The sequence below is a fragment of the Nelusetta ayraudi genome, unplaced genomic scaffold (assembly GCF_046127955.1).
Source record: "Nelusetta ayraudi isolate G7.1 ecotype Tasmania unplaced genomic scaffold, CSIRO-AGI_Nayr_v1 ptg000071l, whole genome shotgun sequence".
Lineage (NCBI taxonomy): Eukaryota > Metazoa > Chordata > Actinopteri > Tetraodontiformes > Monacanthidae > Nelusetta > Nelusetta ayraudi.
The window spans coordinates 1,413,807-1,537,185 of NW_027466121.1; the positions used below are offsets into that span (position 1 = coordinate 1,413,807).

The 123,379-nt window shown below is 43.0% G+C and overlaps 6 protein-coding genes across 6 annotated transcripts; 3 read left to right on the top strand and 3 right to left on the bottom strand.

The window, feature by feature from the left end:
* Nucleotides 1-542: 542 nt before the first annotated feature.
* cmip (c-Maf inducing protein) lies at nt 543-36,963 on the top strand. The gene is made up of 21 exons (XM_076042945.1): nt 543-1,728; nt 19,047-19,172; nt 19,533-19,583; nt 20,052-20,213; nt 20,464-20,505; nt 20,819-20,881; nt 21,001-21,081; nt 21,696-21,799; nt 21,977-22,081; nt 23,846-24,304; nt 26,187-26,252; nt 28,748-28,774; nt 28,879-28,927; nt 29,076-29,183; nt 29,295-29,411; nt 30,140-30,280; nt 31,214-31,261; nt 31,383-31,529; nt 32,110-32,215; nt 32,324-32,394; nt 32,488-36,963. Exons 1-21 carry the CDS (start codon nt 1,336-1,338, stop codon nt 32,539-32,541), a joined length of 2,520 nt encoding a protein of 839 aa, XP_075899060.1. The 5' UTR covers nt 543-1,335; the 3' UTR covers nt 32,542-36,963.
* On the bottom strand, nt 35,783-44,666 carry tgm2l (transglutaminase 2, like). The gene is made up of 15 exons (XM_076042946.1): nt 44,511-44,666; nt 44,041-44,211; nt 43,658-43,888; nt 43,240-43,358; nt 42,399-42,527; nt 41,959-42,136; nt 41,180-41,318; nt 40,985-41,088; nt 40,467-40,609; nt 40,287-40,386; nt 39,684-39,829; nt 39,448-39,577; nt 39,186-39,346; nt 38,650-38,786; nt 35,783-38,035 (listed from the first exon to the last, which is right to left on the bottom strand). The coding sequence occupies exons 1-15, from the start codon at nt 44,524-44,526 to the stop codon at nt 37,861-37,863; spliced, it is 2,079 nt and encodes a 692-aa protein (XP_075899061.1). The 5' UTR covers nt 44,527-44,666; the 3' UTR covers nt 35,783-37,860.
* Nucleotides 44,667-46,628: 1,962 nt separating this feature from the next.
* exosc6 (exosome component 6) lies at nt 46,629-48,014 on the bottom strand. Its single transcript, XM_076042790.1, has 2 exons — nt 47,597-48,014; nt 46,629-47,308 (listed from the first exon to the last, which is right to left on the bottom strand). The coding sequence occupies exons 1-2, from the start codon at nt 47,872-47,874 to the stop codon at nt 46,762-46,764; spliced, it is 825 nt and encodes a 274-aa protein (XP_075898905.1). The 5' UTR covers nt 47,875-48,014; the 3' UTR covers nt 46,629-46,761.
* Nucleotides 48,015-51,729: 3,715 nt separating this feature from the next.
* On the top strand, nt 51,730-61,278 carry aars1 (alanyl-tRNA synthetase 1). The gene is made up of 19 exons (XM_076042538.1): nt 51,730-51,899; nt 51,993-52,181; nt 52,593-52,738; nt 53,003-53,194; nt 53,330-53,474; nt 53,616-53,761; nt 54,002-54,110; nt 54,239-54,389; nt 54,969-55,093; nt 55,701-55,845; nt 55,926-56,104; nt 56,730-56,843; nt 56,934-57,140; nt 57,922-58,106; nt 58,368-58,476; nt 59,571-59,684; nt 59,766-59,972; nt 60,541-60,654; nt 60,827-61,278. The coding sequence occupies exons 1-19, from the start codon at nt 51,756-51,758 to the stop codon at nt 61,004-61,006; spliced, it is 2,901 nt and encodes a 966-aa protein (XP_075898653.1). The 5' UTR covers nt 51,730-51,755; the 3' UTR covers nt 61,007-61,278.
* A 4,683-nt stretch (nt 61,279-65,961) lies between these two features.
* st3gal2 (ST3 beta-galactoside alpha-2,3-sialyltransferase 2) lies at nt 65,962-71,166 on the bottom strand. The gene is made up of 8 exons (XM_076042589.1): nt 71,159-71,166; nt 70,324-70,921; nt 69,612-69,671; nt 68,636-68,769; nt 67,735-67,914; nt 67,513-67,558; nt 66,445-66,564; nt 65,962-66,294 (listed from the first exon to the last, which is right to left on the bottom strand). The coding sequence occupies exons 1-8, from the start codon at nt 71,164-71,166 to the stop codon at nt 66,121-66,123; spliced, it is 1,320 nt and encodes a 439-aa protein (XP_075898704.1). The 3' UTR covers nt 65,962-66,120.
* A 10,740-nt stretch (nt 71,167-81,906) lies between these two features.
* sf3b3 (splicing factor 3b, subunit 3) lies at nt 81,907-104,978 on the top strand. Its single transcript, XM_076042630.1, has 27 exons — nt 81,907-82,063; nt 82,639-82,776; nt 82,936-83,091; nt 83,221-83,391; nt 83,551-83,723; nt 83,893-84,034; nt 84,187-84,299; nt 84,425-84,562; nt 84,695-84,798; nt 85,149-85,314; nt 86,225-86,320; nt 87,620-87,692; nt 88,035-88,186; nt 88,308-88,463; nt 88,750-88,905; nt 89,157-89,300; nt 89,444-89,566; nt 90,401-90,555; nt 91,016-91,190; nt 91,544-91,749; nt 92,128-92,284; nt 96,248-96,373; nt 96,753-96,965; nt 97,105-97,203; nt 102,768-102,911; nt 103,750-103,854; nt 103,946-104,978. Exons 2-27 carry the CDS (start codon nt 82,707-82,709, stop codon nt 104,084-104,086), a joined length of 3,654 nt encoding a protein of 1,217 aa, XP_075898745.1. The 5' UTR covers nt 81,907-82,063; nt 82,639-82,706; the 3' UTR covers nt 104,087-104,978.
* Nucleotides 104,979-123,379: the final 18,401 nt, after the last annotated feature.

Sequence of the window (123,379 nt, forward strand, 5' to 3'; positions counted from 1 at the left end):
TAATTTGTCTTCCCAGTAAATGACTTAATTAACTATTATATGCGATGATTATATGTATGCATGTGTTAATAATGTATATATATAAATATATATATATATATATATATATATATATATATATATATATATATATATATATATATATATATACACACATATATATATATATACATATATATATATATATATATATATGATCATTGACATAACTGATGCATTTAGGGATGCCCAAACTGTGGTTAATGTCCACTTTTTTGTCCTTTTTCTTGCTAACTATTATGAGACGGTGTTGAGTTGAGCTCCTTTCCACAGCCAGCCACACCATTAACAGCTGCATCATTTCAGAGAAAACAAAGAGGCGGATTCGCTGGAAGTCATTACGTCCTTACTCCTCCTCCCCCCCACCCCCCCCCCCCCCCCCCACCCCCTCGTCCCTTCCCTTCACTGCGCTCGCTCTGTCGTGAGGGAGCGCGGGGGGAGGGAGGAGGGCCGCGTGCGTGCGTGCGTGCGTGCGTGCGCGTCCTCGGCAGACAGTCGAGAGCGAAAGAAAAAAAAAAAAAAAAAAGACACACGGGCTCATCCGCTCGCCTCCCCATTGACGTCAGTCCCAGTATCACATGAACGAGCAGGGACCAATCAGGCGCGCCGCTGGTGCTGTCGGTCTGTCGGAGCGCTGCTGTGTGTGCTGGGGCTGGCTCCTCTACGCCGAGATAGGAAGGTGGTGCGGCGGCGTTAGGGGGGAGAGACAGGCTGGATAAAAAGGAAACCGAGCCAGGGAGCCCTGGAACGACCACGACAACCCGACGAAAGGAAGCTCGTACCCGCCGCCATTGGATAACCGAGCCCCGTTTTTTTGTTCCCCCCTCTCTCTCTTTTCCCCCTTTTTCGCCAGTGCGCGCCCCCGACAGCTCCCCTCGTTTTGGATTATTGTGTGTTCGGCGTCGGGAGCGGACGGAATGGATAAGGCCATGGCCCTAACATATTGAATAGCTCGTTGCTCGTGGGAGGTGGGGAGGGAGGGTGGGTGGTGGTGGTGGTGGTGGTCGCGAAAATGGTGAATTACTGCCGCCGTGTCGCGGAGCTCCGGTTCCGTATCGAGGTGCTGCCGTGAAGACGCTGTTTCTTGTGGGGGGGGAAGCGACGACGTGCCCCCTGCGCCTCGTCGTTGGGGCTGTTGTTAACGGATAGTCCCTCCACAGCTTTGAGCACAACGAAGACCTTATCCGTCCTATTAAAAAAAAACAACAACAACACAAAAAACAATTGGATGTGGGATTGTCGTGTCGCTCCGACGCGTTAGCTCGCCCTAGCATTACCACTTGAGATTACCGAACTATGGATTTCAGCAGCGGCGGAGGAGGTGGAGGTGGTGGCGGAGGAGGAGGTGAGCTGCACAACAACCAGTTCTATCAGTGCGAGGACAACAAGCCACTGTTGGGGGAGATGTCTGAGGGGAACAACAACAACCATACCAACACCAACACCACCAAGCTCGGCGCGGGCCCGTGCAAGAGGTCCCTGCATCACTGCGGTGGCGGCGGCGGTGGCGGCGTCGTCGTCGGCGGCGGCAGTGGCATGAGGTACAAGCTGCTCCATGAGGGCGACATCCAGGTGTGCGTGGTCAAGCACCCCCGCACCTTCCTCAGCAAGATCCTCACCTCCAAGTTCCTGCGGAGGTGGGAGCCGCACCACCTCGCCCTGACGGACGGCAGCCTGACCTCGGCCACTGTGAGTCTCCCTCCGCCTTGCCTGCCTGCCATGTGTGTGTGTGTGTGTGTGAGAGAGAGAGAGACAGAGAACATACATACATACATACATACATGCATAGAAAAAGTAATAGATCTGACTTGAAATTGAAACCAATAGCATTGATGTTCTAACCTGACACCAACTGTACATTAGAGTTGTGTGTGTGTGTGTGTGTGTGTGTGTGTGAATATATATATTTATAAATGTACATATATACATACATAGATAAATACATGTAGAGCTAAAGTTATAGATCCATGAGTTGAAATGAATGACCGTAGCATTGATCTTCTAACCTGACACCAAGTGTACATTAGAGTAGCGCGTGTGTGCAAATATCTAAAAAAAACAAAAATAGATACATACATAGATATATACATGTATATATAAAGTTATAGATATAAAAGTTGAAATTAACAACCAGAGCATGGATTTTCTAACCTGACACCAACTGCACATTGAAGTTGTGTGTGTGTGTGTGTGTGTGTGTGTGTGTGTGTGTGTGTGTGTGTGTGTGTGTGTGTGTGTTGCATTGCGCTGCTACGTCTCTCACATTCCGCAGACAGCTTTGGCATTTGCCTTTTCTTGTCTGGACGCAACAGCAGCAGCAGACATTGCGCACGGTTTGACCGTTGACGCAGTTTTTCTGAGCAGTCTGTCTCCGCTGCGCGCGTGTGTGCGTGCTCGAGACTGTGACTGTCAGGGCCCCCTCTTCTGTTGACAACGGCAACAGTGTTGCTGCGGCCTAAAACATCGCATCGGATCGTCTTGCCATCAACTTCCGTATGCGACACGTCGTGCGTCTGTTTCTCTTCAGCCAGAGTGTGGAGAGGTGGTGGTGGTGGTGGTGGAGGGGAAGGAGTGATGTTCTAGAGGAGCGTGTCTCACTCTCTGTCTCACTACTGTGTAGTTTGAAATAGGAATGAATTGGATTGGCGTGACGGTGGTGGGAAACCTCTTTTGCGGCGTTTGGAAACCGACTGTGAAGCGTCTCAGCGGTCATTTCAATCGTCCTGAACCACCAAGTGATGTTTACGTTGCGCTTCTCTGGCTCGGAAAAAAAAGAGGAACTCCCAGTGGGATTTCACTGTTTGTAATCTTTGACGCCGTTCATCTCCATTTTTACAGCCACGGCCCGGCTGTAGTTTTAGAAGCCCGAGGTGGGAAGTGACGAAGTACAAATATTTTGTTTCTGTCCCCGAGTGGATTTTTCCAGCTGTCTGCGCTTTACTTGAGTATTTCATTTTCTGCAACTTTTTACTTTTACTCCCTGCAAGTATCTTCACTTCCTACTCATCGCATTGACAAAACATGTTTGTTACGTTTGTGTTTAAAAGATAGAAATTCTATTCAAAATAATTCACTTGTTATTTATAATTATAATATAGTTGTTTTTGCTTGAATTGGAGCTTATTTGAACGATGCCGTTGTGTAGTTCAATATAAAAGTGGATCACATTTTAGAGGGAGATTATTTCCGAGTACCTCAGCTTTGGGGTCACTGTTCATTACGTTTTCAGTACAGAGAAAAGTAAACATGTCGAAAATAACAGTAGTTATTGTTGTTAAAAGTGCCAACATCCACAAGTCGTAGCTATTATTTATTATAGCTTGGTTGTACTGAAGTTGGAAAAAAAGAATGTCGTATTGAGAGTAGGAAAACTTTCAAAAATGACTCGGGTGCCCATGCAGGACCTCTGGTCGGTTCAGTCCAGGCTATTCTGTCACAACCTTTTTAATGTTTGCAAAAATGATCCACAAATGTATCATTTGGTGTCATTAATCGCAAAGAAAAACATTTTTACCGTTTCACTTCAGTACATTTCAGAACCCGTACCTTCTTACTTCTGTTTGAGTAAAGGAGTTGAATCAGTACTTTTACTTTTACCAGAGTATTACACAAGTGTCCACACTTTTACTTCAGTACAGAAGGTGAATACTTTTCCCACATCTGTTAGAAACACAATACAAATACCCCCATCCCCTGCTGTGCAGAGGGACTCCTGGCAAACACTCCACACTTTGGGAGTCAAACGCACCTTTTGACAGATGGGAATCCCTGGCCTGGCCACTATGGAGGTCCTTCAACCTGCAAACCTGTTCGTCTGCAAAAGCCCCTTTTGATCTCTAGTGAGATAATTCGACCAACCATTGTTTGCCTGCTTTAAGGCAAAGTCCATCCGTAATAGGGCGTGCATGCTCATCAGTGTAGCTCATGGCCATTGTGACATTTTTGGCCGGGGGTACACTGGCATGAATCCACGGCTTCCAAAGTTTTGAACGTGGCTGCTTGCAGTCCTGTTCGGCTGTGAAGCTCATGCAATGTTTAGTGGACTTTGTCCGAGCGTCCGGTGGCACAGAGATAAGGGCCAAACAGCGGGGGGGGGGATCAAGTGAGAGAGAGAGAGAGAGAGAGGCGGTCCTTTTAATACTAAATATCCTGTTTGGATCATACCAAGTTCCACAAGCTGTTCTGTTTCTGCACAAAGCACACAGAATTCCCCGACATTCTTTGATAACCTTTGCCGGAATAACAAAAGCCTTTATTTCCACCTTTGTTATTATCAGCACTCCTGACATTTTCCATAAAGCGAGGCCCATTGTTTTATCAACACACCTTGTTAAAGGTTTTGGATGGCTGCCTATCACGCCCATGCTCTGGGAGTGTGCCTACTTACCAGCGCCGTGTAACGTCTCAGAGGCTGAATGGCTCAGGAATGTCGTTCAGCGTGACCCAGTCATGTACAATTTGCAGCCTCTGATTTCAGTTTGGGTTGCGTGTGCCTTCGCGATCCACGATGAGCCTCCGCAGACTGGCAAAATTGTCCGCGTGCTTTCCACATGTGACACCGGCAACAGCATGAAACTCATCTCATTTCAGCAGCAATCCATGTTAGCACGTCATCGCTCCATCTAGTACTTTTTTCATTTTTCCAAAATGTTTACGTGAAAAAAAAAATGGCATTTCACCGATTGCACCCAGACTTAAAATGGAAAATGCAGGTTAAAACTGTATTGTCCTTCGACTGAGATTGTAAATAATGAAGCCTAATAAGCAAATGAAGAGTTGTTGACACGCGGTCCATGTCTTTGCATCTCTTACTCCAACGCTGGTCAATAAGAATGAGATTAAGAATGCCTTTATTTCTCCCGCATTGGGGAAATTTGCACCGTTGAAGCAGCATATAGAGTGTAAAGAGAAGAATTAAAGAGCGCAAAGAGTGAAATAAAAGAAATGAACTATATTTGTACGCAAATTATTTACATATCTAAATAAGTGTAAAAATGCATTTATAAATAAGTGTTTTATTGCACCTGGAATGAAATGTTATGGTTTAGAGTAGCCATAAAGGCTGCACTGAGGAACGCACTGTATTTTTATACCCTTAAAAATTAAGTCTTGGGTTTCGTCACGTCAATGGGAAATCATCCAATAAAGAGAAAAGACAAGGATTTATACACCGCCACATTTTGACCTTAACCGCTTACCGAAAACTGCTGTTTCAGTTGCCTAATGCCATTCAGTTATTTTAAACTCCCTTCTGCTTTTAGGCTTCTTCTTCTTTTTTTAAATATAGCTTTTACTTTCAATTCAGGCAGTTTGGCGAATCCTTTTGATTGCTAGTTTTAGCTGCTAAACGCTCCAGCGCGTTGCCAGGCAAGTCGCGGTCTCGGCCCGCCGCTCGATCCTTCCAGAACCAGCTGAACGCAGCTCTCTGCACAGTCCATTACCATAAAAGCAGCCAAAGTGAGCCGTAACTGTAAGGTCATGTTGTGACAACTCAGGGACAGGCTGAGTCCCACTTTAAAGACGTCAAGTCTGGTGAGTCACAGCGGACGGGGGGGAAAGGCCCCGGCCATTCGCCGTCCCGTGTCGCCTTTTCTTACCTCTGTTTCTCTCGCTGTGGTTCGACTCCAGACGTTCAAGCGATGGCAAGAGTCGCATCAGCGTCTTTGTCAAACACTGCCGCGTCAAGCAGGGCAGTGTTTTGCTGTGGGGCGGGGTCAACGTTGAGTGCGACAGATCCTCTGCACGACGAAAGCTCGCTCGCTGCTCGTGTGAAGGATGGCCGACAGTCCGGGTTGTGTTGACAAACTGCTAATCACCACAAATGGGAATATAATCCACTTAAGTTTAATAAACAGTTATTTCTGAGAAACAAACAAGCAGAAAGTCATTTGCCCCCAGCAAGACGACATCCATAGTTCCGCGGCGACAAGCTGACATCTTGGCAGCTGATCTCTCATCAGTACAAAAGGTTGTGGGTACGATCCCCAACCTGTGTGCCTGTGTTGGTTTTCTCTTGCCACTCCGGCTTCTCTGTGCAGTCCAAAGACGTTGCGGTGACTCTAAAATTGTTTGTAGGTGCCAGTGAGCGCGTTGGCCCAGTGATGAACTGGTGACTTTGTCCAGGGTGCACCCCAACGGCAACGCACCTGGCACAGGCCCCGAGCATCCAGTGCACAACAAGTGGTGATGGGAAAATGGATGGGTGGTTCCATGAGTTGACGCTGCTGTAATTTTTTAGAGTAACCGCAAAATAGTAGCTCTAATATTTCAAGTTCAGGAAAAAACATGAATCTAACAATATCGATAGTGATCAAATGATTTCATTGTGTCTTCACCGTGTTCTACTGCGGTGGTCTCAAGGACATTGCATAATATGTTCCTTCAGTAGATTGTCATTCAGCTGGCTCAAGGACGACAAAAATTTGTGTCTTAACAACCATTAATTTGTTTTTAGTTCTTTGCATCTACAAAACAAAACAAATCTTAACGCTATTGTGCATATTTGTGTTCAGAGGTATTTTATGTCCAGAGTTCTCACCAACATGAACTACATTGCAAACATAACTAGCTAGTATGTAGTGCTCATTGTCATACTAATTCTGTGGTGATTATCTTATGACACAAAAATGTTTATTCTCATTTTTCTTTTTTAAATAGTTCTATCAAGGTTCTATCAACACATAAATAAATAAATTGTTGTGGTCCATTAGCTCGCTTTTACAAATGAGTCCTGTTTTTAACCTTGCAGATCTCTCAACTCTCGGTGCTCGTAGTAGGTGTTTAGTTATCTTTAAATGATAAACACCTATTGCCGCTGAAGGACTGTCTTTAATTATCGTCATCCTTTGAACTGCTCGGAAGCATTTCTAAAATGTAAAAGATCAGGATGCTCAGGAGGCCCGAGTTTGACGCTCGCTGCCCACAAGTATGAGGAAGAGGCCTTCAGTGAGGGCACGGCATGAAGGTGCATTTTCCCAACGGAGTTGCAGAGCTCGGGGCGCTGAATGGAGAGACGCCATGTGGGCAGAGGAACAATGCTGACCCCTCGGCTCGGCTCGGCTCGTAGAACCAGCCAGCGTCCAACAAGGAGGCATAGATTGTTGACTCGGCATACTTTCCTCCTCCCCCCTCCACGCAACCCCACCCCGCCCCCACGCGTGGCACATAACTCAGATGAGTCTGAGCGGTTTAAAAAGACAAGAGCGCGTCTGTGGGCTCGCTCTGTTTTTGTGCGTCAGTAATGAAAATCACCTGCGTCTGCTCGGCTTTAGACAAAGGCGTTTCTTTCCCGGCCTTCTAAACAATTCAGCATGTCTTGATCTCTATGCAGATGATGTTGTCGTCTGAATGCTTCTTATTTCCCTGTGTGTGTGTGTGTGTGTGTGTGTGTGTGTGTGTGTGTGTGTGTGTGTGTGTGTGTGTGTGTGTGTGTCACCAGATTTAGCTTGAGAACGATCTCACGGGGCAAAAAAGAGGGAGAGAAGCCCCAACCTGCAGCGCATTTGCGTAAGAAGGGGCGCTGATGCAAGCAAACGTTTCCTGTGTCAGGCCCGGCGCTCTCACTCACTCACTCACTCACTCACACACACACACACACAGACACACACGCACGTACACACACACAGATGCACTCAGACACACATACAGAGGCTTTAAGATGAAAGGAGTTTGGCCACGTCAGTGAGCATGAGGATCTCATTATATTCCTAGCGAGGTGAGAGAGGTCCCTTTCAGACGACGCTCAGGTGGAGTTGATGGTCGTCTTGTCATGTATGGAATGGAACACTTATGTAAGCATTACCTTTTTATTAGCATAACGTAACTTATTGTAGAGAAAGTCTGCGATTTCAGCAAGATTTTAGTATGTGTATACATGTATAAATATATACATATGTCTAAAGCTCTGTGTACTCGTATATATGTATATGTATGTAATAAATATACACACTTATACATTTGTGTATTTGTTTATTAACCCCCTTAATATAGTTGTAGCTAGTTGTTACATATGTCTTTTTTTTTCTATATTAGTATATCTTGACATGTTCTCCCTAGCGACCAGACTGTCATGAAGAAGTGAAGTTTGCTGTCTCTGTCTCTTTATAGGAATTGGCAGACCATTTGTTCCCATTTCTCATGTACAACAGAAGTACAACTGACCGTGTTCGCTGCCGCATGCCTGTTAAAATCAGTTTAGAAATCAAGTGAATCCCTTCCCTCCCATAAATACTCACTCGTCTTTAAATGTCATGTTGGATTCACTCCTAAAACAAGTCAGCTCATCGCTGAACACGTTTCATTTTGCTAAAATAATATTCTTGGTTGCATCATAGGAAGTTGTCTTGGGTATTATGCGTGACTCATATCCTGAGTGTCTTCAGCGCTAGCTAGTAAAACCAAACATGTCAGCTAACAAAGATTTTAGCTTTAGATCCTGATAAATGACTGACCCTTCAGGCTTCAGGTTTTTGTCCATCAACTGAACATTTCTCCTATTGTTGCAGACAACACACACACACACACACACACACACACACACACACACACACACACACACACAAAGACGTAGAACGGCTTCGTTTTGATTTGGCTGAAATGCTATGCTGTGCCGGTGACAGCCATTGAAATTGGGGAAAAAGCTCTCCAGACCTGGAATGGGTCTTTGGTCGTCCTTTGCTCAACTCGCTAAGTAAAGGCACTCATGTGTGCGAGGACATGTTGGAGGTCTGAAAGCTCCATCCTTGTTATTGCTGTATGTATCGCAGCCGTTCCCTGTTTACTTGGGGCAAAGGTGGTGCGCCCAGCCGCACCGAGAGAAAGAGAGCTGAGGATGAAGAAATATGCCGACGCTAAGGAAGATGCTAAATTCTAAACGTGGTAATAATAAAACCAGTACAAGGGCGCAGGTCACTTTTTCCAGTTGGGTTTTAAAAGCTGTAGGAGTGACATCTTAGTGGAATTCTTCCTATATTGTAACCTGTGGGGCGTGTGACACTGTGAAATACAAAGCTTGTTTGCTTTGTGTCGCTTCGCCAGAGCTGCAGATCTTTACGAGTTCCTGATGTTCTACATACAGAGTCAGCCAAAATAAACCTTTACGTCAGGAAAAGAAAATCTTTAAAAATGTATTCATACATCGTGAGATTAGTACAAGTTATCTATATGTATATAAGTACTTATATAGGTACTTGTAGAGACCAAATGTAACTTGTTTTCGTATATGTCGATGCAAGTTTTTCTTTCCCTGATGTGTGTGTATTCATTTATTTTGGCTTCCTCTGTATATAATCTAATCACTCATGCTTTTCTACAAGCCCAAAACCGCAATAAGAACTGTAATGTAAGTGATAAAACTATATATATACGTTCACAGTTACTCAGATGAGAGTGTATAGAGGAGCTCTCCACAGCTTCACAACAAATCCGCTTCTAAGCAGAGAATGCCCTTTGTGAAGGATCAGCGTCTGGCGAGGTTTCTCCTCCAAGCAAAAATAAAAGAGAAGTGAAACGACGCATGGCGACGTGACGTCTACCTGTGCACATGCAATCATATGTCTCGCACACAGACACACATGGATGCACCCATTCGGAGAGAGGCACACTTGCGCTGGCCCGGCGCTCTGATAAGCTCCGGGGCGAGCCACCGACAGGTTGCAGCGCATGTTTGTATTCAAACAGTGGATCCTCCCTCCGTTTTGTTTAAACATGGCAGCCATTAAATGAGGATTTGAGAGATAGTCGGGAGATAGTCGTCGCCGTATTGATTTATGATATTTAGAGTGGTTTGGACGTGGACTGGGGTCCCCTTTACTCTTCCTTTATGCTTCTAATGCTTCTCGAGTGAGGAATAATGCAAAGGTAAAACTGAGGAAGAAAAGGTGTGTGTGTGTGTGTGTGTGTGTGTGTGTGTGTGTGTGTGTGTGTGTGTGTGTGTGTGTGTGTGTGTGTGTGTGTGTGTGTGTGTGTGTGTGTGTGTGTGTGTGTGTGTGTGTGTGTGTGTGTGTGTGAGAGAACCATCATAGGTCTTCGATTAAAAGGAAGTGTTGACTGTGTGAGCCGTGTGACGCATGAGGAGGTTTTAAGTATCCTCTTTTCTCGGCCAACGCAATCATTTAAAGGTTTATGTATAGCTGCCCAACCACGTTCCTCTAAGGTGGTACCCTAAAATGTAGCGTCATGACACCGCCTTGCATTGGTGCGTTCAGTGAGCCTAGTTTAATTGACTAAGGTAGCGGTCTCATTGCTTCTTTTTTTATTATGTCTAACTTGCTTTTGCTAAAGTTTTAATTGCCAGGTATCAGAAGGGGAACGCAAGCAGTGCGGCAGCCAACATCGAGATTTTTCCTTTATTTTAAGAGTAAGAATAGAAACAATAATAAACATTTTTTTTAATACAAATGCAAAATTTTGAAAGTAGAGAAAGAAGGAACATTATCATTCACTCATTCTCTTGCCCTGCACTGCTGAAACAATGCACCGCAGTTTAGAATACATTTTACCACAGTTAATACTAGTGTGAAAACAAAACTCACTGAATAGCTCAGAATCAATACCTCATGAGTCGTTGGTTTAAAAGGAAAACATCTAACGACCTGAACACAAGTTAATGTATGTGCTTAGTGTTCTGGATTTAATTGTTTTTCTAAATACGATGTAGGATTTAGACGGATCGGCTGCCACATAAACTGATTCTTTTTTACTGAAATATCATCTATTTAATTTGTCTTGGCTTTAGGAATCTAAGTTCAATTTAAAATGTTTGGTGGTATACAGGAATTTGGAAACTTGTTAGAAACTGAAAAAAAAAAAAAATGGGTGACAGGCTGCAGCTTTTCTACCGCCTTGTTTCTTTCGATGCTGATATAAGGTCAGTAGATTGGTGCATGAATGAGATGACTCAAGCAGAACAACAGGAAGCTGACAAGTTATTTCTCAGTATTTGTGTTCTTCCAGATCACACTTTTAAAACCTCTATGACGTCCGTGCTGGCGCAGGAGCATTTGTGTGAAATAAGAAATACTAAAGTAGGCAATTTAAAAATGCTATTTCATTTAATTTAAAAAATGTAGAAACATGTGCGTGTGTGTGTGTGTGTGTGTGTGTGTGTGTGTGTGTGTGTGTGTGTGTGTGTGTGTGTGTGTGTGTGTGTGTGTGTGTGTGTGTGTGTGTGTGACTTTTAAACACACTAAACACTACAAATAGAAAATGTTGAACAAGCCCTGATCACAGCACATTCACTGGAAACCGGGTCTGACTCTGAATTCACCCTCTGGTTCTTCAAAAGCGTACGTTGCTCAGTGCGCAAACGAAGCAGTAAATTCTTTTAAAAAACCCTTTGCCGCTCTCTGTGGTGCCGAGTGACGACGGTGCAGTTTTGATTCTTCGCACCGTGCGTGACTTTGCGACTTTTCGTTGAGGCTGTAAGGTTACCCCTTGGTTTTCGGTGGTCAGGATTATTTTTTCCGCCTGGGGCATGCGTGTTGGCGTGAAACAACCCATCCCTCTTTCACAAGCACAAGTTAACGGTCCTTTTCCCTGCACTGTGCGGAGGTTCTTGCAGACGCGCCCGTCTACAAAGTGATGTTCAGCACTTTCGTCGTCGGTGGCAGCAGCAGCAGCAGCAGCCAGTGGAGAAGTGGAGTCACTCGTTAAAACCCTGCAGTTTCACGTCGTGTCGACACCCTGACTAGAGCATGTGACACGTATTTTTCTTCTTCTTCTTCTTCTTCTTTTTTTTTCTCAATCGGTGATTTCAGTGCGGTCTGTCATGACGACTGTCTGTCCAGACACGGACGGCGCGCGCGCGCGCGTTCAGCACTCGGCCGTCATCGACGCCGAGTGGCTGTGTGTCAACATAAAACTGGTGAAGAATTGCCAGGTGAAATGACGCGTGACCTCCGAATGGGGACAGACAGAAATGTGCGGTGGGAGTGCCTTCGTTGCTCCGCGTGGACGGCGGCGGCTGTTAAACCCACCGTGTGATGCAAACAACCACAGTGGGCTGCAAGCGGAAGAGCAGCACGGACGCTTCGTCGTTGAAGCAGCCTTCATTCAGCGTCCGCGCACTCTCTGTTCAAGCAGTTGCGGTTACGCAACTTCTCGATGTCATTCGCCTGTTCACTGCTTCTTGCTTGCCTTTTGTTTTGTTTTGGGTTGTTTTTTTTGTTTGTTTGTTTTTTTTCCTCGGATGAGGAACTTGGTTTTTGTCTTGAACATGATGTGAGAGAAACGCGAGGAAGACGACGATGAAGTCGGTAAATCATGTGACCCTGGCTTTCCACCGAAAGCGTCTGCTGTACGTTAGTGCTTGGAAACCGCGGCGTACCCTGTTCCACCGGGCCGTGTTTCCGAGCGCGAGGATTTGCGAGATCGCGCGACAAACCCCAGGTAGTTTCACGTGTATTCAAAAACAAAAAAAAGCAAAATTCCTTTGCCCGTCCGAACTGTGTCTCTACTCTCCAGCATCCCTGCGTTTAAAAAAAAATAACAATAATAATAATAGAAAAATAATAATAAACCGAGCTTCTGGTCGTTGAAGCTAGTTTCAGTTTTAAAGTGAAATCTACTTTATTGTTTGACAGTCGAATTGTGTTGACGCCGGTACATCACGTCAACGTTTCACAGTAAAATACAGCGCATATGAAAACAAAATACAGCCACATTGTCTATCGTCACGAAAATCTACCGGATCCGCCTTGTTTTCCGATCATCGACCCTCCTCCTGAACAGTTCCACCTGCTGCAATTGGCACGGTTGCCACATGTGAAGTGTGAAAAATAGAACAGACGCATACTTTTCCAAAATACTCGTTGAAAAACACCCACACTGACTTTAATGGCTGCGGTCGACTGCGAACGCGCAGCTTCTGCGCCACAGATGCTTTCGGTGGATTTTGGGCTTGAGAGGTCGGAAGTTAAAGGAGTTTAAACGAGGGAAGGGGGATGATGTGGACTGAACATGTAAGGTGGGGGGGGGCGGGGGAGAATTGCAGGTGTGGAAAGAGGGAGCTGATGGAGGGAAAAACAAACGATAAGGAGGAATAAACAATGATGATAATGAAAAAAGGGAAACCCGTCGAAGAAAGGGTTCAACATCAAAACTGATCTCACCGCATCCCATGTGGAGTGGCTCCGCCACACCCTTATTATTATTAGTTATATATTTACAGAGAGCAAACGTTTCCTCATCAACAAGCGCCCGCTGGCAGCGGTCAAGGTACACTGGAGTTGTGGAGCTGGTGGAGGACGCAGCCAGGGGGACATTGAGAGAAGGCGCTACCACGGCAACAATTTTAGGAAAAATGTTCCGTTTGGTCGAGATCCCTCGGGAAGCGTTTTAAACTCGGCAGAGCACGGCGCAAATGTCTGACGTCGATGCGGGGAGGGAGGCAGTCAATTGTCTTTTTCTTTCCACCGTCCGTTTGCAGTCTGCAGGTGGTGGGCAACAGCACCGCACGCCACTTCCTCCTTTGGCAAACTGTGGGCTGCAGTGTCGTAGGACCGCAACACGATTACATGTCCACTGAGACGGGACCGACGGCACTGCTCTTTGTTGTGGGTTCAATCCCCGGCCATATCGTCATACCAAAGACTATAAAAAATGGTAACCGTTGCCCCCCCCCCTCCTACTGCTTGGCACTCAGTATTTCAGGGTTGGAAAAATTGCCGGGCGCGGCACCACTGCTGCTCACCGCTCCCCTACGGAACGGGTCAAAAGCAGAGGGCATGTTTTACATCCTTCGGGATGCGACAACCACTGGGACTTTAACATTTGACGTACGAATGCAGTCCAGTGCCTAAATGGCCGCCACACGCAACATAAGCCTGTCCTTCTGGCAGGTTCTTGGTCCATCCATCCGTCCATCCATCCATCCATCCATCCATCCATCCATCCATTTTCAATTCCTGCTTTGTCCTGCACTCAGGGTTGGGGGGGTCTGCCAAGGCCTTTCCCAACTGTTATAGGGTGAAGGCAGGAAGGTACTGGACAAGTCGCCAGTTCAGGGCTGTTGGTCACCTCTTCTATGTCTGTTTCTTCTTCTTGGTTGTTTGTTTTTTGTTTTTTTGTTAACACATTTTCATTGAAAGTTGCCACAAGCAATGTTTTCGAGTTTAAAGGTACAGTGTGTAAAACTCTGCCATCTAATGGTCAGATTTAAGATTGCAACACTCCAACGTCAAGGGAACTACGTCGGCCCGCGCACACAAACCTGGATACCTCATCCACCATCTTCTTCTTCGAGGACCTTCAAATCTGAGATTTATTGAGTTTAGTCCGATAAAAGAGGGCTGGGGGAAAAAAAACTGTGGTGGAATTTTGGACGTTTGAAAAGTTGCACAAGAAACAATTCATTCAGCTCTTGGTTGTTCACACTTGAATGCTGACTCACGTTACTGTCAGAGCCCTGCCCCAACAAGCGAGGGCTTCAATACCCAATTGATGTTTCCGCTAAAATCGTTGCTTCACTGCACTGATACCGGGGATGATTCTTCTGTGTCAACTCTCCTGGGTTTCTGTTTTGATTTACTCAAAGTTCATTCAGGGGGGTTTTATCACGCTGCAGCGCGGAATATGCACACCTTTGTTGTTACTCTATTGTGATTTCGCCCCCAAGTATTGACTGAGGTTGAACCATCATCGTCATTGTCATTTTTAAATCAAGATCGTGATTTGAAACAACGACATTTGTACAGCACAGAGGATGCGAATATGGGCGCTCTAGGTAGTGGGTGGGACTTGCGTTTTTTTCTTGCGTTTTTTTCCAGTTCACGCTCGCTCAGTTTTGCTTTTCTCCGCTCTGACAAAACCAAACTAAAACAAAAAAGAACAAGCAGTAAACAGAGACTATCAGCTGAAACAGAAAATGGAAAGAAACTGTGAAATAAGACAACAATGGGCAAGAAACTGTGTTTTATTTGAAGGTGTGGTAGGAGTCAACGGGGATTTACAATCCAAAACCGAAAAGCAGAAGTGAACCGAACCGTCTGAGGGTGGAGGCACGTTGGTCCAGCCAGTGTGGTGCAATATATTTTTTATATTTTCATCCTTGCATCGGAATATAGTGTAAATGAGTTTGCTTTTGCACTGCATCTCAAGCGGTAGATGTTCAACTTCATCACACCGTGAATATTGACGTATAATTGCAATTACAATCAGATTTTTTTTTTTTTTTTCCCAAAAGGGTCAGCCCCAGTTTTGACAATATACCTTTATCTTTCACACCAGCTCGCTCATCAATGCAAAAAAACAAAAAAAAAATGGCTCACTTATACTGAGTGATCAGACAGTGACTCAACATTTTCAAATGCTGGTCTTTCAGGTACAACCTCATCAGTCGTGTGCTGTGAAAACCAGTGCTCTGGCCCAAGAGGGAAATGCTAATTCTGTATTTATAGTTACATTTTATTGTAAAAAAAAAAAAAAAAAAAAACACTCTAAGTCAGCTGTATTTAAAGGGCTACCAAGCTGCTTAATGAAATGTTTGATTTTCTTTTCATTTTATTTAATTTCTTTACATCTAAACGCCATTATGACAGGCAGCTTTCAGGGACCTGTCACGTTCCAAATAGTTTAAAAGGTAATTATGGCAACAGTCCAATGTATAATTGTCAAAATACCATGATAGCAATCACTATACAAATCGTGCTTACAACTTTGAACGACCGATTTCTCAATGTCTTGTTGCGCAAGACTTGTGATATGGCGATGAAAGATTATTTACAAAGGAGTACATTCCAGTTGCATAAGTTTGCGGTAATTCAGGCATGGACACGGTTTGATGTTTTCTCAAGCCTATATGATGTTCTGTCACATGCATGCAAAGCAAGAAACCCTTTTTGTTCCTGCAAAAGCCAGAGTTGAAATCTCGCGCACCCCGAATAACATCCCCGACCGCGCTAAAAGTACTTTGTGCGATTAACGATCATTCATCTGACATTTCAGCGTTTACATCGCTATTCAATTGTTCCAACTACAAACCCACACACGTCCATACTCACCCCTCAAGCCCTCATGTTTGCTCCCCGTCTCTGACGGGAAGCAACAAATGAAAAAAGAAGAAAATGCAGCATACATCTCTGTCCCCTTGTTTCTATGGCAACACAGCGGTGAGATCAGGGCAGCTGTATTCCGCTCCAACCCTCTCCTCTTCCTCCGCTGAGTTTAGGGAGGCAGAGTAAAGGGTTAGAAAAATGCAGGGGGGGAGAAAAGCAGAAGATGAGTCGAGAGACAAAGGAGGAGAAGGAAGGACGCAGTGGTAGAGATGATGCAGTGAGTGAGACGGGGAGTTACCAGATCATGTGTTGTTGTCTTATCGGGAAACGGAGTATCTATGGTGACCTTGGCTGGTTATCAGAAAATTGAAGCCCCTTCTGTTTTCTCCAAAAAAACGCCTCTACCTAGAGCACACTGTTTCCCATTGCTCTTGGTTGACCCTTTAATTACATTTATTTCCGTCATTTTCGTCGTAGCCACCGCCTTTATTGAAATATATAGAGTTGCTCGTCGTTGTTTGTAAGATAAGGACTGATTGAGATGAACACTGATGGCTGCAGGTGGCCAGTTTATTATATTAAAAACAAGGCAAATGCCCGGTTTGAAAAGATTCGGCCGTTGCTTGAAATGTAAGTGAAAAGAGAATGCAGGGATTTTTGACAATCTCATAAACCAACTCCATTCACTTGAAAAAAAAGAACAGCGTAGGTTTTAATAGAGAAAAATGCAGCATTTTAACAAAATACTAGGAATTGGTTTTAATGTAATGGCAGTGACGCACGCCCTGCTGGTAAATGAGCTGCTTTATGCAGTTTAGTTTTGTCCTGTTGAAATATGCAAGTGATGTTAACTTAAATGGATGTTATCTGGACGGGAGCATCCGTCTGTACGAACCCACGGGCTCATTTTAGCATTGATGCTAATGGTTTTCCAGATGCACCCCAAAGACTGTCAGTGTGCCCGACTGCCACGGCTTCCAGAGAGAATCTTAATCTACAGTTTTTAAAGTTTTTGTGTTTTGTTTTTCCAGAGAACAAACTGGGCAGCATTTCCACATTGTATTCGCGACCTCTTTTTTTTTTTTTTTTTTTTTTGGTGATTCATAGTCCTTCAACCCTACGTTTGTATTTGACACACAAACAATAAAAGAAGTCAATGCATCAGCTCGAGAACACTTCCAGAAATTAACCTTTTGCACTTCAGGTTGGCCTTGTGTAAAAATGGCAACGTTTGACACAGATTTTCAACTTGTCGACAAAGACGGGCCATTCCCTACTGGTCATAATGGATAGACAAGACACTGTAGAAGTCAGTTGAATGAGTTATGGCTTTTAAAACCCTTTTTTCTCAGTGTGGAGTGGACTTGTCATTCCAATCGGTCATATGAGTAATTTACGTTCCTTTTAACTATCAGTGCCTATTGTTCTGCCATCCTGCAGCTGCACTGGTCCCTCTCCCTCAAAACCCATCAAATACACAATCCTGCAACTCCAACACTGTCTTGTGGACAGGTTGTGACCTGCGCCTTCACCATGCTTTGAAATAGCAATGTAGCATTACGAGGCGGAGTTGTTTTTGAGGCAGATGCATAGCTGGAACGGCATTTCAGCTACGCCCATCATCACAACGATGCATTTGTTGTGAAGAATCCGACATCTGATCCGTGCAGACTCTGGGGTGGCACACTGATGATGTTTTCTTTTACTTACCAAGATGCAGAACATTATTTATTTGAGCCCAAAACCAAGTAATCGACCACAAAACGGTCTGCGGTGGCACTGTGTCACTGTGCCACGCAGTGGTTTACTCCAGGAAGTAGTTTTGAGTATTTCCTTTATGTGTCGTAATGTCAGGTAATTATGCATTATTATTTAATAGTGTTGGTGAAGGTGCAGGTCCCACCTTGTCCACTCGAGTTTTTAATTGAAAAGAATCTAGCAACTCGTCCATGACGACATGGATTATGATTGACCTTGGCAAAATGTGGAGTCAACCCTTTGACGAAACATTTAGATTTTATTTCATTGGTGTTGTTCAAAATCGTAAAGTAATTTGAACGTTTATCAGTGTACTTCAGTATAACGCATATGTTTTCCGCTCGGCGAAGCAGGCAGGCAGGCAGACGACGCGGGTCTTGGAATTGTTTTGGGAAAAGTACAATGAGAAGTTTTGATGCAATGAATTCCAGAGGAGTTGCTGTCAAATTCCGGCCAAAAAAGTTGCCAGAGTTGACGTCACGATTCGAGTCGACCCACAAATAACTTGCATCAACAAGTGGCTCCACCTCGCGGAGTGACGACTGCCTCTGGGAAATCAACCGATGATTAATTTAAATACCCATGAGTCATGTGTTGTTGTAGACCACTAAAAAAGAAAAAAAATTGTAACTTTTCTCATCGACCAAGTGCGGTTTTGAAGATTTACAAGGTTCTTTTTTTTTTTTTTTTTTCCTGCGCCCATTCTTCCATGCTTTTTCCTCTCTTCTTCTTCTCTCTCCCTTCTGTGCCCCAATCCGGAAGCTAGTCGCAGTATTTTTGTCATCATTGTGAGAGACTCGCGAGCAAGTTGTGGCCTCTCACTTCGCATGCAGCTGCCACGGTATTATTACTGGGATTACAGCCGTGCATCATACGAGGCGCTGGCTTCAGCTGCAGTTGCGCTTCAACTCATTTGGTTTCTCATTGAAACATTTCCTGTTTTCTTACTGTATCATACTTAACTTTCCCGTTCGGCCACATTCTTTTGCGATGAATGGCTTTTGCCTCATCAATTTCCCACTTGTGTTCATCATTCTGTCATTATTAGTATTTCTTTGGAACTATGTCTCCGCAGTTGGTAAAATAGTCGTTTACCCCCCCGGCTTCCCCGGCCTTGTGTTTACCCAGGGCAGGTTAAGCCCGGGACGTGTTTCGTTTTGCTCTTCCAGCAGCAGCTCTGTTTAAATATACAATCTGCACTGCAAGTGTTGGGATGGTGGCAGAGTGATATCCCCTTGTTTTCTCTGTCTTTTCCAGCCCACTGGTTACATGGAGACGCCATTGTCCTACAGCTCAATAGAGGACTTGCAGCTTCTCTCGTGGGACAACGCTCCAAAGTACTGCGTCCAGCTCAGCTTCCCCGGTGGCACTGTCCTGTTGCAGGTAACGCATTTCCAACACCCGTACGTCATCGGTTTAATCCGTTCAGTCTACGCAAAAAGGTTTTAGGAGACCCTGATCAATTTTGTAATGACTTGGGATTGGGCAAAAAAAAATGGGCAATAAAAACAATGGCAAATTCTGAGGAATGTATTCAATTAGTTAAATGCAATATTCAGCTGAGTTTTGTATTGTGGTATCGGCACCTATTTTACAAATACGAGTAGAGAACTCAAACCATGGTATCAGTGCCGATATCTGATTCTGGTATCGGTGCACCCCTAACCTTTATCATTTTGTGAAATCGTCAAACAAGTGTGGCGTTCTTTTCTCATGCACGTGTGTATGTGTGTGTCTCTTCAGGCTGCAAACAGCTACTTGAGGGACCAGTGGTTTCACTCTCTGCAGTGGAAGGTAAGCTACCAACGCCGCTGGTGTGCTCCCTCATACCCCATTGGTGCACCTGGTGCCAGGCTCCCAGCGATGTTGTCCCTCTTTTAGTCAAGATTTTGAAATGATAATAGTGCGTAAACGTGCACATTTTGTTCGTCATAGTAACACATCACTCTGCCATTCACTCAGCAACAGCTGACACCTGTAAGACTAAAAACCAATGCTGTGCTCTCAGATCACAAGGAAGCATCCAGTTTTCACAGAGTCATACATTTGCTTTCTTTTAAAACTTCCCTCTCTCGGATTCATTTCATTCCCTTTGACTGATTCTCAAGGCAACGTTCCAACATTCCAGGCCATAATCAGAACGTGTAATCTAGAAAGCATAGCCCATGCGAAATTCTCACGTGTCACTGGTTATCAGAGGTTTTCTTGCCAACGCAGCAGTCCCTTAAGAGAAAGTTTATCTGAATATCGTGTTTCTTGCAGAAAAAGATCTACAAGTACCGCAAGGTCCTGAACAACCCGAGTCGCTGGGATGTCGTGCTGAAGGAAATCAGAGCGCTGGTGGACATGGCCTTGACTTCGCCACTGCAGGACGAGTCCATCCATCAGGCCCCTCTGAACATCATCTCCACTCTGCTGGCTGAGGTAGGAAATACGCACAATGCAAACACTGCTGGAATCTTTATGCTTTGTTAGAGATTATTCTCTGTTTTTTAAATACTATGGCAAAGACATGTGGGACTAGAAGCTCCAGAGCAGATCGTCTCAACGTAGCCTCCAAACAAAAAAAATGTTTCAGCTATTTACACAAATAACTAACAACCAACAACGTTGTTTGTTGTTTTTTTTGCTCATCACAATTGCATTTTTTTCCTTCTTGTCTGTTTTCCCACAGAACTCAAACCTCAGCGCTCAGGATCACGAGAACATCATCGTGGTGAGTTTGAAGTTTTTCTGCCGCTGTTGACCAATATTAGACGTGAGCCCGAAGTTAATAATTAACGCTTGGGCCAGCGCTTGTGGAACAGAGGGACAATATCGATTCTCCCCCGGCGCTGGCGAAGGAGAAGAGTTCAGCGCCGCGATCGGTTGTGGTGTTTGTGTAGCCAGTTATTACAAGGCTGCTGCAACTAGCAGGCCAGATCATTTCTGCTGGCTCCCAGCCAGGGTAAATAAGAGATACAATATGGAAATATTCATCTGTGTGTGTGTGTGTGTGTGTTTGTGTCTGCGTCTGTGTGTGTGCGCAGGCAATTGCTCCTCTTCTGGAAAACAACCACCCACCACCAGACCTGTGTGAGTTCTTCTGCAAGGTAAGGGGCGTTTAATGTGGTTAAAGTCTCTCTCTGAAACTAGATCACTTGAAATAAAAGCACGATTCAAAGTCAAGAAGAAGAAAAAACAAAAAAACACTCATTCGTGTCTTCCTCAGCACTGTCGGGAACGGCCACGGTCGATGGTGGTGATCGAAGTGTTCACTCCTGTCGTCCAGAGAATCCTCAAACACAACATGGTAAGGCGTCACTTGGGGGAAAGGTGGCTGACAGGAAGACGTATAGAAAGCTACTGTTAATTGATCCGCTTCCGGCTTTTGCAGGGGTCAGTGTCAGGCCTCCTTAATTATTCATTCTTCATATGCTAGCGATTTCAAATGTCGATACAGAAGCCCAAGACAGTTGGAAAAATGTTAAACTGTGGTTTGTTAGCCTTCATCACATGTCAACTACACTATCAGTCAAAAGTCTGGACGCACCCTATGAATTGAATGTCTTTTCTTTCATTCTCATGACTATTGACAGTGCAGTTTCTCACTGAAGGCATCAAAACTGCGTATGAACGCACATGCAATGATGTAGGAAACGATACAAGTGTAAAATAACTCCAGCACGTTTTATATTTAAATTCCTATATAGAGTCCTATTTAGAGTTGTTCCATGTGTTTTTCTTTGCTACGTAATTCCATATATCTTGCTCATATATTTGATGTCTTCAGTGTCTATCTGCAAAGTAGAAAGTGGTAAAGATTTAAAAAAAAAAATGCATAAGAAGTTGTGTCCAAACTTTTGACTGGTAGCGTATGTCAACTGTATATGCTGGCGAAAACTCACCTGTTTGTCTCCTGGGCAGGACTTTGGAAAGTGCCCTCGGCTGCGCCTCTTCACTCAGGAGTACATCCTGGCACTCAACGAGCTCAACGCCGGGATGGAGGTTGTGAAGAAGTTTGTGCACAGGTGAGAAACTTTCACACGCCGAGCCAAAAAAACTGCATCTTTTTCCTCTCCGGTCGAAACTGTGCGTGGCGTCACTCCTCTGCCGTGATGAAGGGTGTTGAGTTCAGTGTTCAGGAGTCAGACGCTGAACCTTCACCACATTATGATCCAACCTGACCCGCAGTGTTTGCTTTGCAGCATGCACGGCCCAACAGGGCAGTGCCCCCACCCACGGGTGCTGCCCAACCTGGTGGCAGTGTGTCTCGCTGCCATTTACTCCTGTTATGAGGAGTTCATCAACAGGTCAGTTCTACACACACACACACACACACACACTACTTGTTTTTCCCCCCTTATCCATGATTGTCTTGGTCAACCTGATTTTTTTGTTTATTTGCCTGCTCGTCCCACTCAGCCAAAGCAAATATTAGAGCGGTTAAAACTACCCCGAGGCTGTTGCTGCTGCTGCTGCTGCTGCCACCGCCAAACACTTACCTGGGTGCAGTGACTCTGCATTTCTTGTTTGTGTGTTTCTTAAAATGGAATGTTAAGCACAATTTATTGGGAGACGGAGTTGTGTATTGGGTGACTGCCGTGCACGCGCCCCGTCCTCCGTTCGCCGTGCACGTGCTGCGCGACGCTAACACGGCGGACTGGGGCTGCCGGTTATGGTCTGTCACGGAGAACGTGCTGGAGATCGCTGCAAAATGGAGGAGAGATTTACCCTTCCAGAGCCTGTTGACACTGTTTTAATGTCCCGACGCGACCTTTCCAAAAGGCAACGCCGTGTGATGATTATTCCAATTTACTGCTGTTGGATTGATGGTAAATATCAATCACATTATATTTGTGTTGCCCGAGAGGATTTACGTTCTGTACATATGCAACACCCTCTATGTATATATTTATACACTTTTGTAAACATTTGCTTCTGCGATGTGTTCGAATCAGCGTGAAGCAAATGGATAAACAACTTCCTGGCATCTGTTTTTGTCGCCTAGCAACTTGTGCCAAGATGGGCATGATTTGCTCGATGTGCCATCGGTCCGCGTGCTGCTCCACAACTCGGCGAGTGGCCATCGTGGAACACACCGTGTCCGCTCGGGCCCCCTTTTGCTTGAAAGCAAACGAGCGAGGAAAATGAAAGACCTGCATTTATTTGCTTATCGGGAGTCGCGCGATCCCGTGAGATTTGTCGTTACCCCTCACATCCCTTGTGCATTTTTTGCTCGATCTTTTTTTTTTTTTTTTTTTTTTTTTTTTTGCGTTCAAATGATAAAGCAACACAACCAGAAGAACGACAATTGTATTTGGAAGACTCTATCGAACCAGAAACGTTCATGTTTTCTGTTGATTTTATTGCCAGTAGATTCTGTCTTTAATTCTTCACTGCTCTTCCCGTACTTACAGACAGTGTTGTTATTGCCTTTGCCATTCACACTTAGCGCCACTTCTTTCTGTCGCGCTCCTCAGGGAGAGTCTGTTGACTGCAAGCGCATGACATAATCTAACTAATTAGCATCATCACCTCTCTTTCCTTGGACTCACGATTCGATTATTCCCAAAAGTCACGTCATTTTTTTTCCTACTTTTGAGTTTACTTTGTGTATATATATATATATATATATATTTTTTTTTATGTTTCTTGCTCGTACTTTTACGTTGTATGTTTATTTCTTTTTTTCATTTCTTTTTATTGAACAATTTCACATCCATCCCGCACACATGATCTGATACGCAGTGACTGTGTTTTTTTTCCATTCCTTCTTTCATTCCTTTCCCCGTTACAGTATCTTTACAATTGAAATGACACCGTCCCCTCTGTGGATTTACATTCTACCAAATAATTAACTTGGTTTTACCGTGTCTTTTGGTGTCTGTTTAAAACAAAGTTGGGCGAACCTTTTGATCGGTGGCCGCAGGAGGGTCTAAAACTTGATTAAAAAGCTCTACGGGCCACATACACCCCCCCCCCCCCCCGGCGCCGTAGCTTGCCCACGCCCTGTTCAAAAGGTCAAAAGCTCTCGGCGGCTCATCCCTCTCTCCTCTTGTTTTCTCCTTCTGCAGTCGCGACAACTCCCCCAGCCTGAAGGAGATCCGCAACGGCTGCCAGCAGCAGAACGACCGCAAACCCCCGATGCCGCTCCGCCTGCTGCGCCCCGAGCCGCCCACGCCGCCCCCCTCCAGCCTGCTGTCGCTGTCGGCCAACCCCAGCCCCCTTCCCCCTGCCACGCAGCAGCAGCAGCAGCAGCAGCCCACCCCGGTGCCCCCCATCCCTTCCCCGACGCCCTCCCTGCCCCTCTCCCCGCCACCGTCTGTCGTCAACTCCAGCGAGATCCTGGTGGAGCTGGAGCGCAACAACAACTCGGCCAACAGCAGGCGGAAGGGCGGCCCGTCGGGGGGCGACAGCGAGCCCAACCTCATCGATTGTCTCCTGGTCAGCCCGGCCGTCAACACGCTCTCCATCCAGCTGCCGGCGCAGGCCGACCGAGTGCTGGGCTGCTTCGCGCTCATCCTCAAGATGTTGTGAGTCGATCCAGAATTCTTCCCGTCGTCTGCCTGATGAATGTTTGGCGTGAACGCGTTCATTCTGGCGTTTTGCGAGAGCCGCTCTCTCACAGTGTGACCTCGATCAAGGGTGCCCGTTTCCAGGGAAAACCTACCACCAACGGGCATTAACGTGTAGAAGAACAAACACCCAGTCTATCATTAAAAGAAGTATGGAGGCAAAAACAAATGAGGGCAGCAGCACTCGTTCAGATGCCACTACCACTCCAGCGTTAATACTTCTTCATTGCTTAAAACTAATTTTATGGTGGAAGAAGGTTCTGGGTTTGATTCCCTGGCCTGGGACTTCTCTTCGGGTTCTCCAATTTCTCCTACAGCCCAAAAACACGCATGTGAGGTGAATTGGAAACTCTAAATTGTCCGTAGGTGTGTGTGTGAGTGCAAACGGTTGTTTGTCTCCATGTGGCCCTGCGATGAACCGTCGACTTGTCCAGGGCGCCGCCCTGCCTTCGCCCTATGACAGCTGGGTTAGGCTCCAGCAGACCCCCGTGACCCTGAGTGCAGGAGGAAGCGGGAATAGAAAATGGATGGAAGTTATTTGTTTGAGGTTTGGACGACTATTTGGACATTTAGGACTGCTCTCCTGTTCTTGCTTTAGTAATTCGTCATATTTAAAAACAACAACAACAAAAAAAAGACTGTTTAAGAAGCAAATTTTTCCTCATGTTTTTGAGAAAACACCAGGGTTGAAAGCTGCAGCTGGATACTAGTGTTGACTGAATGAGCAGCAGACAAAGAGGAAATACCAGTAATCTCAGGGCTGCCTCCACAATGATTTATTATCATCACACCCTGATCATGATGATATATTGATAAGGATTCAAAATAGGATACGAAGATGAAATCTGACACAGTGTCAGTGTCAAAACTGATTAAAAAAATAAAAAATAGGCTGTGGCTATAATTTTGAAAAATAATAGCTTGCAACAACATATTGTAAAAAATAAAGAAAATAACTATGAACTAGTTCCATTTTTGGAAGCATGAACTTAGTTCATAAATTTGAATGATGAACTGTGAACAGATTTTGTGAACTGAACGAGTTCATGTAGAGAGTGAACTGTCTCAACGCTGACGCTGATGCTAGAACTCTGTTTCAGTCGAGCTTTTTACATGAACCAATTTGTCATTGGCTAGAGTGATCACCAAAAAGCAGGGTTCATAGAACGACTGCTACTCTGTTCTATTCAAAATACATGAATGGACTTCTTTAGAATTAGAAGAAAGTCACTCCCTTCTCTACATATGCAGCCGATGGCCATATATAAATAAGCATGTATTACTGCTCCGTTGTTGCAAGGTTAGTACATATTAACAGAAAATAGGTTATTTACATTAAGCTTTGGGACAAATAATAATTTTGCCATAAGAACATTACATTTTTTTCTATACACTTACATAAACCCAGAGGTCAATTTTTACTGTGTGTATGTAGCTGAAATGAAACGCGGGAGACCTGGTCTAGTTTGCTAATGTGTCATTTTGCCAGGCTAATGAAAGAATGGGTGTAATTGGTCCCCGCTGATTCCAGCGTATGGAAGTGGAGCAGCCCCTTCTTGCGTGTTGTTCCCAGGCAGGCGTAGGTTACGTTACCTAACGGGATCACCTGAAAGTATGAGTTACGCCTTCGAACAAAGCCCGCAGTTACTTAACTCACGGTTACACGATCTTCCTCTGCGCTCTGTGGCCGCGAGGTCTGCGTCATCCCGGTGACAATGGCGCCGTGTTACAATCACCCCTCTGCCTTTTTGTTGGTCTAGGCTCTTTGTTGAGGCGGCGCCAGACGTTATTACTGAGCGTGTATTTGGTTTTCTCTCCCCTCTTTTTAATCAACCGTCAGGTCGGACTATGACGACTGGAAACCCGCCCTTGCCAGCCTGCTGCAGCCGATCCCCTTCCCTAAAGAGTGAGTATTCACACGGTTACGCATCAAGAGCTCTGTTTTACGTTTCTTGGGTGTGTTTTTTTTTTTTATTTGCCATTATATGCTGATTGAAATTGGGTCGGCTTTTCCAGTTACGAACGAGAGGAGACTGAACGCGCTTTCTCCCCTTCCAGGCCAAAGTGCTAATTGTCTGCGATGAGCCACAGTGTCAACAGTCCCTGCTGGGATTATTGTAGCCAAATGTTTAGGTACACGGTGGACTTGAGGCAGAAGAATCAGTTTCCACCATCAATATCCTTCTAACGTTATAATAAATGTAATTAGGAGAGGATTATTATGATTCGTCGCAGCAGTAGTATATACAAGAATGTTGCAGATAACAAGAAAAATAACACACAATAAGACACAACAGAGCAATCAGTCCAAGTCAGCTTTATTGTCACTTCTGCTACATGTACTGTATTTGAAATACTCAGGGTGGAACTTATCTTTCTCTCCCAGTTCACGCTGCAGCAAATTAAAACACACACTGTGTAAAAGATCTACAAGTAAGTACAGAATAGCTAGAATAGGAATAGAAGGTCTTCAGTATGCCATATAGTGCAAATAGAGGAATATAATGCTGTTGGATTATATTCATTCAAGTGGCAGCAGAGCAATAGCTGAAGATTTAGTAATTAGTAACTGTTATAGTTGAAATATTTATTCTCATTGTCATCTTTTAATATCCCCTAATTGTTCAATTCATTTTTATTTCCCTCAGACATCAAACTAAGCAACAGTTTGTTTGTTCCCTTCCCACCACTGCCAGTAAAGAGTGAGCCAAAGCAAAACTACCAGCAACAAATTTACCATTTGTTGAATTTATTTTTTATTATTATTATACTAGGATCCAAATTCCCTATTCATACCTCGATATATTAATTCTAACATTAGCCAGCCTGTTTTCTTTTTGGTGAATGTTTTATTTCACCTGAACTTTAAATGCTTGCAATATATTAGATTCACTGGGTTGCTCTCTGTCCTTGGCTCCTTTGTCTTTAACTGCAGCTGCCTACGAATGCCTTCAAATAGTGCAACACCCATCCGCGAGTATTCAAGTAATCGGCTGGCAGTCAAATATGGGATGAATAAAAGACAGAGTGTAGTCCCGTGACCTTTGCCTGTCCGAAAGAGCCTAAGTTGCAACATACGGAAATTGACGTGTTTAAAACTCTAATAGCTTCCTATCAGTCTCGGCCTTTCCTCCTGCTTTTCTCCAAACACCGTCCCCCGGTGGGTACACACACCTTCTGTCCTTCTCCGCCGTGTCATTTGGGGCCCGGCTGCTGACGTCGATGAAGCCGACTGAACGCAGCTCTGGGGAGACGCCGACTGGAGCGGCAGGCTTCCTCTCGCTCTCCCGAGGTCCTCCCTAATTGGCTTACAAGCGGGCCGTTGCGCCTCGTCGGTAATTTGGCCGCCTGATTTGGAGCTTCATTAGCATTAAATAGGCCCCTGACTTGTTGTTTCCAGTCGCGCACCTGTCGCTCGCCGGGGCCTCTGTTTACCTGTCGGCCGGCGCCGACAGGCGTCATAAGGAGAGGGCAACAGTGCTCCCCAGCACCCGGTGAGCCGCCAAGGTTACGGTGAGTCACGCGCGGCAACGCACGCGGTGACGACTTCTTCTGCAATGGTTTCGAAAGGTACCGAGAAGCAGAAACATTAACAAAAAAAAAAAAAAATAGTTTGCGAGTGGATAATAAAAAAAAAAAACAACTCGTGAGCGGAAATACACGTTCCTAAAACGCTCCCGGGTGCGATTCTGCGGGACTTTTGGCAGCGTTCTCACTCCAGAGGGGCCGATTGGGCAGCGACTCCTCGCGTCAGCCTGACGCGAGAGTGAACACGTCGTTCACCACCGCCGTGAATGGATGTGGGCGTGGGAGAATAACGTCTTTCGACGCTAATGCTTTGGAAAACCCAGGCCATTACATCAAATTATATCAATCAAGTGTGCGTTCGCGAGTAGCGTTTCGCCGCGCGGCCTAACGGAGCGTTCTCACGAAAACACTGTCGCGGCCGCGGTGGGTAACTAATGACATACTGATGTTTCTTCAAAGCGCTGGTTGAAGGAGAGGATGGAAAGTGACACAAAAGCAAGGTGTAACATGACTAATGGATGAGCCCTGCTGACTTCCTGACCCCAGTCTGATGGGTGTACGCTGCATGCATGCATGCATGCACAGGTGTGCGGGATCCCCATAGCTTTGTCCTCTGTCAGTGAAGTGCAGGCGCTGGCTCTCGAGAGAGAGTCTCTGTCTCAATGTGGGAGTGATGTAATTTTCTGTACAGTAAAAACTGAAGAGAAACGGTTTCCATTCTGTCCCCTTCGAAGCAATGGTATTTCAAAACTTGCACTTTTGCAAAGGAACCTGATTTTAAATAGCAGCCGGAAAAACATCAGTTCATGAATAGTATAATTTGTGTTTCTCAGTTTCTCACTGACTCTTTTATTGCTTTGACTTCTTCTTCAGGGCCCTTGCACACGCCAAATTCACCAAGTAAGTTATTCAAGATCTTGGAAATTATTTTTTATCAGTTGATCTGTAAGGTTGGATTTTTGTCAAACAATTTTGTAATTGTGTTTTCTTTGTCCCTCTAACAGGGAACTGAAGTATGTCATTCAGAGGTTTGCAGAGGATCCCAGGCAGGAGGTGTGTGCGCGTGTGTGTGTGTTTGTGTTTTCTTTTGTATTTTTCCCCGCTGTCTTGTTGTGTAGAAAATTAAAAAAAAAAAAAGAGAGAGAGAGAGAAATATATTGAAAACAATCTGTATGATTTGTGTATGTTTTTTTTTTTTTAGGTCCATTCATGTCTACTCAGCGTGCGTTCAGGGAAGGACGGCTGGTTTCAGCTCTACAGTCCGGGGGGTGTAGCTTGCGACGATGACGGAGAGCTCTTTGCCAGTATGGTGAGTGTGTTTATCCTGAAATATAATATAATATGATCATAATAACGTAATCTAATCAACGTAGGATAGAAGCAATTAAGCCCTCCCGTTGCTTCCCTTCATTTACTCCAGGTTCATATCTTGATGGGCTCCTGCTACAAGACCAAGAAGTTCCTGCTCTCCCTGGCCGAAAACAAGCTGGGCCCCTGCATGCTGCTGGCCCTGCGTGGAAACCAGACCATGGTGGAGGTACGACCGCACCACTGTGACGAGCCCGACTTAAAGGGAGACTGTGATGGTTTTCAGGTTTGACCGCTCAGTGGCAAGGTTATGCAAACAAATAAGATTGGTTCTACATTTTGCCGCTTGCAGAGTCAAACTGACATCACCTCGGTGACATGTTTTTAATTGAATACGATACCCAAATGTACAGGTGTTTGAAGTTAGCAGTTATATACATATATGTGTGTGTATGTATTTATGTGTATATATATACATATGTATATGTATGTCCATATGTATTTATGTATATGTATGTATACATATACGTATGTGTATATATATATGTGTATATGTGTGTGTGTGTGTGTGCGTGTGTGTGTGTGTGTGTGTGTGTGTGTGTGTATATATATATATATATATATATATATATATATATATATGTGTGTGTGTATATATATTATTTTATTTATTTTATTTACATAAAATTTAAATATAAATAAGTTTTACTGTAATATATATTTATTTTACAGTAAAACTTATTTCAATTTTATTTAAATAAATTGGAAATAATCCAACTGCCCACATAGATGTAAATGTTCGTTTTTCCCTTCTGGCTCTATAAATATTTTGTTTTATTTATTTCTTATGAGTTTGCGTACATTTTTCTCCTCTTTGCACTATATGTTGCTGTGTTTATGCACATTTCCCCAATTCTGGATAAATAAAGGCATTCTATTCTATTCCGTCACGCCCAGATCTTGTGTCTGATGCTGGAGTACAACATCATCGAGAACAACGACACACAGCTGCAGATCATCTCCACACTGGAAAGCACTCAGGTTGGCCTTCGCATGTACGAGCAGCTGTGCGACCGACAGCGGGAGCTGAAGGAGCTGGTAAGTTCCTGCCCCCTCCAGTCTCGTATTTCACCGTGTTCTGCGGTTGTAACAGTGGAAATTTCCCTTGGGAAAATAATTGTAGAAGTGCACACACACACTACTCCATGTCTTATTAACGTATCCCACATTTCTGCTTGTGCTCAGCTTGTGGCCAGAGACAATACGTCACCCAGCTTTCAGGGAGTAGGCTCATCATGATGCGTTGCTCAAAAAAAGGATCATCTGTGATCTTTTGACCTCTGACCTATGCCAGTGTTCTCTCTCCCATCCTCTCATGGTGTCGCCTTTGTGTCTTGTTTACTGTGGAACAGACCAATAAATACAAACTAAATTTACCAGCCATTTCTGTCACAATTAGGACTCCTTCCCCCATCATTGAATTGGGTTTGATACAAACTCAACCACATTATAAAATGGTTTAAATTAAAAAAAAAAAAATCAGTTGCCAACATTAGAAATTTTAACTTGGAATTTTAACAGAATTTTTCTAACAGTATGGCATAATAAAATAGCCAACCATTTATCAGACACGCAGGTATAAAATATAAATGCTGTTCAATGACTTTGTACATTGTTTAACATGCTTGGATTAAACATGAGGAACACCAGCAACCTCAATTTAGTGTCATTTATCTGTTAAATAAACGTATACTTTGTCACTAATGTTTTTCCATATATCTTTTTACCTTATGACCATGAGTGCATTGAATACTTCTCACATGCTTTGTACCTGTCCACTCTGTTTCTGTCCACACATTCTTGCATTGTGCACGTGCAACGTAGAACGTTAACGTCCATCGTTTTCCTGTGAAACCTCCTGTCCTGATGCAGAGTGCTTTTGTTGACCTGCTCACACACCCCACCTACTGTTGGGAAATATTGTTGCTTGACACAGACGCCAACTTTTTTTCTCTCTCTCTCACTCCCTAGCAAAGAAAAGGAGGCCCCACCCGGCTGACTCTGCCCTCCAAGTCTACGGTGAGATTTTACACAGGAGCTTTTTTGAACCCTTTTCCCCTCCCTATAATCCAATTATTTGTTGAAATATATATATTTTTTTCTCTCTCTCTCTCTCTTCCCTCTCCCCCTCTCCCTGAAGGACGCTGACCTGGCCCGTTTGTTGAGTTCTGGTTCTTTTGGGAACCTGGAGAACCTGAGCTTGGCCTTCACTAATGTCACCAGTGCCTGTGCTGAGCAGCTGATCAAGCTGCCGTCACTCAAACAGCTCAACCTCTGGTCTACCCAGGTGAGAACAGTTTTCAAACACGCATGCATGCACATACACACACACACACACACACACACACACACACACACACACACACACACACACACACACGGATTAGGTCAACAATGTCAGTCCTTCGACTTGTTTTAGTACACCGCACATATATTTTAATATTGTTATATACGTTTCCTTTTTCATTTTCAAAATAAAATACTGCGATTGACAAACGTGGTCATGGCTCGAGAATACCTCAAGGTTTGAGGTTTTTGTTTTTGTTTTGTTTTTTTGGAGAGTATCTGGACATTATAAGTATACAGTATACTGGACAGTATAAATACTTACCGGTAATCGTTTTGGAATGTCTGAAAATAAAAATAGAATATTTCCACAAAGGGATTATTATTGTTCTCTACAATGTTCCTCTTGTTAAGTTGCATATAGAGCAGGATAGAAATTGCAATTTTGTGTGTGTGTGTGTGTGTGTGTGTGTGTGTGTGTGTGTGTGTGTGTGTGTGTGTGTGTGTGTGTGTGTGTGTGTGTGTGTGTGTGTGTGAAGGCTACCCGCCAGTGCTAAACTGACCTTGTGCTCTTTCTCTAGTTTGGTGACGCAGGGTTGAGGCTGTTGTCCGAGCATCTGGCCTGTCTTCAGGTTCTGAATCTGTGTGAGACCCCCGTCACTGATGCTGGCCTGCTGGCGCTCAGCTGTAAGAAAAAATAATAATAATTCAAGTCCTGTTTATAATGGTCTGTTGGTGCGCATGCATTGATGTTCATTTTGGCTTTTTTTCCCCCTCCATTATTATCTTCTGCAGCCATGAAAAGTCTGTGCAGTTTGAACATGAACAGCACAAAGCTCACTGCTGACACATACGAGGACCTCAAGGTAAAACAGCTGGCTATCAGATCGCAGAATGGCAGAGGAATCTGTTTGGATGGAATAAATTAACATTCCTACTGACTTTGTTTGTCTCTGCAGGCTAAACTGCCAAACCTGAAGGACGTTGATGTTCGGTACACAGAGGCCTGGTGATCCACCTTGCTCACACAAGACACACACAGTCACACACACACACACACACACACACACACACACACACACACACACACACACACACACACACACAGGGGGACAAACGCACACACACACACACACACATATGCGCGTACATATAATGCATTGGCTTACACACAGACCAGGCCCCACCTCCACCATCAGCAGACCAGGAGCTCGACCATCATGCCAGCATGAGGTTTAACTGATGACAACCAGAAAACATGCAAAAGAAGGAAGGAAGGAAGAGCTCATCCACTTCAGCAGACGTCACCGCCCTCTCTACTGATGCCATCACCAGGAAGGAACTGTGAAGGCAAAGTCGTTTTTTTTGTTTTCTTTTTTCTGTCCCGGAAGGAGAGAAACTCGCCCTTTCCCTTTATTCCGATGTTTAAAGGACCTCGTTTTTAATCGACGTGCGAGGACGCACTGCAACGCGACACCAGGGGCTTGTTTTCCCCCTCCTGTCTTCATGTTCACGCCTTTCACCCGTTCATCCATTCATTTTCTTCGTCCCATCTCATCATTCGTCTGTGTTGGGAGGGGGAAAAAAGGAAAAGAAACAGAGTCAACTTCTCTCTGGTCTGAACACAGCAGCAGCTTCACATTCCAGTCCCATCGGATCCACAGTGTAGCTCCGCCCACCACAGAAGTGTTGAACGCTTCGGACCCCCCCCCCCAACCAACCAACCAACGCCAAAACCTTTCGGCTTCAGTTTCAGGTTACAAATTTAGATCCGTATCAATTTCTTTGTGTTTTTTTTTTTTATTGGGCAAAAAAAAACAAAAAACAACACAAAACAAACACAAAAAAAAAATCGGTAAAAACAGACTGTGCCTCATTCCTCATCCGTCACGTTGCTCATGCACAAAAAGAGAAGAGAAAAAAAGAGAAAAAACTTTTATCAACTTGAATGAACATATTTTTTCAGGCATCTGTGCTTTCATATACTGTGTGTTTCTATATAAAAATGTGTGTTTGGGAAAAAAAAAATTCAAAAAAAAAACAACAGAAAAAAAAAATTCCCCCCCTTCCTCCTCCTGTGATGACATTTCAGAACCACTGTGGAGAGTTTGGAGCGGTGACGGCGCTGCGCCTTCTTTTCTCATTTCTCTCTCTGTACATAACCGACGCCGATCGACCCCCCCCACCCCCGTCGCTATTTAACAGGGCAGTTTGTGTAGCAGTAGCTTGGCGGTCTGGGACCGCCTGATATTTATATAAGTTTGTGTCTTTAAAACAAAAATGTTCAATGCTCCTTGTCTCTTCTGGATCACATTTGAAGTACACGGCCCCCTCCCCTCCCCCCACCTCTCTCTCTCTTTTATATTTTGTTTTTTATTTTTCCGTAAATTGCGACATTGAGCAGAGAAAGCCAAACGCAAAAGGCTCCCGGCTGTCCGGCCGTCCGTCCATCTGACTGTGGATCTTCTCTTTGCCTGGTAGCGGCTAGCGGCCCTTGTAACGGACGACAAGACTCATCACCAGCTTGAAAGTTATACTTTCATCGTCCCCCAGACTGTTTTTTCTTTCTTTTTTCTTTACCCCCCCCTCCACCCACCCACCCAAACAAAGGACACCCTGCCAAACACTTCCTTTTAAAACAGGGGTGTCAAACTCAAATACACAGAGGGGCTAAAATTCCAAACTTGGACAAAGTCACGGGCCAAACATTGATATTTATTGAGGATAAATCTTCCTCCAGATATAAACAGCAAACCTTTTTACATGGACCCCAAACAAGTTTTGCTTCAACACTGACTATGGAACAAGCAAAATATGAATACTATACAATAAATAACTTCATACTGCACACATGCAAAATCAAATTTCAAAAAAAAAAAAAAAAAACTCATCAAAAAAGGTGTCATGTAAGCAAAAAACAAACCTCTTTTTCATTTGCAGCCTTCTGATTCAAATTTCAACAGTAACATTTTCCCACTGGCTAATCATACATTTAAAAATATAATAACAACAATAAACTGCTGAAATCATCATAATATCCAGCAATGAACATCCTGTACGGATTGAGCAGAGCATTCTGGGATTTGTAGTATTAGCAGTTACATGTGCTGTATGATAGCGGCGGGCCAGCAGCACTAGCAGTGACTTTCTATTGGCCTTGCGGGCCAAATGAAATGACACTGGGCCAAATTTGGCCCGCGGGCCAGAGTTTGACACCTATGTTTTAAAACGTTGTTGTGCCTTTCACTTTTGTTTGTCTGTTTATACAGATTGTGATCTAAGATGGGATTTTTTTTTTTTTTTAATCGATCACTTGTACATATTATGTCAACAACAACAAAAACTCTATCGGGGAATTAATATCCAACTTTTAAAAAGCGCCTTTTCAAAATGCCCGTCAAAGCATCGTCAGGTTTGAATTTGGCAGCGTTTCATTGGATGAGTCGAACTGCCTCTGACGCACTGTAAGTATCACAATCTCGCTTTTTGGGTTGATTTGTCTCGTGCCAAAGGGGCCCAGTAAAAAACACAAGACAGGTCAAGTTTTCTCCCGTCATTTCCCCCACTGAAGTCAGCTTTTTTTTTTGCCCTAACTCCACGTCCATCCTCTGTCTATTTATTGGCGTGACCTCCGGAAGGATCCAGAAACTGGCTGAACGGGAGGCGAGGAGCTCGTGGGAAGGACGCCGTCCAAATGATGACATGATTTGTTTCCTATTTATTTGGGTGCCATGACAGGTTTTTTTTCCCTTTTTGTTTCCTGTTAGGTTAGGGTTAGAACTGTGTGTTTTTTGTGCTCGGTCATCTTAATGTCTGACCTTGTGCTCTCTTTTCATATCCTCTATGATGTATATATAAGTGTATATAGGCATCTGACTTTCTTTTTTTCTTTCCTTTTTATCCTTTTTTTTTTTTTTTTTTTTTTTTTTCCTCCGTGATTCTCTCGGCCTCCTTTTTGCCGGCCGGGCTGTCGTTGCCTTCATCTTTAACATATGTGTGGTTTGTTTTCCACAGAAGTGCACTGTAATCAAACATGTTATGGTTTCTCGTCATATCTTTTAGCCTTTTCCAAAGTCCGACGATCTGATAGTGTTAAATGGAAAGTTGTTTTTTTTTGTTTCCTGTGTTCTGATCCATTTTTGTTTGCTTTTTTTTTTTTTTTTTTTTTTTTGCATGTACACATTCATTTGTTATGGTTATTATCTTTTGTTTGTGTTTTTAATTTGTTTTTGTTTTGTTTGTTTTTAAAAAAAAAAAAATGAAATATGTTAGAGGTTTTGATCACTATCTCACTGAGATTAACGAATGAAATGGAGAAATATCGTTCAACCGTGTCGAGATTGGTCGTTGCCAGGATCCTCCCTTGAGACTTGAGAGATGCTGATGGTCACTGTGGTGAAGCCAGTCAATGTTTTTATTTTTTATGTAATGCCAGTTTGAGTCACCTTTGGGTTTAAACTGACCTCAGTTTCGGTGTAATCTTGTCGGTTCAGGTAAAATCTGAAACGCTAATTTCAAGTTTCTTTAATTGTTCAACTGCAGCCAGATAATCACAATGAGGTGGAGCGCAGTGACCAGCCATAATCAAAGGTTTGTTCTCAGAACACTTCCCGAAATCTGTTTCACATTTAAAACTTGAGGAATCCAGTTTGCGTCCGAGATGTGTGGACGAATGTGCGAACTGTCGTTGAGAGTTTGGTCAAACCAGAACAATTGGAACCCGTGTTTTTTTTTTATCTGATTTTTTTTTTTTTTTTCAATATCTCTTGGAAAAACTAGGTCGAGAGAAAATTCTGTCACTGAGCTGATCTCACAGTCCTGTCAGCCATAATGCCACTTTGCATGTCGAGGTTAACGATGTGCAATCTTTGTATCACTGTAGATCATGTAACTGTTGCATTGGAAGAGTCCATTCTCTTCTTTCATGTTTCTGTGGAGCTCAGTGCTTTTGATTAGATTTGATTCTTTTTTCTTTTTTTTATGTTTCCACTCATATTCCCTTTTGTTCTTGAACCAACTTCAAACTGTAGAAATTCTACCATGTCCAGGTTGTGTACAGCTGTGCTTAAATCTTAACCGTTATAGAACGAACAAGGTCAGATGGGGCACATTTCTACGAATCTGACAGATCGGGGGGGGAAAAAATGCAATTTTCCACTATTTGTTGTAAAACTTTTCAGTGGCAGCTGGAAACAGGGTGCCCTTCATGTCTCTCTATTTTTCAGTCTTTCTCAGCATCGATCTGCTTCTCCTGCTGGGTTGTCTTCATTATTATTAATAACATTATGATTATTGTTATGATTATTATTATTATTGCTGCTGCTGCTCTATGGCTGTTGTAATAAAAAAAAATACAAAAAATCATCAACAGGAAAGATAACAAGTATGATGTGACAATTTCAATCAAAAATAAAACTGTCTGTGAATATGTTTCAGCTTTGACGTCAGTGTTATTTTTTTCTTTCCTTTTCCTTGCCGAAGACATTTTTTTATTTTATAAACGGATTTAAAAACACTATGGAAAAGTCAAGACTGATTAAATGTATTTTGATGCCTGTGCAAACCTATCCTTGGGAGTCAGTGCAGGTAGTTTCACAGCGTTCGATTGTAATGTTATATTATATTATTACAGTTCGTGACCCAAAATAGCTATTTTAATCATCTTTTTGAGGACATGTTTACTGTTGTCCACCAAACTTTAATTGTGTAATATTTGGAGATTTTGAAGAAGAAACGGTGACATCAAGTGGTTACATTTCCGATTGCAGCGTCTTTCACTCTCCCTGACCCCTCCTAAGCTTGCCAGTGAACTACGGTGGCCTGCGTACCCAACCCTGGATACCTCGTCCATCTTCTTCTTCTTCCTTGGTCTATTTGAAGACACGAGCAGTCATCCTAATTGCTAAACACGCTGCTTTGTGGGGCCTCTCCAGGCGCTCTAGCTTCCTCCCACTATCTAATCATCGTTACAGAAATAAATCACAAAACTTTATTGAAATCACATGATACAAGTAACGCAAAGACTTTCCCTTATTAGTAAGGTGACATGGCTATTTAATACAAAAAAATGGCTTAGTGCTCGTGGATCTTTGCTTCTGGTTATCTGACGCACTCGGACGAAATCACCAACAACTTCGTCTTTGTTTTAATTTCAACAGGGACTCCACTTTAGAGACTCCAGTCTTGTTGACTGTGATTTGAAAGAAGCCATCCTCAGTGAACCTGCTTAGGAGATCAGCCTCACCATGAGTCTCATAGAGTTTGCTGCTTTGAGGTTTACCTTTGGTAAATCAGGCCCAACATTGTTTAAATATCAAGCTTATTGTTAGGCTTTAGTTAAGTTCAGTTATCAGCGGGGAATATTTCTTGCGGACGACCACCGTGGCGGAGCCTTTCACGTCTTTCAGTCGGTTTGAGTCAAAATCCACCAGCAGCCTCCTCACGCCGGTCCGCACAGGCGAGAAGGAGAGATTGACAGCTACCCTCTGGCCTGGTGCTACGTCCCCACTGAGAAAGAACAGAGAAACACATTCACAATGCTGTTAAATGTTTGCAAAAATAATTCCAAAGTCCAAACAATGCAAGTTGGGTGACAAGAAACAAGACAATCAACTGTAAATATTCAGTAGTGGGCCAAGATTTTTAATTTTAAAAATCAAGGTGTGTCAGAAACTACAAATACAACTTCCCCTCCACTCCACAAGGTGGTTTAAGTACTTCCTGCTAATCACTACCTCCCCTATTAATGGGGACAAGTATAGGCGGGACTTCCTCTCTGCCTCCAAAACAATTTTGCTTACCTGGTGATGTATGCTGTGTGTCTTTGTAGAATGTACATTCAGTTTCACCCCTTTTTTATATATTAAGATGACATTAATGGATTTAAAGATTTTATTGTGAATTTAATTTGAAGTTTGATATATATTATTTAGACCATTTAACATTTTATTTGATGGAAAGTGAAATTTATAGTAGATAGAAGAAGATGATATAGAACCTCAGTTCACAACAAGGTGGCAGTTTTCATGGCCATACACACGGTCTGGGTTTCTGATCTTTACACACCTGCCTCACTATAGAGCGTACACGTTTGTAGAAACGTTGTCAGTGTCATTACTCACTTAACATAGACGTGAGTGGCTGACAGGAGCCCAGCGCCCTCCACAGTGAAAACACCCCCCTTCAGTGCCACTGGTAAGGGATTCACAAAGGAGATGTACGCCATGGCTTTTTCCCACAGCATGGCTTTTCCTGGCACCTGAGGGGGAAAAAACAAGCTGACGGTCTTTACACTGCAGTGTAGAACAACAATGTTCTTATCCTATTTTGTTTAATTTTTTTATTTAATTTACTATATCTATATATTATACATACTTACAGTATATTCAACTACATAACTATAAAAACTCAACGCAAGGATGCATTTACAAATATCCTGCTCTATTACAACACACTGTTTCATGGTAAACCTACCAACTATTATTTCTGATAATTAAAATACCATGACAGCAATTTTACAGCAAAATTAACAAAATGGTTTGTTTGCTCACATTCTTTCTTTTTATTTTGTTACATAAACAACATAACAAACTTCGTAATATGTTTCGAAGGATGAAGGCCAACACGATAAGGGCAAAGACTGTATTTGTGCACCAACCTCAACAAGGACTTCAGGCATCTTCAGTGGGATGTTCGCCACTGTCATGATGGGTTCGTTCTCTCCTGCAGCCTCGAGTAATGCTTTCACTCGAATGAGACGGTGATCAGAGACACATCTGGCGTAGTCTTCATAATGCAGACGGAGAACTTCCTTGCAAACTAAATGTTCAGAAGCACAATGTCAGAAAAAAAACAAACAAAAAAAAAAATGGTTTCGCCAGTTTCGGGGCTTCTCTTCATGTCGTGTGATGACGTCTGACCTGTATGAGCAGGCACGGTTACACTTAGTGTCTGTCTCTGGCACTCCCCCCGATGTAGAGAATTGTACGTTACAGCCAAGATGAGAACAGTCAGCTGAGCGTAGGCGTCACGACCTCCATCATTTCTGACCTGCAAATGGAAAAAGATGTGAACCTCATGCTTGTGATTTACTTTACATTGTCCAAACAGAAAACTAAAGTCAAGTAAAGGTCCATCCCTTATTTGACACTCTTACCTCCACAATCACATCAAAATCTGTTCCAAATATTGGCGTGACATGTCTGACTGACAGCTTTAAATTTGGGGGCGGTGCCTGATCATTGGTTGGAGCCGTGGTCTGGTGTCCCGCCTTCGTATAGACGTCCCTCTCCTTCAGTGAGCCTGAGAGGAATATGCTTATTGAAAAAAAAAAAAACATCTGGAACACAACTTCTGGGCCTTTTCAGATGACGTTGCACCACAGCTAAAGGTAAAGTGTGTAAGATTTTTCAAGAGGAAACAGTGACATCAAGTGGTTACATTGTAGATTGCAGCATCTTACACTCTTCCTCCCCCTCCTGAGCTTGCCAGTGAACTACAGTGTCCTGCCTACCCAAACCTGGATACCTCATCCACCTTTTCGCTCCTTAAAGGAATAGTTCAACAATTTTGGCAAATTCCCTAAATTGACCAATTGCCATGATGACTACAGTCATGTGATCGGTGTATTCCCTTTAGTTACCAGTGCCTGTTGTTTGTTTGTTTTTTTTGTCTCATAATGTTACATTATCATTTCATAGCATGGTGATAATTTGCCAAAAGGTTGGACTGTCCCTTTAATGCCAATTTTTATCCCGACCTTCTGGGTATTTGTAATTGCAGGTGACATCCTCTCGACCATTGCCGTAAACACTCTTGGTGCTGATGTTTCTTCCCACACTCCTTTGGTCCTCTCTGATCTGTCACAGTGAACATAACTTCAATGGATTTGTTCAGTTTATTATTAATTCAAAATTATATTCAAGTCAAGGTCTAATACCTTCTTCTGCTGGCCATCTCGCTGGATAATCCAATGGACAACGTCTGCGTTTACTTCAGCAAATATGAAAGGTGTGTCGTACTTTATTTCAAGGTCTCCCTCCTTAATGGCTCTTACAGGGCACGGGCCACACTGATATTCACCTGTGGAGCAAAATAATGCTTTAAAAAAAAAATAAAACATGCTTTGATACATACACAGGAAGTAAACCAGTCTGAATCTGAATATAACAGTTTTGTGCGATCAACAAGAGCCAGAAGTTAAGGTTTCAACAGTCTTGAGACATCTCTTGATTCAAGCACAGTTTTCTCTGCTCTTTCTCTTAAAAAGGAACTGTTTGGAGTAAAAGTTGGTGAGTTGCCACAAGTATCATCTTTCAACTGACACCTCCCTACCAAAATACACTCTAGTATTTTGGAATTAACACGTTCTTAAACTTTTCAAAGGCGTTTCAGGGGTTTAATGAAGAGAAACATCAGTAAAAAGTTGGAGGTGACAGTAGTATAGCTGAAATGTACCATTGCTTAGCTCCTGAGGGGTGGGGTCCAGAACCTGCCAGCCATCGTTTTCTTTGGGCAAATCATCTCGCCTCATCCAGGACTCAACCCAACAATGGAAGTTCCTGGCAAAAAGACAGGATATGTCTTTCAGAATATCAAAGGAAACTGTAGTGACTGTAAAGAAACCAGACTAAATTGTTTTCTTGTTCCTACCAGATTTCTTCATTCTTTCTTTCATCGTAGATTTCTAATCTTTCATTTAGCAAGATGTCCAGAGACAGGTTTCCATTTGTATCATGGGCTGATGAGAAGTTTGTGATGCAGCGTGTAGGAATTCCAAGGCAGCGCAGCACTGTGAAGGCAACACGGAAATAAAAATGTGTTGGAAAGAAAATTGGAAAGCACTAGAACACGGGTTCCCAAACTTTTCCATGCCATGATCCCTCAAAAAGCATTAGGGGTGTTGGGGATCGCACTAAAGTACCACATGTCCCACGGACCGGTACCGGTCCACGACCCAGGGGTTGGGGACCACTGGGTTAGGGTTGGGGTTAGGTTAGGGTAGGGGTTGAGGTTGGGGTAGGGGTAGGTGCTGGGGTTAGGGTAGGGGTAGTGATTGGGGTTAGGTTTAGGGTTAGGTTTGGGGTTGGGGTTAGATTTAGAGTAGGGTTAGGGTTAGGGTTAGGATTATGGCTAGAGCTAGGACTGGTGTCAAGGTTGGGGTAGGTTGTAGGGTTTACAAGAGGGGAAGGATCCAGTCTACCCCATCTCCATTTGATATATTACTATCAATTATATTTAATAATATTGAATAACAATAATTATAGGTTATATGTGTTCATGATAATGATGAAGATTATTTAATTCTATGATTTATCTACATTTTTTCCTATCTTCAGTCCAATTTTATGCGGCCCCCATTCCACTCCCTGGCAGCCCTTACTTTGAAAACCACTGAACTAGGGGAAATAAAAGGGTCGTGAAGGTCTCACCTGTGCAGGCAACAGCAGCCAACACCCAGCACTGGCCATATTTGACTGCCCTCGCCCCAGTTTTGCTCCACTGTCTGAGGATTGGTACACTGCCAGTCCACCGATAAGGTGCGATGCCGTCATAGTAAGGCTCATGCCACTGACAGGCAAGTACGCCCCTGTCACCGTTTGCGTTCACCTGTATGGTAGATATAACATGTCATGGAGATATCTCTGGAGATCAGACATAATATTGAAAACTATATATATATAAAAAATTTAAAAAAATGTGTGACGTGTTCTGGCACATGAGATGAGGATAGAAAATAAGCCCTTTGAGTTGCGAAGCAGGTATATTTGCAGTTACATAAGAGGAAATATGTGTACGAGTTGCACAAAGAGAACATAAATGAAGCTCATATTCTCAATTTCTGTGTCAGTTGTTTAGAGGAGACTGTCACCATTGTAGTGATCATCCTGCTGACGTAAATGGGATCACATCTGCGCTCAATGTCCTTTGCCAGGTTTTTCAGCGCATTCTTTGAATTGTCCAAGATCTCAAAACAGATGTCCATTACGAAGTCCTCAAACTGGGAGAGGCAGAGAGAGCAAGAGGAGAGGGAGTGAAACACAGTGGAAGACAAAAATGTAGCAAACGTAGCAAAAAGAGGTTTTGCCCACATAACAGCAATAATGTTGTAGACACATAGATTGTGTTTTACAAAGTGATTAAAAAGTCAAGTATTAAGCACCAATTTACAAATTGATTTTGTCATTTAATTATTACACTGTTATATACTATGTATATTATATTGTTACGTTACAACATAAGTGGCGTTCCCCACTTTTGTATCTGCCGTCTGTTTGTCCCCTGGCTGTTTGTCCTCATCGCTGACCTTCCAGTAAGCTGTGAAGGAACAAGCCCTTGTTTGTGTGGTTTGGCTACATTCTGTCACCTCACGTCCACATGTCTCCTCCGTCCAACTACCAGAGGATTTGATGAAGACCTAGACAGTCCGCAATCCCACACTGCTGTGGCAGTTCACACAATCCCCTCACTGACTTGACAGACGTGGACGCTGTACGACTGTGTGCGACAGAGTTTACCCAGGCTCCTCAAGAGGCAGGACAAGGGTAACGTAAAAAAGGCACCAGCTGTTTGGAAAGGGTCCCTGAACTCACCAGATTTAAAAAAAAAAAAAAAAAAAAAAAAGTCAACCTTTCTCCACTTTGAAGAAACTAGATTTTAAGTGTGTCACACTCAACAAAGGGGGGTTTGAGGTGTTTGTGTGTGATAGTTACTTGTCCGTAGTTCCAAGGAATACATTGGATGTTATCCCAGGTGCCCATGTAAATGGCTCCATCCTCATTTATGACATACTCCTGGAGCAGACTTTCATCAGACAGGTACACAGCATCATCTGGTTGGCACACACACACAGACACATCCTGATTGGTTTCTTGAAATAAAATGAAATATTTGTACGGCACTTTGATCATGCATCTGCTCTACGTTTTTGGCTACAATCTAATTAGATTCAATAGGGGGCGTTGGGAAAGGGTGCGTTCTCTAACCACATACTGTATTTGTGACTAAAATGAATTAGGGTGATACATATCAATATATATTAGTTCTGCTGGATGGTTAACAAATCTTAAATAATGAAGTTGACTTATGGGAGAGAGGGAGAGCAGACAGTAGAAAGTGTAGTGACTTTACCTTTGCACCACGGGTTGAAGAGGAGGTGAAACTTAATTTTGTCCTTCCTCTCTACAATGTGTCCATCAGGGGACATGATTAACACGACCAGATGGTACTGGCCAATGGCAGAATCTGCTGGACTGCACAGAGTGAGAATTGTTTCGCTCTGCACTTGCTGCTGGTAAAACCACCAGACGCCAGCAGCCGCCCGAGCCTCCTGAACCTTGATCGTCACCTCGTCTCTCTTGCCTGAACCGAGGGATACAAATTCATTTTTAGTTGTAATAAATGATCTGAATAGTTGTATGGCTCAGAAGAATGGGAAAGTAATGCCACAAAACAGATTTGGAGTGTAGCATTTTCTTGAACGAAGCTCATCCCTCGGGGGGGTCTGTGCCTACCGAGGTGCAGAACCAGCTCCAGGCGATGCTTGGAAGGCAGAGGGTCGCAGTACTGCAAAGTTATGGAGAAAGGCTGTCCCCTGCGGACAATCAGGCGCTCCCGATCGATCTCCCTGGTGCGGTGAGCCAAGTTGTTTTCTTGACTCCGCACATCGACATCAGCAATACAAGCTGGAGGAGAAAACATAAATAAGTCTGAAAGGAATTGTGGCAGACAGAGAAAACTAAAAGAAAATGGCATAAAATCAAGTATTTGGAAATATTTTAATGTTTTTTGTAGGTTTTATTAACTTCAGTTAATCTAGTAATAGTCTTAAATGTGTTTTTGATTGTGGTTGTAGTCTTATTTCCTTCTGAAAAAAGATATTCTCAATGCATCTCAGCTTTGAAATATACAAAGTTAAGCTTGCAGATAGATAGATAGATAGATAGATAGATAGATAGATAGATAGATAGATAGACAGACTCACGTTTGTGGTTGTACATTGTAGAATCTCTATCTTCCAAGTACGGTCCCAAGTGTTCTCCAGTCTTTACCCTCCTTGATACAGAACCAGTGTCTATGCCAGGACTGTATTTATGCAGTTTAATTTGGTCCCACCTCTCTTGCACACACACCCACTCACACATAGTCAGTCACTCACTCACTCCACCTCATCTCACCTCAGTGAACTCTGACATCACCAACAAAAACCTGCAGTCTTCTGTGGGAGGGTGACTGGTGTTTCAAGATTTTCAATTCTATTTTTTTTTTTTTTTTTAAACCTGAGACACCGGCGGTCTATGTTACTTGTGAATATTGACAAGCGTGTATTAAATAATAAATAATGCTACTTAACTTCAAGTTTTACATCAGATGAGGTAGAATATTGCTCCAAACTGGTTACTACTATTCCTGTGAAAGACTTTGCCATTAATGTAAAGCGTTATCTTATGGGCAATGTGTTTGAATGGTGAGAAGAAGCTTGGGGAGAACCAATGTAGACACAGGACGACATGCAAACTTCACACAGAACGAAGCTGGCTCGAACCCAAGACCCACAGCATGGTAGACTGGTAGACTACGGCCAACTATTTTCAGAATGTCTTCAATGTTGGCTTTCGCAAAATAAGTTAGCATTGCTACCTCGCAGCGAGAAGGTTCCAGGGTTCCTGAACATGTTCTCCCTGTGTCTCCAAAGGTTCACTCGAGGTATTCATCTTCACCACTTTTCCTTTTTTAAAATTCCATACATTGGTTCTTGAGAACTCGGAGGCTAACAGGGAGGAGCCGAGCCAATAAAGCAGCACAACAAACAGTTGTCTATTTTTGCTATGTTTACTGACTGGAAAGCATACTATCAGTGTGATACTGCTCTGGGGAATTCCTGGGGTCGTCATGTTTCGGGAAATTGAGGTCTTTGACTGACCTCAGCGGTTCAATCACACCAAAGTGTCAACTGTGACACACGGTTGAGCAAGCTTTGCAGGAAAGTGATTAGTCTCGTCACTCTCCACGCACAAAGCTTGACATACGTACAAAATTGTCAATAAAATTAAATTAAATTAAAAATGTAAACGTGCTTCACTCTACCTGGCTGCGGCACACTGACGTTGGTGTTATTGGCTGAATGACAGAAGAACCTCTGAAAGGCGTGACTGAGATGTTTTCACAGAAGCTCTTAGAAACTGTAACTGTCTGTATTGTATTTAGGATGGATTTTTATGTGTTATTTATTGTGTTGCCCTAAAGCTTTAAAAACAATATACACATCTGTTCCTGTTTTGGCCATCCATTTGTAATGGCACTGTGCTCAAATCACTAATTAAATATAGATGGCCACCTACAATATATTATATGCTGATCAAGTTCATTTGGTCTTCTCATCTATACTAGGGACAGGGTTGATCTACACATATAGACCAAATTAAAGTTTAAAATACCCGACAGTACTCTGGTGCCTCAGTCTTCTTCAGAGTGTCACATGACGTGACTGCTTCCTGTGTTGTATTGAGAGGCACCCCACACACGGTGAACCAGGACGAAGGAGCTCTCACACACCTGGGACACGGTTCTGCTAAGCCGCCCCCTACTGGCCAGAGAACGACCTGCCCCACCACCCGGGACACACCAGAGTCTTATGACTCTGGAGACTTTTATGAAAATGTTTCATTCTTGTTTTATTGAATCCGTTTTGACCTTCTCTTACTTGCTGGTATGGCTTAACTTTCCCTCAAAAATAAAAACACTTTGCAGGGTATAGTGGGAGTGTGCAGCAGAATTGCAGGCATTAACCTCAATGACCTTACTGATGTGTACAAGCTCAGAACTCAAAATCCTCTCTGACCAGAGCCACCCCTTGGTTGATGAGTTTGCGTTGCTCCCGTCATGTTGCAGGTGCACCCTGCCAAGATGCCGGACAGATAGACTGAAATATTATTTGGTCCCTGCTGCCATAGGTCTTTTAAACAAGTGATTAATTGATTAATCTGTTCGTTATTTTTAGTGTTGTCTTCTGTGCTGTATGTTGTTACTTTGTGATTGTGTGGTTGATTGTCTTAAGTGACTGCTGGCAGCAAAACAATTTGCCCCTTGGTGATAATAAAGACTCCTTGAACCTTGAACCTTTAATGAGAAACTATATCAGTTTTTAAACTTGTGAAACACAGAAAACAGAACTCATAGTTGTAGCAATGGATGAAAATATTGTTCCAGTGAATATTCAAACACTTGCGAGTGTCTCAGTTGTGTGACGATGGCTGAGCAGATCGGCACACAGCCTTTGCCAGAGCTTTCTGGATGACCGGGTACAGTTTGTAGCATCCTTCAATGCAGGTACGAACGCCGGCCTTCAGAGTGTCGCCCGTCATGTCACCGTCCGACTGCAGTCCCGAAATCTGGTTTAGGCTGGGAAGAAACGCAACGGTCAGACCGCCTTGGTTCTCGGTGCTCGTGGAGCCGCAGCTGTTCTCCTCGGCGTAGGAGGGGTCGACCACGTAGGAGCCGCCTTCCTGCCGGATGGAGCAGCCCAGCACCAGGTCGTACATCTCGATCCCTGCGTCTGCCAGCGCCAGGGAGGCACACGTGATGGCGTGGGCCAAAACGGAGCCGCTGTTCTCGAGGATCATCACGTTGACTTCGATCTGGGAGCGGGGATATTTGTGGAGGCACAAGGCTGGTTGCAGACTCTCGTGCAGCATCAGCGAGAGATCCTTGTCCTGGCTTCCCTGAATCCACGAGCCCCTCTCGGGACAGGAGAACGGGGCGAAACGCATGTCAGTGGTCAACCTGGAGTGGAGAAGATGCAAGCGATAGAGACAAAGTGTAGTAAGTTCTATTAGTTCATAAAAAAAACAGTATAGAAGGTAAGATGCCAAGAAGGAAAGAGAGAGAAAAAAAATCAACTTTGTTGTTGTATTGTTTAAGTCTGGCCTTTGTCATATTCTACTTTTGAAGAAGCCTGAAGTAGTTTTCACGAGGTAGTTTCGAAAAATAGTTTCAAATTACATGTCACTAGTGACTATAAATGACACTTTTATTTTTATTTTTATTATTTTAAAAATAAACCATACATACCTTCCACACTTCATGTCTGTCTCATCTCTTCGCTCCGTTTCTCTGGGGCCGTAAACGCAGCACATCAGCTTGGTGTTGCCAGCCTCGATGTACGCGGAGCCTTTCGCTTGGCTTACCAGTCCGCATCGGACAAAAACGGGCCGCACGTCCACTTCATCTCGCTGACGTCCATCGGGTCGAGGGCCGTGCGAGGGCAGAGCACCGACGGGCTTGCACACAAACAAAGACGGGCTTTGGGACACATCTGGCCCGCGAACACGTTTTGTGTCAGTCGGCATACTGAGGGGAACGTCAATAGTGGACGAAAAGAGCGGAAGCAGCACGTTGTTTTTTTTTCTGCAACGGAGTTCAGTCAAGACCCGCCCCTTCGAGCTTCTGATTGGTTAGAGGGTAATGGGTTCCTATCCTATTTGTTGTTAGCGTCTGTTAGCGGCAAAGGCAAGAAGAAGTAGCCAATCAGATGCAAGTATTGGCCTTTCAACGGAAAGTAGCAGCGGGTTTTTGCTGATCTCTGTTGCAGGAAAATTTACCACGGAAGCTGTGACGAATTAGTCCGACTCCAAACCCGACCCCCCAAAAAAAAACAAGAAAGCGCAAAAGGTTCCCCTTTGTTTGCGTAGTAGCGTGAACAAATGATTGTTGATAAATTGATAATCTGTGGATAAATATTCCGTATTATATTGAGGTTTCCCTAAATTACACTTCCAGAGAATTAATGGCATAATTTTTTTAATTTGTCATGTTAAACAATTGGTCACTCTTCCACGTCAAAATTAATAGATATCTCAATACATTTTTAAAACGACAAAAACAAGAATATTTATACAAAATTACATATATCATTTAAGTGACCAAATTATTAATACATTATCAAGCATTCCATAAAATGAAGAGAACATGTGTTGGCTTTCCATCATATGGCATCCATTGCATCAGCCGCACTGTCGAATTGTATACGATTGGCGTGGCGGGCTCGGGTGTGAACGACAGGAGCCTTGTCCAATAGCCACGGGTTATTTTTCAGCCTGCCGGTGTTTCGAACCAATGGGTCTCCGTCAAATTGCTTGTTCACTTCCTCCGAGCTGTCTACGCGTCTTTTCAGTCGGGTGGCGTGGGACTACAGCAGTGAGTCTGGGACCTGCGACTGATTCATTGTGCAAAGTATCGACGACTGTGAGTATTACATTTCACGCATAGTTTTGAATAAGCTGTGTGTTCGCGTATCGAGTCCGGTCAGGTGTAATAGCCGCATTGAATCTTCGCCTCAGCTTAACAGTGTGGCGCTAAGTACATTCGGTGTGCTAACGTCACGCCATGCTAGTGGTTCTACAGAATAAGTTCACGGTTGACAATCAGACGGCGGTGTGAAATTTTCGCACGTCAGTTTTTAGACGCTCTTTGAAAAGGTTTGGTTGCTTGTTTTTAACCGCAGTAGACGGACTTGAATCCATTCAGCCGTGAACACATCATACAAGCCCGTCGAGCGCTTTGTTGTGAGCCACAAATATAAACTATTTTGATGCCACGGAAAGGTCCTTTATGGTGCAGCGTCTTCTTCGACCCACTGAAATCATCCACTGTCACTGGGCGTACACATTTTCTGCACCAGCCTCCCAAAACCCTTGGTTGTTTGGCTTTTCTGGCTTAAAAAAAAAAAAAAAAAAAAATCAAATCAAATAAAAATGGACAGTATGGCTTTTACTTGTATTATTTATGCCATTGTTTAATTTAAGTACCTGATCCGTCATCTCACCTCATAACGTGTCCCTCTTTACGCCGGTGTTCCATCAACAAATCAATGTTTCTTTCACAACACAACGTTACATCATGCACCTATCATGGCCTGACACTTCCTTAATGTTTCTCTCTGGTTGTCTGCATTGGGCTTTTTGTCGTCAGGATGGGGACACTGGCTGTTTATCGTCCACGTCCTGACCCCAGAGAGCGCACGGCACCAGCTGTGTGGTTTCCTTTACCGTTGAAGGGAATTCAGCGAGCGCTGCCTTTCAATTAAAAACAATGTCCTGTTGGATGTGATGCTGTGGCATTTGGACAGAAAACTCAAGACATTCTGACTAGATTGTTTAGATTCCGCACTCCTAAAATTGTCTCACGATGCTTGCAAAAAAAAAGTAGCTGTTTACAAAAGAAAATATATCAATAACTAACGATCAATATTCGCGATAGACCACATCTGTATTCATTCTTCCGTCCATCCATTTTCTGTCGTTGCTTCTGCTGCATTCAGGGTTGCGGCAGTGCTGGAGCCAATCGCGTCTCTCTTGGGGCTCCCTGGACAAGTCACTAGTTTTTTGTAGGGACCAATGCATAGAGACAAACAACAGTTCACATGACACCAACCGCCAGTTTCCTGCTCTCTATATATTAGCCTTACGAGGCGTTTCTTAACTGGTGGTTCACGACCCAAAAGTAAATTTGGGTCGCGACTTCATGATAAGGAAACACACGTTTGTCCTGAGACTCCACCAGTTGACAACCACTGGCCTGATGTGTACGTCTGTTGCTTTGAACTGGAGGAGTAGCTGACGAGGACCCGCACAGGGACAACAAGCAAACTCCCCACGGAAAGACTTCGGACCATGGAAATTCAGGAATACCTTATTGATTATTTGAGACAGTAGTGCAGAAACACTGCTTGAAGTTATAATATCCGTATTTTATCTGTCCTGATCAAATTTGCAATACACACGTCATAAGGTCATTGGACGATGCAAGCGGCAACATTAAAAACCACACCTAAACCTAATAATCCACTTAAACGAAAGAAGCGATATTGTTTCTCCTTGGCACTGTGCTACTGCAGAAAACTGCCAACTTCTAAAATAATAATGTCTATGACTGCAACGCCTACGTAATTTTAAGTCACTTTGGAAAAATATTAAAGGCTCAGGCCAAATAATGGATGTTGTGGTAATCGTCTCAATTTTATTTAAATTTTATTCTGCTCTTTAAACTCAGTCTTTAGAAGAAGAAAAAAAAATTTGTGGCATTTTTATGACATAGGAATGATGATTGGAGCAGCAGCCCTGCAGGAAGAGCTTGTTATGGCACGCCTTTAAAAACGGTTGTAAACCAAAGTGTCAAGGAATTTAAAGACAAAGCAGTGTCTCTCTTGACAAATAATGATGGGCCGAGTACAAACTATATCATTTGTGTGGCTTTGTAAAAGTTGAATCGAATCTATTATACAAAGCTATCTATTTTTGGTTGGATCGCAGTAGGAGCGATGTGTTGAAACCGGTCAGACGTCAACTAAGCCAGCGATCCAGTAAATTGCTTTTTAGGTATTGTCTCTTCAACTGGCCGCCACCCTGCAGTCCTCAAAGTGTAGCTTAATAGTAGCATGTTCGATATGGGGACAGATTTCACACACACTAGGCGTTTACTTGCGTACAATGTACTCAGCGTTTATCTTTTAAACTTGAATAAACCTGTATTTTGCCAACTTTTAGAGTGCATGGAGAGTGCACCAGAGCTGGTAGCTGCTGGCGTTGGGCACTGCAATTTGTTTAAGCCCATCATGTAATGGTGAACTACAGTAACCTATTCTCAGTGGTTGCTCATCAATCAATATCCTTTATTTAACCAGGTAAAATGACACGTTGGGATTAAAATCTCTTTTTCAAGAGCGACCTGGCCAAGAGGGCAGCAAAAGCAAAGTTACAGTAATACATACAAACAAACAACAACAACAAAACAGCAGTCACGCACTACAGTTAGGAACACAAATGACTTACAAAATAATTTCAAACGTTCTCGCTGAGGACTGTCGCCAAGGTTTTCTTTTCAACACTTTTCACTCATTTTGCTCTTCCGTTGTAAACTCCAACATCTTTATTCACAGTTTTTAATTACATTTTTTTTAATGACTGACCTGCCACCAAACAAAACATAAAGCCTCACCTGCATCCTCATGGGCAAAGACGGTCATATGCAGGTTTTAAGGTTTTTCTTGGATGTGGCTCATTTATATTTTTTATGTATTTAGTTTGCTGACTGCATCACCAGCTGCACCGAAACAGTTTTGAAAGAATGGAACCTTCAATTAATAGCGACTCGCTCAACGATCTCCCAATGAGAATCACTCACCGGCGCCTCTCTCCTCTTTCCTGCTGCCCTTCAGACAGTTTTGTTGGACATGGACTCCTCTTTGACCGGCGCTCAGATCCGCCAGAAGTTCATTGACTTCTTCCGTCGCTATGAGCACGCGTACGTCCACTCGTCGGCCACCATCCCGCTGGATGATCCCACGCTGCTTTTCGCCAACGCCGGCATGAATCAGGTACGACGCCCCTTTGGATTTGGACACGTTCGCTGAAGCGACGCGCTACAAATTTGCTCGTATTTGATTTCCGTTGTTGCCGTTTTCTCTTAGTTCAAGCCAATCTTCCTGAACACCATCGATCCGTCCCACCCCATGGCCAAGCTTCGCCGCGCTGCCAACACGCAAAAGTGCATCCGCGCTGGAGGAAAACACAACGACCTGGACGATGTTGGCAAGGACGTCTACCACCACACCTTCTTTGAGATGCTGGGGTCCTGGTCCTTTGGGGACTACTTCAAGGTAACGTTGTTGTTGTTGTTGTTGTTTTATGTGACTGTGCAATTAAATTGTAGCCAAAGACAAATGCTTTAGACAGGAATTTGAACAGAAATAATTTGAATGTCTGGGGGGGAGAGTTGGAAAAATTTGACAAGATTTGGAATGACTTAAAGTTTTACAGGGCTTTAGTGTCTCAGATGGCTAATTGCTAGACCAAACTGTTGATTTGGTCAACTAACGTCTAATCTTATTAACTTCATGAACAGTAAAAAGCAATTTTAGTAGTCTTTTGAAACAAACCCACGATTCCCTGCTGCAATCACCTCCACTGCCAACTTTGGCCTTATAATAACAATACAACTGTAAACTTAAATACCGCCAGATATATTTTTTTTCTGAACTGGTTTTGTTCTTTCTGCCCTCCACGTGTAGCACCTGGCCTGTAAGATGGCTCTGGAACTGCTGACCCAAGAATTCGGCATTCCCGTAGAGCGTCTGTACGTCACCTACTTTGGCGGCAATGAGGAGGCCGGTTTGGAGCCCGACCTGGAGTGTAAACAGATTTGGATTGATCTGGGGTGAGTTGATGTTGGGGATGAGATGAACTGCTCAAGAAGCAGAATGAGGGCATCTATAACATGAGAATAGAGAGCAAAGAATGACTCACTTCGTCAGTCGATGAAGGAAACTTGGAACTGGAAAGAATTCCAAAGGCTGCACTGATGTTGATTATTCTGTATTTTCTCACGTAAATCAAAGGGGGGGGAAAAAAAGCAATATTTGGATGAATCCTTCATTACGTTAACATTTTTTGACCTTTCTGCCATCTCGTTGACCTGAAGGGTGGGGGAGGCTCGCATTTTGCCCGGCAGCATGAAGGATAACTTCTGGGAGATGGGAGACACGGGGCCGTGCGGACCCTGCAGCGAGATCCACTACGACCGCATCGGAGGCCGCGACGCAGCACACCTGGTCAACATGGACGATCCCAACGTCCTGGAGATCTGGAACCTGGTCTTCATCCAGTTCAACCGGTACGTCGTAGTGTGTTGACTTGCCTTCATCTCTCCACCTGATATGCAAATCTGTTCAAAAATATTGACAAAGTTGAACGCACGCGCACACACGATCCTTGTCCACTCACACACGATCCTTGTCCACTCTGTCAGAGAGTCTGAGACGGTGCTGAAGCCACTGCCCAAGAAGAGTATTGACACGGGGATGGGTCTGGAGCGCCTGGTGTCCGTGCTGCAGAACAAGATGTCCAACTATGACACTGACCTCTTCGTCCCATTCTTTGAAGCCATTCAGAAGGTAATCTCATCATCAGTGGAACGCATTGTTATTGTTGTTGTTGTTGTTGGTGGTGTTTTTTGTGTTTTTGTTTGTTTTTTTAACAGATTAAATAGCATCAGTTTTTGAACTCTGATATTTTTTATATCTGTTTTATTTCAGGGCACAGGTGCTCGGCCTTACACAGGCAAGGTGGGCGCAGAGGACGCAGATGGCATTGACATGGCATATCGAGTGCTGGCTGACCATGCACGCACGATCACCATTGCCCTTTCAGATGGCGGTCGGCCAGATAATGTTGGACGAGGGTGAGACGTGAGCCATTTACACATATATATGATACAAGCGTGTTATAGCTTAACTTACTTGACTAACTAAACGTTATTCAGCATTGTGGCTTTGTTTGTGACATTATTCTACTTCTTCTTGCATTATTTGTTGTTTTATATACTTGCAACAAGTGCTTGATGGTGTCTGCACGTAAGCAGCGCACTGTAACTCAAAATAAAACTGATTATAAAGTTGTAATTACCTGTTTGTTTCCTCAGTTATGTGCTGCGGAGGATCCTGCGTCGCGCTGTGCGCTACTCTCACGAGAAGCTGGGAGCTCAGCGAGGCTTCTTTGCTTCTTTGGTGGACGTGGTGGTTGAAACTCTGGTAAGACGCAACATGTTGCTTTGCTTGTTTACCCCGATGGTCACTGCAAACGGATCCCTGCCTCCCCTCTCCTTCCTTCTCTGCCTTCTTCAATCCTTTCTCTCATCCCTCCCGCTTTTCCTCAACAGGGCGACGCCTTCCCGGAGTTGAGGAAGGACCCCGAAGCGGTGAAGGACGTCATTAACGAGGAGGAGGTGCAGTTCCTCAAAACTCTCAGCAGGGGGCGCCGTATCCTCGACAGGAAGATCACGAGCCTCGTTGACAGCAAGACCATACCAGGTAAGGCCTTCTTTTTTTTTTTTCTTGTAGGGATGTGTTGCCTTTTATGACCTATTCAAATAGCGAATTAAAGGGATAGTTCAACAATTTGGCAAATTTGCTCACCGCCATGGTAGCTTGAGTAGGTATGTTCCCTTTAATTATTAAGTGTTGGTTGTTTTGAGACCCGGTGGGCAGAGATGCAAGCTGCTCCCCTCAGAAATTCTCCTGTGTACAAGTTTGTGACCTGCACATTCACCATTCACCGTAACATTACGACACAAGAAGCAAACACATTCTTGAGTTAAACGAGTTTTGACTTAAACAAATATGGCTCTGGATCTCAGTCAGTTAGGAAATCATCATCACTAATGGACCACGTCCACCACAATCAGACTTCAGCTTCTCAACAGACATCATTGTTTTGATGAATTGAGTGGCCGCACTGAACGTGCGCTGTAGAGATCACATCGCCCAGCAGCCATGTCTGGAATGTGGTCGCACCTATGCGTCTCACTGGCTCACAATGTCGCGTTATTATTTTGTAATAACACACGCACACTTCTGCACACTGAGAAAGATTGACTTGTGCCGACGCAGGTGACACAGCATGGCTGCTGTACGACACGTACGGCTTCCCGCTGGACCTGACCTCCCTCATCGCAGAGGAAAAAGGCCTGACTGTGGACATTGCTGCCTTTGAGGAGGAGAAGAAAGCTGCACAGGTAAAGTTTGCAGTTCTGAAATAACAATTCAGATAAAACAATTGAAAAGTTTCCAAAATCCTAAATAAAGGAGAGCAGGAAAAAAGATTTTAACAATGTCCCATGACCAGGCCATATACACATGATGCGTATTATCTATTTGTTCATCAGCGATACCACAAGAATCAAGACATGCAGAATGCATCCTCGATATACACCAAAAGAGGGGGGGGGGCGGCCTCACATTGCATTCTTGTTTCCTCATATTCGGCCTTTTGGTTTCCTGACTCCGATTTTTCCATAAACTGATTCCTTTGACAGATGCAACACTTTGTTTCTTAAAATATTTCTCAAATATTTTCTGAATACTGTCAGGTAAAGTTTTTTTTTTCTTTCCTTAGCTTTCTATGTGATTTGTAAAAAACTGTAATTGCACATTTGAGCAATTTCATTCAACAAAATAAGGGATTTGCTGGATCAAATGTTGAGTTTTACCATTGATGGCAAAGAAAAGACATTGGACATTGAATACACACACTGCATCTTAAGTTGTCATTCACACAGTTTTGCAATTGCATATAGTCATTGAAACATTAAATTGATGCATTGTTTGTCCCTCTGTACTCAGTTGAAGTCCCAGGGCAAGGGTGCAGGTGACCAGGACCACATCATGCTGGACATCTACGCCATAGAAGAACTTCGAAACAAGAACGTCCCCGCCACCGACGACTCGCCAAAGTACAAATACAATTCCGACGAAGACGGCAAATACGGTGAGCGACGTCCTTGCCTTTCGCCGTCCTCGGGAGCTCGGCGGCTTCAACTAATCCCGAGTCGTGCGTGTCGCATTCAGACTTCCAGCCGGCCTCGGCCACCGTGCTGGCCCTGCGGCGCGAGCGCGCCTTCTGCGACGAAGTGACCTCGGGGCAGGAGTGCGGCGTGGTGCTGGACCAGACGTCCTTCTACGCAGAGCAGGGCGGCCAGACGTTCGACGAGGGCTTCATGCTCCGAGAGGACGACAGCACGGGGGACGTAAGTCTGACCAGAAACGCCAAGGAATTTAGGCTTCATATTAAAAAAAAAAAAATGTATTTATTTATGATTTATAATTTAAATGATTGATTTAACTCCTTGTTAAAAACTCTAAATGATGTGGATTCTTATTCTTATTGCTAAGACTTGGACAGCCTTTCTTGACAAATAATTTATGCAATTGTCATATTTTATTTTTTCAAATGAATCACATTTTTGTAACAGGGAATATTTTTTTGAAATAACTCTTTCTATTAATATTTTAAAATTCTGGCAAATACAACATCATTGTAACTTTCGCTAACTTTCACTTCTCGTGTTGATCAATCACGATCAATCAAATCTAAGCTTTGGTTGATTGAAAAAAAAAATCTAAATCCCTGTTCAGATGGATGCAGCAATAAAATGATCTCGCGCAGACAAGTTTTTGATCAGAATAAACCAATTCGGCATCCACGCACATTGTTGAACAAAAAAAATCCTGCGTTTAAATTCACCTACACTGGCTCCTGGTTAAGTCGTACATCACCTGCCTACACCTGTTCCTAGGGTGTCCTGCAGAAATTCACGGCATTGTGAGTGTCGCTCCATATCATCCCTGCATCTTGTCTGTTTACCATCGCAGAGAATGGAGTTCACGGTCAAGAACACGCAAGTCAGAGGAGGCTACGTCCTGCACGTGGGGACAGTCTACGGAACGCTACGAGTCGGAGACCAAGTTGCTTTGCACGTTGACGAGGTGGGAGCACGTCGGCGAGCCACCCAATGAGAAGATTTTTAGAAACTGCGTTGAACTGCTCGCGATGAAGGTTGCATTTCCGATTCCCAGGGTCGCCGTCGGCCAATCATGAGCAACCACACGGCAACGCACATCTTGAACTTTGCCCTGCGAGGCGTCCTGGGGGAGGCCGATCAGAGGGGCTCCCTGGTCGCCGCCGACCGCCTGCGCTTTGACTTCACAGCCAAAGGCGCCCTGAGCACGGGGGAGGTCCGACGGACCGAGGAGATCGCTTGCGCCATGATAAGAGACGCTAAGGTTGGTGGAGGATCGCAGGCGACATCGTCGTGCAGCGGAACAGTGCAGTTGCACTGTAGAGTTGATGTTCTATTGTCCTTATTTTTGGTTTGTTTGAGGATGTGCAATGTTCAAGTATAATCGTCTTGTTTAAAAAGTTGAATTTCTTTTTTTTTTATTATTATTATTATTTTTTTTTATTATTATTGGCTGTCATAAGCAGCATCTCAAAGTTGACATTAACTTACTAACAGCATGCGTAGGGGGACAGGAGCTCCAGAACGAGACTCCACTATTTATTGACGATGATGATGATGATGATCATAATGATAATGATGATAATAATTACAGTGCTTAAAATCATGAGAGTAGTGCAACATTCAAAAAGTGCTTAAACTGAGATAACATAGAGAGCATGAATGGCAACATTGTATCTAACAGATAAAATGCAATTAAAGAAAGTAAAGCAACAACAAAGAGGAAAAAAGTATGAAGAGCTGAAAAGGCACAGCTGCAACTAGAATTTAAGGCACATTCTGAACAGTAAGTGGAGACAGGATACAAACACAGAGGACACAGGAGTTAAAACAGTCTAACTCAAAGTTTTCTTGGAAAAGTGGGTTTTCAGTCCTTTCCTGTAGGCTTCCACTGTCTGTGTTGCCCGCAGATGATCAGGAAGGGCATTCCAAAGACAGGAAGAAATTAAAGATTACATTTTTTTTTTTTTTTTAAATCCTCTTTCAACGATAAAACAAACACCTCGACCTTCCCTGTCCCCTGTCCCACACTTGACCATCTCCAGCCAGTGTTTGCCCTGGACGCTCCCCTTGCTCAGGCCAAGGCCATCCAAGGCCTGCGCGCCGTTTTCGATGAGACTTACCCAGACCCGGTCCGAGTGGTGTCCATCGGCATCTCCGTGGAGGAGCTCCTGAAGGATCCCGACAGCACCGCCGGCTCCCTCACCTCCATTGAGTTCTGCGGTGGAACGTGAGTGTGGTGCTTTTCTTTCGGTCTCCTCTACCGCGTCGACATTCCCCCAAAGAAGCAGACTCTCCGAGCAAACCAAACTAGCGGTGGATTGAACAGCGTGAAACCACATAAAGTTCTTCTCTCTTTAGTTGCCGTATCAACTCAACAGGTTTTTAGATTTAAAATCAGACGGTGCCAACGGCTCGTTCGTTTTCTCTGCTCAGCCTCTGTGTGCAAGGCTGCCCGTAAAATGAGCTGTTGCGCCGTGTTCCCCCGCAGCCATCTGCAGAACTCGGTTCACATCGGGCAGTTCGTCATCGTCTCCGAGGAGGCCATTGCTAAGGGGATCCGGCGCATCGTTGCTGTGACGGGAGCGGAGGCCCAGAAGGTCAGTAAACGCACGTGCGCGCACTCGCTGTCGCTCACCTTCACTGGGCACCGTCAGTCTGTTTGAGACCATTCACTTGTGAGTTGTTGATCCTGGCCGTTTCATTCTGTGAATGTCGTATTGTTATTTTTCCCATAAAACCGATTTAAACTTCCAGTGTGATTTTTTTATATTGGTAAAAGCTTAATATACACCCATAAATACCAAAATAAAAGTGTACACTAACGGTATAATAAAAGTAATTTTGTTTTGCTACCCATAGAATGGTTATTCTTATTTTATATATTTATATACATATACTGTATGTATATTTATATTTATATGTAACAATCTACATACAGCAAGGGTCTCACTACAATATTTGTAAGGAAGCCTGGTGTGGACAATCCAGCCCGCCTGACCGCCTTTTGTAATTAGGGTGAACACTCGTGTCTGTAAATAAACCAACGAAGAAGAAGGTGGACGAGGTATCCAGGTTTGTGCTTGTAGGCCACCGTAGTTCACTGGCAGGCTCGGGAGAGGGAGGGTACGGCGTCCCCAAGACACTTGAGTGAAAGAGCGCCGTGTTCTAAAATGTAACCACTTCATGTTGTTGTTTCTTTTTAAAAATCTCCAAATATTACACACTTAACCTTTAAGATCTTGAAGATAATGTCGGTAACTATCGTGAACTTCAAACAAACCACCCACATTTTGTGCGAAGGACAAATGCTGGGTGCAAATTCAGATCACACAAAGTCCTCAAGTAATGCTTTTTAAAGTTTAATCACAGTTTTTCCTGTTGAAAGGTACGAAGGCCAACTCTATTCTGCTCAGGTTGAGGTGCTCTGTCATTTTTCACTCCAAGGCAATGAAACTTTAATGGAGTTTGTTTTCGGCGTGTGAAAAACAGAGGTAGAGAAGTTCACTTTGCATTTCCCCCTCTACCCAGGCCCGAGGGCAAACTCGTCTGCACTATTTTAGACAATGCTGTTTGATCCCTCTTGGAGTTGCTTTCTCTCTTTGTTCTCCTTCTCGTCCCTCTCCCACCCCCTTTTCACTTTGAGTCTTTTTAATTTCCTCTAATTACCGTACTCATTTCTCATACCCACCAGGCCCAGCGGAAAGCAGATTCCCTCCACCAGGCTCTGTCTGCAATTGGAGACAAAGTGAAAGAGCAGACCGCGCCCAACAAGGACATTCAGAAAGAGATCGCCGACATGACGGAGGTAAGAGATCGGTTTTTATTTCTCCGTTGCCACAAGCAGTCTCGTCTTTTGCATCACCGCGTCGGGTTTCCCCCCCTGCAGTCGATAGGCACTGCAGTGATCTGCCAGTGGCAGAAGGACGAGATGAGGGAGACGCTGAAGGGCCTGAAGAAGGTCATGGACGACCTGGACCGCTCCTACAAGGCCGACATCCAGAAGCGAGTCCTGGAAAAGACCAGCGAGGTGATTCAGAGCAACCCCAACCAGCCGCTGCTGATCATGGAGATGGAGACCGGCGCCTCGTCAAAGGTCAGAGTTGCTGCACAATCCACTTTTCCTGTGATACTTAGAGGTCCAGTGTGTAAAATGTGGCTTGATTTATGATTTTTTTTTTTTTTACAGAAGGAGTAGAGTATAAATACATGCATTTCAATACTCCCCAATACAGATACTGACTACTTGTTAAGGCCATTACACATTATAGAATTACTTTGATTTTCTTCTTCCATGTATGTTCTGTTTTTTGAACAACATTCCTCAGCCTGTATCACAGCAGCAAAAACACAAATTTCACTAAATACTGTCATAAGTACATACAACTGGTATCGGCACATATTCTACAAGTATGAATAGAGTACTCCACCCCGGTATCGGTACCGATACCCGATCCTGGTATCGATACCGATACCCGATGCTGGCACGTTTTTCTTAGGCAGCTTATATCTTATTGTGTCGTAGCGACGGGACCCAACCAGCTAGTGGAACATCAGTTCTGACCTTGAGACATCAACAGTGCTGACGAGGATTCTTCCTCACTGTGTTCCCCCGCCTTTCTTTCTCTCCACTCTTCTCTCTTCCCCCTCCCTTCATCTCTCAGGCACTCAACGAGTCTCTGAAGCTGCTAAAGTCTCAGTCGCCTCAGACCGCCGCCATGCTCTTCACTGTCGACCCCGAGGCCGGCAAGATCACCTGCCTCTGTCAAGTCCCCAAGGTACGAAAGCGCCTGGTTATCTACCAATCTATCTATCTATAATTTTCTACCTTTTTTTAAAAAAAAATTTTTTTAAAACCTTTTTTCTTATCTATTTATCATGTTTCCCTTTTTTCTTATCTATCTTTGAACACACGAGTAACCTCCCCGCTCTCGTCCTCCTCCCCTACAGGAAGTGGCCGATCGCGGCCTCAAGGCCAACGAGTGGGTCTCGGAGCTGTCCGAACTGATGGATGGCAAGGGAGGCGGCAAAGACATGTCGGCCCAGGCGACGGGCAAGAACTTCCACTGCCTGAAGGAGGCGCTGCAAATAGCTGACGAGTTTGCTCGACTGAAGCTGGGAGAAAACTAAGCGGAAGGAGGGAGAGAGAGAGAGAGAGAGAGCGAGGGAGGTTTGTGTGCTAAATAAAATCAAAATTAGGTCAGAAACCTCCAGCAGGAAGTGTGAATAGATAGCGAGGCGTTTGTCAATAAGTCCCAGCTGATCGTCTGAGATGAAAACCCTTCCCGCCTCTGCGTTTCCTCTCGTAGCCTGTCAGAAAATGTTCCAAGAAAAACAAAAAAAAACAAAAAGCTGAATTACTCTGTCCCATCACGTTGGCAAGTGACCCACTGTGAATGAGCCACTAATATATTTATCTTATCAGTGACCACTGACTATTCTCTGTAACATAAAATAATAATAATAATAATGATTCCTAAATACGTTGGAAGATTCTCCAGAAAGGGACGAACTGTGCATGTTTCGTGGGCAGAGAAGAAGTCGAGGGATGTTGGTGGTTGTGACAGACCCTCCCACTGGAACTGTTCTTCAGAAAAGCTCCTGCATTCTCACCGTGTTCGTGTTGCATCTCAATGCTTCTCTGCTGAAGTACATAATACCCCCAAAGCACTTTGGTTTTTTGTTTTTGTTTTTTTTTGGGGGGTCTTGTCCTGAGATTTTAACCGTAAATTCTCAGTCCTCAAGTGGGGCAAAAACAGAAAATCCTAATGATTGATGTCAGTGTGAGAGCGTCATCCACTGGTGTGAGGGAGGAGCCTTGGCTTTCCGCATCAACCACTCGTTGTGTCATAGTCTTTCTTAAACCAACAAGCCATTCACTGTTTAACATAAGCAGTTTTTTGGGGGGGTTTAGTTAAAATATTATCATGCGTAATCGTTAACCTTTTAAAATTATACATTTTTGTGACTTCAGTTTGCTGGAATTTCATAGATGAATGGATGTAACATGTTCCAAATGTCTTACTGTAGCTGTTCCATGTTGGGGAAATGTCACTTAAGGAGAATGAATTAAAGAAAGAAAAAAAACTTGTCTTGTTTGTGTTATTCTGGGAGTTGAGAGTTCATAACTCAGCTAATGTCCAGTCACGTCGCTGCAGTTGCTCAATAACAAGACTACCTGCAGGGCAGCACCTCATATCTACTGCAGCGAGTTTTCTCCCATTGTCAGCCCGTTTTCATATTTCTGTTTCTCTTGCAAGCACAACTGCCTTAATTCTTTGTGGCACGAGGTGCTGAAACGTTCCTCACACAATTTGCTTTAGGCCAGCGTTGTGCAGTTGCTGCAAATACGTTGCTCGCTGTAGATGCACCCAGTGAGGAGGCCATTCGAGTTCAGTGAACTCAACCGGCCTTAGGTCAATTGAGCATCGTGACACGGTGCATTAATTCCCACCAGAAGCAGCCGTCAGCAGGTGGAACCCTGGTGGGGTGTGGCGGGGGATCATTTTCTATAAAAACGTGGCAGCCAGCCGCTGTCCTAGCCACTAATGTGGGAGGAACAGCCCCTTATGACACAGCCAGATCAGTCTGTCCTAATTATCTCCATGCTAATTGTATAATTCTCTGCTAGAACTTTAGGTCAGCTTGAAAGCGTCTACATGACTCGGCGCATTGAGTTCCTTAGCCATGTGATTGATTGTTGAGACACTTGCGTTAGCAGGTGAACAAGTGTACCTCATAAAATTGCTGCTAAGGGTAAATCTCGTTTAAAAATCAAAGCTTTGAACTTGTTAAGTTACTGGTTTTATGGAAAACCTTGCTGCTATGTACAGTACAGTATATACTCAAATTGTGACGATGCACCAGATTCAAATGTTACCTGGCACAAACGTGTCCGTAAAAAGTGGATTCTGACCAATACTACAGTAAGTGTGGACACAAAGTAAGAACCTTTTTTTATAAGAGCCAAAAGATTTGTGACACTGCCTCAGGAACAAGTCACCCATTTATTTTGAAGATGGAAAGAGCATGTAGTAAAACAAGCAGTGGATCGTGGCAACGGCGCCACAGGCTGGTGGCCTCATCTGCTCATCGACAGTTATTTATAGTGTAACAATACAGAGAGATACAACCTATCGCTGCGTGGGCCTGAATCCAAAGCGACGGCCCTGTCTGACAGCTGTAGCTATGCGCTATCTAGAAATATATATACACACACACACACACACACACACACACACACACACAACATGGAAATAAAACAGGTGAGTTCACATTCTGTCCCTTTGCCAACGGGCACATCTCAAAAAAAGAGAGAAACATATGCACAAACCAGGCAGAAGTGATGAGTGGGATGAGCCTGGATCTTGAGGAGAAGGCTGTGTGTGTGTGTGTGTGTGTGTGTGTGTTTAAGTGTGCGCGCGACGCTTACAAGGCACAGCTCTAGCCAGAGGATCCGTGTAACATAAAGGGAAAAATAAAATACGCAAAGGTAGCAGATGTCAAGCCAAAGAGTTCCAGCAGCGGGACAAGGCACCAAAGCGTGTGTGTGTGTGTGTGTGTGTGTGTGTGTGTGTGTGTGTGTGTGTGTGTGTGCGTGCGCGCGCGCGCGAGCGCGAGAAAGAGAGGCAGACAAAAACAGAAAATAATATCAATTTGTACACATTTAGCTGCTCTGACAGTTAGCGTCCTTAGAGAACCTGTTATGTGCAACATGAAATGCAGGTTTGAGACACAGACAGCGGCGATACAAGTGATCGAAATATGATCAAATAAACACGGCAACAAACACACACGAGCGCTACCAGTCCGGGAGGCACTGTCCTTTACGGCACACGCGCCCTTGTGAATTAGCCCGCGGAGCTCAAAACGGCACTGCACCGCTAAACCTACGTAGGAAAAAGAAAATTCATACGTTTGAGATTAGCCTCTATCTTGTTTGTCTGCCATTTCAGTTAAAGAACATTTATCGTGTGGAAGAACCTATAGTTCAAGTTTCCTACGTAGCTTCTGTACCATTTCAGAGGTGGAGAGTGATATTTATATTGTTTTTTTTTTTTGTTTTTTTTTTTGTTCCTTTCTTTCACATTGTGAATCACTGGGACAAAAATACTGACGGCTAAACCGAATTCAGTCAATAGTCGAAAGCGTAAAAACCAGGAAACACACAGTTAATCACTTTCAACCTGTGAGTTAGTGCCACAATCGTCAAGCTAATAGAAGGGGAGGCGCGTCGAGATGTCTCAGGAAATGAACCAGGTTTCATGCGCGTACGTCGCTACTTGACTAAATTCTATCTTAAATCCAATGAAACCCAGCAAAGACTCTTCAGTTGGTTCGAATTCGTTGGAGACCATGTGCTTTTAGGACGGGCTAAATGTGTAATTATTAATTATTAAATTTCAACTTGTTAAAAATGCAGATTTAGTTACATTTTGTGTACCTAATCCTATGTTAGAAGATACTGTCTGTATTGGGGCTGGTGAGTGTTATAATGGCAAGTCATGAAACTAAATATGAAAAAATAATCTATTGTAATAGTGTTCATTTCTGAGGAAGCTAACAAACTAAAAAAAAATGTTTTCAACCCAAGAGAGGAAATACTGACTAAAAATAGTGGCAATTTTTTTTGGGAGATTTCTCCTTCAACCTATAAGTGGTTCATTACTTTTCACTTTTGGAGTAAGTGTTTCCCCATTCCTGAAATGAAGTATGACTTTACTTGGACTACTGTATGTCAGAATAGCCTCTGACTGACACTGATGTCACAGTTCATATACTGTGTGGTTCAGAAGGGCTGACACTCGCTACAACTCAAGAGGCTCCAAATGTTCCACAGTTGCACTGGAACCTTGAGGTTTTTTTTTGTAGGACAAACCTGCAGCTTCAGCGCAAAACAAAACACTCTGAATTTCAGTGGCTTGTACGTTCTGTTTTTCCATTAACTTTAGAGTCTAGCAGCACTTTCTGAATTGATGTTTGTGTACAAGTGATGGATGCAAATTGCTGATCAAATGCTCATTAAAGATCAAACCAAAGTGTAACTCAGAGCTTAACTCGAGATAGGAAACATCGTCATAGTGGAGATAAAAACAGGGAATACAGTTAATGTAGGTCCCAAGTCTGTGGTTAGTGTTTAATAATGAAGCCGACGGCTGAAAAATTCCACAGGTTGGACGCTCGGGCCCGAGTGCAGGTCTGTGAAAGAAAAACGAGCACAGCGCGGTTGCTTTTCTCCCAACAAAAGCCGGTGAGTTTGCTGCGCATCAACAGTTCAAATCCAGTTTCAGCCATTCCAGACTCTGAAAAAGCAAGATGAGGCTGAACCAAAGGCCATCGTAAAGTTTTTGGGGTTTTTTTTCTCGACGACTGGCCCTTGATTGCGCAAAATCCAAGTCAAGCTTTTTGTTCCTTCTCGCCTGCTGCCTCGGTTGCTGGTTGCTCCCTCGGGTCAAAGTCAAACAAACACTGCCAACCTAGTGAAGGTAAAACAGGGTCTTCAGCTCAGTCAGGTTTCCTTCACAGATGGAAACAGAATGCTGACGTGCTAAACATGTGTTAGCCATCGCTGTGCTCTTTCTTCTCTGGTCAGTAGAATTTAAGTTGGTTGAGCTAATTGTCGTACGACGCCTCCATCCGTCTCAGTTTCCTCCTACTCAACTTCCCGTGCTCAGCAGTTCCTCGCTGGTCTTCCGGCGGTGCTGCTACATTTGGTCTGTTACACATAATGCTCCCGATAGGGCAGCAAGGGACCTTCGCAGCCAAAACCAGCAGCTTAATCCGAAGGGAGACCTACAAGGAAGTGATATGATGGCGATGATGGGCAAGAGGGAAATCGAAGTTCTGACTTAAAGGTGTAAAGCGAATTCGCCTGTCCAGACTGCAGTATAGTGCGGAGAAAGATCAGCAAAATTCCTCATTTGCACGTTGGAGTGTTCCTTCTGTCATAGCTCTAACTAGCATTGTTGAGTATTCTTCACTGACTGTTTTGAGTCTCTGAAGTAGGCCTAAATGTAGTTTATTCCTCTTTCTCGAGTCCTCTTTGTCAGTGGACTCAAACCTGAGTCCTGAGTGGCAAAGAACCTCATTTGCTGCAATGTCACTGCCATTTTTTGTTTGTTTGTTTTTCGTTTGGAGTGAAACCCAAACTGGGGCTGACATTGTGAGAAAATGAGAGTAATTCACACAGTGCAGACCACCACCACCACTGTTGAAGAACTGAAACAAGCAGGTAAACCCGCTGCTTATTTCCCGGGGAACACGGTGATTTTGCCAGCTTGAGCCAGCCGCTGGATGATCTGGGCCTCGTAGTCGGCGTCGTGGACTCCAGTCTTCCTGAACTCTCCAGAGTAACGGTTCTGCTCCCAGTAGTGGTGCCAGTTTCCCCGGCTGTCGGCCCCAAAACCAAAGACGTTCACCTGGAGAAGGTGTGGTAGAGTTGGAGAGGGTTGTGTTTTGTGATATGTGTATACATGCATATCTATTTGTATATGTATATATATATATCTATCTATAAACATACATTTTATATATTTTATATGTTCACGTGCTTGTGTCAACTGACTGACCTCATCGCACACGTGGAGGGCAAAGAACAGCACCAGCATGCCAGTGGAAGGGTAGCGTCCGTGGTGTCGGGTCCAGTGGTCGTGGATGTATTTGAAGAATGCTGGGTTGAATACCTGGACCTGGTGGAGGACAGAGGATTTTAACCAAGGTAACCCAACACTCAGACCAAACCGTACAAAGTGACGTACGGTTGATTTTCTGAACATCTTTACTATTTATTAGCTCCAGGATCAGTGACAGTCCTTTAGCGGCTGTTAACAGTTCTTCATTTGTGTGTGTGTGTGTGTGTGTGTGTGTGTGTGTGTGTGTGTGTGTGTGTGTGTGTGTGTAACTCCACTTAGAGCAACAATAACGATGATTAATAATAAGTTGATAACTTTGAACAGAATGTCTATCTTTTAAATACAAAGGTAACAAGCACGTTTTTTTTTTTCCCAATGTAAGAAGTAGAAAGTACAGATACGGATATTTGTGCAGGGAGTAAAAGTGAAAAGTTGTCACAAAAAGAAATACTCAATACTCTCTTACGCACCCTTTGTAATGAGCTCAAACTGACACTGCATAGAAAATACTCCGAGAAAGATGATACGTTTGAGCTTCAACGTGTCACGTTGATTTGCACTAAACCTTAAATTCAGGCTATCAAAATGGAAATTTAACAGACAGTGACCCTAATTCCAGGCCTTCTTCCCGAAATACAGCCATGTAAAACTGCTGTCAACCAAATGAATTGAAAATTTAATGTCCGCCTTCACGCGACGCTCATAGCAATCAGGGCTTAAACTGAACTTGTTGAACAATGTATGAGAAGTAAATCTGTATTGACACTGCGAAAAAAAAACTCCACGGCGAAGATATTTATTTTACATCTGTATAAGTTGATAGTATATTTAAGTGGAATGACAGTTTAAATAATTGACGAGGATTAGAGAGCAAGCGGAAGACGATTAAAACCAAAGGTTTTCTAATCTCACTGTAAGCCTTTGCCGTCGATGAGGAGGGGGGTGCGCCTGTTGGCAGGCTGGTACAAAAAAAAGTAATTGCAAAAAGCCATTAAAATCACACACCTTGTCTTTATCCACGCGCAGGAACTGCTTTACTGGAGCGTACGTGCTGAGGGGAGACAGAGAGAGGAAGTGATTATGCACATTCAATCAGCACTTTGTGCAATTGCTGCCGCCTCAACAAAATCCCCTGAATGATTGACACGTAGAGGCTCAGCGATGCTGTCCTCCGTTTGTGGGGATGCGTGAACGTGTGTGTGTGTGTGTGTGTGTGTGTGTCCTCACAATCTGATCTGGCCAGTGGACAGTGCGCTGGTGATCCAGACCAGATCAAGTGTTTTAAAGGGGACCAGGACGAAGCTGACGTTGGGCGCCAGGTTCTTGGCGCTCTCCGGGTACATGAAGTGGTGGGTGGTGTGACTGCCCGCGTCCTCCTCGTAGCCCACCGTGGGCGCCAGGTTTATCCTGGGAAAGAGAAGGAAAAGGCACAGAGCACAGAGCACGGCGAGAGTTACTCAATGGATTGTTTTTTTTGTTTTGTTTTTGGACGTGCAACATTTGTCGATGTTCGGTTCTCCTGAAAGCAGGAATACACAAGAAGTAAAAAATTACTGTAGTTTGGATTGTGGTCACTTTATAATCCACTTTATTTTTGGTATATTTATACATATATAGAAATACAATATATATACATATATATATTCATACTGTATACATATATATATATATATATATATATATATATATATATATATATATATATATATATATGTATATATGTATATATATATACACACGTTCTACCGGATGCACAGAAGTGCTCATAACTGTCGTAGGCAGCGATGCTATGCTGCGCTGCAGAAATCTGCACACCCAGCACGCTGTATATGTTGCTGTGCTTCACGCACAACAATAAATCCCAGCGATTTATCACTGCTGCATAAAGCCGCCAGGTTGAACTGATAGGATTTGCACGCCGTTAAATATAACGCACTATCTTTGCCGGACATACAATAAATCCCTCTGTTGTGACCTCGCAGCGAACAGATGAAAGCATTACAACGGTGAGATTAAATACAGCATAGGAACACACATCTGCTGCCTGCTTCTTATAGCCGTCCCGACTGGCTTTGACGTCCTAAAGCCACGTTTTTTTCTTCTTGTTGTCGACTGTCTTCTGGCTCACCTCATGACGTAGTTGTGCCCGTCTATGGTCTCCCCGTATCCGGCCCCGCGCAGGTTTCCAGAGTTGCCCACCACGGCGCAGCGCAGGCACCGTGCGGGGTCCCAAGAGCCATAAGGCGACCTTCCAGGAATCACCTGCAACACACGGCCACGTTTTCAGATTTAGAGTCAGAATACTTTACAATACTTCACAATAAAGCTCAGTTTGTGCTGCGCAGAATATGAAGTAGGACGCCGGCAAAAGTAGGAGACGTAAAAACGAAAAGAAAATCCTAACCTAAACCTAGACTCAGATTGTTAATATATTGATACTGATAGCAGTATGGCGCATCTGGTATAGCGATACCGAGATCGGGTATACTGATACCAGTATCGGGTATCGGTACCGATACCAATACTGGGGTTGAGTACTCGTAAAATACAAGCCGATACCGCGACACCGATACCAGTTGTATATTTATGTATATGATAATTTTGTTCAATTTGTGTTTGTACTGCAGTGAAACTTGTGACCCTGTTCTAGAAAAAACATGCTGAGGAATGTTGTTGAAATAACTAAACATCTGGGGGGGGAATTAAAGTAATTCTATAATGTGTTAAGGCCTTATGAAGTACTCAGTATTGGTATTGTGAATACTTGTAAGCAAGCAAGTACTCGTACTCTACTTGTTCTGTAAAAAAAAAAGTAGTATCGGGCGCATCCCTCTTGAAAACACACATGTTCACCGATCTCATTGCAAGAAACAGGCCAGTTTTACCCTGAGGGAGCCCGGCAGCGCTATCTAAACACGCAGCCAAGAAGAGTGAAAAATGATATGCAAATAGATTTCAAAAGCAATGAGCTGGGTCACTGACAGACCCATGAAGGCAGTCCTTCCCCTCAGCCTGCTCCCCCAGAGTGTCAAGCACTTGATGAGATTGATCTGAGAAAGGAGCAGCGTACAGTATGTGGAGGATGAATTCATAAGATGAGGTACCTGGAAGAGCTTGAGCAGAACCTGCTGGATGCTGTGCGGCTTGAACTGGGGCTGCAGCATCTGAGAAGCAAAAATAAAACAAAGACAGAGAGCAAGGCGCGCTTAGAGAGTTTCTTCATTCCACCACAGTTTCTCTCTGAGCACCTGCGTGTCTCTCTCTCTCTCTCTCTCTCTCTCTCTCTCTCTCACTCTCTCGGAACAACCTTCGTGCGCAGAGGTGCAGGTGGTGTGTTTGTGTGAGTTAGCAATTGTGTCCGTTGTGTCAGACTGACAGGATGGAGTTGGACGGGAGAAAAGACGTGGCCGAGAGCCAAAAACAGTTTGAATGAAAACAGATGGCAGGAGAGAAAGAGGACAGAAAGTTTCAAAAAGGTGGCTATCAATGAGATAGAATCAAAACTCGTATGTTTTTGTATGCACTATTCAACCAATATTTTCTGCATTTGTCAGACAATTTCTATCCAACATATGTCTCTTAGGTTTTATATGAATATGTGTGTGTGTGTGTGTGTGTGTGTGTGTGTGTGTGTATCTTATATACTGTCTACACGCTTCTCAAGTACATGAGAATACAAATGACATACCTGTTTGAATAAGGTATGTTTGTTTCTAACATTGTTCCATTTCATGATGCACTATATTGAACAGCTAAGACTAGCAAAGACCGTGTAATTGTAATTTCATTAGAATTCTGTATTTTTTTTTTACTTACCACCCACCAATAGTAGACATCGGAAGGCAGCTGAACGTTGTCTCTGGTCCAAACGGGCGAAATGTCCGGATCGTAGTTTTCGTCGAACCAGTCGGAGACGCCGGGGTCTCCGACGCAGCGGTGGCAGGCGCACGTCTTCTTCTGCGGGGCGTCGGGGGGCGACGATTTACGCGCGCCCACGTAGCTCGGAACCAGCTTCACCCTTCTGGACTCGTCCCAGCCCGGCGGCTCCAGGTAGTTCAAGCCCACGCCGCCTCGGAGCGAGGCGGAGAAGAAGAGCGAGGTGAGGAAGACGAGGACCAGGGAAGCGAGGACGACCCAGACTCTGCGGGAGCACCTCAACCTGCTCCCTTTGTCGCCCCCTCCTGGCCCGCCGGCTCCACCTCCGCACCCGCCCCCACCATCCAGGCAGGGCCGCTGCTCGGGGAGTCTGGAAGCTCCCCGGGTCAGACCTCCGCCCCAGGACCCCCAGCGCCTGTCCTGGTGTAGGGTGGAGGACGGGATGCGGCCCCCCCACGGCCATGTCCCCACCCCTAGGCCTGCCACCGTCCCCAGCCCACCACCACCACCACCACCACCTTCTCCCACCTGCAACAACCTAACAAGGACTGGTCAGCGCGGTGGTTGAGATGAGACCCCAGAAAGCACAACGTCATCCACTCGTTCACAAGTGGCGAACAAACACGCGTACACACAAACTCACTTTCTGCTGGATGCACACAAGAGCACGCAGCCACTGAATTAACCACCACTTAAGCTTGACTGCTTCCAAAGTCTCTTCTCAGTAAGACATGATCTCTTCCTGAGCTCCAGTCACACGCTCTGCTGTCTCCACCTTCCCATCACGGGTCTTCATTCTCCTCCGTCTTCAGTTAAAACTTTTTTCTGCTCTTCTCTTCTACCTCTCTTTTCAAATCACTGCCAGTCCTCGGAGCGGATGAAACAGCAGTCGCTCACCCCCCGTTTCCTCCTCCTCCTCCTCCTCCTCCTCTTTGGTCTTGCACGAAAAATGCTGAGCGCACACTGAAGCGATGTACAGCTGAGGACGACTCAGGGGCAAGTGGAGAGGCAACGAAAGGGAGGGAGGAGAAAGAAAATGCAAGGGAGGAGGAGGTGCAGCTGAAGGGCGGAGGTCGGGCTTAGAGAGGGTGCTCAAATCTCATCTCCTGCCACAAAAACTCGGCCAGATAATCTCCCTTCTTTGGGATTTCCCTCACTCCCGTTCCTGTTGTTCTCTCGATCCTGCATCACTTTCCTTTACGTTCTTTATCTTGAGGTCCCACCCTTCTCAGTCCATTGTCGGCATCCAGGTCCGGGCTTGTTATTTTCCGCAGAAAGCCACTCAGCGCGGTGAGCTCAAAAAGTTGGGGGAAAAAGTTCCAGTTTGCTCGCGGCCAATGCACCTCAAAAGAGGTTTGAGCCGAGTCGTGTCGCCGATTGTCTCTGTGTCCATTTTGGAGGAGGGGGATAAGGGGGGAAATAAAATCACTTCCAGTTTTCAAATCCGAAACGTCCCAAGCCGATTGCCCAAGCGCTCATTAGGTGGAGGGTTCAGTTCATCCGCTGACAAAGCCGCGCCAAGGAGCGGCGAGTGGAGCGTCGCGTTGTGGGTGTGACGGGAGAAAAAACACAAAACCAATCAGGTCCAAATCTCATCTTCTCTCCAGCTGGCTTTGCGAGGACAAGGGGAGGAAGGGCGGGGGCAGCATCTGTCCTGCAGCCCAGGGTGTGTGTGTGTGTGTGTGTGTGCACGGATGTGTGTGTGTGTCTGGAGATTGTATGTGTGTGTATGCTGCTGTTAAGCTTGGGTTACGGACCGTCTGCCTTCTGCACTAATTTAATTGTGGTGTCCGACTGCTGTATGTGTGCGTGGGTGTGTGTGTGTTTGTGAGTGTGCGCGAACACTGTGGGCGTATGTTTTGTAAGGCTGCTGGGCTTAAGGTGACTGCCGCTTTGCTCTAATCTTCCACACTGTAATCTGAGGGTACGACCCCGGCAGTGCCCACTTTATGCCGAGCGCTCTGCCTCGTCTGTGCTCATCTCATGCCCCCGCTCAACAAAGACGCTGATGCTTTTTGGCGGCGAGCGCTTCGCTCCGGGGCCACTCGGCCGCTTTACGCACATGCTTCACGCGCGCCCAGCGCGTCTGCCATCATGTTGTTTAGAGGAGTTCATCCGAGCCGAGCCGAGTCGTGGGAACAGGATCCCATTGGAAGAACTGTTGAGACAAAAGAGCAAGACAGGGAGGAGGGGGAGGGGGGGGGGGGCGTCATTCGTTTGACGTTAGACTTTGGCCATATTTACGATGCCGTTCGTTAGTTTGGGGTCAACCTGCTCTTTTCTGCATTGAACACGCGAAAAGTAGGTTTTAAAGAACCTAAGAAACCCTGACGCTTTTCTTTTTACTTTTTTACAAAGCTTAATTTTAGAAATGTTTAAATTAGGGCTGTCAGTCGATCAAAATTCTTAATCGCGATTAATCGCATTAGTGTCCTGAGTTAACTTGCAATTAATCGCAAATTAATTGCAAATTTTTGACCCTGCTCGAGAACTTAACAAGTTATTATTTGGGTTTCTTTAACTGTAGGAAAAATTGGAGAGGACAATAAAATTCCTGTGTGGAAATATTGGATTTTTATCTTTATTGAAACATTCCAAAACGATTACATACATACTTAGCGGCGCTTCCGCATCTTCTGTGAACCAGGTGTTAATCACGTATTTAAAAAAAAAATTGTGCTATTAAAAGGAGTTTGAGGTAACGCGTTATAGCAATAGTTTAAATGTTTTAAGCAATTTTAAGGCATTCAACTTCTGTAACGATGGCCGCATATTGCACACTTGATATTCATTCTCTAAAATCAAATTCCATTAGACATTTTAGGCACCAGCTGTCAAGGCCATACAGATGTGTTCAGCACATCCTTCCTGGTTTTGGTGCACTAGTAATGTTCATCGAGCATTACAGCATTAAATGCCTAATTAAGGGGGGGGGAAAACGTGACAAGGATATATATTTATACTGTTCATAGCGTTTTTCTTTTTCACAAATGGGTTACAAATAGGTTGTGCATGTGGACAAGGCCTTGTATTTAAAGTCCTGTTAATGTATTATGAATCTACTATTTTTTTTTCCATTTTTTTTAGGTTGGGCATTGTAATTATTCCTGACACAGACGACAGCTTTGGGACGGAGGGAGGTGGGGTGTTATTAAAATTCACCTGGGTTTATTAAATTCAAGTTTTTAGAGGTTAACATGAGTCATTGGAAACTTTCCTGATGGCAGATGAAAGGACCAATGACAGTTTCTCAGGAGTTCAAGGAAACCATGCAAAGAGTCACGGAGATAATTGTAGCAGATGTGAATTTGCATACAGGATAAGAGACACGAGTTCAAAAGAGCATCTTGTTCCTGGCACATGAAATATTAAAATAAATCAATGAGAAAAAAAAAAAAAGCAAGGGCATATGGCAGTGACGTAGCCAGGGACATTGTGGTGCGGGGCTCAAGGGAATATCCAAATAATGTTCACTTTAGTTCAAAATTGAACATAAAAGGTTCAAGGGTAACACTTGACCTGTTATGAATGTGCAAAAATGTCAAGAATCACAAGACGACATGCATCACAAGGTCTGTCACTGTGACATCATCATTTACCTTTAATTTATGCAGGCTTGTCTCATTGATATTAAGAATCCTTTTTTCATGAGAGACAGTAAAAAGTATTTGCAAACAAAGACGCAACAGAGGAGAGTATCACAAGCAGCAAAGGATTGCATTACAAGATGATTAAATCAAATCGTGGTCATTTTATTAGAACTTTTCCATACATCAAGCGTTAAATTGGAAAAGAAGTATTCCTTTAATCACTAGAAATAAAACATCTGTTCACATTAAAGCTCTCATCTCTCATGTGATTCTCTTTTTATTTATGCTCTTTTAGCTCTGGTGGTAACATCAATGCCGTGTTTCTTCAGAAGAAACAGAAATATTTTTAATTCATACTGGCATAGTTTGCATACAGCTTGTCAGATGAACGTTCCCTTTTCTCTGGAATCCAAAATATTTCCACAGCAGCACTTTATTACTGGGCAGACAGCGAATGTCTTGTATTGTCTTTTCTGTGGGTGTGTTTTCATTGTTTGAAGGTGGCACGCATGCACAGAAATGATCACACAAAACGTACTGTGTGAATTTCAAAATAAAAGCACGTCCTAAAAAAGGAGTCACTGAAACAAAGCAGGATTAACCCAAGCTTTCGTGGAGTTTAGACCAAATTGTGACCCTAACATCCTAGACTCATTAAAACAGACAAGGTGGTCTGATGGGAGGGAGCCGATGTTCACGTTTCGACAGCCAGTGTGCTATTCTGCTGCTCGTACACTTCTAGGCCTGAAAATGTAAAGTCTTATGTTATTGTTTCCAATCAGTTTTTCCACAATTCTCCTCTGACCTATAGCATAAAATCATTTTTCTACAGACAATTGTCACTCAAAATGTAGATTTTCTTTTCTCGATAATTCTTTCAATTCTATGCTTTTGAAATCCTTCTTGGCCATGAGGGAAAGAAACTCACATCAGAAGTGAATAAAGGCGTTATGTGCATGGCGGTGCAAGAAAAAAAAAAAAAGGCTAACCCAGTTAGCATGGAGTGACTATTAAAACTGTGGTCCCAAGGTATAAGATTAACCCCATTAAAGTACCCTCATTGCTGTCTTAATTACAAAGACTGGAAGCTTCATTTTCATCGTTTGATCGTATTTTAATGATATGTTTAACATGAAAATGAAAAATAAAAACTGGGGAGTCTCGAGACTCGATGAGTGGAGGAATTTCAGCATTAAACGTTAATTCATTTCAGCAAGGAAATGTTTAGAGCCAAGCAAAAAGAAAAAGTTTATTAAAAAAAATCTAAATTAAAAATCTGACTAGAACCGGCTTTGAAGTAAACAGAACATTCTACAATGAAAATCAGGAGAAAAAAAACAAACATATTGGCATCCATATCCAAGATTGGTTTGATTTTAGACTAACTGGTCTTTGGTGTCGATACCAGTCTTCCCAGTAAATAAATACGTTAATGTGTTCGACAAACCAAAGTAGTTTACAATAATAGGATCATGTGTGTGTGAGAATGTTTATGAGAGAGTTAAGTTACTGTAAGTAGTTTAAAATTATAGGATTAAGTGTGTGTTTCTGTGTGCACGTCTCCGTGTCTCTACGTGTGTGTGTGTGTGTGTGTGCGTGGTCTTGTGCAAAGTATTGTAGATGAGAGGCTCCATTATTGTTATTAACTAATAATTTCAGTTAGTATTTTTTCATTTTAATGTAGATTGCAATTGTCGTCATCTTTACCATTGAGAGGTGTCTGTTTTTCAGTATGAGTTGTTTTTTGAGAGTGTCAGAAGGGCAGGGAGAAAGAAAAGACTGCATGCACTAACATGACTGATAAACCAGCCACTTATATTAAAAAAAAAAGAGAAAAACAGGCAGAAGTGACACCTCTAGGACCACTCACTGGGCACTTTTGCCTTCAGAAGTGCCTTAACTCTTTGTGGCATACTGTCAGCAAGTCTTTGGAAACCTTCCTCTAAGATTTTGGTCCATATTGACATGATGGTGTCACGCAGTTGCGTGAGATTTGTCAGCTACACATCTAAGATGCAAAATACACCACGTCCCAAAAGTGCTCTATTTTCCCCCTCCTTTTCTACTCAGGGGAGGGGGTTAGAATGTATGGCCTGATCCGGTGGGGGGAGGGTTTAGTCGGATCAGACGTCCTTCCTGGTTCTGCCTCCCTCTGCTGAATTCCGCTTCCCTATCACGGACTTATACTTTCTATATGCTGCAAGAACAATCCACGAGCATACATTTAAGTCTATTCAACTGTTAGAATAATTTGAGGTATAATCAGAGAGTGCCGTTTATTTATATACCCGGCCCCTTTAAGTCGGTGTTATCAACAATGGATGAACCTCAGGACATGGGATGGAAGCTTTTAACGTTTCTAATCAGTTCTCAGTATTCTCACATTCCACATGCGGGTGTACATGGGATTTAAAGATCCTATTAGCAGCCGTGGTTAAGTGCTAAGTCTGTGATCTAATGTCCTGCGGTGCATGTTTGAATGACAGACTGCCCATGTGAATTTGTGTGACCTGCAGATTTGCTTTTTTCAGTTTGCTTTTTTTTTTTTTAGATTTTCATTTGTTTACACTTAATTTAGTTACTTGATAAAAATAAATATCTTAGCTAATTTGTTCTGAGCCCAGAAAAGTAGAAAAATTCCTACTATATTAGACAAAGTGCTGGTTACCAATTTTGAAGTTTATCAAAATGAATAATGAAAAAAAAAAAGTCCTTGTTTCAAAACCACTTCCACTACAATTGCCTTCTTGACAATAAAGAATAGGTTAAAGGTTCTGGCACGTTAAACTGGTCCTGAAACAATGGTGCAGAGATACTGCATGAAAGCCTTTTTTATTTTTAACAGTTAGAGGTTGAAGGTATAACACTTCTTGGCTTAGATCGTTAAGCTGTTGTAAGCATCTTGGTCTTCTTAAAGGATGGGATAATGTTATTGTTGGCAGGCAAACCAAGGCTTCCAATGTTCTTGGAATAATTACAAATATAGGCACTGATTAATGACAAACAGAGGTAGCTGCTCGCACATGGGAAGACGTTCCAAGCAAATTAGGTTGGGATCTGCATGTTTCTTCTAAGGTCAAATAGTATAGCAATAGTATACATTCAAATGCCTATTAACTACATGTTAAATAACCTCTACATTTTTTTGTATTTCCTTTTCACCCCAACTGCTCAAAGCAGATGAGCGCCCCCTGGAGTCTAGTTTTTTAATAAAACTAAACAAAACACTGTTTTTACAGCAGTTTTGTTTGTGTTGTCCAGCTCTTGGTGGGGCTGCATGGTTGCAGGAAACCTTGAAAAGCTTTTGCGGCCAACTGACCGTTTTTTAGCGGACACCCCCCCCCCCCACCCCCCCGGTGACCCTGAGTGCAGGAGGAAGCGGGTTTGAAGATGGATGGATGGATGTTCACAAGTTACTGCGTGCTGGAACGTAAGCTACACAAACTCCCTGGCCCCTACTGGGATCAACACGCGACAAGCATGTTGAATGTGAAGTGACTGATGATGTAGACACAACAGACTCTTAGAATCATGATTCACATTCCAGCAACACAAGTATATTGAGAGAAAAACACCTAATACAGAAGATGAACCAATTCAGTTGCACAGTAGTTTTGCGACTCCCTTAAAAACATTTTTGTGACAACACCAACTCTGTGCTCACCACTGCGTGTGCTTGACGTTGCTAGATAGTGACTAATTACCTCAGCCACTAGCATCTTCATGGTTAGTGGGGCAGTAAAGCTCCAATTTTCCATATTGTCACACCCAGTGAATATAACTGATTGCAGTTCAAGGTGTCTTAAACAGGCGCAGTTAGTGACTAAATAGTTGCAAAAAAAGAAGATATAAACAATGTACATTTCTATGGATTGCACACTTTTTTTTTTTAATATCGCACATAGAAAGAAGCTCAGTATCACATGTGAGTCGCTGCTCACACCAACCAGACTGGGCACACGGACGCATTGCATCTGATTCAAGCGGTATCTGATCTCTGGGTTGTACACCAAAAGCAACAGGGTGCGAGAAGAGCCGGATCAACCTTCACGAGAATTTTTATTTTTCATAACGTGCAGAGCTGGCCCCCTTGATCTTTCCTTTACAGCACTCGTATGGTATTGTCTCTTAGCAACACCTCCAGGCAAATCATTGAGGGGGAATAGAGGACGACGGAAAGAGATGAAGTGGGGGCTGAGATGACAGAACTGAGGGACGCAGAAAGAGCAAATGCGCCTATAATCTATGGAACGCACGAGAGGATGGCTGAGAGGGAAGTGGAGATATAGGGTGTGGATGTCTGGAGGGGAAAAGATGAGGGTGAGGGTAGAGAACACCATTTTCTTTCTTCAGGCAGTAAATGGTGTTTAAATGTCAGCCTCTCCGGCCAAGTTATCATTTTTATCTGGAACCAAAATGTCACAATGATATTCCTTTAATATACTGGCAACATGTGCTGGGGGATACTTGACAAAGAGTTTATAAAAAAAAATATATACAGGGAATCTTTAAAATAAAGCTTCAGCATATGGCCAAAGAGTTAAGAGCTGAAAAATGAGCTGAAGTTTCCTGGGTTGATGTTTTTTTGCTTGTTTGTTTGTTTTTTAAGAGGCCATGGCCTAACTTTTAACTTAATTGCCCCGGTTTTGAAGCATTTAACTCAACATGAAGTCGATTCTAGCTTTTCTGTGCTTTCAGAAGACATTGATTTTAAAGAGTTTGGGACCGAAAGGAACACGATTTTGGGGCCATTGTCACAGTGGAAAGCCTCACTGGAGCCTCGAGGCAGACTGACAGCAATCGTGGCTTCCAATGGTTTAAAACTGTTGACACAATTTTCTGCTTAATAACCTCATGTAACAACCAGATGTGCCAAAAATAGTTCAACGTTTAGTCTAATCAGACAGAGAAAAACATCAAACCTTCAGAGCTCAGTTTTATGCGCTATCTAATCCTCCTTGTGAATGTTAATCTATGTTGCCATCTTATCTGGACAATAAATCCCTTTTGAAAGCGATCTCCTTCAACAGCAGTTGATGATGGGGAAGGTCACAACAGACCTTCTCGTTGACTGCTTTCATCAAGTACGTACATTTTGCACTAACATTAAACATTTGACTCATTTTACTACAGTATGTTCCTGTGACGTTACATACAATCAGACATGATAAAGGAAAACTGCAGTAGTCTTGGAGCTACTCACCTCAAGATATTCTAAATTCCTTTAATGCAATGCAGGTATCTTTAAGGGAACATAAAATGAGTTATATCGAACTATGTCAGTGGTGCTTTTTTATTCTTTTCTTAACTTAGCCATTAACACGACCCTCTTCGATTAAATGTATTGTGTTTTAAATGTGTTCAAAGCCTCAATTTATTGCTATTCAATAAGTCATTATTTCAATATTATATATAGTGTTTCCCTGGAGGTTTATTATTATCAGACTGAGTCTGCAGCCCCCGCATGTCCACACATCTAGCTCTGTAAAGTAACTAATCATTTCACGGCATTGTACTAAACGTTGCATTCCTCTGCTGAAAATCCAACCTCCAACACATCGAAGCAAAACTCACCCGACGGTCGCCGTCACCAAGCAGCACAGAGGCTGGAGAAAAGAGGAGGAACGATGCGTTCCAACCTCAGCATCACTGAGCCCATAAACACGTCGGAGCAGACAGAAGTAGCAGATAAATAAGGCCGTCTGGGCTCACCTTGTCGCGTCGCTGGTACAGTATCAGAGCCGCGGGGGTGGGGGGGAGTCCTCTTCATACGTCGCCCGGGTCTGATGCTGACGCTCCGGCTGATTCCGTCCACATAACGGTTCCAAGTCGCCGAGCCGTGTGACCTGCCCGTAAAATGGTGTGATGGTTTCCCACCCCCTCCTGCTTCTCCAGAACGGTCTTTGTGCGTCTAGACTTCAGCCTCGCTTTGGTGTAACATATTATTAACTGACCCCAGACCACTGCATGTAAAATACATTAGCGTTGAAGCGATGGCTGTGTGCAGACCCCGTGGCTGCTAGGCTACATGGTGTCGGAGCTAAAAACCTGTTAATCAAGCCCGCTCAACAAGGAAAAAAAACTAAACAAAAACAAACAAAACACACACACACAAAAAAAAACGTTGGTTTTTCAGACGGCGCATCGCACGCCGGAGAGACCGCGCAGAGAGCTCTCAGGACGGTTCCAGGGAGGAGACGAAGGCGGCGTCGGTGGGTGTCGTGGTCACATCTGTCATGCTAAACAGCGGATACAACTTCCTGTAGGCCCTTTCACAATGTAAGCACTGCCAATACAATGGTTTATATTGTGTGTGTGTTTTGTCAGGTTTAGTGCTAAGAAAATACCAAGTGCTGAACGGAGCAAATCCAACTAAAACAAACTAAATTACCGGTGACTGTTGCATGCGCTGTAGAAAAAAAATTTGAATGTGTTGACAGACAAGGATGCAGAAAGAAACAAAAAAAGAAAATCCAGTAAGTATTTTTTGGGTGAAAATGACATGATGACAGGGGTTAGAGAAGAGTATCCACACTTATTTTACATTAGTTTAAAGAATGAATGTAACCAGAAGACCATCCCTGAACAAACATGTTCAACCTGAGGCAAGCCTGTTAGGAATTGGAAAGTCTCTGCAAATTGCAAACAATCATTAAAATTGGACAAAAACAAAGACTGTAAAAAGTGTGGTAATGATTTTCAGGTTCAAAATGTTCATAGTTTGGCTTTAAACAACATGAAAACATGTACTGATCTCAGTCAGTCAGTCAGTTAGTCAGCCACTCCGCTTACCCGGGGGCCAGGTCAGGGGGATAGCAGTCTTAGCAATGAAATGGTGTTAATTGTTTTTTTTCCCCCAACTTTTATCTATTTAACTATTTGAATTAAACAACATTGACAAACAATGAATCATTTTATTTATCCCACATTCGGGGGGGAAATTGTATGGTTATAACAGCATGTACAGAGCAAAGAGAAGGATTAAAAAGAGTCCGAAGAGTGAATTAGAAAGAATTAAAGAAGTAAAATATATTTACAAATTATTTACATATCAGTGTTTAAAAATACGTGTTTTATTGCACCTGTAGTGCAGTGGTTCTCAAACTTTCTCTGTCATGCCCCACCTTGGAGGAAGAAAAATGTTCATGCCTAGAAGCCCCAAATTTGATGTGGCTGTGTCTTGAGGGATCCCGATGAACCTGCAAGTGGTCCCATGTCTCTAGGACAAAGTTTTTTACCCCCATAGACTTGCATGGCATTAGGGTTAGCGATAAGGCTGGAATTAGGGTTAGGGTTAGGGTTACTGCTGGAATTAGGGTTAGGCTTTCGGGGTTCCTCATGGGCTAGAAGCCCCAAATTTTTCGGGGTTCCTCATGGGCTAGAAGCCCCAAATTTGACGTGGCTGTGTATTGAGGGATCCCGATGAACCTGCAAGTGGTCCCATGTCTCTAGGACAAAGTTTACTTTTGACCCCATAGACTTGCATGGCATTAGGGTTAGCGATAAGGCTGGAATTAGGGTTAGGGTTAGGGTTACTGCTGGAATTAGGGTTAGGGTTTCAGGGTTCCTCATGGGCTATAAGCCCCAAATTTGACGTGGATGTGTATTGAGAGATCCCGATGAACCTGCAAGTGATCCCATGTCTCTAGGACAAAGTTTACTTTTGATCCCATAGACTTGCATGGCATTAGGGCAGTGGTTCTCAAACTTTCTCCGTCATACCCCAACCTAGGAGGAAGAAACCCCCCCTGCAGGCAGGAATGACCTAAAAATTCAAATTGGATTATAGATCAAATATTTTTTGTTCATTTAGATGCAGTGTTGTTGAGTTGATTGAAGCATTTTTTTTTTCATGATTTTTTTTGACAGCCCCAAAGCCTTGGTGCTCGACGGCATCTACTGGTCAATTGGTGCCACTACAGTCATTTTTGTTCAGGCGCTGTCTGGCGCTTCTCATGTGACGCAATTCTTAGTCGCCGAAGGACCCCAAAACGGCGGCTTGTCGTCGGCCGACTAAAGCTCCGTAAAAGTAGTCCGGTCGTATGGAAGGTTATCCTTTCAATATCTGAATCATCTTTTTCAACACACTGGTAATTATTTAATTTTATCACTGTATAGCTTGTCCCTATTATGATTTAAATTGTATGCGTGCAAAGTATGTATGGTTCCATAGAAATATATGAAGAAAGAAAGGAGCATCACCCGGCCAAAGTGGCGCTTTCAATGAATGGGCTCTCACCCACTTGAATTCAAAATGACGAACTTCCTGTTCGTCTTGAACGTTTTCGTCAGAATTTTATTTTAAACATGACGTTCTGTGTATTGTATGCAAACCACGTAGCTAAGTTAACAAACGGACGGCGCTTTGGGTTTTGCAGAGTTCGTATAAAGTTCGAAGAAAGCTAAGCTAACTATGCACTGCTAACTGTAAACATGAACGTCATAGCCTGCACCGCTTAAAGCTATACATTCAACCACTGCATTCCTGTAACTACCCATACATGTATAATCTAGACATCCGTGCGTTAATTTTTATTTTAATATTTGCGGAAAACATTCAAATCAATTTCAGTAATGGTTGCCATTCATCTGTCGTTTTCATTGCAGAAATTAAATAAATAAATATCACCCTTCCTTAGTTACTTATATTTCTTGTCTATTTAAGTTTTGTGCAGGGCAAAGTGCATCTGCAGCCCCTAAAAATCCGTGTGGGGAAGTGTCTGAGAGTGAACCATGTTTCTGTACAACATCACCCTTCAGCGGGCCACTGGCATCTCTCATGCCATCCATGGAAACTTCTCAGGTAAGTCGCTTGGTCTTTTATTTGCTTATTATAATCCACGAAAAGCATATTTGAATCCACCTGTTAAAAAGCTGTGTGTCAATTCGTTCACCTTTTAATTTAAACGTTATATAGCAAGATTTGGAATATTTGCTGAAAAGGCATGTTGTGTCTTGGCAGGAACCAAGTTGCAGGAGATTGTGGTTTCCAGGGGGAAGATCTTGGAACTATTGCGACCAGATGCCAATACAGGAAAAGTGCACACTTTGCTGACAATGGAGGTTTTTGGCATCATTAGATCCCTAATGGCCTTCAGACTGACTGGAGGAACCAAAGGTAAGTGGGCAAGAGTGCATGATGGAACCAAATCTGTAAAATTATCCAAAAAATTAAATGTACCTGGAAAAAAAACTTGACTAGTTTCAGTTTGTTTTCATTCACCATTGTTTTTATTCTGTGTTTTAGACTACATCGTTTTAGGAAGCGACAGTGGCCGTATTGTCATCCTGGAATACCACCCATCCAAAAACATGTTTGAAAAGATTCACCAGGAAACATTTGGGAAGAGCGGCTGCAGGCGTATTGTCCCTGGACAGTTCCTGGCTGTTGACCCAAAAGGCAGAGCTGTTATGATAGGTATGAACTATAATGTGTCCGCCCCAATTCAAGATTTATTAATTTGTCAATGATGTTCTTTTACATCGGTCATTATGGGACTAAATGATAATCAAGCCAACTTGTTTAATGTGGAGTGCAACAATTTTTGTGAGTTGTTTTTTTTTTTTCTCTCGCTAGGTGCAATAGAGAAACAGAAATTAGTTTACATCCTCAACAGAGATGCAGCTGCGAGACTGACCATCTCATCGCCTCTTGAAGCCCACAAAGCCAACACACTGGTCTACCATGTCGTAGGAGTTGATGTGGGCTTTGAAAACCCCATGTTTGCGTGCCTTGAAATGGACTATGAGGTGAGGTCCAGCATTAACGCTGGCTTGTGTCATAGACAATGCTTTCGGTCTCTCATGTACGATCCTTGATCCGGCCTGTACCTTGTGCTTTAAAGTTCTTTCACCTTTTTACTGTTAGTTTGTTTTTTTCATTGAATAAATACAAGCTTTCATTTTTCGTTTGCCTTAGGAAGCTGACAATGACCCGACAGGGGAAGCCGCTGCCAACACACAACAGACCCTGACTTTTTATGAACTCGACCTGGGTTTGAATCACGTGGTTCGCAAATATAGCGAAGCTTTAGAAGAGCACGGAAATTTCCTCATCACAGGTGAGCGTGTGATAGGTAGAGGTAGGAGGAAAAAAAAATACTCATTTAAGGATAACTAGCACACCTATTTTTATTTTTATTTCTTGACTGCATGATCAAGTTGCATATTTTGTTCAGAGACAAACTAACAATACTTCTTATTTTTTTTTCAGTTCCTGGGGGGTCAGATGGACCCAGTGGTGTACTGATCTGCTCTGAAAACTACATTACATACAAGAATTTTGGAGATCAGCCTGATATCCGCTGTCCCATCCCCAGGCGCAGGGTGAGTCCCGTGCACTTAATTAATTGAGTCCTATTGAGTCCCATGGCTCTGTTTGCCCCACGTAAACTCTTTGTTATGGATCCTAATTTACCTCTCACCATTTGTTTGTTTGTCACATACTACAGAATGACTTGGATGATCCAGAGCGTGGCATGATATTCGTCTGCTCCGCCACCCACAAGACAAAGTCTATGTTCTTTTTCCTCGCACAAACTGAGCAGGGAGACATCTTTAAGGTGACGCTTGAAACGGATGAAGAAATGGTGAGTGAACACAGTGGATGATAATCAAGTTCTGGAATTGTTTTTTTTTTTGTTGTTTTTTTTTTACTTGATCTGTATTACTGTACTATAAAGCACAGATTGAATTGTATGCTACTTGTGTTTTTTTGTCAGGTAACAGAGATCAGGCTGAAATACTTTGACACCATTCCAGTGGCATCAGCCATGTGTGTCTTGAAGACCGGCTTCTTGTTTATGTCCTCAGAGTTTGGAAACCAGTAAGTCTTTCTTTTTTCAAGTGTTTATCTCATTCAAACCCTAAGCGTGTGTTCCAGACCCCTTATATGTACACAATGGCTGAAAAATGATGAGTCTGATCATGTCTCTTCTCTGATGAAAAACTGAAGAGTCTTTAACACCCTCTGATTTCAGCATGCATATGTTGTGAGGGCATCTATTTATACCATGTTTTGTCAGCATTATTTTGTTGCTACAGTAGCTCACAAATGTTCCAAAAATGTTCAAGTTTCAGGGAGTTCCTCGGGTTTCATGGGACAGTGAGACGGGTTTCCAGTCACAAACTTCACGTCCAGTCCAACAGAAACCTTTTTATCTGTTTATTTTTTAGTTACCTCTACCAGATTGCTCACTTGGGCGATGATGATGAGGAGCCAGAGTTTTCCTCTGCAATGCCGCTCGAAGAGGGAGACACCTTCTTTTTCCAACCCCGACCCCTCAAGAACCTTGTGCTGGTTGACGAACAGGAGAACATGTCACCCATTATGTCCTGCCAGGTCAGTAGCTCGGTTTGCGTGCAGCCACATATTCCAAATGGATTCGATCAAACCTAGAAAAGTGCTCCATATAAACTATAAATGGGGCCGATACAATCCAGTATCGATATCTAATATCGGATCCAGTATCGATATTGGAACGCAATTTGCGGATTGTAAAATTCTGTGTCTGCGCGTGCTTGTCTGCAAAGTTTATTACAGCCTCACATGAAATCAACAATAGCGATAATAATATTGAAGTCAACAGAGCTCTGGTATCGGATAAGTGTTGTTATCGGCTGATTGGCAAAATTCAGGTATCAGGATTGGCGTGGAAGTGAAACAATGTGGATCGGTGCATCCCTGATGTTAAACACCTTGTTCGGAATGAATTGGCCCATTCCGAACGGATTTTCCTTTGGTTTCAGCGGGGTGCAATATTTCTTTACCTAAACAGATCGAAAGTCACATTTTATTATGTTAACTCTGAAACTGGCAGTTGTCGGGCTGCGTTCTCTCTGCACATGCTCTGTCTTGACGTAAATGTGCACGTCTCCTCGCTTGAAAAGATGTCGGCTTCCATGCAGAGCGCACACAGCGGGTCTGCGGCGGAACGTTTGTTTTTAATACAAACTCTCAAAGGACTGGACATTGTTGCAAGCTTAGACAGCAGGAGGAAAACAAGAAATAGTGAATGGTTATAAAAATAAAGTTCATGAAAAACTCAACAAAGCTGTGAGAGACCAAAGCGTCCAACAAATTAGAAACCACTTGGAATCTCTGAAGAACGCCTTTTCTCCTCCACCTCCTCCTCTTCAGAGCTTCTAGTTGGAGCGCCTCAGTATTGAATGAAAGTGGCAGAAGCCTCTCTGCCACTGTTCCGCGTGCGTGATGGTGCATTTTCTTGATGGTCTTTACTTGTTCTTAACAGATTGCTGATTTGGCCAATGAGGATACGCCTCAGTTGTATGTGTCCTGTGGACGAGGACCTCGGTCTACTTTGAGAGTTCTTCGACATGGACTGGAGGTATGTACACAGAACTGTCAGATTTTTAACTATACATGTCAGCGTAGGAGCCAATCAAGTTGGTTTGGACTCAGGGACCAAACGTGTGTGCTACACTCCTAATATGTGGCTGAAAAATGATGAGTTTGATCATGTCTCTTCTCTGAATAAAATCTGAAGAGTCTTTAACACCCTCTGATTTCAGCATACATGTGTTGTAAGGGGATCTATTTGTTTATTCATTGACCATGTCAGCATTACTTGTAGAGATGTGGTCAACTAAAAGTCCCATAATTGCGACTAATAATCATAAATTAGAGGTTGTATATTAATTAACATTGACCTGTTTATTTTGCGTTTCACAGACGGCCTTTTGACTGTGATTAGTGCAACATCAGGATTTCCGAAAAACATTGCTGTGCAGGCCAATGGAGCCCTGTTATCCCAATGTGCCGCACAATTTAGAGAATCGTCTTCATCATACGTACATATGCGATTCGCTCTCTCACACTACATGGCGAGTTACCTCACAGCAAAAGACACACATTCTTCGCCAACCCCTGCGGCGCTCGGACCCCGAAGCATCCACGGGGTTTGCCAAGCTCTCCGTGCGCTTAACGTGAGACATGTGTGAGCATGTCCAAAGGATCACGCGAGCAGCCGCAAGCAATAACATAAATCAGCGCTCCTGCCTTCCCGATTCGAACTCGGCTTTTTTGCGGCTTTTACCAACTTTGCTAAACCTTTACCCTGAAACGCACAAAAAGGCATGATGAAAAAAAATATGGCCGGAGCAGTTCTAGCGTGCTGCAGCTGACGTAGAAGTCCAACAGCGACAGGCACAGCTGTTCCTCCAAGCTGAAGGTCAAATTCTGTGTCAGTCCTCCATATTGGTATTCCACCTGATATTTTAATCTAAAAAAATTAAAAAGAATAACAAAAATAACAAATTTCACTGACAATGAAGCATTGACATTTTTGTCTGTAACTTCTGAAAAACACAACTTGGCCTCTGTTAGACATTTTTCTTTCAAAACTGACGTGAAGCTTAGATCTACCATTTATTTTTTTTACCTGGAAGTAGCGTTGATGTTCCTGGAATTTTTTTTTACTGCAAAAGCACACTGGAACAAGTGGGTGAGTGATAAGTATCTGGTTTTGAGGCTAGGCTACGGAAAACAACCCTTCAATCATCCGCCACAGCCTTTTTCTTTTGACATGATCTTGAAGCCGTTTGAAACAAACCGAACAGGACTGTTCGCTGTTGATCGCTGTTCAGTCAATGTCTCTATAATCTTTTCCTTCCTCATCCACTGACAGGTTTCTGAGATGGCTGTGTCCGAGCTGCCTGGTAACCCCAACGCTGTGTGGACAGTACGTAGACACGTGGAAGGTAATACAGACTGTGCACTTAAGTATTAGTGTTTGTCAGTTCGCATCACATTTCAGTTCAGTGTTTTTTAATGCAAACAGTCCAACAAAACTCACGCCGCCTGCCCAGCTGTGTTGCTTCGTGCAAAATAAAGAAAAAATGATTCAAAATTGAGCTGCGATTGAAGTGGGTGCCAAGCATCCTTCAGTTTTGCCCATTGCTGAGCCGGTATGAGCAACAGCTGGGCGTTTCCCAGCTGTGTGTAATGTTCAGAATCACAATTTGAAGTTGGAAAAGATCCCCATTCTTTCCAAGTGTCACTCAACCACTTTCTGCCTTTTCTGTCTGTTCTCTTGCCCTCAGATGAATTTGATGCCTACATCATCGTGTCTTTCGTGAACGCTACTTTGGTTCTGTCCATTGGAGAGACGGTCGAAGAAGTGACAGATTCCGGATTTCTGGGCACAACGCCGACGCTCTCCTGTTCGCTTCTCGGTGAAGACGCCCTGGTCCAGGTGAGAGCTTGTTAGGAGTTTGGTTGTAAATTGCGTCGCATTTGTTGAATTTTTAGAAATCGCCTTAATTATTCCTTCCGTCGCTCACTTCGCTTTGTTTGTGTCCTTGCTGTTTTGTTAGGTGTACCCAGATGGTATCCGCCACATCAGAGCAGACAAGCGTGTGAACGAGTGGAAGACTCCCGGGAAGAAAACAATTGTCCGCTGTGCTGTAAATCAGCGACAAGTTGTTATTGCACTTACCGGAGGGGAACTTGTCTACTTCGAGATGGACCCGGTAAAAAACTAATTTTGCTGTAGCATGCTTTTTTTTATTCCTTATAAATATAAGTTTTGTCTTATGTGTCTCTTCCAGGTTAAGTCATGTTCACGTTTTCCTGTAGCTTTGTGTGTCTTGCTTGTTTGTGTGCTTGCTTTGACAGCATTTAGCGTAACATTATAGTCATTTATGACACAAGATCATCCAAATTCTATCGAGTTCTATCTGTCACTTGAATTGTATAAATCCTGTTTTAAAAAGTGTGGATCTGAACATGAATAATTTTTTTTTCTTCCCCCTGTAGTCTGGCCAGCTGAATGAGTACACTGAGCGGAAGGAGATGTCGGCAGATGTTGTTTGCATGAGTCTGGCCAACGTGCCTCCCGGGGAGCAGCGTTCACGGTTCCTGGCTGTCGGACTCGTTGACAACACCGTCCGAATCATCTCACTAGACCCCTCGGTAAGAGCAAAGGAGCAGTTTGAGTGACAGACGGGGAGACAGATAGACACAGGCTTCACGGTAGATGTCTGAAGCTCAAAAGAGTCAATATGAGCATCAAGATTCAGAATAAACAAAAATAACAGATTTATATCTATTAATGCTATTTAGTTGAATTAGTGTGGAAGTGTGTGTCTTCCACTTTACTTATTTAAAAAAAAAAAAAAAAAGTAGAATAATATACCGATAAACTGATTGTATTTTGCATACAGGACTGTCTTCAGCCGTTGAGCATGCAGGCCCTTCCAGCTCAGCCAGAAAGCTTGTGCATAGTTGAGATGGGAGGGGTGGAGAAACAGGATGAACTTGGAGAAAAGGGAACCATTGGCTTCCTTTACCTCAACATCGGTCTTCAGGTAAGTCTTTATATATTTTTTTAAATTCTATTCCTAATCACTTGCCTGAATGGATAAATAAAATAAGTTATTAAGTTGAGTCCAAAATACAGTTCTTGAAATGAGAACAATTGGAAAAACGATATTTGCTTGGTATTTTTCAGAACGGTGTGCTGCTGCGGACGGTGCTGGATCCAGTCACAGGCGACCTGTCGGATACGAGAACCCGCTACCTGGGTTCTCGACCAGTCAAGCTCTTCAGAGTCAGGATGCAGGGACAGGAAGCCGTACGTCTCACGCCTACAACACACACAATCAGTACTTGCTCTATATGCCCTGAACAATCAGCGCATATGATGCAATTGATTTTTTTTTTTTTTTTTTTTTAATACACTGTTCTGTGTCTCGAAGTTTTAAGATTAACAGGAAATTACTTCTGTTATGTATGAAAAGTACAATGGATAAACAGATTGGTAACTGACACCCATCTGAATATTAGTTGGTTGCACACAAAGAAAGGGAAAAATAATTTTTGAAAATACCCTTTTAGTATTAGATTTAGAGCTTGAGTTTAATACATCTTTGGTGCTACTTGCACACGTCATCAGTGAAGTACAGACATGAGATATTATCCAATAGAAAAGTGGTCTCAAGGCCTGAAAGTTGTCACCCCATACTGATGGCCCAATTGGCAGCTGTGCCGCCTCCATAACTACCCAGACGTAGTGAGTAAATGTCCGCTCTAACTCTCAGACTCTGCAGTGTTCCGCAACCAGACTGTTGAACTCGACCTAAAATAAATACAGTCCAAAGTAGGAGTTTGTACTTCTTGAGGTTTTTATTAAAACAAAAAGAAAAGTGTTGGAGGAATCAACAAACTCTGAAAATGAATTATTTATTTTCTGCTAAAGTTATGTACGCATGTTTAGGCTGTGTGGGATGTTGGTAAATACTGTTTTTAAATAATGAACAATGATTGGCAACAAATCATCATTACCAAATGATCATGTTTGCAGTGCATTTTTTTCAGTTTGTGGCAGGGTAGCATTCAGTTAACCCCACCACAATTGCCACAATACTGATCGATGAAGTCTTGAATCTTTGTGTTTCCTTTGCTTTAGGTGCTGGCCATGTCCAGTCGCTCCTGGCTCAGCTACTCGTACCAGTCTCGCTTCCATCTGACGCCTCTCTCATACGAGACCCTGGAGTATGCCTCTGGGTTTGCCTCGGAGCAGTGTCCCGAAGGCATCGTGGCCATTTCCACCAACACCTTGAGGTATTCATATGTCAATTCTTTGAACACTTGAATGAAAATATTGTGCTTTTTTAGCCCTTAGTTCTAGAATCGACTACTGGTGCCTTGATTTAACATTAATAATTTATTCAAGAAATGATCAATACACACACACAAAAAAAACAAATATTGCATGTCAGTGCTAGGAAGCATAAAAAATATAAACAATTTATGTAACAAAATTCTGCTTGTGTGTCTCATGTTATTGTTGGCCAACACTTGAATATAACTACAGCCAGGATGTTAGTTTGTTCATGAAACCACAAAAACTTTCCAAGCGTAAATTACAGCTTCCAGGGTTTGTATCCATTTAAGTAGATGGCCATGGACATGATGTGGTTTTGTTCTGGAAAAGACAGAAACCATTTTATAAAAGAAAATTTCATTTTTGAGAGCTCTGCTGTGTAGTTTTTTTAAAATTTATTTTCTCTCTTTTCCCCAGGATCTTGGCTTTGGAGAAATTGGGAGCTGTTTTCAACCAGGTGGCCTTCCCTCTGCAGTACACTCCCAGGAAATTTGTCATTCACCCAGAGACCAACAACCTTGTCGTGATTGAGACGGACCACAATGCCTACACTGAGGCAACCAAAGCACAGAGGAAGCAACAGATGGCTGAGGTACGAAACTCTAAATTCACGGGAATCAACTATTACGTAAAATAAATGATAATTTACATCTCTAATCTCTGCTAACCATATTGTGTTTTTTTTCTATATTTGAAACAGTACATTTGTTTCCAACTTGGATATATGCCACCTGAAACATAGTATTCGTTTTTAATATCAACTTTATTTGTCGATTGGTTGAGACAATTTGGTGGCAAAAAGCAAAACCACCCAGAACAAAGAAAGGCAGCAAAATCAAAAACTGTATATGTTTGTCTTTTTATTTAAGATGTTTCAGATTCTTCAAAACCCTGAATTGTCCGTGCAGCTGACCAGCTTTGTCTTTTATGTTTTTGCACCTTCAGGAGATGGTTGAGGCAGCTGGTGAGGATGAGAGGGAGCTCGCCGCCGAGATGGCTGCTGCCTTCCTCAACGAGAATCTCCCAGAAGCCATCTTCGGCGCTCCCAAGGCTGGGGCGGGACAGTGGGCCTCACTTGTCCGTCTCATAAACCCCATTCAGGGGGCAACACTGGACCAGGTGCAGCTGGAGCAGAATGAAGCTGCGTTTAGGTAAGCTCAGTGGTTCTCAAACTACCAAGGTGGGGCGTGACAGAGAAAATTTTTCATGTCTAGAAGCCCCAAATTTGACGTGGCTGTGTCTTGAGGGATCCCGATGAACCTGCAAGTGGCCCCATGTCTCTAGGACAAAGTTGACCTTTGACCCCATAGACTTGCATGGCATTAGGCCTGGTTCTGACTGAGATTTTATTGTTTCTGGTAATGTATCCCATCCCTGTTTTAAGTGTTATGGTGGTGGTTCTCTAGAAAATAAAGATGTAGTTGCAGTATAAAAAGTTCTTAACTCTGAGGTTTGTCTCGCCCAGTTCTGGGCCTGGGGCCCCTAGTATGAAAACATCATTTGATGCCTCATTTTGATTTATGTTGCAGTGTTGCAGTGTGCCGTTTTCCCAACACTGGAGATGATTGGTATGTCCTAGTGGGTGTTGCCAGAGACATGATTCTCAACCCCCGATCAGTGTCCGGCGGGTTTATCTACACCTATCGGCTAGCCGGCGGAGGAGAAAAGTTGGAGTTTGTGCACAAGGTGGGTTTCACACTCTGCGTGTTGATGGGAACAGGATTAGCCTGTCGAGATTTTTATAGTGCTGCCGCTAAAGACTGTTTTAAACTATTAAGCTTTTCATTTAGTATAGTTTTACTTACTTGCTTACTTACTTACTTTTGAACACGGCTTTAATTGTAACACTGCATTACTTGAACTGCACTATCATGTAACCAAAAAATGTAAAATCCATCTATAATATGAAAAAGTAAAAAAAAAAAACAACAACACACAAGTATGTTTTAATAGATATAAGCATAAGATGATGATTCCAAAAGAAGAATACAAGTAAATGTCAAAGTTACCCATAATAATGATATACTCTATGAATGTACACGCACGCACGCACGCACGCACGCACGCACGCACGCACGCACGCACGCACGCACGCACGCACGCACGCACGCACGCACGCACGCACATGCGTATAATAATATAACACATTTTTGTCACATTTATGTCAAGCACTACAAAGAAATGTTTTAGCCGCTGGTCCTGTATGTGATTACAATAACGTCATTACCTTATATATAAAATATATATAACGTATAAGTCTGCTGGTTACAATTAACATACCATACTAAACTAAAGGTGGGAATTGATCACAGTTTATTGATATTAAGCAGTTTTAGATTCTGCCAATAGATCTGTTTTTTCCTTTCTCAACATTTAACTTGACTGATATTGCTCTGTAGTTGTTTAACCTTTCCAGCAGGGAGTGCTGTGTGTCCAAATCTAACACAGCGAAAGACCCAATTGCAGCTCCTATCTCAACCCCCAATTTAACCCTTTAGGCGCCATGGTCGCAAAATTGCGACAAGCGTCATTGCTGAATTAAACGGGCCATAGCGGCAAATATGGTGCTAAAAATAGTTTCCACTTTACACCAGGAGATGGCAGACACCTGTGGCTTCAATCTGAGCAGCATCTGTGGGGGGTGTTCATATTCAGATTTCGGAATATAAATAGAGAGAAAGCCCGCCTCAGTCGAGGAGACGAGGAAGTGGTTGTAGTGAGAGCAGAGAGAGAAAGACAGCGAATTTTACCGAGTGAGAGTTAGTGATCAACGTGGTAAAAGCTGTGGGAGGAAACGCCCAGCCAGTGCCGGTGGAGGCAGCAGGGATGTTCGCGGTCCCCCTGTAAATTATAGTGATGATGGCTGGGTGTGTTTGAGATATGTGGAAAAGTATCAAAAGTGGATAAAACATTTTGATGAGCCTGTGGGGTATTGTGGACATGTCAGGGATCTGACATACAGACCCATGACATCTGACATAATACAAAAACAAACAAACTAAAAGTTTGGGTTTACTGAAGATTTTTCTCAATTACAGTACGGCTTTATCTCTAACCAATTTCAATTCACAGCCATTTGAAATGTTGATATCAAAATTTAATATTTTCTTGAAAAAATTATGGCGCTTAAAGGGTTAAGACCAAGTGCCTGTTTTCTTGATTAAAAAAAAACATAACAATAACATGACAAATTCAAACAAAACTCAATGAGTAATTGCTTGATGGTACTGTCACGGTCACTGGCATTAAATTGGCATTGAGGTAAGATAGACCCCCCCCAGCCCATCTCAAAATGCACAGGTTGGTCATCTTTTGTACTTGCTAGCTGGCACGTCAGTAACACAAAAAAGAAAAAGACACGGTAAAGAGCTGAAAAGGTCAGTTTTTCATCCAGGGACCCCTTTAAGCAAGTGTTTAAGCAAGTCAGCTGGTGCACAAGTGTCCCCCCCTCCTACTTTTGAATGGGACACAGGCTAATGGAATCTGGAGCAACGATTGAAAAGACTCACAGTTAGAGCCAGAGGCAACGGATAACGCTTCTACGCGTGGCGTTAATTCGCGGGGCGACGCAGGTCCAGCCTTCCTGGTGAAAGCTGAGCAGATTAAAGCGGCCGGTATCCCTCTCCCCTCGCCGATCATAGGCTCGCCTCTTCACGGCTGCCCAATTCCAGGGAAAACAAATGAGAAGGGGATTAATTATTTCTCTATAAAAGAACGGAAAAACATTATTAAAGAAAACAAACATCAGCCTCTTTGAAAGATGACGAGAGAGGTTAACATGCTTCGTAAACGTACACAGAAGTGGAATAAAACGCAGGCCTTTATTTCTGCAGCCAACAGGTGAAAGATTATTTGCAAGGAACACAAGTCTGTCAGCATTTCCAGGCTTAAATGAGACTTTATAGCTTGAAAATGTGCTCTGCGGTGATGTTTGAGGTGGTAGTAAAAAAAAAAAAAAAAAAAAAGCATGTTTCCTGTTAAGTCAACAAACAAACAGAATTTAATCCATGAAGGTAATCCTGGCTTTAGTGGTAATGTCCATCCTGTCATTTGAAATTGTGGAAAGTCTACTATTCGGTTTAAATAAAAAACAGCTGAGGTTTGAAACCACGTGTCTGGATGGATAATAGGGTTGTCTTACATCATTATTGCCAGGGATCATATTCCATATGCACTTTGCAGACTTTGGGAGCAGATTAGAGCTTGATCTGAGGGAGAAAGTCTTAAAACTACTCAATGAAATGTGCCCTCAGTTTGTTTCTTAATGTGGATTTCAAGGAAGTGCGTCATGTGTGTGTTATATTTCACTGTTTTCACAGCCTCATCCTGTTTGAGGAATGTCACCACCTCTTTAACCGTTTTAAATCTTTTAGATGAGTCTTTGTGGTCTATGACAGTATTTTTTGAAAATATCATGTGATGTCCATGTTAAGAACGAATTAAATCAACAATCCACTTGGAGTGAAATACACATTATGTGCATAAGCCTTCGTGAAGTAGAGCCGTGTCTTTGATTGTTTTACATTGGTATGTGGACTTTTGCTGCGATGAATTTGGGCAGAAAATTGAATCGGTGTGCGTGTGCTACACTGTCTGGCGCGTCCGCCGCCCGGACTGCAGCCCCAACATCCTCCTCTGCCGTCAGACACACACAGCTCGCAGGCACAGTTCCCTCCCTTTAAGTTGGTGAGATAAATATGTAATACAATGATTGACTTGTTGAAGAAAAAAAAAACGTGTGACTGCTACTGATAATACCAGTAGCAGGCCATTAAAGGTCAGATCTTATCAGCGTTGGTCTCTTGAAGAATGTTCTCCTTCAGTGCTGGGGTAACTGTGACAAATCACAGCCATTGTATGTGTCGAAGAAACCATGGGATAACTTTCTAAGTCGCAAATGCTCAGGAGAAGGCCAAAGTCCAAAAATTGGGAGGAAAAATATGCCAAAGTTCTGATCTTTTTGCTAACTTTCACACAAATGTCAATAGTGAAGTTATTACGAGGAAGTGTTCGGTCCGTAGACATTTCATTCCAAAGAGGGAGCGGGACAGCAAAACATTTGAATCCCCGCTGCTTTTTATGTCTCGGATGTTCTTTTCCCAGGCTGAATTATGTGTTAAAATAAAGATTTTAAACGTGTTAAAGTGTCCTTTGGCAAGACACTGAACCCTCAATTGCTCCCAATGGCGCTGGCAACGACTTGCATGGCAGAATGAATTAATAACGCCTTTACAAGATCTTTGTTAGCACTTATCTGCACCTTAATGGTAAACAAGTAAACAACCGGTAAACAAGCTTTTTATAATGTCTTGGCCAGATGGAGACCTTTGTTTTTCATACTCGATGTAAATCATTGTCTGTGATGACAACGTGAATGAGGGGAGTCGAGATGACATGCATCCTATATTAGAATGCCCCCTTTATAGCATGATGCAGTGAGTGATTCTTTGAGTGCAGGTGGGGATCGTTTGTTTTCAACAAAGTACCGTTGACCACAGAGCAGGAAAGTGGTGAAAGACATCACGTGATCTCACCTGCTGCATCCTCCTCCAGTCAATTTGGAATTTGTGTAATGAAAGGGCAGAAAAGCCATATGAGATTGTGTTATGTTGACTCAACGGTTTGTTCGCTTGACATGTCGATTGACAGACCCCAGTGGAGGATGTTCCTCTGGCCATAGCACCATTCCAGGGACGAGTCCTGGTGGGAGTCGGAAAACTACTCAGAATTTATGACCTCGGCAAAAAGAAGCTCCTTCGAAAGTGTGAAAATAAGGTAAGGCCCAGTACATACACGTTTGTTTGACAATGCTTTTTTTTACTGCAAGCTTTGGGTTCCAGACAAATTTCTTTGTCGGTTCCTTGTGGTCATTTTTTGGTGATTTTTTTTTTTTTTTTTTGCTGGTCGGGATTGGTGTTGCACCATTCGCTCCGATTACTGGGTGAAAAAAATCCATCAAGCCCTGCTTCTTAATGTTCTTTCATTTAAATCTTGGTGTGTAACTGTCACATTTTTAAATGTTTTATTTTGGTTACTTGAAGTGATCAGAACGGTTTATTTGTTCATTGCATTTTACGTTCTCATAAAGGCAAAAAAGAATTCTAAGAAAGCATTTTCAATGCCACTGTCTTAATTATGCTCTCTCTTTGTTCAGCACGTTCCAAACCTGGTGACCGGCATCCATACCATCGGCCAGAGAGTGATCGTGTCGGACGTTCAGGAAAGCCTGTTTTGGGTCCGTTACAGACGTAACGAAAACCAACTCATCATCTTTGCTGATGACACGTATCCTCGCTGGGTGACCACAGCCTGTCTGCTGGACTATGACACCATGGCCTCTGCAGACAAGTTTGGCAACATCAGCATTGTAAGTATTAAAATGGTAGATCAGGAAAACACGATGAATGACTCAAATTGTGTCAGGCTCGACTAAACTGGCTTTAGCAGCGGGTGGACCTCCAGCAGCAGTCTCTTTATTTTTTTTTGCTTCTATCGTCATCTTCCAGGTACGACTGCCTCCCAATACGAGCGATGATGTGGATGAAGACCCCACAGGGAACAAAGCCTTGTGGGACAGGGGCCTCCTCAATGGAGCGTCACAAAAGGTAAAAGCAATTAGCATTTTTATTTGAAGAAGCACACTGAGGTCTCCTTTGTGGTCTGTCCCGTCTGCCTCACGCCCGTGGCGCGCCGTGGCTTCTTTTCAGAAACCCCTGTCTGAAAAGATTATTTTCGACGACGACTTCTGTATTTTAGTTTTCATTGCTATTTTGAATGTTGCATCTTGTGATATCGCTCAGTGTAATTGACTTGTTATTGTTAGTTATATTTTTTGAGCGCGTGTTTGCGTGTGGGTGTATTCAGCGGTCCGCAAACCCCGGGCCCCGCGGACTGGTACCGGACTGAGTCTGAACAATTTTATTTTGAAAAATTGGCTGATTCTCTCCGTTACGTCCATCCATGGCTCAACTTTTGACGCAGGTCAAAGCGCTCGCCCCGGTCACGTGACACGTTACCGCTAGATTAAACCCACGAGCCGGCAAGCTAGCGGGCACGCTAGCTAACGTCTTTGGAAAGAGGAAAATGTCCAGTGAGGAGACAGAAGAAAAAAGAAAACAACGTTTACCAGACATTACCAAGAGTCGTACCACTAACTTTATCTCGACAAAATATTCCTACGCAACAAGCCCACTCTACTTAACATGCGGCGACCGGCTCTCTAATGAGCCAATGAAGCGCTCAAAACGGCTTCGCCTCTCAGAGACCAAGCAACCCGCATTCAAACACCAGCAGCCTTTGGAGTATTGAGCAAGAAAAAAAAAGCGTACGTTACTCGTGTTATGTTGTCACCGTGCTAAGAGGACGCTGCTAATGAAGTTCACGTGTACACAGTGGATTCACGTTTATTATTATAGTAAGAAAAAAACCCCTGCAGTTTTCACGCCGGTCCGTGAAAATATTGTCTTACATTAAACCGGGCCGTGGTCCGCAAAAGGTTGGAGACCGCTGGGTGTATTTAGATAAAATACTTAATAGCCAGTGAAGCATGAATGAAAATGTGTCGATTATAAATAAATAATACAGTATATGCACGAGGGGTAGAGTGCAACAAATTTAAAGTTATCAGAAATGATCGGAAGTGAAGAGTCTAAATAAGTCTTGCGGCTGCAGCTGCAGTTGCTTTGGCCAGAATGTCAGACCTTAGTCACTAATGTGCCTCATTCCTCTGGCTTGACCTCCAACCGCTGACATGCATGGACACTTAACACACAGACAAACTCCATGACATTGTTGACCGCGAGTCTAATACTCGCACACGGGTCAGAGAAACACTTGGTGTCACTCAAACCATATTTAAATTCTGGTCAGAAATTGTTTAGTTAGTCGGCCTGGAAAGTCCCTCAAATTTATACTTGTGACACAAGTGTTTATCTACTGTTTCTGCATCATCACACATTGATTGAGAATTTCATATTCTGGTTTTGGAAATGTGCTATTTCTGTTTATAGATTTGGGTGTGGTTGCCCTGGATTTCTCCTCATTCCAAAACGTGTGTGTGTGTGTGTGTGTGTGTGTGTGTGTGTGTGTGTGTGTGTGTGTGTGTGTGTGTGTGTGTGTGTGCGTGTGTGCGTGTGTGCGTGCGCATCTGGCTGGATGAATTCAATTATCCATACAAGACTTGGCTAAATCTTGCGTTACATTAAATTAAATGCATTCCACTTTAATTGGATTATTGTATCTTTAAAGATCAAGGTCAGATAGACGACTGACTGTTGGGGGGGGGGGCAGAATGGGGAGAAAAGGTGGAATTTTCTTAACCCCAGATGTCCTGTTGTGTGAGAGCCATGTGTTTTCTTTTTTCTGATTTCGGATTCTGGGCGCCGTCATTCGGGCTTCCTGAAAAAAAATAAAATGTCGGCGCAAGAGATGGCAGCTATCTAGGAGCAAGACCCTTCTTGCTCTATGTATATTATTATGTATAAGAACCGTTCTGAGAGTTGGAAAACCAAATGACTTTTACTATGCTGCGAGTCGACACTTTTATCAATGTATTTATGGGCAGCATGTTAAGATTTTGGCAATATTAAAATCATGAATCAAGCCAGATTTTTTACAAACTGGACCTTAACCCCCCGCTATTAACCCATCAGTAGCCAACAGCTCAGGGGCCCGGGTCCATCAGAATGTCCTGAGGCGTCTATCTACCAGCCCTGCGCGGCTAGCGCCGGCCGTTCACGGTACGGGACAGCTCGTTCGAAAGGTATTTCCGGAAGCCTGACCAGTACCTGAGCGTGGGCGGAGTCACGGTTGCAAGGCGAACCCAAGGTCCTTGGACGTTTTTTGGTGCCTCCCGTGTCCCCGAAACCGTGGGATTCCCTTTTTGTATCAACCGTGGTTTTGTTTTGTTTTGTTTTATTTTGTGCGAGACATTTTCGTCGGGCTTAGAATGATTTTGTTTAATAACTGTTGACTTGTATCCAAACACTGTCCTAGCAGAGAAAATGGATAACCTGAAAGGATCACCTGAGTCTCACAGTCGTTTATTATAAGACAAGAATATCCGCACAACAAGCTAGCAAGCAGCTAGCAGGAGTGAAACCTCAGAAACTTGCGAGCCAGAATCGCCGACACAAGCAGAGCACGGAGTTAGCGGTGGTGGCTAGCGGTCTATCGACACAATTCAGCAGCCGTACTTTGCAAATGGCCTTCAAACTAAAGTTGCTTGAGGTTACAAAACCCATTTACAGTCCTCATGCACGTTTTCAAATAGTGCCGTGGCCGACTATTCGCTCGTCGTCCACCAAGGGGCCGAGTCGAGCCCGTCTCACTCCCGTTGCCGACCGCGCCGGCGTTCCATCGCAACCGCATTAGGCTGAACAAACCTCCGACATTTTCTCTGTTCGTTCCACTCCGACCGTTGTCGTCCTTGGTGCTTCGAAGGCTTTTCATTGCGTGTCGCTCCGTCCGTCCAGCTCTCTCTCTCTCTTTGAGCTTTTTTCTCCGGCCGCGGAGAACAGAAACGTCTGTAGTTCTACGTTCGCCCATGGTACAGTCTCATACGCTTTTCCGTTTTTAATACGCGAAACTGTAAAAATCCACACGCGGGGGCATTTCAAAATGGCGGTGTTGGTCTTTCGTCAAAACTCTTAACCCAATCAGTGCCCTGCACGTTGCTACGTCACCCTTCACGGTCTCAGCTCTGCTCGCTTGGAACCCCAACGAGGCACGTGCCAAAATCGTAACCCGCTGGGGCTCGTGGAAATGCCCGATCGCCGACCTGTACCGTACCGAGATGTTACCTAGCGTGCCTAAGGGAGAAACGCCTACGCCTCGTCCAATCGGTTGGCCTGCTTGCCATTGACGCAAAAAAGCCGAGCCGAGCCGGCGAACACGGAGCGCTTCCAGCTCCGGTGTGGTGAAGGAGTGACTCAGTTCTTCCCTTTGTTGATGCGGAAAAACTCTCTTCTAATTAGAACACGCACACCTTTTAGAAACTGGCACAAAAACACAAAGAAACACACACATACCTCATTGCAAAAAATTTTACCAGCATCTCTGGGGGGCGGTTGATTGCTAAACTGCTCGTGACATACTGCTTAGTTAAGGGCTGTAAAAAGTATTGTCCAGAACAAGCATTTCCCTGTTAAAAAGCCCACTGTGATCATGCTTGGCTGACCATTCTAGTCGTGTGCGTGTGCGCGATGCATCCACGGTTTAGGCCGGCACACAACGCAATTCAAGAATTTCGGTGATTTATTCACTAGACATGAAGGAAAGTAGGCCCGCCTTTGTTGTGGAATCAATTTGGGTCGTGGACTTCGTTCCAAGGATAGATAGATTTCTTTTTGTGTACGTTTTTCGAACGCCGGTCACATTTGATCCAAGTTGTAATATTAATAGTAACTTCCAAACAAAATGCTAGAGATGTACAAAAATGTGATTTAAAAAAAAAAAAAAAATCAACCAAGATGAGTATCACTCAGTGCGTTTACATGGCACTAGAGAAATTCGAATTATTGCCTTAGTCCGATTATGATCGGAGAACTCACGTGCATGTAAACACCTTACTCCGATTGGAATCGGAGAACTCCGATTGAGACACCCAGATAATGCGATTGGAATTCGAATTTCTCTGCCATGTATACGCCTTAGTCGGACTATTAACTGGAGAATTTGAGTGCGCACGCGCCACGCCTCGCTCTCGCGACTCATGACCGCACAACTACGTCGTCTAACAAAACAGACGGCGCGAAACAACCTGGCAAACGCGAATAAGAATGTTGACATTTGGGGAGAGGATGAGACCGCGGCGATGCTTTCTCTTCTAAAAGAGACAGACTTATTAAAACAACGCGCAACGGAGACCTCTTTAAAAAGGTAGCGCAGCAAATGCAGGGCTCCGGCTTTGCGCACCCCTGAACAAACACGTATTCCTTCGTATTTATATTTCTACCTTTTCGTTCACATTTTTTTGTAAGTTAGAAGAATTTTAACTTGGTAAATAAAAGCACACCAAAGAGATGTTTTTCTGATTTGTTTTTATTTTTGGTAATTTCGCTGTTATTCTGCTGGAAACGGCGTGCAGCGGCACGAGCTTCCTCCACGGTCAGCACTTTAATGAGCGTGTGTATAACTGAAGACACCGTTCCTTTGCAAAACCTGTACACAAACTCTCCCACCAGTCTGCTCCGAACCCGAATCCAACAAGAACGAGAGTTTCGGGTCCGTAGCGACGGCACAAAGCGTAGCATCGAAGACATTGTGTTGTTATAGCCCTCCAACAGCAGACGACGTTCTTGTCTGCCTTTTAAAATCACCATGAGCACAAGAAATAGGGTACACCTTATCTGCTAAGCAAGTAACACGTACATTATGAACTATCGTTCTATATCATAATGATTTAATATGTCAACCGAAAGCAGCGGACCAGCTGAAAAGACTCACTCCACCCCCTAGTGTTGGGAGGAGGACACGTTCCCGTCAATAATTCAAATTTCTTAGCTGCATGTATACGGGGACCAAGGTGAGAACTCCGATTGGACGAGAAAACCAAATTATTGCTTAGTCCGATTAAGCTCTGCATGTAAACGCACTGAATTACTTCAGAGCTTCGAGGGGGCCTTACTGCCCCCTTGAAGCTCTGAAGTAATTAAAACAGTCTAAGTAAGCAAAGGCATCTAAAACCACCAATCACTGCCTCATGTTCCATATTAACCACTTGCCGTGAAGAAGTGTGTTTTCTTTGCCGCGATGGTGAGACACAGTTTAATTAGTGCCAGACCACCATCATGAGCACAAAGAGGCTTCAGTGGCAGAATCCCTCATTTTCCACAGTGACTAAAGGGGCTGCATTCGCACGTCATGAAAAAAAAGCACTTACAGTGTTTAAGTACAGTCGGCTTCTCAGCCGTCCTTACCACAAATATCGGTGCTCGCTACTCCTTACATTGAAAAGAAAAACATGGTTGTTACTTTTAGGGGGGGAGGGAGGGGGGGGGTTGTCCGGCTTTCTCCCACAGTCCGAAAAAAAACATGCATGTGAGGACAATTTAGAATAGAACAGAACAGGACAGAATAGAACAGAAGGCCTTCATGAATCCCAGTGGAGCTCAGTCACGACGGGCAACGGTAAGATGACTGTGGCTTTCTCTCTTGTGTCCGCTCGCAGGCCGAGGTGGTGGTCAACTACCACGTGGGAGAGACGGTGTTGTCGCTGCAGAAGACGACGCTCATTCCTGGGGGCTCCGAGTCTCTGGTGTACACCACTCTGTCCGGGGGCATCGGCATCCTGGTCCCATTCACCTCGCACGAGGTAAAAAAAAAAAAAAGAAGAAGAAGAAGAATTTTATATATATATATGTATGTATGTATATATATATATATGTGTATATATGTATATGTGTATATATGTATATGTATATATATGTGTATATATATATATGTATATATATGTGTGTATATATATATGTATATATATGTGTATATATGTATATATATATATATGTATATATATATGTATGTATGCGTGTATATATGTATGTGTGTATATATATATATATATATATATGTATGTGTGTACATATATATATGAATATATATATATGTATGTGTGTATATATATATATGTATGTGTGTGTGTGTGTGTGTGTGTGTGTGTGTGTGTGTGTGTGTGTGTGTGTGTGTGTGTAAAATTGCAATTTGCAGGTGTTTCCATGAATGATGTTGAAGCGCCGAAGTACATAATTCTCATAAAATCTCTGGATTTTACGAGAATTATGTTTGCTTTTTTTTTGTTTACGTTTCTTTGCTGTCAAGAATGGTTGTTATATTTTTCACTTTGATTACTCGTAAAAAAAATAAATAAAAAAAAAAAAAATCTGTTTCCTCCTCCGTCCAAACATAACGCGCCATTTTCACTTTTGCGATACACGTCTGAAAAACCACCTCATGAGAGCGTCAAAACCTTCAAGCGATATTATATATAGATATATTTTCGAAGTTTCCATGTTTCCATGACCAGTTTTTTATTGCGATATTCAGGTTTTTGCGCAAGTCTAGGGGGTCATGGAAACCGCAGCTACTGTAGATAATTTTTTTTAATGATTGATTGTCTTAATGATGTTTTTTTTTCCCCTCACAACCCCCTTCAGGATCACGACTTCTTCCAGCATTTAGAAATGCACATGCGCTCCGAGTTCCCCCCGATGTGTGGCAGAGACCATCTCAGCTTCAGGTCCTATTACTTCCCAGTCAAGGTGGGTTTTCCTGTTGCTTTCTTGCGTCCCGCGTTTCGTTTAAAGTTTGAGTCGACGATTCGCTTGATTTTCCTCCTCGTTTGTTCCCCAGAATGTGATCGACGGCGATCTGTGCGAGCAGTTCAACAGCATGGACCCCCACAAGCAGAAAAGCGTGGCCGAAGAGTTGGACCGAACGCCGCCCGAGGTCTCCAAGAAACTGGAGGACATCCGCACCCGCTACGCCTTCTAAACACCTGCTTTTTTCAGACCAGGACAGTTGGGACGAGACTTACTGTGCATATCTGCTAATGCACACATGTAACATATTTGTTTGGTTGTTTTATTTTTGACTTCCTCAGTAATGATGCAGACAACTTTTTTCTCTCCATTTTTTTTTTTTTTTATCTGTCTCACCCCGTCTGTGCTGCATAAACCAAACAAATAGTCGTTCAAAGACACACAATGGTTATTACATAGATTTGTCAATAAAATCCTCTACAATTGATGCCGTACTTGTGAACACACACATGGGGACCATTATCTTAACCCTTATACAATGAACTCCAACCATGTGAAATAAGCCAGTAGTAATGCTACTGTGTGTATCTTGGTCAGCGGACCCATGACATTGTGACTCTTGGCCGAAAGATCTTTAGGAAGTGAGTGAATTTGTTTAATTTCACAGCAAGCGCTTCCCCACCCCCTTTTTTTTTTCTTTCTAGTTTGTATTTGATTCCAGTGAAATTAAAACACGCTTTTATAAAGGTTGATCCTTAGTGAATTTTTATCTGACTCGTTCTTATGTATAAATCTCCCGACGGAGTGTTAGTATTAGGTCTTTTTTCTTTTTAAAGCTGAGCAGAAGCGATTGGTGCCGAATCCAATGAACCTGGCGATGAGCTCCAGGCCTGTCGCCGAGGAAATTCTGCCATGTGTTGTTAGATGATGCTTGAACTCGGGACTAAATGAGTGGGCTGAAGAATTTGGAAGGTTAGCGCTGGGTGGTGTTCCTCTTGTCGTGTAAATTCCCAACCTCAGCCACAGGCACCGACATAGCATTCTTCTGTAGTCACTCTTTCAGGGCTTTGTGGCATGGGGGTATTTTTTTGTGTGTAAATAAATCTGTTTCTTGTGCTTTTTAATATCTTGTGTATCATTGTTTTTCAGTAGAGGACAGTCAAAAGTATTTTTGTCGCTACCGGCAGAGGTATTTGCATTCTGTGCCGAAGTAAAAGTTCAGACACTTGAGTTAAAATAAATAAATAAATACTCTGGTAAAAGCACTGATTCAACTCCTTTTACGCATGTAAAAGAAAGAGAGTTGTACTGATGTACTGAGGTAAAAAGTAAAAATAAATTTTTTACAAAATAATTAAACAATACGTTAATTGAGTAGTAGTTATGACCAATGCGCCATTACTGGATGTTACCGCCATTGTAATTTTCTACATTTTTATTTTTCTCTGTACTAAAAATGAACTGAGATGAAATGAACAATGCCCCCAAAACTGAGGCGCTCCCTCAAAATGATGATCCAGTTTTATATTTAACTACGTAAGAGCGTAGTTAAAATAGCTCCACTTCAAACAACTACTATAACAGAAATTGTATGTTGTAAACCCAAAAGTAACGACCATGCAGTTTTTTCAATGCAAGGAGTAGAAAGTACAGATGTTTGTGGACAAATGTAGAGAGTAAAAGTGAAAAGTCATCAGAAAACGTGAAGTACAGATAGATCTAGATAAAAATCTACTTAAGTACAGTAAGTATTTGTACTTTGTTCCCCCCACTGGCTACCAATACACATTAAGGAAGATTAATCAGAAGTTAAACTTCTACCCCTAATGTTGATTTAACATTGCAGCCAAGGATAATGACTGAATCTGATTTTACAAATAGAAATTTGAAAATGATTTAATGTTCGTGTAAGTTAATTACTCCGTGTTATTCTTGGTCATTAGTATATTAGCTAAACTGATAAAGAAACATAAAGGTGTGTTTGCTATGTGATGGTTAGGGTTAGATTGTGTGACTACATTTAGGGAGAGTGTATGTATGTCTGGAATAATCATTGGATTATTGTCTTTGATGGGGAATATGCATGGGTTGCGATAGGTATCTGACAGTATTCTGACCTGAACTGTGGCTGTAAATCAAACTTTTCCTCTTGGAACACTTTTTTTTTTATTGGTTATTGACAGAACATGAAATATAGAAATGGGGACTTTGTGCTGCAGATAACCTGAGGGATAGATGGAACGGACAGGAAGACATAAATCTGAGTGTATTAACTGTCACATGTTTATCATGGACATTTGTGATCAAATGGACTCCGTCCCCTGATGTGAACTGTTAAATGCAGAACATTAAATGCACAATATCAAAAACTCAAAAAAGAATAAATAAATAAAAAAAAAGCCACCAAAAACACGATTGAGTCATTCAATGTTTCAGTAAACACCCATAATGAGAAAAACAGTTTTTTTTAATCCTCAACAGGCAGGTATCAAACTGTTGACGGAAGAATGAAGTCTGTTTAAGAAAAAGGGGGGCAATTTAATGCCAGACTCTGTTGCAAAGTGACTGTGTCTGAAATGAATCTTGACCGGTGCAGGAATGTTTTTTCCTGCACCGGTCAAGTTTTTTTTTCTCCAGCTTTTCAAGTTTCTCATTCTTCTGCCTCAGTTTGTTGCAAAAGTGTCCCTCTAAGTACTTCACAGCAGGGTTTTACTGCCTGTCAGTTACATCATAATTCTAACAGCTCGAAATGGATTCAAACTGGTGAGATTGTAAAGAGCATCGCCAGAATCCATGAAGCCTCTGAAACAGGCTGTTTTGTGTGTATCTTTAAGAAGTTCATTCCTCACCGCTAGTTTTGTGTAGACCACACCTAGCTGTGTGCATTTAAATGTATGTTTCTTGCCCTTTAAAAGATACTCCCAACTAGCCTTCCATGCAGACGAACATGGGATTGAAATGAGGTCACAAATCTGATGAATGTATTTTACTAATTATGTGACAGGCGTGGTATGGCCCCAAAAACAGTACAAAGAGGCACAGGATAATGAGAGACTCACTTGTTTAATCCCTAGGAAAAAACATGGTCAAAACAGGCAAAACAAGATCAAATATTCTTTGTACATGGCGGCCATTTGCCGCAACCACAGAATTACAGCAACACAAAGTCTATTCAACAACATGCCCCAGAACGAGAACATTGAGTGCAGAACTCATGGTTATCAGGTACCTTCTCCTGTCATCAGGTGCCAACTCCTCCACTTGCAGTTTTCTGGGCAACCAGCTGATGCTGAATTCCAAGTCACGCTAAATTGTAGAGACAGTGTCTCTTAAAAGAAGAAATCCATAGCCTCTTCCAAATCTGGGCCAATCCCGAATCTGAGCTCTGCTTGCTGCTAACCACCACACGTATGTATGTACATATATATATATATATATATATATATATATATATATACATATATAGAGTACACTTGCAGTATAAACTAAGCAAAAACAAACATGCAAATGTAAACAACATGTGCCTCACATTATTTTTGGCTCAACCACCTTATTAGATCAAGTACCACATATTACTCTATTAATTTCAATGATGCTATTGGTTTTTAACCCATTCCTTAAAAACACAGAATAGTTTCAAAGTGTTTTCAAAGTATGGATTATCTGAAGTCAGACCCAAAATACACAGAGCTGGGGTCTTAATGCAGCTGGGCAATTAATTTAAGGAAGGTAACAACCCCATCTAACAAATTTGTATATATATTGCATTGGGAGAAAAAAAAAAGCCCATTTACATCACACTACCAGCATGTCCATCTTTTTGTCCAGTGGTTTCTATTAAACAATTTGTAGTGAGTAAACTCAGATTGTGACTCATGAGATCAGCTGTACCAGCCAGATACTTCCATCCTTCAGCTGAAATGTGTTCGCCAACATTTTTCTCTCAGCTTAGCAACAACACTTTCAGATGTCGTGATCCTGCATCCATATATGCGTTTTTTTTGTTTTTTGTTTTTTTTTAAGCCTACTTATACGGAGCAAGTCCTGAATCCTGGCAAGTGGGTTTGGGGGTTTTTCCCCCCCAAATACCTTTAAGGCAGAACCTGATTTGCAAGTATTCCCAATAGTCCTCTAGTCAAGGGGTTATACTATTTCATATCCATTTTCACTAAGCAAGTAACAAAGCAAATTGATTCCAGCTTTGGCCCATTTCTCCAACATAACAGGTTGTTATTACCGCTGGATGTTTTTGTTGTACCAAATAGATGATTTAGGAGTAAGATATACCCTTGCAACCCCCTTTTTTTTTTTTTTTCTTTTTTTCCCTTTGTCCGGTCTGGCCATAATGACAAGCAGAAGTGTCTCTGAATGTCTATGATGGCTGACAGATTTTATTCTCAGAGGTAGATCTTGAGAGTGTGAGCCACACGGGTCGTTTCAGGGGCTACCTCTTGAGTGGTTTTATTGTAATATTCTTGGTGACATTCTGGCCATGACCGGACTGAGGGAGGGATAGATAGGGGGGTGAGAGGAAAGTAGAGAGGGGAATTGAGTGTGAGGGGGGGGGCCCCCGGACACGGCACACCCGCCGCAAAGCCAGCCAGGAAGAGGCCCGGAGCAGCAGGCCCCCGGGTCAGAGGGCACCCGCCCCACGAGGAGCCAGGGCAAGATGACAGGGAGGCAGATACCCCAAGAAGAAGGGACACCACCCGGGGCGGACAGGCAGCAGAGCCCGGGCCCTGGACGGGGCCCCCCCAGGGCAAGCGAGACCAGACTCATCCCCATGACAGGACCCAGCCCCTTCACCCACCGGGAGGATCGGTACCCAAGGCAGGCCCGGGCACCCAGAGGCCCCCCCCTACGGACCCAGTATGGCGCATCAACCGCCCCCCTGAACCCCCCACATCCCCCAGCCGCCCCTACCGCCCCGGGACCCCCCGGCGCCAGGGGACAGCCCCCCCCCGGCCCCCGAGGCCACAGCCGCACCCCCGCCTCCAACGCCGGCAAAGCGGGCCCCCAAGCGAGAGTCCCCCCTGGTTCCCCCTGTGCCCTGTAAAAGAAGACAATAAATAAATAAATAAAATAAAAAGATAAAATTAAATAAACAACCTGTGGACCCCCGCCCACCACTGTCAGACCCCCGTGTCTCGGGTCGTCTCCGCCCACCCGCCCCCGAGCGGCACAGGGGGACCACCTGGGCAGCGGCCCGGTCCCAGGATTGGGGGAAAAGTCTGGTCCTAAAAAAGGGCTGAGAAAGAGCCTTTCCTTTGAGGTCTCTTCAATTTAACCTAGAATGGCACAGAGAATTATTCATCGTAGCCAATCAGGAAAGTGAGAAGACATACAGACAGCCCACGATAGGCCTCCACTTTCCTTTGGTTCCATATACGTTCGATCGGGCTTTTGTCCGCAAATACATAACTCTACAATTTAGATGTGTCTTTTGTATGGAAGCAGTTTCACACTGTCTTCCTGTGTTTTGGCGAGGTGAGAATCTTTTTCATTTTGACAACGTTGCGGCAACCGTGACACTATTTTAAACCATCCGATGGCGTTTTATTGTTTTAGTCTAAATAGGCAGCAACGCTGACAGCACTCTTCAATCTGTCCAATCCACAATGAGTTATGACTAAATTCTTGGTAAGAACCGGTGGTTAAAATAAGCCCACTTGTCCAATACGGTAGGCAGAGTGAAACAAACAGGAAAAAAAAAAAAAAGAGAGAGAACAGCGCAGGCGACTGGAACTATTACGCTAGACCAAATCCCAAAAAACAAGAATTCTGCAGGTCAGCAGCACTTAGTGATGCCATTTTTGGATGCCCACCTTAGCTCGTCTCTCCGCATCTCTCTCTCATTTGCGTCACAAATGTTGAAGGGATCGTTAACATTTTGCACATTCCTATCCACTTATTAAAGCTCCAGTGCGTAAAATTTGGCTCGATTTATGATTTTCATATTGATATTGCAAATGGATGGATGGATGGACGGATGGATATTGGTAAAAGCTAAATACTTGTTTTTAAAAATTGTCTCCTTGCAGTACAAAAAAGTAATTTGGTTTTCCTACCCTTATAACAGTTCTTATTTATACATAACAATATACATTGAGCAAGGGTCTTGCTCCCAGTTTGCTGCCATCTTGCACCACCATAGGAAGCCTGGTATGGACAATCCAGCCCGCCTGATAGCCCCTTTTGTATTTAGGGTGAACGCTCACATCCTCAAAAAACCAACGAACGCCGCTGTAGTTCACTGGCAAGCTAGGGAGAGAAAGGGGAAGTGAAAGAAAAAAAACGTAACCACTTGACGTCACTGTTTTTTTTCCCCCTCAAAATCGAACACCTTGTTTAATTGTTGGAAGTAGACCACCGCGATGAATTGATTAAGTCTGGACATGGCCACAATAGGTGACCCTTTATGGCACACGTGCTAAATGGACTGAACATGTTGTTTTGCCCATTTGACCAACGCAATCCTCATCGTGCCTGGTTAGTGGATCAGCTTCATCATGTGTTTGCGTGCCCAAGTACATTTGCTCAAGTTTATACATGCACAAACTTCATAGAAAAAACTGTTGCACTGGTCACAAGGGATAGCCAGACATAGACTCCCCCCTCACCCCTTTTTCCTACCACCGCCACCTAAACCCATGAGTGGGCTGTTAAAAAAAATGTGTAAAGATTTAACCGGGCATGCGTGTCTCTTTAGTGGCCCCTTGTTTGTCTTTGGACAGCACCTAGGGTGCTTACAGTCAAGGAGACCAGAGAGAGGATGTGAGAGACTGATGCTTGAGGTAAAAAGGGGAAAAAAAAAGAGACATGGCAGTAAAGTTTAAATACTACAGGAAAGGAAAAATTGTGAGATGGATGAGAAAAACATCAGAAGGAAACCGGTGGGGAGAGACTTGGCTATTCTCCACACGTGGGTATTTAAAAAAAACAAACAAAAAAACAATTACCAGTTTTCTTGGCCTCCAGTTTAGTTTGAGCAGTATTTTAAAACAATCTTGTTCATGTGAAGCCACAAGTTGAGCGGGCCAGTCCACATACTGCACAGAGGCAGTGCTATAACATCTAATGATTACTTACAAATTCTAGTCATTCCATCTCTGTGTTTGCCCAGTTGCGAAAGTTTTTTTTTGGTTGGACCACAATAGTTCATTTTAGCCAGCGCTTCAAGGTGTGCAGTCGTGTTAAAATTAAAGTCTAAACTGTTCTAAAGTGACAGTAATGGCTTGGGTGATAAACTACATGTATAGTCACAGCCGCCCTGGGGGCAGACTGATGGAAGTGTGGCTGCCAATTTGCACCAAGTGGCCCCTCCGACCGCCACTTAACATTCACTTACACTCGTACGAGGCAGTGTGGGTAAAGTGTCTCGCCTTGAACCACCAACCAAATAACCACCAAATAACCAATAACCTGCTCCACCTCCTGAGCTACAGTCATCCCCAGTGACAGCGAGCGTGAATTACATGTCATGCATGACAATTTTGTGAAACCAGATGACAAACACTCAACTCCAGTATTTCCACATTAGCAGTTTTATCACACACACGACGGGGGTGGAAGAAGTACTTAGATCTTTTTAATTACGTAAACAGCCCCACTACCAAATTAAAAGTCCTGCATTTTTCCCCTTGCAAATACAGTTTTGTTTTTTTTGTTTTTTTTCTTTAGACCAATAACAAAAAAAAATTGGCAACAGTTTGTTTAATTGACAATGAAGAATTGTACACAAAGGTATTGTTTAAAATTGTGTTGAATTTTATATAATAATTTTTTTGTTATGCCCTGCGATGAACTGGTGACTTGTCTAGGGTGTACCCTGCCTTCGCCCTAAGACAGCTGGGATAGGCTCCAGCAGACCCCCGTGACCCTGAATAGGAATAAGCGGGTATAGAAGATGAATGAATGAAAATTGCTATTGTGTTTTGGCATATATGGAAAAGGATTAGGATTAGCCCACATACAGATCCTTGTGAAACACCGAGACTTCATTTGTTGTGGATCATGGTTAACATGTACAAATTGAGTTTTGTCAGATAGATTAGCTAGAGATTAGCTAGAGATCAAAATCTAGATTTGAACCACTGTCAAGCAGCTCCTTTTAATGTCAATCAGTGTGTCTAGTCTCTCAATAAAGACAAAGGCCACAGTCAGATGCAAATAAAAGGCTGCAGGTTTGGTACTGTGCTGCTTATGAAAACCCCACCGAAGGGTAACAAATTATTCTGGAAACACTTTGGGAGCTGGCTTTCTACTATTTTTTCCAAGATTTTTGAAAGAAAGAAAGGTTTGTATTGGACACCAATTGTACAAAACCTTGTGGTGAAGCCTTTTGACCCCAACTTTTTATGAAGTGGCTTTATTACTGCTATGTTGGAAGACTGTTACATAACCTGTAAGCAATGGTGGGTGGGTTTATCGTGTCTAAAAGAAGAGCGCTAACTTGGAGCAATTTATTCAATGCCAATAAGATGTTCCATTTTGTATGTTCTTGCCATTTAAAAAAAAAAAAAAAATCAAAATAAGAACTTTCATGTAACAGAAGAGACTAAGAAAGAAAAGTCCTTTGACTAAAGCAAAAAAAGAAAAGAAAAAAAAGACAAGATTGTTTGTACTGTAGTTACATAACTGCCAGTTTTCTCCAGAATCTTAAAAAGAATGGGTTGGTAAGACATGAGTTTTTTTTTGTTGTTTTTTTACTGCTCCTTCAAACTGGGGTGTGTTTGTAAAAAGATAGATCAGTTATATCTTAGGTTGATATGCTGCTCGGGGGAAAGACTCTGCCATGCCACAAAGTAGTGACGAGGTTAGAAGACAGTTGATGCTTTCGGTGAAGAATTTCATAGTGAGCTGTTGTTTTCAGTCATTGTCAGTTCAATGTCAACGTTTTTTACCATAATCATGTTTCCTGTCAGCAGGTTTTTGTTATCCAAATATAGTCATTCACACAAGGCACCACCAAAAGTGGAAGACCAGTTCACGGTGAGATCCTTCCCACTTTAAAAGCCAATGAAATTATTTGATTTTGTGTCATGCCGCAGTGGAATTTAATTTAGGCCCAAGTCTAGATCAGTTTTCTTAGAAAATGTAGTTATTATGCGAGCCAGACTTTTGTATATCCTGTCCATCCATGTAGCGTCTACGTTAATCTAAATGAGAAGAAAATTGACCTGAGATCATATTCCTCCACGTAATACATTCTCCCCATTGCCTTCAGTGTTCACTTGTTCGGCCATTACACATTGATGCACACATGTGCATCAAAGTCACATCTAAACATCTGTCCATGCGTCAGGGTTCATCCAGTTTGCACATTCTGTTTTGTACAGTACATAGGGAGTCTGACACTAATAATTTTTCACATGCCGTGTTTTATTATCATCATTAGACATGTTAGTCATTCAGACATCTGATTTACTGATTGATTAATTGAATAAACTGGTGCCAAACCCACAAAAAGGTTCCTGGAAGGCTATTTTCATTGTCATTTGGTAATGCTATTAGAAGAACAAGTACAGGGGAGTTATTAGATAACACAACTGTGTGTCCTGCCAAGACACACAGTTGTGCAGCATTATTCTATGACTTTTTGTATTTTGGCTTGATTGAAAAAGTGACTAAAAATGTATGTTTTTTTCAAAGCTATAAGAAAACACTAGAAACTTGGGAGTTGAAGTGAAAATTATTTTAGTTAACCGGGAGAAACTCATTGAGAGTCTCAGATTCCAAGAGTGATCTGGGCCGAGACGGGGCCAGCCAAATGACTGACGAATGATTAACGGAAAATCGCATTGTGGTATAATGAGGTATAGCAACACAACCATTGATTTTATTTAAAACAACAACAAACAAAAAAACATTGCTGAGACCAAATTGACTGCAATAAAAATAGATCAGGATTTGTTTGCTGGTTTTATCATTCATTTGCTTCCGTGAACATTAATAGGTCCATAAATGGACTGGCCAACAATTGAATCCGTTCTGGTTTTGGGGGCAGTTTCATTGTTGAAGTTTGGTATCGGCTCTGGTGAAATATATCTCAAAAGAGCATTCATTGATGTCAGCACTTACTTTTTATTTGATTGTTTTCACCTTTTGGTAGCAGCGTTGTACCCCTACATCAGTGTTTTATGCATATTCACAGGTACAAAGTATTTATCATGATTTGTCACTTCCTGCCCTCCTTCTCCTGCTTTATTATTTCTCTGCCAGTGTCTGGCCTACCTGTTCTATTTTTTTTTTATCTGAAAATGACCCTATCTGGATTGATTTTTATAATCTTGTTCTATTACACCAAGATTGCCACTAAATTTATATTTACACTCTGCAGATGCTACACACCTGGGGGAAAAAAATCCGGAAAATAGTCCAGAATATGATGAGTGTTTGGTTTGATGTCTTTAAATATTTATATATATTATATAAATATAGAATAACATATATAATATTAATTCTGCCTTTTATTTTGATTGCATCTGGTTGTACTAAGTTCTCCGGACAGAAACTGAAAACCTGGAAGGAAGATATAGAGGCTGATAGCATCTTTAAAAGAACGGAGTAAGGCATGTAAGAATCTCTACTTACAAAGTAAAGAGTATAGATTTGTATATATCATAGAGGCTAAACATATTATGGCATTAAATAGGAAAAAAGGGGCCATAGGTCCAGAATTGGAATGTAGAATGTTTTTGACAATGTGTAGAAAGCTTTTACACAGTTTTCTATAATACTGATAAATTACTTAGGCAGGAAAACTCCTTAGACAAAAAGATGGTGTGTTTTCTTAGGAACTATCCAAAAGACACTGTGTATTTCATTTTATTATAGTTGTTTTTCAGTTTACCTTGTGACATTTATTTTTGGCAATTGGCATCTTCACAACACATCGTCGACGTCTGTTGACTTCAGTTCTGCTTTTAATCTAATCTAATTGAATGCATTCAAAATATGATATTTATAATAAATTGCTGCACTGGGTCACTGGCATTCTTTCGAGGTATCTGTTGTGGGATTGAGCATGCGTGCATCATGACGTGAAAGGCCCAGGTATCTCCTGCTGTCGGATCAAAAAAAAATTAATAATGTACTAACAGCTCCGTAAATAGTTTTCCAAGTGAATTGCAAAAAAAAAAAAACCCAGCATTGTGTTCTGCCAGAAAAGTTTGCTGCAAATAAACATTCTGAAAATGTGGAGACCAGTGATGTTTTACAGTTTATTGGCAGTGTTATATGTGATTATTTTTTTCATAATCAAGGGAAAGCATTCTGTTCTGTCAGCAAAGTCTGCTGCAAATAAAATAAAAGAAATAAAATAAATTACTTCGGAGATTCATTCTTTTTACAAAAATGCTTATTGGCAGTCGATGCATGTAGAACGCAGGAACAAAGAACGAGACAATTAGGGTGTGTGGTCTGTGAACAATTTGAGCAAGAATGAATGGAAATTAAACCAAATGGTAGTGAGACCAGTGATATTGTTGGGTTTAAAGGCAGTCTTATTGGCAGCGGACCGTACAAACGTACTGCGGTGTCTATTAACCTCTTGGCTTGCATATGCATGTTTCTACAGTTGTTGGCGTCACTACACTTACTGGTGATGTTGGGGAGCTGCTAACGACGTGGTAACAATCGCACATTTACACACAAGATAAATGTGATGGCTAATTAATGCATCCACTTAGACTTTTTGGGCACAGGACTGTGCCGTCAGTAGCCGGCTACCTTAAGTTCCTGAGGGCAATCCATTTGGAACTGTGCGCAGAGCTGCAGCCAGTGAGTAGAGCGTAACACAGTGAGGAGCCATGTGTTTCGTGTGAAAACTGGTTAAGCAGGGGCCAATGTTCAGGCCTGAGTGTACGGAACGTTGTCCACTGTCTCCTACAGGGAGCTGTTGGGTGGGATCTAACACCAGATGTTTGTTCAGGACCTTCCTCTCACTGTATTTTGTCCTGGGCCTCTTGTACGTTAAAATCAGATGGTGTGATGTTGACTCTGGATTGGTCATCTCGATGGGAGACGGGCTCTGGGTGGTTTGACAATATCTGTGTGGATTGGTGGTTGGTGAGAGTCCCTAGCCTTTTTTTTTATTTTTTATTTAGTGTATTTCAATTAAATGCTGTTTGCTGGATGTGTGTGGAGTGGGCCTATGGTGTTGAATGAATAGTCCCAGTCCTATGGATATAGAATTCCAAAATCTAATTTTAAATGTTGTGGCCAGGAGTGAGTAGAGGAGAGGGCTGATTACCAGTGCCATTACCATCTGTCCAGTAAGCATGATCAACCAGATTCGAAAATTCTTTTTGAAACAGTATTTACCCAAATGTACTCTGAGCTTTCAAATTCAGTGGTAACAGACGTTACCATGGCGCTCTGTGTATGGTGGCCAGACATATCCTCATTTAGGGTCCTAACACTGAGAATTTGGGATTAAATGAGTTCCTTAAAATCTCTGGGTTTTGCTCAGCTCGTTCGACAGACCAGTAGTTCAATGCATTTAAAATATTTATAATAAACCACTGCACTGGGTCACTGGCATTCTTTCAAGGTACCTGTCGTGGTATTGAGCATGCCTGCGTCATGACGTGAAAGGCCCGGGTGGCCCCTGCCCTCAGATTCAAAAAAATAAAAATGTCTGGCAGTGCTGTGTAGTGCAAATGGTTTTCCAAATGAATTGCAAAAACATTACAAGTTTTTTTTATTCTGTCACGGTTACATTCAATGAGAAGCAATGTGTGCGGCTGCAAATAAACATTCTGAAAACTTGGAAAGGCGCTTTGCAAGTGACAAGCACAGGTCTGCTGTGCGAGGTGAGAGCGCCCAGATCCAAATTGATTTACAAATCCTTTAGTTTAGAAATTCATTCTTTTGCCAAGCATGTGGATTCAGCACTCATTTCATCAGGAGCAGATGTCGTCTTGGAAGGAGGGCGAGTGAAATCTTGAACAGACCCCAAAGCGCAGATAATTCCGAGGTGTTGACAGGTAGGACGCAGGAATTGGTACAGCAGTGTGATCATGACATGAAAAAGTTGAAAACGTAAGATTTGCTTTCACACCTGCCGTTACCTGGACAGGAAACGTGTCCAGAAAAGAGCAAGAAGCAGCGTGTTGAAGATCTTGGAAGCGATACGAGTCTCCAAGCGCAATGCAAGTGTAGACCGTTCTGAGAAAATCCCAAACCCTTGCGCCCTATGTTCACTGTGACAGCTACTGTGTGAACCTAATAACACAGGAGGCCTGCGTTGCCTCAATATAAATTCAGAATTATCTGGACTGGGTCCATAATTTGAGAGTTTTGCTTGGGCAGTCAGGGAAACTGGGGGACAATTTCAAGGGAATTGGAAGGTGCGAGGATGGTGATCCATCTCTCACTATAAGACACATGTGTCCATCAAGGCAGGCAGTACCTACCAGTGCCATCCGTGCTGTGCATAACCAGCACATCATCCGTCCTTAAATGGCAGTCTGTGAGTGAGATGCGGCTCACAAGGAACAGAACCTGTGTCAACTGTTGTCCGTGGTCTTTCTTGTGTGTGCTATGGAAACCTAGAATAAGTTCTCCTGAATTGACATGTGCACAAAGTTGTGCAACAGCTGGCGTCTCCTCCCGCACTCAGAGTCACGGGGGTTCTGATGGCGTCAGTGCGCCTCACAGTCATAATTTTAGTGCTATGGATGGAAGTTGTTGTACGCTGACAGCCTTGCTGAGATGGACCCCACGTCACCTCAACTCAGACATCCCTTCACTTTGAGTCTTAGTCGTGACAAACATGGAATGGAAAAAGGTGTAGTTGTTATCATTATTATTATCATTAATAAATAATAATAATAATAATATTATTATCATTATTATTATTATTATTATCATCATTCCCGCAGGTTTCGCAAGAAGTCTCGGAGGAGTGCAGGCCTCACTCTGGACATGAAAGGGTTGTCCATAAAACGAAACCTAATCCCTTCAGCTGTTGTCACAGCAAATTGATTCACATGCTTAGTTACCAGCTTTAACATCGTGTCCCTTTCCTGATCCGACCTTTGTGGGCCAGGTGGGAGAAAGGTCTTCTTCACGCTGCATTTTTCATCTGACCCTGACATTGTCACACCATAGGTAGCTAAAAAAAAAAAAAAAAGAAAAAGAAAAAAAAAGAAAAAGAAAATCTTGGCCATAAAACATATTTGCTCCTTGTGATATTTACAACAGATGCATTGCAGATGTAGGTGGGTGAAGTGAGTGTGTGACGAGAAGTGTCGAAAACCTTTATGAAGGAAAGTAACATTTTGTCATTTAGTTGGTTGCTATGCGGATTAGCCGTTCATCTCTCTTTCTGAGAGACCTCGAACATGCTTCCAGGAAAGCAGATTTCAGAGTGATTCCATGCCAACACCTATCACAGAAAATGTGCTTTGGCATTTGGTGTGTAAACGGGGGTCGGTAATGGCCGTGCACAACATTATAAACAAAATATCCCAGAGGATTCAGGAGGTTTTTCCAGACGTATCAATATAGAGGTATATCACAAAAGTGTCATGGAAACACTTTTTTCGCCTTTACACGTCATCGGACATGACGTAGGGAGTCACGTGACCAGTTCACTTCAAGTGAAAATGGCGCATGATGTTTGGACGGAGGAGGAGACTGAATATTTTTTTTTTTTTTACAAGTAACCAAATCTAAAAATATAACAACCATTCTTGACAGCAAGCAAACGTAATTCTCGTGAATCTCGCGGGACAAGCTTTTACGAGAATTATGTCCCAGAAGAATTAAGAGAATTCTCGCGGGACAAGATTTTACGAGAATCTTGATTTATGCGTTTTGCACCTCGATGGAAACGCCTGGAAATCACAATTGTACTTTGTCAAATTTTTACAAATATTGCTTTTATTTAGTGAAGAACGAATGGAAACACAACTAGTGACTGACACTTTTAGTAACTTTGGTGTGTGTGTGTGTGTGTGTGTGAGTGTGAGTGTGTTCATCTATCTATCAACATACTGTACACACCAGCCTGCCAATTCTCCACGGACTGCTGCCTGTTGTATTCTCCTATTAAAATGTACATCTTAATGGGAGGGTATTTTTGTTGCAAAATCTGTGTAAATTCTTGTCATTTTACTTGTCACAGGTTTTTTTTTTTTTTTTTAAATTTGAAACAGCTGTTGTTCATGCACTTAGTATTAGAGGAGGAAAAAACGATGACATACAGCAGAACTCTTAGGAACACCCTGTTTTAATCAAAAATATAATGCTTTACATGTGACCTTTTCCTACTATGTCACAAGAAATAGGCCATGCATCACAGAGATCAAAAATTGCTTTAGGAATACATGGCAGTGCTACATGACATTTTGTGACGGATGACTGAACACTATATAGGAACATTATCCCCAATGTTTTTGGATCTGCTTAATCTTAAGCACATGGACCTCTTGTGTGCTCATGGTCATGAGTACATGTACCAGCTGCAAACAAATTGGGTAATGTAGTCTGTGTTAGTACATAAATGCCTCGCAATATGCTCTGCAAGGCGCTCAACTAATAACATTTATTTTTAACCTTATTCTTGTACGAATTAGGTTGAAAGGGCTGCGAGAGGATGCCTTTTTTTTTTTAATACCCCGTGCACTTCAGTGGTTAACCCCTTAGCAGGTAATTAGCAGTCTGAGACAGATCTGACTTTGGGAGCACCATTTTTCTCTGTTCCCATGGTTGAAAGAGTCAAAGGTTAACCATCAGTCTTTTTCAGTTTGAAGAGATTTAGGTGGAGTGCGAAATGAAACACACTAAAAAATAAAATGAAATAAAATGTTTATGCTTTACATTGGTTCAATTAAAAAGTCAAAAAGCTGGTTATGAAACGGATATTCTGTGAAACTCACTATAGCAATATAGTCCATTTATTTAGTTTCTATATTTTACTTATTTCCCTTGCTCCAATCTTCAGAAAGACAAAACAGTGCAAGTTCACTGACAGCAATCAAAAGTTAGAAAAAGCACAACCAAACATCCCTTTAGAATGAAACTAAAATAACTAAACTGAGGGCTAAATTATTATTATTATTACTTATTTCCTGGAGATCCGCAGAGTGTATTAGATAATTTTGTAAGGCTGCTGAACTGAAAAAAGGAAACCTCTTAAAATATTTATATAGGCTCTTCAGATGATCTCTATTAGAAAAAACATGGTGACAATGACATGCACCGTGAGCATCTTTTTGTGAGCGAGCGCAGCATTACTCAGAACAGGGTTGACATTGTGACACATGTCGTGACAAACTGGAATGGACGATGCTCTGTTCTTTTTATGCCAATACCATCAAGCATCCAGGACTGTGCATGCTGTATTACAAAACGCTTTGACACTTTGATTTTCTCTTGGCCATCATGAGGCAATGAAAATTCTGATTTGTTTCAGCTGCTGAAAAATCCCCGGCGATTATCAGCTGAAGGAATGCGTCACCATCATTAAACATCAGCAATCGATCAACTTTGTTGATCCAAAGGCGTCTCGAAGTGGTTTGCACAGTCAAAGAGAAAAACCAACGGATCTTTCCAGAGCCAAGCATGACGTGACAGTGGCGAGGAAAAACTCCCCGGTAGGAAGAAGAACCTCGAGCAGACACCGACTGTGGAGGGCAGCCATCTGTTTTGATAGGTTGGGGTGAAGAGGACATACAAAAGATGGAATGATAGAGCCAAAAATAGATAGTACGAGTCAGAGGCCAGAGTGAGTTCCAAGTATTTACAAAGCTGCATGTATAATATATAGATACACTATATACATATGGATGGATATATGGAGAGATACACAGATATAGATATAGATGCTCTTGAACCAACTTGCCTGGCTCTGGTTTGAAGCTCTGCCTTTGTAGAACAAATCTCCCTGGCATAACAAGAACCAAACTTGTCATTACTGTTACTGCCAGACAGGACACGGGCGGGAAAAAAAAAGTCCCTCAGGATGACGATCAGAGAGTCCGCATGTTCGCGTTCTAAACACGTAATCTGTTCAGCCAGCCGCTGTTCAACCTTACTCACATCCGGCTGCGGTGGAATGTAAACACCGACGAAGATGAAAGACAAAAACCCCGGCGGATAAAAGGACTTACAGTTAAGAAAAAGGAACCCCAGACTGTGATATCCGAGCACCAACCTTCATTTGTTATTTATTCTATCTTAAGCATATATATCTTGACACTGAGCTCTCAAATACGGTCGCTCTGTCCCTGCCATTTAGTTTGGCACTCTCCGCTTTCACACACATAGACGATATCCAGGTATTCATAACACCATCTGCAACTTTCACTCCATACAGAAGCTTTTTCTTTCCCTTGAAGTTTTGCTTAAAAACTCGAGCTTCTAAAGTTTTTAGACAGGCTGCAACATCACTGATGTATCGGCATCATTGCATCACTTGCTAAACCCAATTTAACTTCGAGTTCAGGCGGCTGATTCTGACAAACAGCCTCTGTGCGTTAGCAGATGACCTTCATCCACACATTAGTTATACATTCACACCTTTCATGTTTTACAAAATCATTTTTCTCTCCTGCATTTGCACTCCACACAGTCACAAACTCAGTCATGCCAACATGTGGATTCAATTAAGAAGCACCAAGGTCAAGTTTCTCAATTTAAAGAGCCATTCATTCTGTGTGTTCATTAAAGATGTAAAAGGATGCACATAATTCCATCCTTCAGCTCTCCCCAGTATCCCCAATTAGTGTTCATCTTAGGTGGAAGTATTTGGTTTCATCTGACTGTCTGTGCAACATGTGAAAGCATCTTGAGTTTGTTTCTTTTTTGTACTTAAAGGCACTTCAGATTTATTAGGATGTTTTTTTTTTCCCTCACAATACAACGCTCTTTCAAATCAGAATTATGTTTATCATTAGATTTATGCTTTGGACTTTCTTAAACTCACTATATATCACCATGATTTGAACCATGCAAACACAACAAACAAGCAAATTGCATCATTTAAAAGAATGTTAAGACATGTAAATCCCTCCAAAAGTTCTTATGCTGAACGGACTATACTGTACAAAAGATCAGAGATCTTTGGAGCTATGTTAGCCCCCCACGCCCCACCCCCACCCTCTCAAATGCTCCACCATCATCCGGGTAAACAGGTCAGTGGATAATGCATTCAGCATGAGACTGCACTTCATCCTCGGACACATCAACTCCTCAGAGACATACGTACACATCCTGTTTGTGGACTTTGGCTCGGTGTTTAACAGCATCATCCCATTGTCCTATCAATCCTTCATACCATCCTCCCAGGAAGACAAACGCTACAAGCTCACCAGTTGTAGCCCCTCCAACAACGATCACCTCAGGTGACCCATCTGTGAAACCTCCAAAGTTTGCAGATGACACAATCATCTGCCTGATTCAGGACCACGATGTACACAAATTGGTTGTCAGGGCAAAGCCACTTGGAGCGGAATTTGCTCAAGACTATGGAGATAAGTGGATTTCGGGACGAACCTGCCCACCCTCAGCTCCATCACAATCCTCAACATAACAGTGTCTAGTCTGTACTCGGTCAAGTTTCGGGGAACCACGATCTACCGGGACTTGAGGTGGACCTCCCACATAGACTCAGTCAGGAAGAAGGCCCAGCAGAGGTTGACCTTTCTGAGTCAGCTGGGGAAGTTTAACCTAACTCGGGAGTTGCTGGTCATCTTCTACACCGCCATCATCCAGTGTACACTTTTGTCACTGTCTGGTTTGGATTGGGCACCGAACATCATCGTATGCAGAGAAGATCGCTCGGGCGGAACTGATCTCCTCCATCCAGAACCTTTACAGGTCCAGAGTCAGGAAATGTCAGGTCAGGACCATCGCTGCAGACCCCACAAGTCTCTCAACATTGAAATGAATAGAAAAGAAACAATTCAGGAACACTGCTAATGTGCACTTAGAAAGAAATTCCCTCATCTATGAACAATGACATTGTAATAAAAAAGATCAAGAGACCAGTGTCAGACATTTATCAATGCCTTAGGGTTTTCTGTGTTTCTTTGAAACTACTCACATGCAGAAAAAACAAGGGATTTTTTTTAAAAACTAATTTATTATGTATTGATTAATACAACTCTTTATTTATTCTATTTATTTTTTCAGGTTTGGCTATCGGTGAAGACTTATTTGAGAACAATATAGATTTCAGTATTGGTCAAAATGAAAGTTTGTGCTGAATGATATGCACTCATGTTGAAATAAATCAACATTGGGAAGCAACCCTTATCTAGAATGAATTGGAAGTATTTTAGAAAAATACACTCAATTACAAGGCTAAAGAGAACAGTGCCCTATTGTCGACTTCACATGAAGGTTATAATTACATGATTTTAATATAATAGGTCATGATCTAAAGTGGGCCAGTCTGAGCCATGAAACTCCAGTGTCCTGGGCGTGGCCCCATAATTGTTCTGCATCTGATCTTCCGTTCTCTGACCACTTGCTCAGGTCTTTTAATGTCAGCCCTACGCTATCCAAAACTCAA

Coding starts and splice junctions, on each gene's coding strand:
- cmip (XM_076042945.1), top strand. CDS start 1,336: ATGGATTTCAGCAGCGGCGGAGGAGGTGGAGGTGGTGGCGGAGGAGGA. Junction 20,506..20,818: donor ATCACGAGAACATCATCGTG/GTGAGTTTGAAG, acceptor GTGTGTGCGCAG/GCAATTGCTCCTCTTCTGGA. Junction 29,412..30,139: donor GAAACCAGACCATGGTGGAG/GTACGACCGCAC, acceptor CGTCACGCCCAG/ATCTTGTGTCTGATGCTGGA.
- tgm2l (XM_076042946.1), bottom strand. Junction 42,137..42,398: donor GCAGGATGATCACTACAATG/GTGACAGTCTCC, acceptor TCTACCATACAG/GTGAACGCAAACGGTGACAG. Junction 39,830..40,286: donor CAATTACAAATACCCAGAAG/GTCGGGATAAAA, acceptor TATTCCTCTCAG/GCTCACTGAAGGAGAGGGAC.
- exosc6 (XM_076042790.1), bottom strand. CDS start 47,874: ATGCCGACTGACACAAAACGTGTTCGCGGGCCAGATGTGTCCCAAAGC. Junction 47,309..47,596: donor ACAGACATGAAGTGTGGAAG/GTATGTATGGTT, acceptor TCTCCACTCCAG/GTTGACCACTGACATGCGTT.
- aars1 (XM_076042538.1), top strand. CDS start 51,756: ATGGACTCCTCTTTGACCGGCGCTCAGATCCGCCAGAAGTTCATTGAC. Junction 51,900..51,992: donor CCAACGCCGGCATGAATCAG/GTACGACGCCCC, acceptor GTTTTCTCTTAG/TTCAAGCCAATCTTCCTGAA. Junction 58,477..59,570: donor CGGGAGCGGAGGCCCAGAAG/GTCAGTAAACGC, acceptor CATACCCACCAG/GCCCAGCGGAAAGCAGATTC.
- st3gal2 (XM_076042589.1), bottom strand. Junction 69,672..70,323: donor ATGTCTACTATTGGTGGGTG/GTAAGTAAAAAA, acceptor TTTGCTTCTCAG/ATGCTGCAGCCCCAGTTCAA. Junction 68,770..69,611: donor TTCTGCTCAAGCTCTTCCAG/GTACCTCATCTT, acceptor CGTGTGTTGCAG/GTGATTCCTGGAAGGTCGCC.
- sf3b3 (XM_076042630.1), top strand. CDS start 82,707: ATGTTTCTGTACAACATCACCCTTCAGCGGGCCACTGGCATCTCTCAT. Junction 84,035..84,186: donor CGGAAATTTCCTCATCACAG/GTGAGCGTGTGA, acceptor TTTTTTTTTCAG/TTCCTGGGGGGTCAGATGGA. Junction 89,301..89,443: donor ACCTCAACATCGGTCTTCAG/GTAAGTCTTTAT, acceptor GGTATTTTTCAG/AACGGTGTGCTGCTGCGGAC.